This window comes from Oncorhynchus masou, chromosome 19 (genome assembly GCF_036934945.1).
Source record: "Oncorhynchus masou masou isolate Uvic2021 chromosome 19, UVic_Omas_1.1, whole genome shotgun sequence".
NCBI classification, from domain to species: domain Eukaryota; kingdom Metazoa; phylum Chordata; class Actinopteri; order Salmoniformes; family Salmonidae; genus Oncorhynchus; species Oncorhynchus masou.
Genome location: NC_088230.1, coordinates 37,357,503 through 37,501,681, shown reverse-complemented (window position 1 = coordinate 37,501,681; position 144,179 = coordinate 37,357,503). Strand labels below are relative to the sequence as shown.

General features: G+C 44.4%; 3 protein-coding genes across 4 annotated transcripts; 2 read left to right on the top strand and 1 right to left on the bottom strand.

The window, feature by feature from the left end:
* Positions 1-19,102: 19,102 nt before the first annotated feature.
* baalcb (BAALC binder of MAP3K1 and KLF4 b) lies at positions 19,103-27,694 on the top strand. Its single transcript, XM_064924670.1, has 4 exons — positions 19,103-19,182; positions 19,769-20,794; positions 23,205-23,398; positions 25,320-27,694. Exons 2-4 carry the CDS (start codon positions 20,608-20,610, stop codon positions 25,500-25,502), a joined length of 564 nt encoding a protein of 187 aa, XP_064780742.1. The 5' UTR covers positions 19,103-19,182; positions 19,769-20,607; the 3' UTR covers positions 25,503-27,694.
* Positions 27,695-79,669: 51,975 nt separating this feature from the next.
* Positions 79,670-99,180, top strand: LOC135506243 (translation initiation factor eIF2B subunit delta-like). The gene is made up of 13 exons (XM_064925764.1): positions 79,670-79,735; positions 80,974-81,011; positions 81,166-81,328; positions 81,570-81,788; positions 82,795-82,877; positions 86,784-86,875; positions 88,813-88,927; positions 90,504-90,580; positions 95,672-95,774; positions 95,901-96,028; positions 96,342-96,519; positions 98,030-98,210; positions 98,517-99,180. Exons 1-13 carry the CDS (start codon positions 79,714-79,716, stop codon positions 98,714-98,716), a joined length of 1,599 nt encoding a protein of 532 aa, XP_064781836.1. The 5' UTR covers positions 79,670-79,713; the 3' UTR covers positions 98,717-99,180.
* Positions 99,181-101,076: 1,896 nt separating this feature from the next.
* On the bottom strand, positions 101,077-119,562 carry LOC135506241 (all-trans retinoic acid-induced differentiation factor-like). Of its 2 annotated transcripts, none has more exons than XM_064925763.1 (7): positions 119,425-119,562; positions 104,553-104,689; positions 104,214-104,282; positions 104,046-104,117; positions 103,097-103,218; positions 102,291-102,391; positions 101,077-102,066 (listed from the first exon to the last, which is right to left on the bottom strand). In XM_064925763.1, the coding sequence occupies exons 1-7, from the start codon at positions 119,494-119,496 to the stop codon at positions 101,962-101,964; spliced, it is 678 nt and encodes a 225-aa protein (XP_064781835.1). In that variant the 5' UTR covers positions 119,497-119,562; the 3' UTR covers positions 101,077-101,961. The 2 variants fall into 2 exon arrangements, with proteins under 2 accessions (XP_064781835.1, XP_064781833.1); XM_064925761.1 differs by lacking the exon at positions 119,425-119,562 and adding an exon at positions 107,760-108,147.
* Positions 119,563-144,179: the final 24,617 nt, after the last annotated feature.

The window sequence follows — 144,179 nt, the reverse complement described above, 5'->3', positions numbered from 1 at the left end:
ACAAACCCAAACTATACTCCTTAGTTACCCACAAACCCCAAACTATCCTCCTTAGTTACCCACAAACCTATACTATCCTCCTTAGTTACCCACAAACCCAAACCATCCTCCTCAGTTAACCACAAACCTAAACTATCCTCCTTAGTTACCCACAAACCCAAACCATCCTCCTTAACTAAACCATCCTCTTTGTCTTCCAGTTACCCACAACCCAGACTGAAACTATTTCCTTCTCCTCCTCCCCCTTTCCTCCTCCTCCCCCTTTCCTCCTTGGCCACCCAGTTCCTCTCCCCCTGCCAAAGCCTACTCGTAAATCAGTAGAGAAATGCATATTAATTGCTATCAAACTTTCCCAGCTGTTTGGAGCAAAGCCTGATGAAACTATCCTCCTTAGTTAAACCCACAAACCTTCGAAAGTAACAAAGCCTATCCTCCTTGCAGTTTTAACCAAGGGCCATATGTTCAAAGTCATACAGGCCAAACGGAGGGGAAAAAAGCTCTAGGATGAGATTCACTGTAACACAACTAGGAAGGTGACGGAACTGTACTTGTAATGACTACATAATACTAACCTGGGTCCCAGTCTACATAATACTGTCATGACTAGCCTGGTTGCCAGTCTACATAATACTGTCATGACTAACCTGGTTGCCAGTCTACATAATACTGTCATGACTAGCCTGGTTGCCAGTCTACATAATACTGTCATGACTAGCCTGGTTGCCAGTCTACATAATACTGTCATGACTAGCCTGGTTGCCAGTCTACATAATACTGTCATGTCTAGCCTGGTTGCCAGTCTACATAATACTGTCATGACTAACCTGGTTGCCAGTCTACATAATACTGTCATGACTAACCTGAGTCTACATAATACTGTCATGACTAACCTGAGCCATAATACTGTCATGACTAACCTGGTTGCCAGTCTACATAATACCATGACTAACCTGGGTTCTACATAATACTGTCATGACTAACCTGGTTGCCAGTCTACATAATACTGTCATGACTAGCCTGGTTGCCAGTCTCCATGACTAGCCTGGTTGCCAGTCTACTAATACTGTCATGACTAGCCTGGTTGCCAGTCTACATAATACTGTCATGTTCCTGGTTGCCAGTCTGCATAATACTGTCATGACTAGCCTGGTTGCCAGTCTACATAATACTGTCATGACTAGCCTGGTTGCCAGTCTACATAATACTGTCATGACTAACCTGGTTGCCAGACATAATACTGTCATGACTAGCCTGGTTGCCAGTCTACATAATACTGTCATGTCTAGCCTGGTTGCCAGTCTCCTTAATACTGTCATGACTAGCCTGGTTGCCAGTCTACATAATACTGTCATGTCTAGCCTGGGTGCCAGTCTACATAATACTGTCATGACTGCCTGGTTGCCAGTCTACATAATACTGTCAACTAGCCTGGTTGCCAGTCTAATAATACTGTCATGACTAGCCTGGTTGCCAGTCTACATAATACTGTCATGACTAGCCTGGTTGCCAGTCTACATAATACTGTCATGACTAGCCTGGTTGCCAGTCTACATAATACTGTCATGACTAGCCTGGTTGCCAGTCTACATTATACTGTCATGACTAGCCTGGTTGCCAGTCTACATAATATTGTCATGACTAGCCTGGTTGCCAGTCTACATAATACTGTCATGAGTAGCCTGGTTGCCAGTCTACATAATACTGTCATGACTAGCCTGGTTGCCAGTCTACATAATACTGTCATGACTAGCCTGGTTGCCAGTCTACATAATACTGTCATGACTAGCCTGGTTGCCAGTCTACATAATACTGTCATGACTAGCCTGGTTGCCAGTCTACATAATACTGTCATGAGTAGCCTGGTTGCCAGTCTACATAATACTGTCAAAGCCTGGTTGCCAGTCTACATAATACTGTCATGACTAACCTGGTTACCAGTCTACATAATACTGTCATGAGTAGCTTTGCCAGTCTACATAATACTGTCATGACTAGCCTGGTTGCCAGTCTACATAATACTGTCATGACTAGCCTGGTTGCCAGTCTACATAATACTGTCATGAGTAGCCTGGTTGCCAGTCTACATAATACTGTCATGACTAGCCTGGTTGCCAGTCTACATAATACTGTCATGACTAACCTGGTTGCCAGTCTACATAATATTGTCATGACTAACCTGGTTGCCAGTCTACATAATACTGTCATGACTAGCCTGGTTACCAGTCTACATAATACTGTCATGAGTAGCCTGGTTGCCAGTCTACATAATACTGTCATGACTAGCCTGGTTGCCAGTCTACATAATACTGTCATGACTAGCCTGGTTGCCAGTCTACATAATACTAACCTGGGTGCCAGTCTACATAATATTGTCATGACTAGCCTGGTTGCCAGTCTACATAATACTGTCATGACTAGCCTGGTTGCCAGTCTACATAATACTGTCATGACTAGCCTGGTTGCCAGTCTACATATGACTAGCCTGGTTGCCAGTCTACATAATATTGTCATGACTAGCCTGGTTGCCAGTCTACATAATACTGTCATGAGTAGCCTGGTTGCCAGTCTACATAATACTGTCATGACTAGCCTGGTTGCCAGTCTACATAATACTGTCATGACTAGCCTGGTTGCCAGTCTACATAATACTGTCATGACTAGCCTGGTTGCCAGTCTACATAATACTGTCATGACTAGCCTGGTTGCCAGTCTACATAATACTGTCATGAGTAGCCTGTCATGTCATGACTAGCCTGGTTGCCAGTCTACATAATACTGTCATGACTAACCTGGTTACCAGTCTACAATACTGTCATGAGTAGCCTGGTTGCCAGTCTACATAATACTGTCATGACTAGCCTGGTTGCCAGTCTACATAATACTGTCATGACTAGCCTGGTTGCCAGTCTACATAATACTGTCATGAGTAGCCTGGTTGCCAGTCTACATAATACTGTCATGACTAGCCTGGTTGCCAGTCTACATAATACTGTCATGACTAACCTGGTTGCCAGTCTACATAATATTGTCATGACTAACCTGGTAGTCCTACTGTCATGACTAGCCTGGTTACCAGTCTACATAATACTGTCATGAGTAGCCTGGTTGCCAGTCTACATAATACTGTCATGACTAGCCTGGTTGCCAGTCTACATAATACTGTCATGACTAGCCTGGTTGCCAGTCTACATAATACTGTCATGACTAGCCTGGTTGCCAGTCCAATACTGTCATGACTAGCCTGGTTGCCAGTCTACATAATACTGTCATGATGACTAATACCTGGTAGCCTGCCAGTCTACATAATACTGTCATGAGCCTAGTCTACCTGGTTGCCAGTCTACATAATACTGTCATGACTAGCCTGGTTGCCAGTCTACATAATACTGTCATGAGTAGCCTGGTTACCAGTCTACATAATACTGTCATGACTAACCTACATAATACTGTCATGAGCAGCCTGGTTGCCAGTCTACATAATACTGTCATGACTAGCCTGGTTGCCAGTCTACATAATACTGTCATGACTAACCTGGTTACCAGTCTACATAATACTGTCATGACTAGCCTGGTTGCCAGTCTACATAATACTGTCATGACTAGCCTGGTTGCCAGTCTACATAATACTGTCATGACTAGCCTGGTTGCCAGTCTACATAATACTGTCATGACTAGCCTGGTTGCCAGTCTACATAATACTGTCATGACTAACCTGGTTACCAGTCTACATAATACCGTCATGACTAGCCTGGTTGCCAGTCTACATAATACTGTCATGACTAACCTGGGTGCCAGTCTACATAATATTGTCATGACTAGCCTGGTTGCCAGTCTACATAATACTGTCATGACTAGCCTGGTTGCCAGTCTACATAATACTGTCATGTCTAGTCATAATACTGTCATGACTAGCCTGGTTGCCAGTCTGTCATGACTAGCCTGGTTGCCAGTCTACATAATACTGTCATGACTAACCTGGTTGCCAGTCTACATAATACTGTCATGACTAGCCTGGTTGCCAGTCTACATAATACTGTCATGTCTAGCCTGGTTGCCAGTCTCCTGTCATGACTAGCCTGGTTGCCAGTCTACATAATACTGTCATGTCTAGCCTGGGTGCCAGTCTACATAATACTGTCATGACTAGCCTGGTTGCCAGTCTACATAATACTGTCATGACTAGCCTGGTTGCCAGTCTACATAATACTGTCATGACTAGCCTGGTTGCCAGTCTACATAATACTGTCATGACTAGCCTGGTTGCCAGCCTGGTTGGTTGCCAGTCTACATAATACTGTCATGACTAGCCTGGTTGCCAGTCTACATAATACTGTCATGACTAGCCTGGTTGCCAGTCTACATAATACTGTCATGACTAGCCTGGTTGCCAGTCTACATAATACTGTCATGACTAAGCTGGTTGCCAGTCTACATAATACTGTCATGACTAACCTGGTTACCAGTCTACATAATACTGTCATGACTAATCTGGTTGCCAGTCTACATAATACTGTCATGACTAGCCTGGTTGCCAGTCTACATAATACTGTCATGACTAGCCTGGTTGCCAGTCTGTTTAGCTTACATTCCACTCCTTTTACTCCATGTCATTTGCTTTTGTCGAAACAGACTGGTACCCAGACTAGCCCATGACCTAATATGGGACTACAACTACTTCAATCCTATAGTGCATTCCATCTTCTGTCACCTATCCATCAGTCCTCAATGTGTGTAGATACAGGTTGTTTTGTTGCCAAGTCCTTAGAGACGTCTGAATTATCATTAAAATTAAATATCTGTGAAAATATATCTACATTAAATATATGTGAAAATATATCTACACTAAATAGATGTGAAAATATATCTACACTAAATCAGAGTCAGGTGATTCTTGTTGTCTCTGATAGGGAACCGTATTTAAGTAGCCTGGGTTTCACTGTGTATTTCGTGGGTGATTGTTCCTGTCTCTGTGTAGTGTTCACCAGATAGGCTGTAATAGGTTTCACATTCCGTTTGTTGTTTTTGTATTTATTAGTTATTTTCATGTATCGTTCCTTTTTTCTTCATTAAAGACATGAGTAACCACCACGCTGCATTTCGGTCCGACTCTCATTCAACAAACGAAGAACACCGTTACAGAATCACCCACCACACACGGACCGAGCGGCGTGGTAACAGGCAGCGACAGCAGGAGCAGCGAAGGGAGGACGTTATGGACAGCAGAAGTATGGAGTATACGACGTGGGAGGAAATAGACAGGTGGGCGGTCGATCCAGAGAGAGTGCCGGAGCCCGCCTGGGATTCGCTGGAGCATGGCGCCTGCATGGTCCGGTCTATCCAGTACCACCTCCACACCCCAGCCCTCCGGTAGCAGCTCCCCGCACCAGGCTTCCTGTGCGTGTCCTCGGCCCAATACCACCAGTGCCAGCACCACGCATCAGGCCTACAGTGCGCCTCGCCTCTCCTGCGCTGTCGGAGCCTTTCTCCTCTACAGCGCTGCCGGAGCCTCCTGCCTGTTCGGAGCAGCCAGAGCTGCCAGTCTGCATGGAGCTGCCAGTCTGCATGGAGCTGCCAGTCTGCAAGGAGCTGCCAGTCTGCAAGGAGTTGCCAGTCTGCATGGAGCTGCCAGTCTGCATGGAGTTGCCAGTCTGCAAGGAGCTGCCAGTCTGCAAGGAGCTGCCAGTCTGCAAGGAGCTGCCAGTCTGCAAGGAGCTGCCAGTCTGAAAGGAGCTGCCAAAGCTGTTAGTCTGCATGGAACAGTCTGAGCTGTCAGTCTGCAAGAAGCCGCCAGAGCTGTCAATCTGCATGGAGCTGCCAGAGCCGCCAGTCAGCAAGGAGCAGCCAGAGCCGTCAGTCAGCATAAAGCAGCCAGAGCCGTCAGTCTGCCAGGATCCACCAGTCAGCCAGACTCTTCCAGATCTGCCAGTCAACCAGACTCTTCCAGATCTGCCAGTCAGCCAGACTCTTCCAGATCTGCCAGTCAGCCAGAATCTTCCAGATCTGCCAGTCAGCCAGACTCTTCCAGATCTGCCAGTCAGCCAGACTCTTCCAGATCTGCCAGTCAGCCAGACTCTTCCAGATCTGCCAGTCAGCCAGACTCTTCCAGATCTGCCAGTCAACCAGACTATTCCAGATCTGCCAGTCAACCAGACTCTTCCAGATCTGCTAGTCAACCAGACTCTTCCAGATCTGCTAGTCAACCAGACTCTTCCAGATCCGCCAGTCAGCCAGGATCTGCCAGAACTGCCAGCCAGCCAGGATCTGCCAGATTCAACTGCCTGGCTGGGCTTCCTCTCAGTGCTGGGCTGCCCCTCAGTCCCGAGCTGCCCCTCAGTCCCGAGCTTCCCCTCAGTCCCGAGCTGCTTCAGTCCCGAGCTGCCCCTCAGTCCCGAGCTGCCCCTCAGTCACGAGCTACTCCTCAGTTCAGTGGGGTTCTGGGTGAGGACTATTAGGCCATGGTCGGCGGCGAGGGTGGATTATCCCAGGACGCGAAGGGGAGGAACTACTACATTTATGGAGTGGGGTCCACGTCCCGAGCCGGAACCGCCACCATGGACAGACGCCCACCCGGACCCTCCCTATGGTTCTGAGGTGCGTCCGGGAGTCCGCACCTTAGGGGGGAGGTTCTGTCACGCCTTGGTCTTAGTATTTTGTGTTTTAGATAATTAGTTGGTCAGGCCAGGGTGTGACATGGGTTTTATGTTATTGTGTTGTCGTATTGGGGTTTTTGTAGGCATTTGGATTGTGGTTGATTAGGGGTGTGTTTAGTTTAGGTTTGGTTGCCTGAGGCGGTTCTCAATCAGAGTCAGGTGATTCTTGTTGTCTCTGATAGGGAACCATATTTAGGTAGCCTGTGTTTCACTGTGTATTTCGTGGGTGATTGTTCCTGTCTCTGTGTAGTGTTCACCAGATAGGCTGTAATAGGTTTCACGTTCCGTTTGTTGTTTTTGTATTTATTAGTTATTTTCATGTATCGTTCCTTTTTTCTTCATTAAAGACATGAGTAACCACCACGCTGTCCGACTCTCATTCAACAAACGAAGAACGCCGTTACAATGTGAAAATATATCTATGCTAAATATATGTGAAAATATATGTACACTAAATATACATGAAAATATATTTACACTAAATATATCTGAAAATACATCTACACTAAATATTGGTGAAAATATATTTACACTAAATATATGTGAAGATACTGTTCTATTACTGTGTTTTCCTCACTCGCATTTTCCTACTCAAATGCAGCTGTTGATAAGCCATATCTCTTTAGTAACATGCCCACACACACACACACACACACACAATTTATTGTTGATATATCTCTTCTGTAGTTCATTACTTAAATCTGAAACCCGTGATTCTATAGAATTCAAACTGCTGGGATGTATTTTTGAGATACTGTATCTCATATCATGGAAATTATTTGTGTGTGTGTGTGTGTGTGTGTGTGTGTGTGTGTGTGTGTGTGTGTGTGTGTGTGTGTGTGTGTGTGTGTGTGTGTGTGTGTGTGTGTGTGTGTGTGTGTGTGTGTGTGTGTGTGTGTGTGTGTGTGTGTGTGTGTGTGCTATAAATATCCAGCCAACCTGTGCAGAACACCGGTTTAACAACATAATTGAACAGTGACTGTCCTCTTGTGGATATTATAGTGAAGTTCTCACTCAGAAAATCAAATATTTATGTAAAATCTTGTTCTCACTCAGAAAATCAAATATTATGGCAAATGCTCCAGAGACCACAGGAGGCTGCTGAATGGAGGACGAATCATAATAACGGCAGGAACGGAACAAATTTTGTAAAAAAAAAATGCAACTTTATTTTAACAAGGTAGGCAAGTTGAGAACAAGTTCTCATTTACAACTGTGACCTGACCAAGATAAAGCAAAGCAGTGAGACAAAAACAACAACACAGAGTTACACATAGACAAACACACAGTCAATAACACAATAGAAAAATCTATGTACAGTGTGTGCAAATGTAGAACTGTAGGGAGGTAAGGCAATAAATTGGCCCTAGAGGTGAATTAATAACAATTTAGCATTGACACTGGAGTGATAGATGTGCAGATGTGATGTGCAAGTAGAGATACTGAGGTGCAAAAGAGCAAAAGGATAAATAACAATATGGGGATGAGGTAGTTGGGTATGCTATTTACAGATTGGCTAAGTACAGCTACAGTGATCAGTAAGCTGCTCTGACAGCTGACGCTTAAAGTTAGAGAGGGAGATATAAGACTCCAGCTTCAGTGATTTTTTCAATTCATTCCAGTCATTGGCAGCAGAGAACTGGAAGGAAAGGCAGCCAAAGGAAGTGTTGGCTTTGGGGATGACCAGTGAAATATACCTGCTGGAGCGCGTGCTACGGGTGGGTGTTGCTATGGTGACCAGTGAGCTGAGATAAGACGGGGCTTTACCGAGCAAAGACTTACAGATGACCTGGAGCCAGTGGGTTTGGCGACGAATATGTAGTGAGGGCCAGCCAACGAGGGCATACAGGTCTCAGTGGTGGGTAGTATATGGGGCTTTGGTGACAAAACGGATGGCACTGTGATAGACTACATCCAGATTGCTAAGTAGAGTGTTGGAGGCTATTTTGTAAATGACATCGCCTACGTCAAGGATCGGTAGGATAGTCAGTTTTACGAGGGTATGTTTGGCAGCATGAGTGAAGAAGTCTTTGTTGCGAAATAGGAAGCTGATTCTAGATTGGAGATGTTTAATGTGAGTCTGGAAGGAGGGTTTACAGTCTAACCAGACACCTAGGTATTTGTGGTTGTCCACATATTCTTAGTCAGAACCGTCCAGAGTAGTGATGATGGATGGGCGGGTAGGTGCAGGTAGCGATCGGTTGAAGAGCATGCATTTAGTTTTACTTGTATTTAAGAGCAATTGGAGGCCACGGAAGGAGAGTTGTATGGCATTGAAGCTTGCCTGGAGGGTTGTTAACACAGTGTCCAAAGAAGGGCCAGAAGTATACAGAATGGTGTCGTTTGCGTAAAAGTAAAAAAGTAAGAAAAGTAAATAAATAAAAACTGTGGGGATGAGGTAGGTGAAAATGGGTGGGCTATTTACCAATAGATTATGTACAGCTGCAGCGATCGGTTAGCTGCTCAGATAGCTGATGTTTGAAGTTGGTGAGGGAGATAAAGGTCTCCAACTCCAACTTCAGCGATTTTTGCAATTCGTTCCAGTCACAGGCAGCAGAGTACTGGAACGAAAGGCGGCCGAATGAGGTGTTGGCTTTAGGGATGATCAGTGAGATACACCTGCTGGAGCGCGTGCTATGGATGGGTGTTGCCATCGTGACCAGTGAACTGAGATAAGGCGGAGCTTTACCTAGCATGGCCTTGTAGACGACCTGGAGCCAGTGGGTCTTGCGACGAATATGTAGCGAGGGCCAGCCGACTAGAGCATACAAGTCGCAGTGGTGGGTAGTATAAGGTGCTTTAGTGACAAAACGGATGGCACTGTGATAAACTGCATCCAGTTTGCTGAGAAGAGTGTTGGAAGCAATTTTGTAGATGACATCGCCGAAGTCGAGGATCGGTAGGATAGTCAGTTTTACTAGGGTAAGCTTGGCAGCGTGAGTGAAGGAGGCTTTGTTACGGAATAGAAAGCCGACTCTTGATTTGATTTTCGATTGGAGATGTTTGATATGGGTCTGGAAGGAGAGTTTGCAGTCTAGCCAGACACCTAGGTACTTATAGGTGTCCACATATTCAAGGTCGGAACCATCCAGTGTGGTGATGCTAGTCGGGCACGCGGGTGCAGGCAGCGATCGGTTGAAAAGCATGCATTTGGTTTTACTAGCGTTTAAGAGCAGTTGGAGGCCATGGAAGGAGTGTTGTATGGCATTGAAGCTCGTTTGGAGGTTAGATAGCACAGTGTCCAATGACGGGCCGAAAGTATATAGAATGGTGTCGTCTGCGTAGAGGTGGATCAGGGAATTGCCCGCAGCAAGAGCAACATCATTGATATATACAGAGAAAAGAGTCGGCCCGAGAATTGAACCCTGTGGCACCCCCATAGAGACTGCCAGAGGACCGGACAGCATGCCCTCCGATTTGACACACTGAACTCTGTCTGCAAAGTAATTGGTGAACCAGGCAAGGCAGTCATCCAAAAACCGAGGCTACTGAGTCTGCCGATAAGAATATGGTGATTGACAGAGTCGAAAGCCTTGGCAAGGTCGATGAAGACGGCTGCACAGTACTGTCTTTTATCGATGGCGGTTATGATGTCGTTTAGTACCTTGAGTGTGGCTGAGGTGCACCCGTGACCGGCTCGGAAACCAGATTGCATAGCGGAGAAGGTACGGTGGGATTCGAGATGGTCAGTGACCTGTTTGTTGACTTGGCTTTCGAAGACCTTAGATAGGCAAGGCAGAATGGATATAGGTCTGTAACAGTTTGGGTCCAGGGTGTCTCCCCCTTTGAAGAGGGGGATGACTGTGGCAGCTTTCCAATCCTTGGGGATCTCAGACGATATGAAAGAGAGGTTGAACAGGTTGGTAATAGGGGTTGCGACAATGGCGGCGGATAGTTTCAGAAATAGAGGGTCCAGATTGTCAAGCCCAGCTGATTTATACGAGTCCAGGTTTTGCAGCTCTTTCAGAACATCTGCTATCTGGATTTGGGTAAAGGAGAACCTGGAGAGGCTTGGGCGAGGAGCTGCGGGGGGGCCGGAGCTGTTGGTCGAGGTTGGAGTAGCCAGGCGGAAGTCATGGCCAGCCGTTGAGAAATGCTTGTTGAAGTTTTCAATAATCATGGATTTGTCGGTGGTGACCGTGTTCCCTAGCCTCAGTGCAGTGGGCAGCTGGGAGGAGGTGCTCTTGTTCTCCATGGACTTCACAGTATCCCAGAACTTTTTGGAGTTGGAGCTACAGGATGCAAACTTCTGCCTGAAGAAGCTGGCCTTAGCTTTCCTGACCGACTGCGTGTATTGGTTCCTGACTTCCCTGAACAGTTGCATATCGCGGGGACTGTTCGATGCTATTGCAGTCCGCCACAGGATGTTTTTGTGCTGGTCGAGGGCAGTCAGGTCTGGAGTGAACCAAGGGCTGTATCTGTTCTTAGTTCTGCATTTTTTGAACGGAGCATGCTTATCTAAAATGGTGAGGAAGTTACTCTTAAAGAATGACCAGGCATCCTCAACTAACGGGATGAGGTCAATGTCCTTCCAGGGTACCCGGGCCAGGTCGATTAGAAAGGCCTGCTCACAGAAGTGTTTTAGGGAGCGTTTGACAGTGATGAGGGGTGGTCGTTTGACTGCGGCACCGTAGCGGATACAGGCAATGAGGCAGTGGTCGCTGAGATCCTGATTGAAGACAGCGGAGGTGTATTTGGAGGGCCAGTTGGTCAAGATGACGTCTATGAGGGTGCCCTTGCTTACAGAGTTAGGGTTGTACCTGGTGGGTTCCTTGATGATTTGTGTGAGATTGAGGGCATCTAGCTTAGATTGTAGGACTGCCGGGGTGTTAAGCATATCCCAGTTTAGGTCACCTAACAGAACAAACTCTGAAGCTAGATGGGGGCAATCAATTCACAAATGGTGTCCAGGGCACAGCTGGGAGCTGAGGGGGTCGGTAGCAGGCGGAAACAGTGAGCGACTTATTTCTGGAGAGAGTAATTTTCAGAATTAGTAGTTCGAACTGTTTGGGTATGGACCTGGAAAGTATGACATTACTTTGCAGGCTATCTCTGCAGTAGACTGCAACTCCTCCCCCTTTGGCAGTTCTATCTTGACGGAAGATGTTATAGTTGGGTATGGAAATCTCTGAATTTTTGGTGGCCTTCCTGAGCCAGGATTCAGACACGGCAAGGACATCAGGGTTAGCAGAGTGTGCTAAAGCAGTGAGTAAAACGAACTTAGGGAGAAGGCTTCTGATGTTGACATGCATGAAACCAAGGCTTTTTCGATCACAGAAGTCAACAAATGAGGGTGCCTGGGGACATGCAGGGCCTGGGTTTACCTCCACATCACCCGCGGAACAGAGAAGGAGTAGTATGAGGGTGCGGCTAAAGGCTATCAAAACTGGTCGCCTAGAGCGTTGGGGACAGAGAATAAGAGGAGCAGTTATCTGGGCATGGTAGAATATATTCAGGGCATAATGCGCAGACAGGGGTATGGTGGGGTGCGGGTACGGCGGAGGTAAGCCCAGGCACTGGGTGATGATGAAAGAGGTTTTATCTCTAGACATGCTGGTTGTAATGGGTGAGGTCACCGCATATGTGGGAGGTGGGACAAAGGAGGTATCAGGGGTATGAGGAGTGGGACAAGGGGCTCCATTGTGAACTATAACAATGATAACTAACCTGAGCAACAGTATACAAGGCATATTGACAATTGAGAGAGACATACAGCGAGGCATACAGTAATCACAGGTGTTGAACTGGGAAAGCTAGCTAAAACAGTGGGTGAAACAACAGCTAATCAGCTAGCATAACAACAGCAGGTAAAATGGCATTGACTAGGCAACGAGGCCGACAGATAAAACATACAAGCAGAATGGAGTACCGTGATTAATGGACAGTCCAGCGTGCATCAGCTATGTAGCCAAGTGATCAGAGTCCATGGAGCTGGGGGGCTGGACTGGCGAGTGTTATCCAGGTTAAAAAACTAACAATGACTAAATAGCTTGTAGCTAGTTAGCTGGTTAGCTTCTGGAGGTTCTTGAGTGTGTTCTAAAAATTTAAAATAATAGCGAATCCGTATCACATTGGTTGAGGCAGGTTTCCGGAAGGTATAAAAAAATTAAAAATCGGGAAGAGATAGAAAGTACATATGGGCCACTGCGTGTTTGGGATGCAGCAATGCAGACGGTTAACAGGCCTGTGCTAACAAGCTAACAGATTAGCAGGCCTGTGCTAGCAGATTAGCAGGCCGGGGTAAACAAGGTAGTAGTTAGCGGACCTGGGCTAAACAAGCTAGCAGTTAGCATGCCGAATTAGCAAGCAAGGAGATAGCGAGGGCTAGAGAGTTCGCCTTTGGAGGGCGTCGCGATGGGGTGAGTCTGTTTATTCCTCTTCATGCAGTGACATCGATAGACCGGTCGTGGGTCCGGGTATTGTAGCCCAGGAATATGCTATGAGCACAGGAGCTCTGGCCGGGCTAGCTTCAAGCTACGTGGGTGGAAACGCTGGCCAGGAGTAATCAACCAGGGTTGCGGTTTAGCTTGATAGCTAGTTGTGAAGATCCAGCTGAAAGATGTTCCGTTTGCGGTGGGAATCCGGGGTTAAAAAAAAAAATAGGTCAATAAAATAGTCAATAGTCAACAAAATAAATAGGCCCGTTATGCTCTGGTTAGCGTCGCGTTGTTCGAACTGGCGAGAGCTTTCCGAGCTAAGGGTTAGCTGATGACCGGTTAGCTGAAGACCGCTAGCATAGCAGGTGGTTAGCTGGCTAGCTTCAGTTGAGGGGTTCCGGTTCCGAAGTAAATATAAATACTTTAGGAAAAGTAGCTACATTGGGTGAGGCGGGTTGCAGGAGAGTATTTGGAAGCGAGCAAAAATGTTTTTAAAGATATGCGAAGAAAAATATCTAAAACGAAAAAGAGACGATATTTACAGAGAGACGATACGACAGGACGACTTACTGCTACGCCATCTTGGAACATCTTGAAATGACCAGATGGTAATGTGCAGGTAGAGATACTGGTGTGCAAAAGAGCAGAAAAGTACATAATTAAAAACAGTACAGGGATGAGGTAGGTAAATTGGGTGGACTATTTACCGATACAGCTGCAGCGATCGGTTAGCTGCTCAGATAGCAGATGTTTAAAGTTGGTGAGGGAGATAAAAGTCTCCAATTTCAGCGATTTCTGCAATTCGTTCCAGTCACAGGCAGCAGAGAACTGTAAGGAAAGGCGGCCGAATGAGGTGTTGGCTTTAGGGATGATCAGTGAGATACACCTGTTGGAGTGCGTGCTACGGGTGGGTGTTGGCATCGTGACCAGTTTACCTAGCATGGACTTGTAGTTCACCTGGAGCCAGTGGGTCTGGCGACGAATATGTAGCGAGGACCAGCCGACTGGAGCATATAAGTCGCAGTGGTGGGTGGTATAAGGTGCTTTAGTAACAAAACGGATGGCACTGTGATAAACTGCATCCAGTTTGTTGAGTAGAGTATTGGAAGCTATTTTGTAGATGACATCGTCGAAGTCGAGGATCGGTAGGATAGTCAGTTTTACTAGGGTAAGTTTGGCGGCGTGCGTGAAGGAGGCTTTGTTGCGGAATAGAAAGCCGATTCTAGATTGGATTTTAGATTGGAAATGTTTGATATGAGTCTGGAAGGAGAGTTTACAGTCTAGCCAGACACCTAGGTACATATAGATGTCCACATATTCTAGGTCGGAACCATCCAGGGTGGTGATGCTAGTCGGGCGTGCGGGTGCAGGCAGCGAACGGTTGAAAAGCATGCATTTGGTTTTACTAGCATTTAAGAGCAGTTGGAGGCCATGGAAGGTTAGATAGCACAGTGTCCAAGGAAGGGCCAGAAGTATACAGAATGGTGTCGTCTGCGTAGAGGTGGATCAGGGAATCGCCCGCAGCAAGAGCAACATCATTGATATATACAGAGAAAAGAGTCAGCCCTGATAATTGAACCCTGTGGCACCCCCATAAAGACTCTACTGTTGGATGAGGTCAATATCCTTCCAGGATACCCGGGTAAGATCGATTAGAATGGACTGCTCACCGAAGTGTTTTAGGGAGCGTTTGACAGTGATGAGAGGTGGTCGTTTGACGCGGACCCATTACGCACACAGGCAATGAGGCAGTGATCGCTGAGATCCTGGTTGAACACAGCAGAGGTGTATTTAGAGGGCAAGTTGGTCAGGATGATATCTAAGAGGGTGCCCGTGATTACGGATTTAGGGTTGTATCTGGTAAGTTCCTTGATCATCTGTGTGAGATTGAGTGCATCTAGCTTAGACTGTAGGATGGCCTGTGTTAAGCATGTCCCAGTTTAGGTCACCTAACAGTACTAACTCTGAAGATAGATGGGGGGCAATCAACTCACATATGGTGTCCAGGGCACAGCTGGGGGCTGAAGGGGGTCTATAACAAGCGGAAACATTGAGAGACTTGTTTCTGGAAAGGTGGATTTTTAAAAGTAGAAGTTCGAATTGTTTGGGCACAGACCAGGATAGTATGACAGAACTCTGCAGGCTATCTCTGCAGTCGATTGCAACTCCGCCCCCTTTGCCAGTTCTATCTTGTCGGGAAAATGTTATAGTTGGGGATGGAAATGTTAGTATTTTTGGTGGCCGGGTTGGCGGAGTGTGCTAAAGCAGTGAATAAAACAAACTTAGGGAGGAGGCTTCTTAACATGCATGAAACCAAGGCTTTTACGGTTACAGAAGTCAACAAATGAGAGCGCCTGGGGAATGAGAGTGGAGCTAGGGGCTGCAGGGTTAACCTCTACATCACCAGAGGAACAGAGGAGGAGTAGGATAAGGGTACAGCTAAAGGATATAAGAACTGGTCGTCTCGTGTGTTCGGAACAGAGAGTAAAAGGAGCAGACTTCTGGGCGCGGAACAATAGAATCAAGGCATAATGTACAGACAAAGGTATGGTAGGATGTACAGACAAGTGTATGGTAGGATGTGAGAACAGTGGAGTTAAACGCAGGCATTGAGTGACGATGGGAGAGGTTTTATCTCTAGAGACACCAGTTAAGCCAGGTAAGGTCACCGCATGTGTGGGGGGGTAGAAAAAAAGGGCTACCTAAGGCATATTGGGCAGAGCCGGAGGCTCTACAGTGAAATAAGACATTAATCACTAACCAAAACAGCAATAGACAAGGCATATTGAAATTAGGGAGAGGCATGTGTAGCATAGTGATCATAGGGTCCAGTGAGTAGCACTAGATGAGTCAGGGAGCCAATTCAGTAGTCTCTACTACGTAAGGCGAGCTGGAGACACGGCGATTCAGACAGCTAGGGGCCGGGGATAGCAGATGGAATGGCATTAAACACATGGAAACCATGTTGCTTTGTTTAGTGCATTAGATACCATTCCTCTGATTCTGCTCCAGCCATTACCACAAGCCCGTCCGCCCCAATTAAGGGGTCACCAACCACACCTGTGATTTGGACCCTTTCTTTGAATCTCACATCCTGTCTCCTTTGAGTAGTAGGGTGTGGATAAATCACCAATCCCGGGAAAAGCCAATCAACCTGTGTGTTGTGATAATTGTGTAATAAAGTTCATATGCCTACACCCTGATATGTACTGTGATAATTGTTTAGTTCATATGCCTTGACACCCTGATATATACTGTAGGCTAAGGCCAAGACAATAACACTGTTTAGTTCATATGCCTTGACACCCTGATATATACTGTAGGCCTGAAGGCCAAGACAATAAGAAGACACTGTTTAGTTCATATGCCTTGACACCCTGATATATACTGTAGGCCTGAAGGCCAAGACAATAAGAAGACACTGTTTAGTTCATATGCCTTGACACCCTGATATATACTGTAGGCCTAAAGGCCAAGACAATAAGAAGACACAGTGGCAGAATAAATTCAACCACACCTTTGTTTCATGGCAAAACCGGAGAGCATCCTCTGTCCGGTGAAGTCCACAAAACATATTTACCTACAGCATGGTCAAGCAAGGTCATTTTCCTGACATTTTCGAACTACTAAACAGCTATTGATTTAGAACCACGGAGAGTTACCGCACGTCGCAAAGAAAACAGGAGCTGCCTCCACTATTTCAGCATCATTTCAACTTCAACATTTCAGCATCATCTCACCTATGCTTAGTGACAGTGACAACTAATAGATACAAATAATGATTAGCTGTCCATGGTTCTGATATCTGTGTGCGTGCATTCCAGTAGAAAGACATGTTGACTCACTCTTCTTGTAGAGAAATGCCGATGACATCCTCCTCTCTTTCTTGTTGCCTAAACAGTCATACGCTTTATTTTTTGTTGTCCTAAGCTACTTGGATAAAATATTTGCTCTCTAGCCTAACTTCCTTTCATTGTATGCCAAACCAGCTAGTTAACATTAGAATATTACATCTAGCTACATGTTGAACTTCCATCCTCTCAGGCCAGGGGGACAATGTATGAATTTATGGTCGGATCAAAATCGCCGTTATAATCATTGGCCAGTACGGAGAATTAAGTAATACCACAAGTTTATCTCCATCCATGGCTAATTTAGAAAAGGGATGGTTTTAGCTAGCTAGCTAGCCACCGGATGAAGACAACACAACAAGATGCAACAATGCAAGTTTTTTTCTGACGTTTGGTTTGTGATGTGATTGGTCTGAAGCCAAATCTAAACTGGCTTCCATTTTTTTGTTGTGCAGTAGGACCATTCATAGCTGAGCTCACTTAATTAGGTTCAACGCAGATTGGCTATTATACAAAAATAAAAATATCATTATACAAAAATAAAAATATCAAAGGAGGCAAAATTGTCACGCCCTGGTCGAAATATATTATGTTTATTCTTCATTTATTCGGTCAGGCCAGGGTGTGACATGGGTTATTGTGGTGTGTTTTTGTCTTGGGGTTTTGTGGGATGTCTAGCGTTAGTCTATGGCTGCCTGAGGCGGTTCTTAATCAGAGTCAGGTGATTATCGTTGTCTCTTATTGGGAACCATATTTAGGCAGCCATATTCTTTGTGTGTTTCATGGGTGATTGTCCTTAGTGTCCTTGTTCCTGTCTCTGTGTTAGTTTACACTAGTATAGGCTGTTTCGGTTTTCGTTACGTTTTTTTGTTTTTGTAGTATTTGTATTGATTCGTGTTTTACTTTTTTTTCATTAAACATGGATCGCAATCTACACGCTGCATTTTGGTCCGATTCTCCTTCACCGCATGAAAACTGTTACAGAAATAGCTTCCCTTGCATTCAATGCTACAGGCGTCAACAATGTCATGCTCTTTCTGATCAGACAGCTTCAGATAGATACGCTACACATAGTGAGACAGAGGGGTGCTGTTTCGTTCGCTCGGATGCTTTTGCCGGTGAGATACATTCAGCCTCTTGCAAATTGAAGGAAATGTATGAAACACAGAGAGTCAATTTTGTAAATTTTATATTATAGATCAACTTTATAGATTATATTATAGATTGACTTTATAGATTATATTATACATTATATTATAGATCGACTTTATAAATTATATTATAGATCGACTTTATAGATTATAATATAGATTATATTATAGATCGACTTCATAGATTATATTATACATTATATAACCCTTTTTGGTTCCAGGGAGAACCCTTTTTGGTTCCAGGGAGAACCCTTTTTGGTTCCAGAGAGAACCCTTTTTGGTTCCAGAGAGAACCCTTTTTGGTTCCAGAGAGAACCCTTTTTGGTTCCAGAGAGAACCCTTTTTGGTTCTGTGGAAAAAGGGTTCTCCCTGGGACTAAAGGGGTTATTTAAAGTGTTTTCCAATGGCGACAGCCGAAGAACCCTTTTTTCTGTGTAGGAGAACAAGGACCATAATGGGAGCTTCCCAAACGGCATCATATTCCCTGTTGACCATAATCCTATGGGCCTCATCAACAGTAGTGGACTATTTAGGGAATGGGGTGCCATTTGGGATGCACTTCATCTCTTTAGCATTACACAATACATCTGACTCATACACAGATGCCTCACAGTGAGCAGAGAGTAGGTGTGTCAGGGATTTTACATCCAGCATCATGACGTGCTTTTACATTAGTTGATTTGAGTTCCCACATACTCTGAGTAGCCAGGTAAAATAAGGAATACAAATATATTTTTCAAAGAGCAATTAATTACAATGTTATTACCTGTAATGCACAATGTAAATATAATCCAGTGTGATGCTTTAATCAAGAGAAGAAGGTCTAATAAATGACAGTATGTTTTTTCACTATCGCGCCATTACAGAGAATATGTGAGACACGAATCAAGAGACTGCAGATGACGTGGCATTTCTCCTATCAATGTTCAAATTGGCTACAAGCACCAATAAGTGCGCATAAGGCAGGCTCGTTCACGCTTGCGAGCGCCAGCCCCCGCGCGCGTAAACACACACACACGGTGAAGGGGGAGTGTCATTATTGGCCCAGTGGTTCTACTGGCTCTGGTGGAAGGCTACTCGCTCTGAAAGGAGGGATGCGAGGAGGAGAGGAGGTCAGGCGGAAAAAGAGGAACCCGGTGGATGTCCGTGGATAGTAAGTAAATGAATGCAAGCGCAAGACTATTGTTATTGCTTTTTATATCAGATGAACACACGAAAAGGGTAGCCTTTCTTACAGCTGAATATTAGCCATTCACGTTCATAATTATTTTTTTCTTCCTTCGCATCTGTCTAATTTTCTATTGAAACGTCATTGATTTATTGTGATGTTATTATGGCCCACAACGACATAGATGTGGTGCTCTGTGTTGTCGTACTGTCGTACTGTTATTACAGGCGTGTGCCAATACATCGCTAATGCATACGGTATTTCGATACATTGGTAAAAAAATATATATATGTATATATATATGACATTTCCGTTGGTTATGATGTCAGTGTGATTTCAAGATCCCAAACAGTAATTTTCATTTTGCACAAAAAACGTCCAAAAAACACGCCAAATATTAGACATGGAAACAATCAATTAAGATGACAGTCACCCTACTTGCTGTGTCAGATAGGCTTGAGGCATTTCATTTAAATCATTAAACAGCAGCTAATAACACAACAAGATGTAACGTTCTTATGCACAACAAATGACATGCACAGTTGACATGCTTTCTCCATCCTTTCCCTAGGCAAAACCTCTCAGGCTCCCTGACAGACTGATATGTCATTGGACCAATGGGGTGTTGATAATGCAGGCGCAGAGGTCGGCCAGGTGAGATGTAAGACCCGCCCACTGTGTGTCCTCCTTCACCTGCAGAGGAACAGGAATCTGTAGAAAAAAAAGACCCCATCAATTCTGTTGAAACAAATCAACTGAAGTGATTTTAAGAAAATGGCGGAAAATCAAACAAATGGGTACTGGTAGTGAATGGCACTACAAACCACCTCAGCCTTCCGCTTGAGAGAGGAATCATCTCCTGCTGATTTCTTGACATCTGGCGGATTCTTTTCTTAGATCTCATGTATTTGGTACATTGCAATCAACCCCAGACATCCTGCTGGCCCACCAACACATTAGACCAAGTAGACATTCTGGTCTCCTGCTGACTCACCAACCCATTAGACCAAAGTTCAGAGGGCAACATCAGAGTTAACTTAGGGTTACAACATCCGGGCTTACGAGTCCCTGTAAGGGCTATCTCTTCAAGAGAGTGGGATTCCAAATTACCTCTGAAACACAGAATCCACAACTCTGATCCCCCCTTCTCTGCGCTCGCTGAGAGGTGGTACCTGTCTGTCTCTTCATTTTCCTGTCTCTGTCTGAGAGGAGGTACCTGTCTGTCTCTTCATTTTCATGTATCTGTCTGAGAGGAGGTACCTGTCTGTCTCTTCATTTTCCTGTCTCTGTCTGAGAGGACCCAAGAGCCAGAGTCCCGCCATTTGGGTTTCTCCCTCCTCTTTCTCTGTCTGAGGAGAACCTGGTCTGTCCCTCCCTCCCTGCTAAGTAGGGGGAATTATAGGAGGCACCATGGGGTGTGGTGGCAGCAGGACTGATGTTCTGGAGCCCAGGTACCTGGAGAGCTGGACCAAGGAAACAGAATCGACCTGGCTGACCAGTACAGACACAGACATCCCACTCTCCTCCATACAGAGTATGGATATCCCTTCTGAGAACTCATCTGAAAGCTTCGTCTCTGAGAAAACCATCACACCTGGTAAGAGAACCTACCTGGTTTGGCTTTAGGCTGCATCTGAAACGCCATTTTATTTGCTATATAGATCTCTGGTCCAAAGTATTGCACTATGTTCAGTAGGGCACACGTGGCAAACTCATTCCACAGAGGGCCGAGTGTCTGCAGGTTTTCACTCCTCACTTAAGGTCACTGATTAGTAAGGAACTCCCCTCACCTGGTTGTCTAGGTCACTGATTAGTAAGGAACTCCCTCACCTGGTTGTCTAGGTCACTGATTATTACGTTAATCCCCACACCTGGTTGTCTATGTCACTGATTATTACGGAACTCCCCTCACCTGGTTGTCTAGGTCACTGATTATTAAGGAACTCCCCTCACCTGGTTGTCTAGGTCACTGATTATTACGGAACTCCCCTCACCTGGTTGTCTAGGTCACTGATTATTAAGGAACTCCCCTCACCTGGTTGTCGAGGTCACTGATTATTACGGAACTCCCCTCACCTGGTTGTCGAGGTCACTGATTATTAAGGAACTCCCCACACCTGGTTGTCGAGGTCACTGATTATTACGGAACTCCCCTCACCTGGTTGTCGAGGTCACTGATTATTCAGGAAATCCCCTCACCTGGTTGTCTAGGTCACTGATTATTAAGGAACTCCCCTCACCTGGTTGTCTAGGTCACTGATTATTACGGAACTCCCCTCACCTGGTTGTCTAGGTCACTGATTAGTAAGGAACTCCCCTCACCTGGTTGTCTAGGTCACTGATTATTACGGAACTCCCCTCACCGGGTTGTCTAGGTCACTGATTATTAAGGAACTCCCCTCACCTGGTTGTCTAGGTCACTGATTATTACAGAACTCCCCTCACCTGGTTGTCTAGGTCACTGATTAGTAAGGAACTCCCCTCACCTGGTTGTCTAGGTCACTGATTATTAAGGAAATCCCCTCACCTGGTTGTCTATGTCACTGATTAGTAAGGAACTCCCCTCGCCTGGTTGTCAAGGTCTTAATTGAAAGGAAAACCCTAAATTCCGCAGACACTAGGCCTTCTGTGGAGTGTGTTTGAAGCCAGCAAAGGTTGAAAACATTGCCAAAAGGCCTGTAGTTGCCATGGAAATAGTAAGTATTTTAGTGGTCACTAAGGGAGATCCATTATCATCCATTATCATGTGTAACAAGAAAACAATGTTTAGGCTGTATGACTCATTCACTTAGTGCAGATGTGACAAACCTATGCATCCATCAGTGGTGTTTCAACCAGGTCTCACAGTCTCACATCAGAATTAGACGTTCATCCATGTTTCTCAAACGTCAAATTTAGAAGTTGTTCGAAAACGTCAAATTTCTATGTGTTTAAGGTTAAGTTTAGGAATTAAATACGAACATCTTAAGGTTTAGCTATTAACTCTGAATGGTTAAGGTAAGTGTTAAGGTTTGGGATAAACTTAAAACAAAAATGCAAAAAAAAAACATTCTCTTTCTGGATTTGAACATGCAAACTTTAGTAATGCCCATCTGCCATCCCTGCCTGCAATGCCCTGGCCAAACTGAAACCTACTTGAAGGTAACAGCGCTCACTGCTGCCCCTAGTGGCTGGTTTCCACATCGTCTCCCGACGTCGTCAGATATGGATGGACGTCGAATACTGACTTGTATCACAGGTGACCTGGCTGTGTATTTGTTGAAATTTTTTTTCTCTTCTCAACAACAACAAAACTGTATGCCTCCCCGTTGTATCTCTGGTTTCACATAGTCAGTGGTGAATTTGTTTGCCAGTCTGTCATAAAGAGATGCAACACCGACATGAGCGACACAGTAGCCAACGCTTGTGATGGGTTCCTACTTACAAAACACCAGAGAAAAACGTTGAATCCACTGAGGTAAAAAGTGTTTTGTTGATGCATTATCCCATGTCTCTGAGTCTTAAAGCAAATCTAGACCTTGGAGCTAGTTGTGTTCCCTTTATTTGATTTTTCTCCTCTAATCAGGGACTGATTTAGACCTGGGTCATCAGGTGGGTGCAATTAATTATTAGGTAGAAACAAAAACCAGCAGGCTCCGGACCTTGTAGGGTCAGATTTGAATACATCTGAGATTCGAGTGTAATCACTGCACCCAGAACCCAATCAACACCTGAGATTAGAGTGTAAGTTTATACCTTAATTTAACTAGTCAAGTCAATTAAGAACACATTCTTATTTACAATGGCGGCCAACTCCGGCCAAACCCAGATGACACTGGGCCAATTGTGCTCCGCCCTATGGGACTCCCAATCATGGCCAGTTGTGATACAGCCTGGATTTGAACCAGGGTGTCTGTAGTGATGCCTCTAGCACTGAGATGCAGTGTCTTAGACCGCTGTGCAACTTGGGAGCCCACTGCACAAGATACTGGTAGATAAAGGGGAACATTAAAGGTGTTTTCTTCTAGATGCAGATTTCTTTGAAGACGGCTTGCCTGCCCCAGCCCAGGCCTATCTACAGGTGTGCTCTGACATGTCTGAAGCAGGACTGAACAATGTAAAGCTGACTGCCCACCCTGCAATACTGCCCTCCCACAACCAGGCGCTTCAGCCCTCACCTGTCACAGTACAGAGAAGAAGCGTCCTACGCACTGAGGAAATAGTAAGTCAACTCTATCACTGAGGGAATAGTAAGTCAACTCTATCACTGAGGGAATAGTAAGTCAACTCTATCACTGAGGGAATAGTAAGTCAACTCTATCACTGAGGGAATAGTAAGTCAACTCTATCACTGAGGGAATAGTAAGTCAACTCTATCACTGAGGGAATAGTAAGTCAACTCTATCACTGAGGAAACGGTAAGTTAATGGTTGAATCTTAAAAGTATTTTCCTCGATTCTCTCTCATCTCCTTCTCAAAATGGGAACCTGTAAGAGCATTGGAGGAGAAGGTCCTTGTTCAAAATGCACTCTTCTCTTCCCTCTGAAGTTGAGGAGGTTGAGGATGAGATTCATTGACAAAATACTTTTTAGATTTACCCAGAATGTATTAAAGCATTCTTGTTTCGGTAACACTTCAAGTTTACCTACATAGTCGATTTATAACACATTCATAACCGGAACATACCATATCCATAAGCAATATATTGTATATATTTTTTCAAATACCACAAATTATTATGTTTGCTTATCTAAGCTGTTTTTTTTTCCTATAATGGTGACTAACCATTCTCTCTTTAATAACAATTGAAGAGTACCAACATAACACAACACATTCATACGACACAAAGTACCAGTCAAAAGTTTGGACACACCTACTCATTCAAAGGCTTTTCTTTATTTTTTACTATTTTCTAAATTGTAGAATAATAGTGAAGACATCAAAACTATGAAATAACACATATGGAACCACGTAGTAACCAAAATAGTGTTAAAGTGCTGAGCACTTGTTGGCTGCTTTTCCTTCACTCTGCGGTCCAACTCATCCCAAACCATCTCATTTGGGTTGATGTCCGGTGATTGTGGAGATCAGGTAATCTGATGCATCATTCCAGCACTCTCCTTCTTGGTCAAATAGTCCTTACACAGCCTGGAGGTGTGTTGGGTCATTGTCCTGTTGAAAAACAAATGATAATCCCACTAAGCGCAAACCAGATGGGATGGCGTATCGCTGCAGAATGCTGTGGTAGCCATGTTGGTTAAGTGTGCCTTGAATTCTAAATAAATCACATACAGTGTCACCAACAAAGCACTCCCACACCATCACACCTCCTCCTCCATGCTTCATGGTGGCAACCACATATGTGGTGATAATCCGTTCACCTACTATGCATCTCACAAAGACATGGCATTTGGAACCAAAAATCTCACATTTGGACTCATCAGACCAAAGGACAGTTGATGTTGAGATGTGTCTGTTACTTGAACTATGTGAAGCATTTATTTCAGATGCAATCTGAGGTGCAGGTAACTGATGAACTTATCCTCTGCAGCAGAGGTAACTCTGGGTCTTCCTTTCCTGTGGCGGTCCTTATGAGAGCCATGTTCATCATAGCGCTTGATGGTTTTTGCTACTGCACTTGAAGAAACGTTCAAAGTTCTTGAAATTTTCCAGATTCACTGACCATCAGGTCTTAAAGTAATAATGGACTGTCGTTTCTGTATACCAACTCTACCTTGTCACAACACAACTGATTGGCTCAAGCACATTAAGAGTGAAATAAATTCCACAAATGAATTTTTAACAAGGCACACCTGTTAATTGAAATGCATTCCAGGTGACTACCTCATGAAGCTGGTTGAGAGAATGCCATGAGTGTGCAAAGCTGTCGTCAAGGCAAAGGGTGGCCACTTTGAGGAATATATAAAATATATATTGATTTGTTTAACACTTTTTTGGTTACTACATGATTCCATGTGTGTTATTTCATAGATTTGACATCTTTACTACTATTGTACAATGTAGAAATAGTAAAAATAAAGAAAAACCGTTGAAAGAGTTGGTGTTTCCAAACTATTGACTGGTAGTGTATATACCACATATATACCACATTCATAAAGAGTTACCCTTGTTTCCCCCCACAGACTAAATGGCAAGACAACAGGATGTCCACGAAGCAGGTAACCATCACAGTGACACAGAGCATCAGACACGTGGACAAGAGTGGGAAAATTAAGGAGAAGTCCCTCACCACCTTCGAGGTCATGAAGCCTATGGAGGGCCTGAAGGACGTGGCTGAAGGACGAAGTAGGAACATTAGGGAATAACACTGTGATACACCGAGGTCTGAGGGGGTAACAGAGGACAAAGCTAATGACAGAACGTGGTTTGGAAAATCAATGGCAGAACGTGGTTTGGAAAATCAATGGCAGAACGTGGTTTGGAAAGACAATGATAAGAGTGTGGTTTGGAAAGACAATGACAGAACGTGGTTTGGAAAGACAATGACAGAATGTGGTTTGGAAAATCAATGGCAGAACGTGGTTTGGAAAGACAATGACAGAACGTGGTTTGGAAAGACAATGACAGAACGTGGTTTGGAAAGACAATGACAGAACGTGGTTTGGAAAGACAATGACAGAACGTGGTTTGGAAAGACAATGGCAGAACGTGGTTTGGAAAGACAATGGCAGAACGTGGTTTGGAAAGACAATGACAGAACGTGGTTTGGAAAGACAATGGCAGAACGTGGTTTGGAAAGACAATGACAGAACGTGGTTTGGAAACACAATGAATGCTGTGAGAAAGACTGTATTGCTGAATGGACTCTCCTTTGAGGGGGAGAGAAACAATGATACCAAAATGCTGTTTGAGGTTCATGAGGATGAAAAAAAAGATAATGATTTGATTATAGGGATAGAGGGTTTGAATCCGTGGCACAATTGGTCCGCTATCTCTACCTGGGACCAGACCTGATAAACGAGATACCTCTACGGGCCTGACACCAAACGCTGTCAGGATGAGAGCGTTTGTGACTTTGTCTAACAAAGATTAATGCTTTTTATAAGCTGGGCTTGGAACCAAGGTGGAAAAAAAAGAAAAAGAAAAGAGAAAAAAAAAGCATAAATACAACTTTGACCTGGTAGGAACTGAACTGAACTGAACTGAACTGAACTGTAGTGGCTGAATGATCGGCCATATTGAAGACGTATCGTAATCTAATGTTCCTCAATAGGAAACATGTCTTGATGTAGCTAGTTTTGTAATGTACTGTATATGTTTAGTGTTGCTACGGGCAACTCGTTGGGCAGCGTTTGTTTGGTCTTTGATGGATGAAAAAAACTGTTTTTAAGACTACGATGTTTACAAGAAGGTATGTCTTCTAATGAATAGGCACTTTTTGTGAACAAAACTTTATGAACTAGCTAGGGACTTTACATACTAATGACTTTATGTACTAGTGACTTTATAAACTAGTGACTGAATGGCTTGAATAAGAGGTCATGCCACTATATATCTAGTATGAGCTCTACATGAAGAGAGCTGGATTCAATCAGAAAGACAAATTAGTTTCAAACGGATTGACTTGTGAAGTGTGATTATTTAAATCCTTCCTCTAGTGCAGGAATGGGCCACCCCCACTTTTGAAGGCCCTCAGATAAATTCCCTCCCCCAAATTTAAATAATGAGTTCAGATTTTTTTGTGGCCCCACCCCCAATCAAAGTTTCCCTTACCTGATCTATTGAATGCTTACAGTAGAATCAGCAGATTCTCAATGAAATTCTCTGGAAGTTTTAGACAGAAACACTGTGTAGCAGACGGCTGTGAACTACATATTTTTTTCCCCTCTTCATATAATTTATACATACATATTTATCTCAAATTCAATTGAAACACAACGAAGTTGTTATCAATGGCTTCGGATTTACTTGGTTTAAACAATACACAATGAATCTGATTGGTTAGATATAAGTTTAAACAAAACACAATGAATCTGATTGGTTAGAGATACATTTAAACAAAATAATGAATCTGAATGGCAAATAAGAAAAAAATGGTTAAAAGATCAGACTTATATTGATTGATTGGAATTGATTGATTGGAATTGATTGGTTGGAATGTTGGTGAGTGTACAACAAAGGGTTGACTAAGCAGTATTTCAATGGTGTTTTACTAATTTACATATTGCCTCAATGTGATTATCTTGGTACCTATTTGTACTTTTTAACATAACAGCTTGTAAGTACACTTTGTCAGGTCATTTTGGCTTAACTCTTTGGTTCAAGTTTATGAATATGGACAGTATACATTTGTACTGAGTATAAATTAATTAAACTGACAATAAATTAACATATAGGGACTTCTTTGTGGTTTCATTTCCTTTTTTAAGTCACTTCCTAGAATTCTTGAAATGTTTGTACCATCTGTAGATAATTTTGGTTGGAAAACTGTCCACTGGTTGATTGTCCACTGGATGACTGTCCACTGGTTGACTGTCCACTGGTTGACTGTCCACTGGTTGACTGTCCACTAGTTGACTGTCCACTGGAAGACTGTTCACTGGTTGACTGTCCACTGGTTGACTGTCCACTGGTTGACTGTCCACTGGTTGACTGTCCACTGGAAGACTGTCCACTGGTTGACTGTCCACTGGTTGACTGTCCACTGGTTGACTGTTCACTGGTTGACTGTCCACTGGAAGACTGTCCACTGGTTGACTGTCCACTGGTTGACTATCCACTGGTTGACTTTCCACTGGTTGACTGTCCACTGGTTGACTGTCCACTGGTTGACTGTCCACTGGTTGACTGTCCACTGGTTGACTGTCCACTGGTTGATTGTCCACTGGTTGACTGTCCACTGGTTGACTGTCCACTGGTTGACTGTCCACTGGTTGATTGTCCACTGGTTGACTGTCCACTGGTTGACTGTCCACTGGTTGATTGTCCACTGGTTGACTGTCCTGGTTGACTGTCCACTGGTTGATTGTCCACTGGTTGACCACTGGTCCACTGGTTGATTGTCCACTGGTTGACTGTCCACTGGTTGACTGTCCACTGGTTGACTGTCCACTGGTTGACTGTCCACTGGTTGATTGTCCACTGGTTGACTGTCCACTGGTTGTCTGTCCACTGGTTGACTGTCCACTGGTTGACTGTCCACTGGTTGATTGTCCACTGGTTGATTGTCCACTGGTTGACTGTCCACTGGTTGACTGTCCACTGGTTGACTGTCCACTGGTTGACTGTCCACTGGTTGTCTGTCCACTGGTTGTCTGTCCACTGTGCATAATGTTGAACTACATTCCAGCACATAAACATTTTGACATTACCGGGATCATAAAAATGGATTTTGAAGAATACACTTAAAAGAAGAGACACATTCCGGTACTGTTTGTGTCAAAGTAATGGCATCATCAAAACATATTAACATTGTTGTGTAATTGGCAATGCAGGATTAAGTGATATGACATGCTGTTCTATAAAATAATGTCTCCGTAATTAATATTACCTGATTGAGCTAATCATGTAAATGTAATTAACTAGAAAGTCAGGGCACCACAAAATAATATTTATAGAGCTGTTATCTTCCGAATAAACTCTTAAAGACCTAGTAATATTTTACATCAATAGCAGTCAATATTAATCGTCACCTTAATTCAGTCTCATCTGAAAGTTGTAAATTCTTGGTTATCTTCACGAACCCTGTCACATTCTGACCTTTATTTCCTTTGTTTTGTGTTTATTTAGTATGGTCAGGGCGTGAGTTGGGTGGGCAGTCTATGTGTGTTTGTTCTATATTTTGGGTATTTCTATGTTTCGGCTTAGTATGGTTCTCAATCAGAGGCAGGTGTCATTAGTTGTCTCTGATTGAGAATCATACTTAGGTAGCCTGTGTTTCACTGTGTGTTTGTGGGTGATTGTTCCTGTCTCTGTGTCTGCACCAGATAGGACAGTTTGGGGTTTTCACATTTCTTGTTTTTGTAAGTTTGTTCATGTTAAGTGATTTATTAAAACATGAATCAAAGTAACCACGCTGCGCTTTGGTCCGCCTCTCCGTCAATGGAAGAAATCCCTTACAAACCCTGTTGAATCAGCAATACAAAATTGGGTTTCATTATGTATTTACTAGCTACCTAACAAATCGCACAGAATTGCACATACATATAATTAATCATAACTTGATTACAAATTACGTTATAAAGGAAAACGTCCCTAGCGGGCGGAACAGATATGACAGCTTGTTACACAAAAGAAAAGGGGCTGGGTTTGAGTGAAAGAGCGGGAACACTGAGGAACAAAGGAAGAAGCTGTGCTATCGTAAATAAATCTTATGCATTCTAAATTACCGCCCATTTGGAAAGGAAAATGCAATAAATATTTACTCTGAGCTGCGCTTCAGTAGGTTAGTGGTAGATGGAAGGTCGTGTTGCCAAACCGAGTCCTTTTTCCTTTGAACAATGTCTCTGGTGGTCAATTGGTTATGTTGTAGTAATGGCGTTGTGTGATAGACGGGATACTCTGTCTGTTCCTTCCTAACCTTCATTTGCAGCTGCTTTTGCTAACTCAATAGCTAGGAGGTATCCCTTCTGTAGTGAATTAGAGTTCAAAGTTCATAGCATTCGCAGCCAAGGCTCACGCTGATGTTGGCTTCGTTCTGTAGTTATTATCTGAACCATTCTGACATCGGGCCTTCGTCGTCACATCTTCAGAACAGGAGGTTAAATTGTCGTCAAGGCTTTATATAGGAAGGGAGAGGAGGGTGTGTTTGAAAAGTTTTATAGCTTTTGTCCCTTCACAGGGGAGGGACACTGATTGAGCAGCCCTATCTTATGAAAACCCACATCTCACATTTTAGAAGCTAAAATCACATTTCATCCCATCACGAATAATGTCATATTCAAACATTTAAATTGAACAACAATTCCATGTGAATCTGATAACTCTGATGTGTAGACTTTCCACTGTGGAGTTTATGTCATCCTGTCATTGATGAGAATGTCTCAGATGACTACTGAACTGACGTCATATTCATTAAGTACCACCGCACATGTTCAATTGGTCAGATTACCAGAATATAGTTAATTTCCCCCCACCTTCAGATGTTCCCAGAATCTCTATGTTAACCAAGGGGTTTGCAAATGTTACATCAGTAGAGAGAGGAAAAAGGGGGAAGAGGTATTTATGACTGTCATAAACCTACCCTCAGGCCAACGTCATAACAACATCTATCTAGTCAAGATGGATAATCATGATGGATTGTGTAGAAATTATTAGAAAACCTTAGGGTCTGTTTGTGTGTGACGACCTGATTGACTGACTACCTGATTGACTGACTACCTGATTGACTGACTACCTGACTGACTAAGTACCTGACTTGACTGACTACCTGACTGACTAACTGACTACCTGACTGATTGACTACCTAACTGACTAACTACCTGACTGACAAACTGACTACCTGACTGACAAACTGACTTGACTGACTACCTGACTGACTAACTGACTACCTGACTGACTAAATACCTGACTTGACTGACTACCTGACTAATACCTGACTGACTAACTGACTACCTGACTGACTACCTGACTTGACTGACTACCTGACTGACTAACTACTTGACTGACTGACTACCTGACTTGACTGACTACCTGACTGACTACCTGACTACCTGACTGACTGACTACCTGACTTGACCTGACTGACTGACTACCTGACGGACTACCTGACGGACTACCGGACTGACTGGGGATCACCTCCTCCCTCCTCCCTTTCAAATCAAATCAAATGTATTTATATAGCCCTTCATACATCAGCTGATATCTCAAAGTGCTGTACAGAAACCCAGCCTAAAACCCCAAACAGCAAGCAATGCAGGTGTAGAAGCACGGTGGCTAGGAAAAACTCCCTAGAAAGGCCAAAACCTAGGAAGAAACCTAGAGAGGAACCAGGCTATGTGGGGTGGCCAGTCCTCTTCTGACTGTGCCGGGTGGAGATTATAACAGAACATGGCCAAGATGTTCAAATATTCATAAATGACCAGCATGGTCCAATAATAATAAGGCAGAACAGTTGAAACTGGAGCAGCAGCACGGCCAGGTGGACTGGGGACAGCAAGGAGTCATCATGTCAGGTTGTCCTGGGGCATGGTCCTAGGGCTCAAGTCCTCCGAGAGAGAGAAAGAAAGAGAGAAAGAGAGAATTAGAGAGAGCACATGTAAATGGCCAGTCCTCTTCTGGCTGTGCAGGGTGGAGATTATAACAGAACATGGCCAAGATGTTCAAATGTTCAGCATAAATGACCAGCATGGTCCAATAATAACTAAGGCAGAACAGTTGAAACTGGAAGCACTTTGCCAAAGCACAGCCAGGTGGACTGGGGAATCTTCATCATGTCAGGTATCCTGGGGCATGGTCCTAGGGCTCAAAGGTCCTCCGATGGAGACAAAGAAAGAGAGAAAGGATGAGAATTAGTGAAAGCACACTTAAATACACACAGGGATGGCATAGAGGGCCCCAGGAGAAGTACTCCAGATATAACAAACTGACCCTAGCCCCCGGTCACATAAACTACTGCAGCATAAATACTGGAGGCTGAGATAGGAGGGGTCAAGAGACACTGTGGCCCCATCTGAGGACACCCCCAGACCGGGCCAAACAGGAAGGATATAACCCCACCCACTTTGCCAAACCACAGCCCCCACACCACTAGAGGGATATCTTCAACCACCAACTTACCATCCTGAGACAAGGCTGAGTATAGCCCACAAAGATCTCCGCCATGGCACAACCCAAAGGGGGGCGCCAACCCAGACAGGATGACCACATCAGTGAATCAACCCACTCAGGTGACGCACCCCTTCCAGGGATGGCATGAGAGGGCCCCAGTAAGCCAGTGTTCCAAATGGCAGCCTATTGCCTTTTGAAGAGCCTTTATGGGCCTTGGTCAAAAGGATGATGTGTTCCAAATGGCAGCCTATTGCCTTTTGAAGAGCCTTTATGGGCCTTGGTCAAAAGGACGATGTGTTCCAAATGGCAGCCTATTGCCTTTTGGAGAGCCTTTATGGGCCTTGGTCAAAAGTAGTGCACTGCACTAGAATGATGTGTAAAAACACCTTTAAAAGCCACAGGGCTTCTCTGCATGGGGTCTACAGGCCAATTAATGGTAAAATAGGGAACTCCCCTCCACCACTCCCACAAATGGAGGAAATCAAACATTCTTCCCATATTTTAAAGAAATAACCAAATATGCCGTAAAGCTGCTGTGTTGTTCAATGTACACGTAAGGGAAATAGAGCCTGCGGGGGGAAAAAAGTCCTGTGTCTCTTCAGGCTATTCGGAGAGGGAGAGTGGGAACTGTGGGGAGAGGGAGAGTGGGAACTGTGGGGGGAGAGTGGGAACTGTGGGGAGTGGGAGAGTGGGAACTGTGGGGAGTGGGAGAGTGGGGAGTGGGGAGTCTCTTCAAGCTATTCGGGGAGGGGAGAGTGGGAACTGTGGGGAGTGGGAACTGTGGGGAGTGGGAACTGTGGGGAGTGGGATCTGTGGGGAGTGGGAGAGTGGGAACTGTGGGGAGTGGGAGAGTGGGGAGTGGGTGTCTCTTCAAGCTATTAGGAGAGGGAGAGTGGGGACTGTGGGGACCCGGTGTCTCTTCGGGCTATTCGGAGAGGGAGAGTGGGGACTGTGGGGAGAGGGAGAGTGGGAACTGTGGGGACCCGGTGTCTCTTCGGGCTATTCGGAGAGGGAGAGTGGGGACTGTGGGGAGAGGGAGAGTGGGAACTGTGGGGACCCGGTGTCTCTTCAAGCTATTCGGAGAGGGAGAGTGGGGACTGTGGGGAGAGGGAGAGTGGGAACTGTGGGGAGTGGGAGAGTGGGAACTGTGTGTGGAAAACATTTCATCACATGTAAGATATTTAACTTTTCTAGTACAGTCTGTTTGTAACACCACTCTCCTCTTGTAGCTGTACAGTCTGTTAGTAACACCACTCTCTACTTGTAGCCGTACGGTCTGTTAGTAACACCACTCTCTACTTGTAGCCGTACAGTCTGTTAGTAACACCACTCTCTACTTGTAGCTGTACAGTCTGTTAGTAACACCACTCTCTACTTGTAGCCGTACGGTCTGTTAGTAACACCACTCTCTACTTGTAGCCGTACGGTCTGTTTGTAACACCACTCTCTACGTGTAGCTGTAACACCACTCTCTACTTGTAGCTGTACAGTCTGTGTGTAACACCACTCTCTACTTGTAGCTGTAACACCACTCTCTACTTGTAGCCGTACAGTCTGTTTGTAACACCACTCTCTACTTGTAGCTGTACAGTCTGTTAGTAACACCACTCTCTACTTGTAGCTGTACAGTCTGTTTGTAACACCACTCTCTACTTGTAGCTGTACGGTCTGTTAGTAACACCACTCTCTACTTGTAGCTGTACAGTCTGTTAGTAACACCACTCTCTACTTGTAGCTGTACAGTCTGTTTGTAACACCACTCTCTACTTGTAGCTGTAACACCACTCTCTACTTGTAGCTGTACAGTCTGTGTGTAACACCACTCTCTACTTGTAGCTGTAACACCACTCTCTACTTGTAGCTGTAACACCACTCTCTACTTGTAGCTGTAACACCACTCTCTACTTGTAGCCGTACAGTCCGTTTGTTTGTGTTCTTGGTCTTGTGGTGGCTAGCTAGCTAGCACCGTCATGAAAAGAAGCATGAGGGAAGCCCTACCATGTTACATTTCTCTAAGTCGTGAGAACGCCCGGGAGCAGGCAATATTGAAAACTCATCTTTAGACATGTTCTACTTTTCTTAAATGTAGTTTTGTAATTGTCTAAAACAAGCAGACAACAAGAAAATGGAGATTGGAAAAGTTTTTCTCTGTGATAACCTGTGGTTACCAAGGTTTCTTCCCCACAGGCGGGCAGGGCCGTGATGTTCTATCTAATAACGATCGGGACTATAGAAGACCTCACAATGGGCCCAAGGGCTCCAGGCCCAGTCCTGAATGAGGTGGTCTGACGTCAACAGACACCCCACAGAGCGGCTTCAAAGACTGGTGGATAGAAGTGGTTTGTATGGGGCTCTCAGGGTCTAAAAATAATACCAGGATAATACCAGGCTCAAGTGATATAGTCTTTTATTGGGATGATCAGTAAGGATAAGGACATTTCAACAGATGCTTTTCTATTCACGTTCATTGAAGCAACTGTACGACACATCCTTTGATTCTCACATTTATAGTCCTGAGATTTTAAAGCTGTGTTTACGTGGGCAAACCCCGTTTTGTTCATCTTTAGATCAATTTGTTATTTTCCCAATAATTGGATAAAAACCAGGGCCTCGTTCAGCAGGACACAACTTTGGCCAATGTTCAGATACAGTATATATGTAGAAATTATATAAAACAAGCACATCTCCGGTAAACAGAATAAGAACTCAGATCAGATCTAGTTCTACCTGCAGCTCTATTTCTATATGCAGCTCTAGATCTATCTGCAGCTCTAGTTCTATATTCAGCTCAGGATCTATCTGCAGCTCTAGAGCTATCTGCATCTCTATATCTATCTGCAGCTCTAGTTCTAACTGCATCTCTAGATCTATCTGCAGCTCTATATCTATCTGCAGCTCTAATTCTAACTGCACCTCTTGTCATGTCTACCTGCATGTAACGGCAGATTTACTCTTCGTCTGAAGAAGAGGAAGGATCGGACCAAGATGCAGCGTGGTAAGTGTTCATGACGATTCATTAAAAACGAACTGAACACTGACATACAAAACAATAAACGATGTGATGAAACAAAGTACATGTGGCGACAAACACTCACACGGAAACAAACACCCACAACCCAACAGTGAAACCCAGGCTACTTGACATTTGATCCTCAATCAGAGACAACTAACGACACCTGCCTCTGATTGAGAACCATACTGGCTGAACACAAAAACCAACATAGAAATACAAACATAGACTGTCACACCCTGACCATACTAAATAAAGACAAAACAAACCCCCACCCCAACTGACCATACTAAATAAAGACAAAACAAACAGACTGCCTACCCCAACTCACGCCCTGACCATACTAAATAAAGACAAAACAAACAGACTGCCTACCCCAACTCACGCCCTGACCATACTAAATAAAGACAAAACAAACAGACTTGCCTGACCATATCTAAAAACTAAAGACAACTGCCTACGCCCTGACCATACTAAATAAAGACAAAACAAACAGACTGCCTACCCCAACTCACGCCCTGACCATACTAAATAAAGACAAAACAAAGGAAATAAAGGTCAGAACGTGACACTGCAGCTCTAGTTCTATCTGCAGCTCTTGTCTTGTCTGTCTGCATCTAGATTTCTGTCTGCAGCTCTAGTTCGATATGCAGCTCTAGATTTATCTGCATCTCTGGTTCTATCTGCAGCTCTTGTCATGTCTACCTGCAGCTCTAGTTCTATCTGCAGCTCCTGCCTTGTCCATCTGCATCTCTAGATCTATTTGCAGCTCTTGTCATGTCTACCTGCATCTCTATCTATCTGCAGCTCTAGTTCTATATGCAGCTCTTGTCATATCTACCTGCAGTACTAGTTCTATATGCAGCTCTAGATCTATCTGCATCTCAAGATCTATCTGCATCTTGAGATCTATCTGCAGCTCTAGATCTATCTGCATCTCGAGATCTATCTGCATCTCGAGATCTATCTGCAGCTCCAGTTCTATCTGCAGCTCTAGATCTATCTGCAGCTCTAGTTTTATATGCTGCTCTAGTTCTATCTGCATCTCTAGTCATGTCTATCTGCAGCTCTAGTTCTATCTGCAGCTCTAGTTATATCTGCATCTCTAGTTATATCTGCATCTCTAGTTATATCTGCATCTCTAGGTATATCTGCAGCTCTAGGTATATCTGCAGCTCTAGTTATATCTGCAGCTCTAGTCAGGTCTATATGCAGCTCTAGTTATATCTGCAGCTCTACTTATATCTGCAGCTCTAGTTCGATCTGCAGCTCTACTTATATCTGCAGCTCTGGTTATATCTGCATAACTAATTATGTCTGCAGCTCTAGGTTTATCTGCATCTCTAGTTATATCTGCAGCTCTACTTAGGTCTATCTGCATCTCTAGTTATATCTGCAGCTCTAGTTATATCTGCAGCTCTAGTCAGGTTTATATGCAGCTCTAGTTATATCTGCAGCTCTACTTATATCTGCAGCTCTGGTTATATCTGCATAACTAATTATGTCTGCAGCTCTAGGTATATCTGCATCTCTAGTCATGTCTATCTGCAGCTCCAGTTATATCTGCATCTCTAGTTATATCTGCATCTCTAGTCATGTCTATCTGCAGCTCCAGTTATATCTGCATCTCTAGTTATATCTGCAGATCTAGTCATGTCTATCTGCAGCTCCAGTTATATCTGCAGCTCTAGTCATGACTATCTGCAGCTCCAGTTATATCTGCAGCTCTAGGTATATCTGCAGCTCTAGTTATATCTGCAGCTCTAGTCAGGTCTATATGCAGCTCTAGTTATATCTGTCTACTTATATCTGACAGCTGGGCTGGGCAGTGTATATCTGCAGCTCTGGTTATATCTGCATAACTAATTATGTCTGCAGCTCTAGGTTTATCTGCATCTCTAGTTATATCTGCAGCTCTACTTAGATCTATCTGCATCTCTAGTTATATCTGCAGCTCTAGTTATATCTGCAGCTCTAGTCAAGTCTATATGCAGCTCTAGTTATATCTGCAGCTCTACTTATATCTGCAGCTCTGGTTATATCTGCAGCTCTAGTTATATCTGCAGATCTAGTCATGACTATCTGCAGCTCCAGCTATATCTGCAGCTCTAGTCATGTCTATCTGCAGCTCCAGTTATATCTGCAGCTCTAGTCATGTCTATCTGCAGCTCTTGTAATGTACTGAACCAGAATTGGGCTGCCTGTGCTGTGTAAACGCAGTGAACGGTATGTCATTGAGTCAAAGTTATGTAAGCCACAAACTGTGTGGGGACATGTACCTTGAAGTGTATAGGCTCTTTATATTCCCTGGGTTTATCCTACATTAATCTGATTGTCAGTATTTGTATACAAGGTGATACAATGGTAAATAAATTACAGTACAACACAAGTCATCGAGGCTGTTATTGTGTTGGGGAAAAATTACTTCAAAAAAGATACTTTTCTCTTGACATTTGTTGAAGCAACAGCGCTTGATCTGACCTCTTTTTGATTCTCCTACTGGTGAGACATAAAGGTAAGTAATGCAGTTACAGAGTGAGTTATTATATATAACAGATCATAGGTGCTGTAGACAGATCAATTCTCCAGTAGGAGGTATATATATCCATATATTACATTTAACAATATATATATAAATAAGACACATCCCAGTGGAACACACTTTCGAATCAACATGGTGATGCCTTTTGAATTATATAATGCTTTTTGCATCATATCGATGATGTGGCTGTTGACACTTTTGCGTTGAAAGTCCAATATCTTGAAAACTTGACTACTGACGTGCAAAACTTTTTGGGGGACTGTGTACCAACAGTGGACGGAAAACAATACCGACATTTAGTTTTTCAGTGGATTTCCCCTTTAATCATGCTCTTTAACTTTTAGTTTTGGTTGAGATGGAGACCTGAATCCAACACAGAATTTGTTAACTGGTCGACAAGTTCAAATCAAATAAAACTTTATTTGTCACATGTGCCGAATACAACAAAGTGTAGACATTACCGTGAAATGCTTTCTAACAAGGCCTTAACCAACAGTGCAGTTCAAGAAGAAGAAAATATTTACCAAGTAGGCTAAAATAAAAATGTAAATTGTAAATTGTCTGGTGGCGATTTTTATGAATTGTTCAGCAGTCTAATGGCTTGGGGAGCCTTTTGGTCTGAGACTTGCCGCTCCGAAACCGCTTGCGTGCGGTAGCAGAGAGAACAGTCTATAACTTGGTTAATTAACAGGCTATTTAATCTGTTGCCGTGCGGTAATCCAGACGTCTATAACTTGGATGACAAGTTGCCTGCGGTAAGGAATTGCGCCGGTTTTAATCTGTTGCAGTGCGGTAATGAATCTGCGGATGGTTGTTAACAGCATGAACCGTGCGGTAATGAGACCAGCCATGATGTTGGTTGAGTTGCCGGGTGGTAAGGATCACGCCAAGGTTCTTGTTGCCGTGCGGTAGGAGGACACATAACTGGGTTGTTAACAATTGCCATGATGGCGGATAATGAATTATAACTTGGTTAATTAACAGGCTATTTAATCTGTTGCCGTGAGGAAGAGCAGCTGCGTTTGGCTTTTTCTGTTGCCGTGGTAATCCAGTCATCCACACTAATTAACAGGCTATGTCTGTTGCCGTGCGGTAATGAATTGCGTTTGGTTGTCTGTTGCCGTGCGGTAATGAATTGCGTTTGGTTGTTTGCTCTGTTAAACTTACCCTTTGGAATGACTTTGATAGCACCAGTGAATCTATTAGGTGGAGATTTATCAACTACCATTCTCACGACAGCACATTGGTAACAGTCAGTGACAAATATCTAAGCAGTGCTGGGCAGGGCAGTGCTGGGCAGGGCAGTGTAGGACAGGGCAGTGTAGGACAGGGCTGCGCAGGGCAGTGTAGGACAGGGGAGGGCAGTGTAGGACAGGGCAGGGCAGTGTAGGGCTGGGCTGGGCAGGGCAGTGTAGGACAGGGCAGGGCAGTGTAGGACAGGGCAGGGCTGGGCAGTGTAGGACAGGGCAATGTAGAGACAGGGCAGGGCAGTGTAGGACAGGGCATGGCATGGCAGTGTAGGACAGAGCGGGACTGGGCAGTGTCGGACAGGGCTGGGCTGGGCAGTGTAGGGCTTAGTTAAAACCCTGGATGGGAGACAAACGTGTGGCAGTGTAGGACAGGGCAGGGCAGTGTAGGGCAGGGCAGTGTAGGACAGGGCAGTGTAGGGCAGGGCAGTGTAGTGTAGGACAGGGCAGGGCTGGGCAGTACAGGGCAGTGCAGTGCTGGGCAGGGCAGTGCTGGGCAGTGCAGGGCTTAGTTAAAACCCTGGATGAGAGACTAACGTGTGGCTGTAAATAGATCTACTCTCCAGTAGGAGGTGCTGTAATGTAGGTAGATCAATTCTCCAGTAGGAGGTGCTGTAGACACATCAACTCTCCAGTAGGAGGTGCTGTAGACAGATCAACTCTCCAGTAGGAGGTGCTGTAGGTACATCATGTCTCCAGTAGGAGGGGCTGTAGGTACATCAAGTCTCCAGTAGGAGGTGCTGTAATGTAGGTAGATCAATTCTCCAGTAGGAGGTGCTGTAGACACATCAACTCTCCAGTAGGAGGTGCTGTAATGTAGGTAGATCAATTCTCCAGTAGGAGGTGCTGTAGACACATCAACTCTCCAGTAGGAGGTGCTGTAGATAGATCAACTTCTCCAGTAGGAGGTGCTGTAGACAGATCAACTCTCCAGTAGGAGGTGCTGTAATGTAGGTAGATCAACTCTCCAGTAGGAGGTGCTGTAGGTAGATCAACTCTCCAGTAGGAGGTGCTGTAATGTAGGTAGATCAATTCTCCAGTAGGATGTGATGTCGACAGATCAACTCTCCAGTAGGAGGTGCTGTAGGTTCATCAATTCTCCGGTTCCTGGCGAGATCAACCTTTCAGTTACTGGCCCAACGCTCTAACTTCTAGGTGTCCCCTTCTGAGTCACAAGGGGATTCGATGAACAATTAGTGTCCGTTACTATATCAACGGTGTGATAACCTAATGATTAGAATTTTGGACATCATTACTGCCTAAATAACATTCTTTTAATCATCGCTATGCAAACAAGACTGATTTCCGCGACCATTTCACTGTTTGAGCAAGTTTTGTTTAGCTAATAAAATGAAAATATTAATTTGAACTACTTTTGGGTACCTTGTTAACATTACAATATTAAAATCCATGTCCTAAGCGTCACTACGTTACGGAAATAGCAAAGAAAACGTGTCATCTGCTTGACAAAATAAAGTTACTCAACCTTATGTACTCATATGTATCTGTCGTAGGTCCTAGGATACATCAAGGAATTGTGTGGAACAAATAAATACCATCAACGGATACCTTACAATTTACAATAATGAACACCTTGTGAAACAGCTGTAAAACCAACCTGGTAATATCTATGATTGTAATACATAAACTGTGATAGTCTTTTGGTACAGTTGTGTCATGAATTAATTTTCACAGAATGTTTTATTCATTTTGTTCATATTAGAAATACATTTCTTAGATATCTCTTGGAGAACCAGAATATAAATGAACAGCGGACAATCATTTTCACCTGGTCAAAAACCTCCGTATCCTTCTGAGTCCGTGCCTGAAGGTGGTCCACGGAAACGATCTGGATCTGGTTCGACAACTTCCACATCAGGTGGGGTTTCAGTGATCTGAAAGTACGTTATACAAAAATACAATAGACAAACACCACCAATAGACAAACACCACCAATAGACAACAACACTAATAGACAACACCACCACCAATAGACAACACCACCACCAATAGACAACCACCACCACCAATAGACAACCACCACCAATAGACAACCACCACCAATAGACAACACCACCACCAATAGACAACCACCACCAATAGACAACCACCACCAATAGACAACCACCACCAATAGACAACCACCACCAAGAGACAACACCACCACCAATAGACAACAACACCACCAATAGACAACACCAATAGACAACAACACCATCAATAGACAACAACACCACCAATAGACAACAACACCACCACCAATAGACAACACCAATAGACAACAACACCACCACCAATAGACAACACCAATAGACAACAACACCACCACCAATAGACAACAACACCACCACCAATAGACAACACCACCACCAATAGACAACAACACCACCACCAATAGATAACACCACCACCAATAGACAACAACACCAATAGACAACAACACCACCACCAATAGACAACACCACCACCAATAGACAACAACACCAATAGACAACAACACCAACAATAGACAACACCACCACCAATAGACAACACCAATAGACAACAACACCACCAATAGACAACACCACCACCAATAGACAACACCACCACCAATAGACAACACCAATAGACAACACCACCACCAATAGACAACACCACCACCAATAGACAACACCAAGCGACAACAACACCACCAATAGACAACACCACCACCAATAGACAACACCAATAGACAACAACACCACCAATAGACAACAACACCACCAATAGACAACACCACCACCAATAGACAACACCACCACCAATAGACAACACCACCACCAATAGACAACACCAAGCGACAACAACACCACCAATAGACAACACCACCACCAATAGACAACACCAATAGACAACAACACCATCAATAGACAACAACACCACCAATAGACAACAACACCACCACCAATAGACAACACCAATAGACAACAACAATACCACCAATAGACAACACCACCACCAATAGATAACACCACCACCAATAGACAACAACACCAATAGACAACAACACCACCACCAATAGATAACACCACCACCAATAGACAACAACACCAATAGACAACAACACCACCACCAATAGACAACACCACCACCAATAGACAACACCAATAGACAACAACACCACCAATAGACAACAACACCACCAATAGACAACACCACCACCAATAGACAACACCAATAGACAACAACACCACCAATAGACAACACCACCACCAATAGACAACATCACCACCAATAGACAACATCACCACCAATCGACAACACCACCAATAGACAAAATTACCATCAATCGATAACACCAATAGACAACACCACGACCAATAGACAACATCACCACCAATAGACAACACCAATAGACATCACCACCTCCAATAGACAACACCACCACCAATAGACAACACCATCACACACCACCACCACCAATAGACAACACCACCACCAATAGACAACACCAATAGACAACACCACCACCAATAGACAACAACACCACCAATAGACAACACCACCACCAATAGACAACACCACCACCAATAGACAACATCACCACCAATCGACAACACCACCAATAGACAAAATTACCATCAATCGATAACACCAATAGACAACACCACCACCAATAGACAACACCACCAATAGACAACAACACCACCACCAATAGACAACACCAATAGACAACACCACCTCCAATAGACAACACCACCACCAATAGACAACACCACCAATAGACAACACCACCACCAATTGACAACACCACCACCTATTGACAACACCAATAAACACCACCACCACCAATAGACAACACCAATAGACACCACCACCACCAATAGACAACACCACCACCAATAGACAACACCAATAGACAACACCACCACCAATAGACAACACCAATAGACAACACCAATAGACAACATCACCATCAATAGACAACATCACCACCAATAGACAACACCACCACCAATAGACAATACCACCACCAGTAGACAACACCAATAGACAACACCACCACCAATAGACAACACCAATAGACACCAACACCACCAATAGACAACACCAATAGACAACATCACCATCAATAGACAACATCACCACCAATAGACAACACCACCACCAATAGACAACACCAATAGACAACACCACCACCAATAGACAACACCACCACCAATAGACAACACCACCACCAATAGACAACACCAATAGACAACACCACCACCAATAGACAACACCAATAGACAACATCACCACCAATAGACAACACCACCACCAATAGACAACACCAATAGACAACACCACCACCAATAGACAACAACACCAATAGACAACACCACCACCAATAAACAACACCAATAGACAACAACACCATCAATAGACAACAACACCAATAGACAACACCACCACCAATAAACAACACCAATAGACAACAACACCACCAATAGACAACAACAACACTAATAGACAAACAACAACACCAAGTCATCCACACATTTGAAAGACTACAGTATATGTAATAACTGTATATACAATTGAATTGTTTACCTCAGTGAACAGCTGCTGCTCCCATCCGTACTCAGAGGAGGCCTGGATGCTGCTGTTGTGTGCAAAGTGAATCACCTTCAGGTTGTCCTCCCACCATTCCTTCCATTTCCCAGCAGACATTTAATCAGGAATGAAGAAACATCTAAATAGCTGCATTTATGTTGCCTCTCATTCAATGAGTGTCACGCCCTGGCCTTAGTATTTTGTGTTTTCTTTATTATTGTGGTTAGGCCAGGGTGTGACATGGGTGATTATGTGTTTGTCTTGTCTAGGGGTTTTGTAGATTGATGGGGTTGTGTTTAGTATAGTATTCTAGGTAAGTCTATGGTTGCCTGGAGTGGTTCTCAATCAGAGGCAGGTGTTTATCGTTGTCTCTGATTGGGAACCATATTTAGGCAGCCATATTCTTTGGGTATTCCGTGGGTGATTGTTTCCTGTCTCTGTGGTTTGCACCAGTTAGGACTGTTTCTCCACATTTTGGTTTGGTTTGGTTTGGTTTGGTTTGGTTTGGTTTGGTTTGGTTTGGTTTGAATATGTATATTGTTCACGTTATCATCTTTATTAAAGATGTTCAACCATAACCACGCTGCATTTTGGTCCTCCTCTCCTTCCCAGGAAGAAAGCTGTAACAATGAGTTTATGATCCTGTACAGATTCTTCAGGAAGTATTCAGACCCATTGTGTTGCAGCCTGAATTCAAAATGGGTTAAATACATGTTTGTTTTCTCCGATTACCCGTAATGACAAAGTGAAAACATGTTTTTATACATTTTTGTAAATGTATTGAGAATTAAACACAGAACTATTTAATTTACATAAGTATTCACACCACTGAGTCAATACTTTGTAGAATCACCTTTGGCAGCGATTACATCTCTGAGTCTTTCTGGGTAAGTATCTATGAGCTTTACACCTGGATTGTACAATATTTGCTCATTATTATTTTCTAAATTCTTCAAGCTCTGTCAAATTGGTTTAGTCATTGTCTTTAACGTTTATTTTTGAGATGGAGATGTGATTGGTTGTTGATCATTGCTCGACAACTATTTTCAAGTCAAAACTGTTACTCGGTCGCTCAGGAATATTCCTTGTCTTCTTGGTAAGCATCTCCAGTGCAGATTTGGCCTTGTATTTTAGGTTATCGTAATTAATAACTTCACTATGTTCAAAGGGATATTCAATGTCTGTTTTTTTTAACCCATCTACCAATAGGTGCCCTTCTTTGTGAGGCATTGGAAAACCTCCCTGGTCTTTGTGGTTGAATCTGTGCTTTAAATTCACTGCTCAACTGAGTGACCTTACAGATAATTGTATGTGTTGGTACAGATATGGGGTAGTCATTCAGAAATCATGTTAAACACTATTATTGCACAGAGAGTCCATGCAACTTATTATGTGAATTGTTAAGCTGTCACGATCGTTATAAGGAGTGGACCAAGATGCAGTGTGGTATGTTTCCATCCTTTTATTTGGAAGAGAAACTTAAAGAACAAAAACACAAACAACCAAAATATGAAGCTCAAAGTAGTGCTCACAGGCAACTATACCTAGACAAGATCCCACGAGATCTCAAATTCACCAAGATAAACCACCCTAGTCACTGTCACTCCCCAACCAACATAGAGAATAAACAGCTCTCTATGGTCAGGGCGTGACATAAGCACATTTGTACTACTGAATTTACAGTGCCTTGCGAAAGTATTCGGCCCCCTTGAACTTTGCGACCTTTTGCCACATTTCAGGCTTCAAACATAACGATATAAAACTGTATTTTTTTGTGAAGAATCAACAAGTGGGACACAATCATGAAGTGGAACGACATTTATTGGATATTTCAAACTTTTTTAACAAAGCAAAAACTGAAAAATTGGGCGTGCAAAATTTTTCAGCCCCTTTACTTTCAGTGCAGCAAACTCTCTCCAGAAGTTCAGTGAGGATCTCTGAATGATCCAATGTTGACCTAAATGACTAATGATGATGATAAATACAATATGACAGGAAACGGAGGGCCTTAACACGCCCCCATTCACATCAATGGGGCAGGTTGAGAGATTCAACTACCTCGGTGTCCACTAAGGATCACGGTTCACACACACCAAACACAGTCGTGAAGAGAGCCCGACAACGCCTCTTCCCTCTCAGGAGGCTGAAAAGATTAGTCATGGACTCTCAGATCTTCAGAAAGATTTACAGCTGCACCATCGAGAGCATCTTGACTGGCTGCCTCTCCGCTTGGTATGACAACTGCTTGGCATCTGATGGCAAGGCGCCACAGAGGGTAGTGTGTACGGCCCAGTACATCACTGGGGCCGACCTCCCTGCCATCCAGGACCTCTATACCAGGTGCTATAGAGGGTAGTGTGTACGGCCCAGTACATCACTGGGGCCGAGCTTCCTGCCATCCAGGACCTCTATACCAGGTGCTATAGATGCTATAGAGGGTAGTGTGTACGGCCCAGTACATCACTGGGGCCGACCTCCCTGCCATCCAGGACCTCTATACCAGGTGCTATAGATGCTATAGAGGGTAGTGTGTACAGCCCAGTACATCACTGGGGCCGAGCTTCCTGCCATCCAGGACCTCTATACCAGGTGCTATAGAGGGTAGTGTGTACAGCCCAGTACATCACTGGGGCCGAGCTTCCTGCCATCCAGGACCTCTATACCAGGTGCTATAGAGGGTAGTGTGTACAGCCCAGTACATCACTGGGGCCGACCTCCCTGTCATCCAGGACCTCTATACCAGGTGCTATAGATGCTATAGAGGGTAGTGTGTACAGCCCAGTACATCACTGGGGCCGACCTCCCTGTCATCCAGGACCTCTATACCAGGTGCTATAGATGCTATAGAGGGTAGTGTGTACAGCCCAGTACATCACTGGGGCCGAGCTTCCTGTCATCCAGGACCTCTATACCAGGTGCTATAGATGCTATAGAGGGTAGTGTGTACGGCCCAGTACATCACTGGGGCCGAGCTTCCTGCCATCCAGGACCTCTATACCAGGTGCTATAGATGCTATAGAGGGTAGTGTGTACAGCCCAGTACATCACTGGGGCCGACCTCCCTGTCATCCAGGACCTCTATACCAGGTGCTATAGATGCTATAGAGGGTAGTGTGTACGGCCCAGTACATCACTGGGGCCGAGCTTCCTGCCATCCAGGACCTCTATACCAGGTGCTATAGATGCTATAGAGGGTAGTGTGTACGGCCCAGTACATCACTGGGGCCGAGCTTCCTGCCATCCAGGACCTCTATACCAGGTGCTATAGATGCTATAGAGGGTAGTGTGTACAGCCCAGTACATCACTGGGGCCGACCTCCCTGCCATCCAGGACCTCTATACCAGGCGGTGTCAGGGGAAGGCCCTAAAAATGGTCAAAGACACCAACCATCCAACCCCCCTCAACCACAATGATAAAATAGAGTAACACTTCCTGTTAAGGGATCCTTAATACAGTGTAAATACATATGTCATTACACTGTAACAAGTGTTGTAGTTAATAATTCATAGTTACGCTGTAATAGCATCCATGTATCTGGTGGTAATTGTAGTCTGTCATTACAGAAGTGTTACGACGAAATCTTGTCACCACGTCGTTACATCTTCCCCAATTTAATGTTTCGTTTCTTCTCGGCTGTATCCGATTGAGTAATAACGGCCACAAGGTTGCAATCTGTTGTGGACAGATGTGTTGGAGGTTCAAAAGGAACTCCCGAGTGGCACAGCGGTCTAAGGCACTGTATCCCAGTGCTAGAGGCGTCACTACAGACCCTTGTTCGATTCCAGGCTGTACTGTATCATAACCGCGGGCCATGATTGGGAGTCCCATAGGGTGGCGCACATTAGGCCCAGCGTCGTTCGGGTTTGGCCTGGGTAACTGACTTGCCTAGTTAAATAAACTAAAAAAATGCTCTAATTACCTACCCGTGAATGTGCACTCTTCAAAATCTACCCCCACTCCAACCCCCTTGTCTACCTCACTAACACCAAACTGGGCTTGCGGCTTGCTGTTGTTACTTGGCTCTGCCTGCAGTTGTCGCTCTCCTTGGGTGGAATGGCTGATGGGGGCAGCTGTGTAACTGACCCCCGGTCTGCCGGACAGCCTCACCACATTCTGCAAGCAGAGCAGTGGAGGGAGGAATGGGGGGGGGGGGGTCATGTGGAGATGTATGTCACATGGCAGGGGGTTGATCCCTTTTTTTCTATACTATCATACTGCTGAAAGTCATATCATTGAGACCCAGAGTCTCTTTTCCAGAGTCTCTTTTCCAGAGTCTCTTTTTCAAGGGAGACCAGGCCAAGAAGGCAGCAACAATCAATACATTACATCATTAAAACACACAACAATAAAATACAATAACATGATCCAGGCTAAAAAAAAAAAGCATTAAAATCAAATATAGAGCCATGGGGCTCTGGTCAGAAGTAGTGCACTATGTAGGGAATAGGGTGCATTTGGGTACATAGGGAATAGGGTGCCGTTTGGGATAAAGACAATTACAACAGGGTCACTGACACCAGCTCCAGCAGCAACACAGGGACACTGTAACACCTCTGGTTCTTGTATCCAGACAGGGACACTGTAACACCTCTGGTTCTGGTATCCAGACAGGGACACTGTAACACCTCTGGTTCTTGTATCCAGACAGGGACACTGTAACACCTCTGGTTCTTGTATCCAGACAGGGACACTGTAACACCTCTGGTTCTTCTATGGGTATTTGGAGAGGGACACTGTAACATCTCTGGTTCTTGTATCCAGACAGGGACACTGAAACACCTCTGGTTCTGGTATCCAGACAGGGACACTGTAACACCTCTGGTTCTGGTATCCAGACAGGGACACTGTAACACCTCTGGTTCTTGTATGGGTATGCAGACAGGGACACTGTAACACCTCTGGTTCTGGTATCCAGACAGGGACACTGTAACACCTCTGGTTCTGGTATCCAGACAGGGACACTGTAACACCTCTGGTTCTTGTATCCAGACAGGGACACTGTAACACCTCTGGTTCTTTCATGTGTTGTGTGTCTGGGTGAAAGGGGGGTTTGGGGGGGAGGGGGGGGGTAACCAAGTCCAGAGGGGCTTATCCTGTATGTTTTACACCATTTGTGATTCTGAATAGCGGCACATGGAAGACAAAGGACCATATTTTATCTAGGGATATTTTTTGTGGAACGGTTTATTCACTGGTAAAATGACGCTGATAGTTTCTAAATGCAGTAGACAGCTATACCACAGACTATTATATTGGAGCCATTGTGTTGTGTTCTCAAGTAAGATAGGTGTTTTTTATCAGGTTGTACACACGGTACATTGTTCTAGAAGGTTACGGATGGGAATCAATGCACAGAGGATTCCACCCTGTCAACCAACTGATGGATGGAGAGCAACATGAAGAAGAGCTGGGAGTTCTTATTGATGTCTGTTCTCAGATCAGCTCTTATTGATGTCTGTTCTCAGATCAGCTCATATTGATGTCTGTTCTCAGATCAGCTCATATTGATGTCTGTTCTCAGATCAGCTCATATTGATGTCTGTTCTCAGATCAGCTCATATTGATGTCTGTTCTCAGATCAGCTCATATTGATGTCTGTTCTCAGATCAGCTCATATTGATGTCTGTTCTCAGATCAGCTCATATTGATGTCTGTTCCTAGATCAGCTCATATTGATGTCTGTTCTCAGATCAGCTCATATTGATGTCTATTCTCAGATCAGCTCAAATTGATGTCTGTTCTCAGATCAGCTCTTATTGATGTCTGTTCTCAGATCAGCTCATATTGATGTCTGTTCTCAGATCAGCTCATATTGATGTCTGTTGATGTCTGTTCTCAGATCAGCTCATATAGATGTCTGTTCCCAGATCAGCTCATATTGATGTCTGTTGATGTCTGTTCTCAGATCAGCTCTTATTGATGTCTGTTCTCAGATCAGCTCATATTGATGTCTGTTCTCAGATCAGCTCATATTGATGTCTGTTCGCAGATCAGCTCATATTGATGTCTGTTCTCAGATCAGCTCGTATTGATGTCTGTTCTCAGATCAGCTCATATTGATGTCTGTTCTCAGATCAGCTCGTATTGATGTCTGTTCTCAGATCAGCTCATATTGATGTCTGTTCTCAGATCAGCTCATATTGATGTCTGTTCCTTTGTTTTCTCTCTCTAAGTATATATATATTCATTTATTTATTTCCCTACACCCCCCCCCTCTCTCTCAGTAAACATCACGCAGTTCCAAAAGAATAAAGGCATTTGAAATGTCCTATTTGTTCTTCACTTGTTGGCCTTTTCTTGTGGCATCAGGTCACAAATCTTGCTGCTGTGATGGCACAAAGATATGGGAGTTTATCAAAATTGGGTTTGTTTTTCAAAATCTTTGTGGGTCTGTGTAATCTGAGTCTCTAATATGGTCACACATTTGGCAGGAGGTTAGGAAGTGCAGCTCAGTTTCCACCAAATTTTCTGGGCAGTGGGCACATAGCCTGTCTTCTCTTGAGAGCCAGGTCTGCTTGCATCTCTCTCTCTCTCTCTCTCTCTCTCTCTCTCTCTCTCTCTCTCTGTCTCTCTCTCTGTCTCTCTGTCTCTCTGTCTCTCTCTGTCTCTCTCTGTCTCTCTCTGTCTCTCTGTCTCTCTGTCTCTCTGTCTCTCTCTGTCTCTCTGTCTCTCTCTGTCTCTCTCTGTCTCTCTCTGTCTCTCTCTGTCTCTCTGTCTCTCTCTCTCTCTCTGTCCTCTTTCCCTTCACTTCTCCTTGGACCCAGATCCTCACCTGTTCTCCCTGTTCAGCCTAAATGCTGGTGACCCCTGGCCTTTCTGCTCCATTGCCACACCATGTGGGAGCAGTCACAGCGCCACAACAGCTGTGTCAACCTCAGCCCAGGCAACTGGCGTAGCTCAGTGAAGGACAGCTACCAGGCGACCATTAATATCACCTTAATGAGTCAGCAACGCACAACTCCACGGCTGAAGCTCTCTCTCCCAGACACGGCACGCTAGCATATCGCTATACTGTTCCTGATGAACCTTTTCTACTTCGATAATGTGTTCGATCCACTTGTTACGTTACAGTAGCTTGTCAAAAGCGTTTAGCTTTACTCAAAATGAATATACGCTGTATGCTCTCTGTGGCTTGTATGGGTATTCAGACAGGGACACTGTAACACCTCTGGTTCTTGTATGGGTATTCGGACAGGGACACTGTAACACCTCTGGTTCTGGTCTTGTATTCAGACAGGGACACTGTAACACCTCTGGTTCTTGTATCCAGACAGGGACACTGTAACATCTCTGGTTCTGGTATCCAGACAGGGACACTGTAACACCTCTGGTTCTGGTATCCAGACAGGGACACTGTAACACCTCTGGTTCTTGTATCCAGACAGGGACACTGTAACACCTCTGGTTCTGGTATCCAGACAGGGACACTGTAACACCTCTGGTTCTGGTATCCAGACAGGGACACTGTAACACCTCTGGTTCTGGTATCCAGACAGGGACACTGTAACACCTCTGGTTCTGGTATCCAGACAGGGACACTGTAACACCTCTGGTTCTGGTATCCAGACAGGGACACTGTAACACCTCTGGTTCTTGTATCCAGACAGGGACACTGTAACACCTCTGGTTCTGGTATCCAGACAGGGACACTGTAACACCTCTGGTTCTTGTATGGGTATTCGGACAGGGACACTGTATGTTCTCCTTTGCGTTCTATCTTGTAATGGAAAACCAAAAGTAATATGATCAAACCATCATAACATAATCCTCCTTCGCCAAGATTACCACCCACACCGGAACACACATTGGAATAGGTGGCATGTTTGAGGTTGGCGTAGAGAGGATGGTAGAGGCCTGGGGTTAAGGCTGTTAGGCTGTTCTATCCTGGGGAGATCATATGGATGCATCTCCAATGGCACCCTATTCCCTTCATAGTGCACTACTTTAGACCAGAGTAGTGCACTACTTTAGACCAGAGTAGTGCACTACTTTAGACCAGAGTAGTGCACTACTTTAGACCAGAGTAGTGCACTACTTTAGACAAGAGTAGTGCACTACTTTAGACCAGAGTAGTGCACTACTTTAGACCAGAGTAGTGCACTACTTTAGACCAGAGTAGTGCACTACTTTAGACCAGAGTAGTGCACTACTTTAGACCAGAGTAGTGCACTACTTTAGACCAGAGTAGTGCACTACTTTAGACCAGAGTAGTGCACTACTTTAGACCAGAGTAGTGCACTACTTTAGACTAGAGTAGTGCACTACTTTGGACCAGAGTAGTGCACTACTTTAGACCAGAGTAGTGCACTACTTTAGACCAGAGTAGTGCACTACTTTAGACTAGAGTAGTGCACTACTTTAGACGAGAGTAGTGCACTACTTTAGACGAGAGTAGTGCACTACTTTAGACCAGAGTAGTGCACTACTTTAGACCAGAGTAGTGCACTACTTTAGACCAGAGTAGTGCACTACTTTAGACCAGAGTAGTGCACTACTTTAGACTAGAGTAGTGCACTACTTTAGACTAGAGTAGTGCACTACTTTAGACGAGAGTAGCGCACTACTTTAGACGAGAGTAGTGCACTACTTTAGACGAGAGTAGTGCACTACTTTAGACCAGAGTAGTGCACTACTTTAGACCAGAGGAGAGTGATTTTTTGAGATGCACGTTACCCTATACCATTGGTGGAAGACCTGATCTGGTGTCAGCTGTTGGTGTATTTTTACCCAGGACCTCTACGCCACGCTGTCCCAAGGGAAATTATCTCCGGCTAACAGCCCTGTGTTGTGACCTCCCCAAATGCAGTGGGATATTGGTGAGGGGCGAGAGGTGTGAGAGGGGCAGAGGGGGGTGAGAGGGGCGGAGGGGGATGAGAGGGGCGGAGGGGGATGAGAGTGACCGGTGGGGCGAGAGGGGCAGAGGGGGGCGGGAGGGGAGGGACAGGACAGCCGAGAGGGACGAGAGGGGTGGGAGGGGGATGAGAGCGACCGGAGAGGGGAGAGAGGGGCAGAGGGGGCGGGAGGGGTGGGACAGGACAGCCGAGAGGGGCGAGAGGGGTGGGAGGGGGATGAGAGCGACCGGAGGGGAGAGAGGGGCAGAGGGGGGCGGGAGGGGTGGGACAGGACAGCCGAGAGGGGCGAGAGGGGTGGGACGGGTGAGAGGGGCGGGAGGGAGGGGAGCGGTGGGGGGTGGCTGGAGGGGTGGGAGAAGCGAAAGGGGTGAGAGGGGCAGAGGGGGGCAAAGGGATATGACAGAGAGGGGGACGAAAAATTATTAGCCCCGGCATGTGAACTTGAGTTAAAAATAACACAGCTGACCCAATTTGGGGCGACATGGATGCCAGTCAAACTCTGATCGCTGTCCATCTGTCCGTTTGTTTCTGCGTTGTCCGTTTTTTAATGATTCCTTAGGATGAGCTACTAAAAGTAGCACACTAAATAGGGAATACGGTGCCATTTGGGACACATCCTTGATGTTTGAGGTACAGATCCACAGAGTTGATGCACAAAGCCATAAAGTAGAGGCATTAGCCTTCATCAAAGAGCTAGGTGGGAAACCACGGTAACACCACATGGTGTGACACCTAGTCGGCTGTACTGCTGTTGTTAGGTTAGAGTAGAGCAGGGAGATTGGCCCGCGGACCAATAAAATAAAATCAAAACTGACTGTTGAGAGTTAGAATCACAGAATAAACAAGGTGCCATTTTGAAATGTGGTTGTGCATCAGCAGTCACTCAATTACGGGGCAGCAGGTAGCCTAGCGGTTAGAGCAGGTAGCCTAGTGGTTAGAGCAGGTAGCCTAGTGGTTAGAGCAGGTAGCCTAGTGGTTAGAGCAGGTAGCCTAGTGGTTAGAGCAGGTAGCCTAGTGGTTAGAGCAGGTAGCCTAGTGGTTAGAGCAGGTAGCCTAGTGGTTAGAGCAGGTAGCCTAGAGGTTAGAGCTGGTAGCCTAGTGGTTAGAGCAGGTAGCCTAGCGGTTAGAGCAGGTAGCCTAGCGGTTAGAGCAGGTAGCCTAGCGGTTAGAGCAGGTAGCCTAGCGGTTAGAGCAGGTAGCCTAGCGGTTAGAGCAGGTAGCCTAGCGGTTAGAGCAGGTAGCCTAGTGGTCAGAGCAGGTAGCCTAGTGGTTAGAGCAGGTAGCCTAGTGGTTAGAGCAGGTAGCCTAGTGGTTAGTTCATTGGACTATTAACAGTAAAAGTTGCAAGATCAAATCCCTGAGCTGACAAGGTGAAAATCTGTCGTTCTGCCCCTGAACAAGGCAGTTAACCCACTGTTCCCAGGCTGTCATTGAAAATAAGAATTTGTCCTTAACTGACTTGCCTTGTTAAGTAGTTAAGTAAAGGTTAAGTAGCCTAGTTAAGTAAAGGTTTAGTTAAGCCTAGTTAAGTAAAGGTTTAAAAAATCTAATTAACCCCATGTCAGCAAAAAATATATATTGGCGGCCAGCTATCTGAACTTGTAATAAACATGGTCGAATTACCAGGCGGTGTGGGGCACATTGATTGTCAGCTATCATATAAAGAACTGCAAATATTTCCTCCACCCAATGGCAAAAGGTGTAGAATTGCATACAATCGTATGAAATTGCTAAATCTTCTCTCTACCCTATGAAAAAATGTGAAGAATTTGCAGGAAATTAACTTTGCAATGTGGATTGTCGGGGGTGGGGGTGTGGGCTGGACGTTGGTACGCAAACCCACAAGCCACTGCAGCCCCTTGTGATGAGTTCTGTTTTTTTGTGTTCCCACCCCCCATCTAAGTTGCCCAAACCTGGATCAGAGGTAACATGGTACTAGGATCCATGTTGAATGTTATAAAGTCAGCCTGGGAGGTTCAGCCAGGCCTTTGCTGAGGTAAATGACGTAGAGCTGTGCCTTTCACAGAAATTTAGTGTCACCCTCGTTCCCAACTGGGAATTTCCTCTTGGTCAAATGGTCAAGGCACTCTTGGGCAAGAGAGTTGTATGCCGATCCTAGAGTCACATGGGCAAATCCTTATTGCCAAATAACCCCTGTAGGTATTGTGATCACACACAGGTGTGCGTCCTAAACGGTACCCTTAAATGGTACCCTAATTCCCTATGTAGCGCACTACTATTGACCAGACCCCTAATAGATCAGGATCCATAAGGGGTCAAAGTAGTGTACCACATAGGGTACCATTTAGGATTCACACAGTCAGCTGTCCTACCAATCCATTGTCCTTGTCTGTTATTGTTAACTCCAGGTATACCTGTCCTGGTGAATCCTGCTTCTGGGACGTCGTCCACATACCTGGAAATGATGCATTTGAGTGCCGCCGCGTCTCTCTGAACCACTTGACCATATGGGAAATAGAAATTAAACAACTGTTGAACGTCGTGACATCCTGTATGTGATGCTGGGGAGAAAGAAACCAACTGGCCATACGTCCCAAATGCCCCCCCCCCCCACTATTCCCTAATGCATTATGTTTGACCAGAGCCTTATGAATCCTGGTCAGAAGTAGTGTACTTCATAGGGAATAGGGTTCGATTTTGGAAGCACACCAGGTGCTTCAAAATATGGGATGCTATTTGTGGACGGTGAAGGCCTCTAAAATAGTGTGAGCATAAGGTTTCATTGTAAAGCCCCTCTAAGAGCCGTAGCTCTCTGTGAATGAGGCCCCCACCCCCCCCGGTTCCAACTGCCCGGGACCATTTTAGAAACACAGGTGTTGACCTTAGTGGAGCCGCTGAGCAATGAGGCTTGTGCTTGCTGCAGAGGAAAATGTTAGCGACACACACACACACACACACACACACACACACACACACACACACACACACACACACACACACACACACACACACACACACACACACACACACACACACACACACACACACACAGGGACACACACACACACACACACACACAGGGACACAAACATGCACATACGCTGCGTTATGCATACACACACACATATACACACACACACACACACACACACACACACACACACAGGGACACAAACATGCACATACGTTGCGTTATGCATACACACACACACACACACACACACACACACACACACACACACACACACACACACACACACACAGCAAGCCTATTCTTCACTACAGCTGAAGCCATCCAGCTCTTGTGGGTGATCTGAACATGGTACGAGGCATTAGAGATGCCTCAGAGGGTAGGGAGAGAACGGTAGGAATTCATTAAGGTTGAGAAATTACAACGATGATTATACAACATATGACATATACATATAATTATTATAAGCTTGTTGTTATGTTAATACTGGTTTAATATTCGGAAGTGGGACCCTTCTGAATTCCAAGACATGAGACAGACTGTTGGTGTCTGATGTCTGGGAACAGATAGACAAACATTTAGTGAGACTTTCTAAGGTTACACATTCTCAGGTTACACATTCTCAGGTTACACATTCTCAGGTTACACATTGTAGGTTACACATTGTAGGTTACACATTGTAGGTTACACATTGTAGGTTACACATTGTAGGTTACACATTCTCAGGTTACACATTGTTACACATTGTAGGTTACACATTGTAGGTTACACATTGTAGGTTACATTCTCAGGTTACACATTGTAGGTTACACATTGTAGGTTACACATTGTAGGTTACATTCTCAGGTTACACATTCTCAGGTTACACATTGTAGGTTACACATTGTAGGTTACACATTGTAGGTTACACATTGTAGGTTACACATTCTCAGGTTACACATTGTAGGTTACACATTGTTTACACATTGTAGGTTACACATTGTAGGTTACACATTCTCAGGTTACACATTGTAGGTTACATTGTAGGTTACACATTGTAGGTTACACATTGTCAGGTTACACATTGTAGGTTACACATTGTAGGTTACACATTGTAGGTTACACATTCTCAGGTTACACATTCTCAGGTTACACATTGTAGGTTACACATTGTAGGTTACACATTGTAGGTTACACATTCTCAGGTTACACATTGTAGGTTACACATTCTCAGGTTACATTGTAGGTTACACATTCTCAGGTTACACATTGTCAGGTTACACATTGTAGGTTACACATTGTAGGTTACACATTCTCAGGTTACACATTGTAGGTTACACATTCTCAGGTTACACATTGTAGGTTACACATTCTCAGGTTACACATTGTTTAGTAGTTACACATTCTCAGGTTACACATTGTAGGTTACACATTGTAGGTTACACATTGTAGGTTACACATTCTCAGGTTACACATTGTAGGTTACACATTCTCAGGTTACACATTGTAGGTTACTTGTAGGTTACACATTCTCAGGTTACACTCAGGTTACACATTGTAGGTTACACATTGTAGGTTACACATTGTAGGTTACACATTGTTAGGTTACACATTCTCAGGTTACACATTCTCAGGTTACACATTGTAAGGTTACACATTGTAGGTTACACATTGTAATGTTACACATTGTAGGTTACACATTGTAGGTTACACATTCTCAGGTTACACATTCTCAGGTTACACATTGGTTACACATTGTAGGTTACACATTGTAGGTTACACATTGTAGGTTACACATTGTATTTACACATTGTAGGTTACACATTGTAGGTTACACATTCTCAGGTTACACATTGTAACACATTGGTTACACATTGTAGGTTACACATTGTAGGTTACACATTGTAGGTTACACATTCTCAGGTTACACATTGTAGGTTACACATTGTAGGTTACACATTGTAGGTTACACATTGTAGGTTACATTCTCAGGTTACACATTGTAGGTTACACATTGTAGGTTACACATTGTAGGTTACACATTGTAGGTTACACATTCTCAGGTTACACATTGTCAGGTTACACATTGTAGGTTACACATTGTAGGTTACACATTGTAGGTTACACATTCTCAGGTTACACATTGTAGGTTACACATTGTAGGTTACACATTGTAGGTTACACATTGTAGGTTACACATTCTCAGGTTACACATTGTCAGGTTACACATTGTAGGTTACACATTGTTAGGTTACACATTGTCAGGTTACACATTCTCAGGTTACACATTCTCAGGTTACACATTGTCACATTGGGTTACACATTGTAGGTTACACATTCACATTCTCAGGTTACACATTGTAGGTTACACATTCTCAGGTTACACATTGTAGGTTACACATTGTAGGTTACACATTGTAGGTTACACATTGTCAGGTTACACATTGTCAGGTTACACATTCTCAGGTTACACATTCTCAGGTTACACATTGTAAGGTTACACTCAGGTTACACATTGTAGGTTACACATTGTAGGTTACACATTGTAGGTTACACATTGTAGGTTACACATTCTCAGGTTACACATTGTAGGTTACACATTCTCAGGTTACACATTGTAGGTTACACATGGTAGGTTACACATTGTAGGTTACACATTCTCTGTTTACACATTGTAGGTTACACATTCTCAGGTTACACATTGTAGGTTACACATTGTAGGTTACACATTGTAGGTTACACATTCTCAGGTTACACATTGTAAGGTTACACATTCTCAGGTTACACATTGTAGGTTACACATTGTAGGTTACACATTCTCAGGTTACACATTCTCAGGTTACACATTGTAAGGTTACACATTGTAGGTTACACATTGTAGGTTACACATTGTAGGTTACACATTCTCAGGTTACACATTCTCAGGTTACACATTGTAAGGTTACACATTGTAGGTTACACATTGTAGGTTACACATTGTAGGTTACACATTGTAATGTTACACATTGTAGGTTACACATTGTAGGTTACACATTCTCAGGTTACACATTGTAGGTTACACATTGTAGGTTACTCATTGTAGGTTACACATTGTAGGTTACACATTGTAATGTTACACATTGTAGGTTACACATTCTCAGGTTACACATTGTAGGTTACACATTGTAGGTTACACATTGTAGGTTACACATTGTAATGTTACACATTGTAGGTTACACATTGTAGGTTACACATTCTCAGGTTACACATTGTAGGTTACACATTGTAGGTTACACATTCTCAGGTTACACATTGTAGGTTACACATTGTAGGTTACACATTGTAATGTTACACATTGTAGGTTACACATTCTCAGGTTACACATTCTCAGGTTACACATTGTAGGTTACACATTCTCAGGTTACACATTGTAATGTTACACATTGTAGGTTACACATTGTAGGTTACACATTGTAGGTTACACATTCTCAGGTTACACATTGTAGGTTACACATTGTAGGTTACACATTCTCAGGTTACACATTGTAGGTTACACATTGTAGGTTACACATTCTCAGGTTACACATTGTAAGGTTACACATTGTAAGGTTACACATTCTCAGGTTACACATTCTCAGGTTACACATTGTAAGGTTACACATTCTCAGGTTACACATTCTCAGGTTACACATTGTAAGGTTACACATTGTAGGTTACACATTGTAATGTTACACATTGTAGGTTACACATTGTAGGTTACACATTCTCAGGTTACACATTCTCAGGTTACACATTGTAAGGTTACACATTGTAGGTTACACATTGTAATGTTACACATTGTAGGTTACACATTGTAAGGTTACACATTCTCAGGTTACACATTCTCAGGTTACACATTGTAAGGTTACACATTGTAGGTTACACATTGTAGGTTACACATTGTAGGTTACACATTGTAATGTTACACATTGTAGGTTACACATTGTAGGTTACACATTCTCAGGTTACACATTGTAAGGTTACACATTGTAGGTTACACATTGTCATTGTAATGTTACACATTGTAGGTTACACATTCTCAGGTTACACATTGTCAGGTTACACATTCTCAGGTTACACATTGTAGGTTACACATTGTAGGTTACACATTGTAGGTTACACATTGTAGGTTACACATTGTAAGGTTACACATTCTCAGGTTACACATTCTCAGGTTACACATTGTAGGTTACACATTGTAGGTTACACATTGTAGGTTACACATTGTAGGTTACACATTCTCAGGTTACACATTCTCAGGTTACACATTCTCACACATTGTAGGTTACACATTGTAGGTTACACATTGTAGGTTACACATTGTAATGTTACACATTGTAGGTTACACATTACAGGTTACACATTCTAGGTTACACATTCTCAGGTTACACATTGTAGGTTACACATTGTAGGTTACACATTGTAGGTTACACATTGTAGGTTACACATTGTAGGTTACACATTGTAGGTTACACATTCTCAGGTTACACATTGTTACACATTGTAGGTTACACATTGTAATGTTACACATTGTAAGGTTACACATTGTAGGTTACACATTGTAGGTTACACATTCTCAGGTTACACATTGTAGGTTACACATTGTAGGTTACACATTGTAGGTTACACATTGTAATGTTACACATTGTAGGTTACACATTCTCAGGTTACACATTCTCAGGTTACACATTGTAGGTTACACATTGTAGGTTACACATTGTAGGTTACACATTGTTGTAGGTTACACATTCTCAGGTTACACATTCTCAGGTTACACATTGTAGGTTACACATTGTAAGGTTACACATTCTCAGGTTACACATTGTAGGTTACACATTGTAGGTTACACATTCTCAGGTTACACATTCTCAGGTTACACATTGTAGGTTACACATTCTCAGGTTACACATTGTAGGTTACACATTGTAGGTTACACATTCTCAGGTTACACATTGTAGGTTACACATTCTCAGGTTACACATTGTAGGTTACACATTCTCAGGTTACACATTGTAGGTTACACATTCTCAGGTTACACATTGTAGGTTACACATTCTCAGGTTACACATCGCATCACGTTTGTTCTGTAGTTTCCTCACCATCATCAGTATACTTTATTTATTTATTCCTCCAATCACACAAGCTCCTACTATTTATAGTTGGTCACATATCCACGTATCACATGTCACATCATATTGATATCAAACCTTTGATCGTATTTCAAAGCCTAAGCGGTCACTTTTTCAACTGGGTTATTTTTGAAACTGTTGTTGCCAATGTTTAATTTGTTACCTGGTTTGATGAAGTCATACAACACATCCACATGGCAGATTCTTCAGACTCCACACATGTGACAGACACCCGTGTGGAAGTTGAAAAGACTGTAAAATATGGAACTCGTTCAGGGTGACGGTATAGGGCCTCAAAGGTGTCAAGGTTATTTAATATATTACTGGTCATCTACTTGTTGGTAGCCCTGTAGAACGTATCGCAATGTTCACAACGTAAAGTGGCTGTTCCACTGGATGTCAGAAGGTGAATTCACCAATTTGTATCGCTCTGGATAAGAGCGTCTGCTAAATGACTTAAATGTAAATGTAAATATTTACTTAGTAGATTAGAATCTCTGCAAGATGTGAACCAGACAGGGTTCTCTACAAGATGTGAACCAGTCAGGGATGTCTACAGGATGTGAACCAGACAGTGATCTCTACAGGATGTGAACCAGACAGTGATCTCTACAGGATGTGAACCAGTCAGTGATCTCTACAGGATGTGAACCAGACAGGGTTCTCTACAGGATGTGAACCAGACAGGGATCTCTACAGGATGTGAACCAGACAGTGATCTCTACAGGATGTGAACCAGACAGTGATCTCTACAGGATGTGAACCAGACAGTGATCTCTACAGGATGTGAACCAGACAGTGATCTCTACAGGATGTGAACCAGACAGGGTTCTCTACAGGATGTGAACCAGACAGTGATCTCTACAGGATGTGAACCAGACAGGTTCTCTAAAGGATGTGAACCAGTCAGGGATCTCTACAGGATGTGAACCAGACAGTGATCTCTACAGGATGTGAACCAGACAGTGATCTCTACAGGATGTGAACCAGACAGTGATCTCTACAGGATGTGAACCAGACAGGGATCTCTACAGGATGTGAACCAGTCAGGAATCTGTAAAAACTAAGCTCAAATAGAGAAATAAAACATTTGAATTTAAAGACTGAAAAACTATTGGTTACTCACTCTTACACCTTCTGGGCAGAAACTGTCAAAGTACTCAGACAGAGTTTAACTCTATAGCTACTCAGATAGCTTGATAGCTACTCAGACAGACAGAGTTTAACTCTAGCCTTGATAGCTAGCTTTGATAGCTACTCAGACAGAGTTTAACTCTAGCTTCGATAGCTACTCAGACAGAGTTTAACTCTAGCTTTGATAGCTACTCAGACTTCATAGTTTGGTGTAGGATAGGGAACGCTGGGCAGACGGGTGGGGGTGTAGGGTAGGGAACGCTGGGCAGACGGTTGGGGTTGTAGGGTTGGGAGCGCTGGGCAGGCTAGTGGGGGTGTAGGGTAGGGAACGCTGGGCAGGCTAGTGGGGGTGTAGGGTAGGGAACGCTGGGCAGGCTAGTGGGGGTGTAGGGTAGGGAACGCTGGGCAGGCTAGTGGGGGTGTAGGATAGGGAACGCTGGGCAGGCTAGTGGGGGTGTAAGATAGGGAACGCTGGGCAGGCTAGTGGGGGTGTAGGGTAGGGAACGCTGGGCAGGCTAGTGGGGGTGTAGGGTGTCTCAGGCCGAGTGTGAACAGCTGAGAGGTGTGATTTCACGGGCTCGCTGCCCCCTGTCAGGCTCTGATTGGGCTGGACAGGAGGTGCAGGCAAGGCCCAGGCTTCAGAGAGACACCAACAGGTGGCAGGCCGCTGCTCTGTGCTGGGGCTGGGGAGGGGGGCAAGCCGAGGAGGAAGCTTGGGAGGGGGGGCCAGGCCACGGCGGAGGCTGGGGAGGGGGGGGCACACCCGGCGGATAGAAAAGGCCAGGCGAGGAGTACTGATCTGGACACAATCCACTGGCTGGACACAGAGGAAGGAACACCAGGACGGTACGACAGGAGAGGAGAGGAGAGGAGAGAAAGAAGGAGAGAGAGCCACAGATAGGTAAGATAGAGACTGGAGGAGAGGACAGCAGCCCAGGTGGGAAGGAAGGAAGGAAGGAAGGAAGGAAGGAAGGAAGGAAGGAAGGAAGGAAGGAAGGAAGGAAGGAAGGAAGGAAGGAAGGAAGGAAGGAAGGAAGGAAGGAGAGAGAGGTTGATGACTGCTACAGGAATGTTGGGGTCTGGTTGAGGGCCTGGTTGAGGGCCTGGTTGGGGGCCTGGTTGAGGGCCTGGTTGAGGGTCTGGTTGAGGGCCTGGTTGGGGGCCTGGTTGAGGGCCTGGTTGAGGGCCTGGTTGAGGGTCTGGTTGGGGGCCTGTTTGAGGGTCTGGTTGGGGGCCTGGTTGAGGGTCTGGTTGAGGGCCTGGTTGAGGGCCTGGTTGAGGGCCTGGTTGGGGGCCTGGTTGAGGGCCTGGTTGAGGGCCTGGTTGAGGGCCTGGTTGAGGGCCTGGTTGAGGGCCTGGTTGAGGGCCTGGTTGGGGGCCTGGTTGAGGGCCTGGTTGAGGGCCTGGTTGAGGGTCTGGTTGGGGGCCTGGTTGAGGTGTGTTGGCTGTGTCACTGTCAGTGGGTATTTAGTTTGGAGTTATGGCCACCAGGTGTGGCTGAGTTATGTTCTGTTTGTGGAGATCTGTTGCTGGGCAGCTTTTCCAGTAAACCTTTTTTTTAGTTCAATACTTTGAAAGTACTTTTCTAGAAGTTCTGCGAATTGATAAACGTGAAAGGCTCCTGATTGTTCAATAGATGATTCTGGTGTTTGCTACAAGTAGATTGTGAAGAATTGACTACAATATTACTGTTGTGACCAAGGAATATTTTAATCTCTGTAAAAACCTAAAGTACTCATAATCAAATATCACATGTTCTGTGCTCTCTCTCACCATCAAATCCCCCTGATTTGCTGTACCATGTGAGCCGAGAGTGGGGTGGGGGACAGGGAGACAGGGGACAGGGAGACAGGGGACAGGGAGACAGGGAGACAGGGGACAGGGACAGGGGACAGGGGACAGGGAGACAGGGAGACAGGGGACAGGGGACAGGGAGACAGGGAGACAGGGGACAGGGAGACAGGGGACAGGGAGACAGGGAGACAGGGGACAGGGAGACAGGGAGACAGGGGACAGGGAACAGGGAGACAGGGAGACAGGGACAGACAGGGAGACAGGGGACAGGGAGACAGGGAGACAGGGAGACAGGGGACAGGGAGACAGGGGACAGGGAGACAGGGAGACAGGGGACAGGGAGACAGGGAGACAGGGGACAGGGGACAGGGAGACAGGGGACAGGGGACAGGGGACAGGGAGACAGGGGACAGGGAGACAGGGGACAGGGGACAGGGGACAGGGGAGACAGGGAGACAGGGGACAGGGAGACAGGGGACAGGGAGACAGAGGACAGGGAGACAGGCGGAGCAGCAGGTGTTGGAACAGTTGTTAAGTAATGTCTATCTGTGGTTTATGACGTTGGGACAACGACACTCTGGACTACTAGCAGGATGAGGAGCAGAAAGGAGAGGGGTATTCTGTAGAGAGGAGCGGAGAGGGGATGAGAAGGGGGCACAGCCTGGGTGCAATCTAGAGGCCTGTTTGCTGAGGTGTCACACGGTTCCTGTCTTTGATCAACAGTGTGGTGTCAGGAAAGTGAGGACCATCTTAGCTGTTAGCTGTTGGTTTGCCTTTGTCTTGTTAGATTCTTTAAGGTTCCTAGAATGCTTTTAGGTTATTAGAATGCTTTTTGGTTCTTAGAATGCTTTTAGGTTCCTAGAATGGTTTTAGGTTATTAGAATGCTTTTTGGTTCTTAGAATGCTTTTAGGTTCCTAGAATGGTTTTATCATTGCAGAGAAGGGAAAGATGTAGTAAGGTAGAATTTAAAATGTTCAGTGGAGCCAGCTTTCTGGGTGGAGTTTAGTAGAGTGCACCAAGGATAGATTGTCTGAATGACCTGTATCCACACTACGATGGAGACAAGGAAGACCCTGGAATGTGGATGAGACCATGAATCGCAGTAAAGGTACAGAAAATGATTTTGTTAAAAGTAAAAGTTTAATATTATATATTGTCTTGCCTCTACTTTTACTAGCGGTGGTCATCTTCAAACCGTTTCGTTGTTGAGATTTCAGTCAAATGTATTTATTGGTGTTTCAGATATCACAACGTGAAATACGGCACAATGTTGATGAACTTTAATGGCTTAAGTGACCTTTGTGTGTTCGTAGTCCGTGTGTCTCACCCCTCTTGAGTTAAATAGACACATGAAGTCTTAAGTTACTGACCACTAGGGACAGGACAGGCAGCCTGTCATCCAATGTGACTGCAGCATTATCCGTCAAACTTCATCCTCCTTCCACTGACTCAGTTTAGAAATAATAAAGAAATATATATAAAGAAATATATAAAATAAATAATCTGTTGTGAAAATCCTCTTGATAGGGAAGTATTCACATGATTCAGATCTCAATTTAAAAAATGTTGTTTTTTTTATTGATAAAGGAATTAGATTTAAGACAATCGTCCAATTGAACAAGAGTTAACCTTGTGAGTTTAACCCTACCGCACGTCGACGTCAACACCACAATGCATATCATGTCGTCCTGCCGCTCTTCCTTCAGGTTAATCAACTTGTTTCACTTTAAACTCATTATGGAGGGAACTTCAGTTTACACCCCTCTCTCTCTCCCTGTCCCAAATGACACCCTATTCCCTATGTAGTGCACTACTTTTGTACAGGGTCCGTAGAGCCCTGTTTAAATTAAGTGCACTATATAACCAATAGGATGCCATTTTGTATGCCTCTACAGTTAACCAATAGGATGCCATTTTGTATGCCTTTTACAGTTAACCAATAGGATGCCATTTTGTATGCCTCTACAGTTAACCAATAGGATGCCATTTTGTATGCCTCTACAGTTAACCAATAGGATGCCATTTTGTATGCCTCTACAGTTAACCAATACGATGCCATTTTGTATGCCTCTACAGTTAACCAATATGATGCCATTTTGTATGCCTCTACAGTTAACCAATAGGATGCCATTTTGTATGCCTCTACAGTTAACCAATAGGATGCCATTTTGTATGCCTCTACAGTTAACCAATAGGATGCCATTTTGTATGCCTCTACAGTTAACCAATAGGATGCCATTTTGTATGCCTCTACAGTTAACCAATAGGATGCCATTTTGTATGCCTCTACAGTTCACCATTGTTAGACAGTTAAGGTTCTGCTCACCCTGCCCTAGGACTGTGTGGTAATGAAAGGGTGCTTTGTGTCCTCTAGCCGTGGGCCGGGCCTGTCAGGGAGGACATCCTGTCGTTGCCTCCTGTGAAGACATGCTTCCTTATATCCCCATATGAATACTGCCGTTATGGAATGTAAGGAAGTGTGTGGTTACAAGGGGAATGGAGCTCCGAACTGAGAAGAGGATGTTTGTTTGGATGAAAAGTAAAGGCTGCAAGACTGAATGGGTGTTTTATTGTCATTTGAATAGAGGAGTAGAAGTTTAGTGTGTGTGTGTGTGTGTGTGTGCGTGCGTGCGTGCGTGCGTGCGTGCGTGCGTGCGCGTGTGTGCGTGTGTGTGTGTGTGTGGCCCAGCCAACAGGTGGAAGGGGCTGTTCTTTATTCGGAGTCCTACAGCCCAGACACGTGTGGTCGTTAACCACTAGCTGGGTGTGTGGGTGAAATGGCACCCTATTTCTTAAATAGTGCACTACTTTTGACCAGAGCCTTATGGGCCATTGTCAAAAGTAGTGCCCTTTAAAGGAAATAGGCTGCGATTTGTGACGTACCTCGGCCCTGCCCAGCCCTGCTGCTGACAGGGGATTGACAGAACAGCTGTCCCCAGTTATAGCAACAGGAGGAATGGTTTTGGGAAAGAAGGGGAGAGGGAGGGAGAGGTGGGGTTGTCATTGGGAGTGGGGAGTGTTGGGTAGAGGTTGAGTGTTGACTGGTTGTTTGTATCTCTAATAATATTATTTATTTATTTAACTTTTATTTAACCTTTATTGAACTAGGCGAGTCAGTTTAAGAACACGTTATTATTTACAATGACGGGCGAGGATGGGAGAGGTCTACTCTGCTTAGTAACATAACTTTCTCCATGTCTGTCTAGTCCAGTGAAACATGATTTAGCCCACTGCTCATATTAGTTTCCAGATTGGACAGAGATAGTTCTGTGAGTAATGTTATGGTAGTGAAGATGACACCTCTCCATATGACGTCATGATGTGTTATTTATGGTAGTGAAGATGACAGCCTCTCCATATCACGTCATGATGTGTTATACTCTCGTGTCATCACTGTTGTGATTTTACTGACCTCCCTTTTTCCTGTTTTTCTTCATCTCTTTTCTAACCAGGAACAAGAGGACGATGTGGGACTCTGACGTCATGGATCCAAAATATCATCTCCACTACCCTCCTGTCTGTCTTTCTTTCTTTCTTCCTCTCCCCTGTCCTATCTCCTTCCTCCTCTCTTTCTTCCTCTCCTCTCCCCTGTCCTATCTCCTTCCTCCTCTCTTTCTTTCTTCCTCTCCTCTCCCCTGTCCTATCTCCTTCCTCCTCTCTCTCTTTCTTCCTCTCCCCTGTCCTATCTCCTTCCTCCTCTCTTTCTTTCTTCCTCTCCTCTCCCTCCCTGTCCTATCTCCTTCCTCCTCTCCCCTGTCCTATCTTTCTTCCTCTCTTCCTCTCCCCTGTCCTATCTCCTTCCTCCTCTCTTTCTTTCTTCCTCTCCTCTCCCCTGTCCTATCTCCTTCCTCCTCTCTTTCTTTCTTCCTCTCCTCCTGTCCTCTCCTCCCCTGTCCTATCTCCTTCCTCCTCTCTTTCTTTCTTCCTCTCCTCTCCCCTGTCCTATCTCCTTCCTCCTCTCTTTCTTTCTTCCTCTCCCCTGTCCTATCTCCTTCCTCCTCTCTTCTCTTCCTCTCCTCTCCCCTGTCCTATCTCCTTCCTCCTCTCTTTCTTTCTTCCTCTCCTCTCCCCTGTCCTATCTCCTTCCTCCTCTCTTTCTTTCTTCCTCTCCTCTCCCCTGTCCTATATCCTTCCTCCTCTCTCTTTCTTCCTCTCCCCTGTCCTATCTCCTTCCTCCTCTCTCTCTTCTCTCCTCTCCCCTGTCCTATCTCCTTCCTCCTCTCTTTCTTTCTTCCTCTCCTCTCCCCTGTCCTATCTCCTTCCTCCTCTCTTTCTTTCTTCCTCTCCTCTCCCCTGTCCTATCTCCTTCCTCCTCTCTTTCTTTCTTCCTCTCCCCTGTCCTATCTCCTTCCTCCTCTCTTTCTTTCTTCCTCTCCTCTCCCCTGTCCTATCTCCTTCCTCCTCTCTTTCTTTCTTCCTCTCCCCTGTCCTATCTCCTTCCTCCTCTCTTTCTTTCTTCCTCTCCTCTCCCCTGTCCTATCTCCTTCCTCCTCTCTTTCTTTCTTCCTCTCCTCTCCCATGTCCTATCTCCTTCCTCCTCTCTTTCTTTCTTCCTCTCCCCTGTCCTATCTCCTTCCTCCTCTCTTTCTTTCTTCCTCTCCTCTTCCCTGTCCTATCTCCTTCCTCCTCTCTTTCTTTCTTCCTCTCCTCTCCCATGTCCTATCTCCTTCCTCCTCTCTTTCTTTCTTCCTCTCCCCTGTCCTATCTCCTTCCTCCTCTCTTTCTTTCTTCCTCTCCTCTCCCATGTCCTATCTCCTTCCTCCTCTCTTTCTTTCTTCCTCTCCCCTGTCCTATCTCCTTCCTCCTCCTTTCTTTCTTCCTCTCCTGTCCTATCTCCTTCCTCCTCTCTTTCTTTCTTCCTCTCCTCTCCCCTGTCCTATCTCCCTCCTCCTCTCTTTCTTTCTTCCTCTCCTCTCCCCTGTCCTATCTCCTTCCTCCTCTCTTTCTTTCTTCCTCTCCCTGTCCTATCTCCTTCCTCCTCTCTTTCTTTCTTCCTCTCCTCTCCCCTGTCCTATCTCCCTCCTCCTCTCTTTCTTTCTTCCTCTCCTCTCCCATGTCCTATCTCCTTCCTCCTCTCTTTCTTTCTTCCTCTCCCCTGTCCTATCTCCTTCCTCCTCTCTTTCTTTCTTCCTCTCCTCTCCCATGTCCTATCTCCTTCCTCCTCTCTTTCTTTCTTCCTCTCCTCTCCCCTGTCCTATCTCCTTCCTCCTCTCTTTCTTTCTTCCTCTCCTCTCCCCTGTCCTATCTCCTTCCTCCTCTCTTTCTTTCTTCCTCTCCCCTGTCCTATCTCCTTCCTCCTCTCTCTCTTCCTCTCCTCTCCCCTGTCCTATCTCCTTCCTCCTCTCTTTCTTTCTTCCTCTCCTCTCCCCTGTCCTATCTCCTTCCTCCTCTCTTTCTTTCTTCCTCTCCTCTCCCCTGTCCTATCTCCTTCCTCCTCTCTTTCTTTCTTCCTCTCCCCTGTCCTATCTCCTTCCTCCTCTCTTTCTTTCTTCCTCTCCTCTCCCCTGTCCTATCTCCTTCCTCCTCTCTTTCTTTCTTCCTCTCCCCTGTCCTATCTCCTTCCTCCTCTCTCCCCCTCCCCCCATTCCCCCCCTCCCTCTCGCTTTCCCTCTCGTCCTGAACAGCACGCCTTGCTGTGGCTGGTCAAACGGAACCAAGTCAGGTGTTTCAGTGAGGTTTGGTCCCCTTCAACCAGCTACTGCGTCGTGAACTCAGTCAGCAGACATACATCCACAGCGGGAATGAAAGACAGTGTACGCTGCTACTACTGCTACTACTGCCACTTCTGCTACTACTGTACTACTGTACTACTGCTACTACTGCTACTACTGTACTACTGTAGCCTACTGCTACTACTGCTACTACTGTACTACTGCTACTTCTGCTACTACTGCTACTACTGCTACTACTGTACTACTGTAGCCTACTGCTACTACTGCTACTACTGTACTACTGCTACTTCTGCTACTACTGCTACTACTGCTACTACTGTACTACTGTAGCCTACTGCTACTACTGTACTACTGCTACTTCTGCTACTACTGCTACTACTGTACTACTGTAGCCTACTGCTACTACTGCTACTACTGTACTACAGTACTACTGTAGCCTACTGCTACTACTGCTACTACTGTACTACTGTAGCCTACTGCTACTACTCTACTACTGTACAACTGTACTACTGTACTACTGCTACTACTGCTACTACTGTACTACTGCTACTACTGTACTACTGTAGCCTACTGCTACTACTGTACTACTGTACTACTGCTACTACTGTACTACTGTACTACTGTAGCCTACTGCTACTACTGTACTACTGTACTACTGTAGCCTACTGCTACTACTGTACTACTGTAGCCTACTGCGTCTACTGTACTACTGTACTACTGTACTACTGTACTACTGTAGCCTACTGCTACTACTGTACTACTGTAGCCTACTGCTACTACTGTACTACTGTACTACTGTAGCCTACTGCTACTACTGTATTACTGTAGCCTACTGTACTACTGTACTACTGCTACTACTGTACTACTGTACTACTGCTACTACTGTACTACTGTACTACTGCTACTACTGTACTACTGTAGCCTACTGCTACTACTGTACTACTGTAGCCTACTGCCACTACTGTACTACAGCAGCCTACTGCTACTACTGTACTACTGTACTACTGCTACTACTGTACTACTGTAGCCTACTGCTACTACTGTACTAATGCAGCCTACTGCTACTACTGTACTACTGTACTACTGCTACTACTGTACTACTGTAGCCTACTGTACTACTGTACTACTGTACTACTGTACTACTGTACTACTGTAGCCTACTGCTAATACTGTACTACTGTACTACTGCACTACTGCTACTACTGTACTACTGTACTACTACTACTACTGTACTACTGTACTACTACTACTACTGTACTACTGCTACTACTGTACTACTGTAGCCTACTGTACTACTGTACTACTGTACTACTGCTACTACTGTACTACTGTAGCCTACTGCTACTACTGTACTACTGTAGCCTACTGTACTACTGTACTACTGTACTACTGTAATACTGCTACTACTGTACTACTGCACTACTGTACTACTGTACTACTGTACTACTGCTACTACTGTACTACTGTAGCCTACTGCTGCTACTGCTACTACCGTACTACTGTACTACTGTAGCCTACTGCTGCTACTGCTGCTACTGTACTACTGTACTACTGTACTACTGTACTACTGTAGCCTACTGCTACTACTGTACTACTGTACTACTGTACTACTGTAGCCTACTGCTACTACTGTACTACTGTACTACTGTACTACTGTACTACTGTAGCCTACTGCTACTACTGTACTACTACTACTACTGTACTACTGTACTACTGCTACTACTGTACTACTGTAGCCTACTGTACTACTGTACTACTGGACTACTGCTACTACTGTACTACTGTAGCCTACTGCTACTACTGTACTACTGTAGCCTACTGCTACTACTGTACTACTGTACTACTGTACTACTGCTACTACTGCTACTACTGTACTACTGTACTACTGTAGCCTACTGCTGCTACTGCTACTACTGTACTACTGTACTACTGTAGCCTACTGCTGCTACTGCTGCTACTGTACTACTGTACTACTGTACTACTGTAGCCTACTGCTACTACTGTACTACTGTACTACTGTACTACTGTAGCCTACTGCTACTACTGTACTACTGTACTACTGTAGCCTACTGTACTACTGTACTACTGTACTACTGCTACTACTGTACTACTGTAGCCTACTGCTACTACTGTACTACTGTAGCCTACTGCTACTACTGTACTACTGTACTACTGTACTACTGCACTACTGTACTACTGCTACTACTGTACTACTGTAGCCTACTGCTACTACTGTACTACTGTACTACTGTACTACTGTACTACTGTAGCCTACTGTGCTACTGTACTACTGCTACTACTGTACTACTGTAGCCTACTGCTACTACTGTACTACTGTAGCCTACTACTACTAATGTACTACTGCACTACTGCTACTACTGTACTACTGTACTACTGCTACTACTGCTACTACTGTACTACTGTACTACTGTAGCCTACTGCTGCTACTGCTACTACTGTACTACTGTACTACTGTAGCCTACTGCTGCTACTGCTGCTACTGTACTACTGTACTACTGTACTACTGTACTACTGTAGCCTACTGCTACTACTGTACTACTGTACTACTGTACTACTGTACTACTGTAGCCTACTGCTACTACTGTACTACTGTACTACTGTACTACTGTACTACTGTAGCCTACTGCTGCTACTGTACTACTGTACTACTGTACTACTGTACTACTGTAGCCTACTGCTGCTGTTTTTGTGTCCGAATCACGTCAAATGATTCTACTTTTTTGTACCACTATAGATTACTTCTTTAGATGTTTCTGTTACATTCATGTATATGTTGTGTTTAATCAAATACAGAATTAAAGATGTGACCGTGCTTTTATCTCTGTCATATTTACATTGGGTTGCTGTGCTATGAGTTGCTGGGTATTAGCCAAGAGATGGAACTATTTCATTCCCTGTATTAACTAAGGGATGGAACTATTTCATTCCCTGTATTAACTAAGGGATGGAACTATTTCATTCCCTGTATTAACTAAGGGATGGAACTATTTCATTCCCTGTATTAACTAAGGGATGGAACTATTTCATTCCCTGTATTAACTAAGGGATGGAACTATTTCATTCCCTGTATTAGCCAAGAGATGGAACTATTTCATTCCCTGTATTAGCCAAGAGATGGAACTATTTCATTCCCTGTATTAACTAAGGGATGGAACTATTTTATTCCCTGTATTAGCCAAGAGATGGAACTATTTCATTCCCTGTATTAGCCAAGAGATGGAACTATTTCATTCCCTGTATTAACTAAGGGATGGAACTATTTTATTCCCTGTATTAGCCAAGAGATGGAACTATTTCATTCCCTGTATTAGCCAAGAGATGGAACTATTTTATTCCCTGTATTAACTAAGGGATGGAACTATTTCATTCCCTGTATTAACTAAGGGATGGAACTATTTCATTCCCTGTATTAGCCAAGAGATTTCATTTCATTCCCTGTATTAACTAAGGGATGGAACTATTTCATTCCCTGTATTAACTAAGGGATGGAACTATTTCATTCCCTGTATTAGCCAAGAGATTTCATTTCATTCCCTGTATTAACTAAGGGATGGAACTATTTCATTCCCTGTATTAACTAAGGGATGGAACTATTTCATTCCCTGTATTAGCCAAGAGATGGAACTATTTCATTCCCTGTATTAACTAAGGGATGGAACTATTTCATTCCCTGTATTAGCCAAGAGATGGAACTATTTCATTCCCTGTATTAGCCAAGAGATGGAACTATTTCATTCCCTGTATTAACTAAGGGATGGAACTATTTCATTCCCTGTATTAACTAAGGGATGGAACTATTTCATTCCCTGTATTAACTAAGCTAAGAGATGGAACTATTTCATTCCCTGTATTAACTAAGGGATGGAACTATTTCATTCCCTGTATTAACTAAGGGATGGAACTATTTCATTCCCTGTATTAACTAAGGGATGGAACTATTTCATTCCCTGTATTAACTAAGGGATGGAACTATTTCATTCCCTGTATTAACTAAGGGATGGATGGACTATTTTATTCCCTGTATTAACTAAGGGATGGAACTATTTCATTCCCTGTATTAACTAAGGGATGGAACTATTTCATTCCCTGTATTAACTAAGGGATGGAACTATTTCATTCCCTGTATTAACTAAGGGATGGAATTATTTCATTCCCTGTATTAACTAAGGGATGGAACTATTTAATTCCCTGTATTTACTAAGGGATGAAACTAAGGGATGGAACTATTTCATTCCCTGTATTAACTAAGGGATGGAAATATATCATTCCCTGTATTAACTAAGGGATGGAACTATTTCATTCCCTGTATTAACTAAGGGATGGAACTATTTCATTCCCTGTATTAACTAAGGGATGGAACTATTTCATTCCCTGTATTAACTAAGGGATGGAACTATTTCATTCCCTGTATTAACTAAGGGATGGAACTATTTCATTCCCTGTATTAACTAAGGGATGGAACTATTTCATTCCCTGTATTAACTAAGGGATGGAACTATTTCATTCCCTGTATTAACTAAGGGATGGAACTGTTTCATTCCCTGTATTAACTAAGAGATGGAACTATTTCATTCCCTGTATTAACTAAGGGATGGAACTATTTCATTCCCTGTATTAACTAAGGGACGGAACTATTTAATTCCCTGTATTAACTAAGGGATGGAACTATTTCATTCCCTGTATTAAGTAAGGGATGGAACTATTTCATTCCCTGTATTAACTAAGGATGGAACTATTTCATTCCCTGTATTAACTAAGGGATGGAACTATTTCATTCCCTGTATTAACTAAGGGATGGAACTATTTCATTCCCTGTATTAACTAAGGGATGGAACTATTTCATTCCCTGTATTAACTACGGGATGGAACTATTTCATTCCCTGTATTAACTAAGGGATGGAACTATTTCATTCCCTGTATTAACTAAGGGATGGAACTATTTCATTCCCTGTATTAACTAAGGGATGGAACTATTTCATTCCCTGTATTAACTAAGGGATGAAACTAAGGGATGAAACTATTAAATTCCCATTTCAACTTAGGGCCTACATTAGCTAAAAATTTAACTCCAATGTTGCCAGTAATGTTACAATTGGAGTTAAATTCTTAGCTATGCCTAATTAAACACGTGATCCAGTACTTTGGCAATTAGTAAGTCTTTTTTTAAACGTCCCGCTTTGGGCTGGATGTATCAATGTGTAGTTCATACGGGCATCATCTATGAGCAGAATTACTGTCTTACCTCAATTAGCCACGAAATCCCTCGTTTGAAAGTGACTGTTTCTGGAAGATGTGCTGTGCCCACAAGCTTTTATATTCTTCGAAATCGTCTCCGATTAGTCAGATTTTGGCAGTTTATCTACCAATCACGTTTTGTGTCGTATTCCCATTGTGATTGGTCCCTGAACCAATATGAGGGCATTTTGAAATAAAAGCCTGTTTCATGTGTCCAATCTCCAAAAAACTGACGAAGGCTGAGGGTTTTACTTTAACCTCTACGGGATCGGTGTCGTTGTTGTTGTCCCCCTCCCCCACCACGTGGGATGGTTGCGCTAACGTGCACTAATGTGATTAGCATGAGGTTGTAAGTGACAAGAACATCTCCCAGGACATAGACATATCTGATATGAGCAGAAAGTTTAAATTCTTGTTAATCTAACTGTACTGCCCAAATGTACAGAGGCTATTACAGTGAAATAATATCATGCTATTGTTTGAGGAGAGTGGCACAGTTATGAACTTGAAAATGTGTTGATAAACCAATTCGGCATATTTGGGCAGACTTGATACAACATTTTGAATAGACATACAATGGTTCATTGGATCAGTCTAAAACTTTACATGTACACTGCTGCCACCTAGTGGCCAAAATCTAAAGTGTACCTAAACTGGAATAATACATTGTGGCCTTTCTCTTGCATTTAAAAAATATATATGTTTTTTTTTCTTTGTATTATCTTTTACCAGATCTAATGTTTTATATTCTCCTACATTAATTTCACATTTCCACAAACTTTAAAGTGTTTAATTTCAAATGGTACCAAGAATATGCCTATCCTTGCTTCAGGTCCTGAGCTACAGACAGTTAGATTTGGGTCATTTTAGGCTAAAAAAAAAAAATTAAAGGGTCGGATCCATACAATAAAGAAAGACGTCATCTGAGAGGTACATGGAAGTCCGATGACTGACACAATATATTTTTGTCTAAAGAACAAGCCCTCAACAACAAGCCCAAAGGCCAGCAGATGGTGACATTGAGTTCATCTTACCGTCCAAATGCATTGTGTTCCGCCGGCTATACACTGGTATTCCCCTGTGGAGCGGTTCGTACCTGAAACGTTCTCCATTCAGGCTGCAATTCGATTTACTCCTTAAATTGATTTGGGGACAATGTGCTTTCCTCCACCATGCTAAAGTGGCTAAATGCTAATCCCGGAATGTTGCATATCAGGAAGTAGCATTCATAGGCGTCAGCCATTCTAGCATGGTGTTGGAAAATGGTGTTTCATAATGAAAGTAGACAAATTTTAACCCATTTTTTCCAGCCTAAAAAAAGTTAATGATGAAATCGAATTGCAACCTAAATGGAAAATGTTTTAGGCAATGTGTTAATTACGGGGGGGGGGCTCTTACCCTTGAATGAGATGTTAGCTCTCCTAAATGCAACAAAAGTCCAACTTTGAGGGGTGGGGGGTCTCTAAACCCTGCTAATTTAACCATTCCCCTGTTGGTTTAACATGTAGTGGTAAATATGTTTTACAGTGGTAAATATGAAAATAAAAACTAACCTCCCCACTTCTCTATCATGGTTTAAGTTTAAACCATTTCTTTCTATTTGGTGGCGCTGTCCACTCAGTAGTGCTGAATTTCAGCCTCAGCTAAGCTTCTTTAAGCATAGAATTTCCCTTGTGCTTCCTAATGTTTGCCTTTGTGCTTCCTAATGTTTGCCATTTGTTTGGCATGTGTCCTTTTTCAATCATTTGTTCAAATGCATTAGATTTGTTCATTGATTTATCATTGTATTGCTTTGCCAAGTCAGCTGTTTAGCTCATTGCGGCAGGTAGCCTCGTGGTTGGAGCGTTGGGCCAGTAATCGAAAGTCTGGTGGATTGAATCCCCGAGCTGACAAGGTAAAATCTGTAGTTCTGCCCCTGAACAAGGGCGAAAACCCACTGCTTCTATTTCAACCGCTTTTGTAATATGTTAGTCTTCTGTGATGAACAGTGCATTCAGAAAGTATTGAGATCCCTTGACATTTAGTTGCGTTACAGCCTTACTCTAAAATTGATTATATATATTTTTTTCTAATCAATCTACACAAATACCCAATTAATGACCAAGTGAAAACAGGTTTTTAGAATGTTTTATTTTATTATTAAATATATTTAAAAAAACAGACATACCTTGTTTACATAAGAATTCAGACCTTTTGCTATGAGACTCAAAATTGAGCTCAGGTGCAAATCAAATCAAATCAAATTTATTTCTATAGCCCTTCATACATCAGCTGATATCTCAAAGTGCTGTACAGGAACCCAGCCTAAAACCCCAAACAGCAAGCAATGCAGGTGTAGAAGCACGGTGGCTAGGAAAATCTCCCTAGAAAGGCCAAAACCTAGGAAGAAACCTAGAGAGGAACCAGGCTATGTGGGGTGGCCAGTCCTCTTCTGGCTGTGCTGGGTGGAGATTATAACAGAACATGGCCAAGATGTTCAAATGTTCATAAATGACCAGCATGGTCCAATAATAATAAGGCAGAACAGTTTAAACTGGAGCAGCAGCACGGCCAGGTGGACTGGGGACAGCAAGGAGTCATCATGTCAGGTAGTCCTGAGGCATGGTCCTAGGGCTCAGGTCCTCCGAGAGAGAGAAAGAAAGAGAGAAAGAGAGAATTAGAGAGAGCACACTTAAATTCACACAGGACACCGAATAGGACAGGAGAAGTACTCCAGATATAACAAACTGACCCTAGCCCCCCGACACAAACTACTGCAGCATAAATACTGGAGGCTGAGACAGGAGGGGTCAGGAGACACTGTGGCCCCATCCGAGGACACCTCCGGACAGGGCCAAACCTGAAATATATAACCCCACCCACTTTGCCAAAGCACAGCCCTCACACCACTAGAGGGATATCTTCAACCACCAACTTACCATCCTGAGACAAGGCTGAGTATAGATCCACAAAGATCTCCGCCACGGCACAACCCAAGGGGGGGTGCCAACCCAGACAGGATGATCACATCAGTGACTCAACCCACTCAGGTGACGCACCCCTCCCAGTTTACATTCATCATCCTTGAGATGTTTCTACAACTTGATTGGAGTCCACCTGTGGTAAATTCAATTGATTGGACATGATTTGGAAAGGCACTCACCTGTCTATATAAGGTCCCCCAAAGCATGAGGTCGAAGGAATTGACCATAGAGTTCAGAGACAGGATTGTGTCGAGGCACAGATCTGTGGAAGGTACCAGAACATTTCTGCAGATTTGAAGGTCCCCAAGAACACAGTGGCCTCCATCATTCTTAAATGGAAGAAGTTTGGAACTGAGCAATCGAATGGAGAAGGGCCTTGCAAAAGGACAACCATCACTCCACCAATCAGGCCTTTATGCTAGAGTGGCCAGACGGAAGCCACTCCTCAGTAAACGGAACATGACAGTCTGCTTGGAGTTTACCATAAGGCACCTAAAGACTTTCAGAGCATGAGAAACAAGATTCTCTTTGTCCTGAAAGCCAAGCGTCACCGTCACACTGTATAATGAAAGGAGGCAGGCACAGGAATATGTTACTGGAGGTCTTATTTCTCCACCGAAAATAAAGTATGTCATGAAAACGATGGGGACGAAGCCCAAAAGTGTCATTTTTGTCATACTACTGATATTGTAACGGTATTCGTCGTCTGAAGAGGAATCATCGAACCAAAGCACAGCGTGGTAAGTGTTCATGTTTTCTTTATTAAAACTGAACACGATAACAAAATATAACAAAGGGAATAACCGAAACAGTCCTGAAAGGTGCAGAACACTAAACAGAAATTAACTACCCACAAAAACCCTAAAAACGCTACCCAAGTATGGTTCCCAATCAGAGACAACGATAGACAGCTGTCCCTGATTAAGAACCATACCCGGGTCAAAACAAAGAAATAAAAAAACATAGATAAAGGAACATAGAATGCCCACCCCAAATCACACCCTGACCAAACCAAAATGGAGACATAAAAAGCTCTAAGGGCAGGGCGTGACAGATAGATATATATATTTATTTATATATAAGTGGTTACAATTCACAATAGATTTAATAGAACAAGATCATTTGGGACAGTGACCAAAACTCTCTCGCTCAGGTGATTTATTTAAAATTGGTTGTGTATTTTATTTTTTATACATTGTGTGTGTGTGTGTGTGTGTGTGTGTGTGTGTGTGTGTGTGTGTGTGTGTGTGTGTGTGTGTGTGTGTGTGTGTGTGTGTGTGTGTGTGTGTGTGTGTGTGTGTGTGTGTGTGTGTGTGTGTGTGTGTATACTTATATATAACACAGGGATGTAATTCAAACAAAAGAGCGAGGTGTAAACCTCTAAATGTGTGGGTATGATTTTCAGTGGCAGAGACTGGGAGACTAGTCAGATTTGAGGGAAAGATGAATGGAGAGATCCTTGATGAAAACCTGCTCTAGAGCACTCAGGACTGCAGACCGGGGCAAAGGTTTACCTTCCAACAGGAAAACAACCCTAAGCACACAGCCAAGACAATGCAAGACAATGCAGGAGTGTTGGACTAGTGGTTAGAGTGTTGGACTAGTAAAGGTTGCTAGTTTGAATCCTCGAGCTGACAAGGCAAAAATATGTCGTTCTGCCCCTGAACAAGGCAGTTAACCCACTGTTCCTAGGCCGTCATTGAAAATAAGAATTTGTTCTGAACTGACTTGCAACATGAAATAAAGGTTAAAAAAAAAAAAAATATATATATATATATATATATATATATATATATATATATATATATATATATATATATATATATATATATATATATATATATATATATATAAAAAAGTCTCAATGTCGTTGAGTGGCCCAGCCAGAGCCTGGACTTAAACATGATTGAACGTCTCTGGCAAGACCTGAAAATAGCTGCGCAGTGTCTCTCCCAATCCAACCTGACAGAGCTTCAAAGGATCTGCAGAGAAGAATGGGGAAAATCTCCACAAATACAGGTGTTCCAAGCATCATACCCAAGAAGACTCGAGGCTGTAATCGCTGCCAAAGGTGCTTCAATAAAGTACTGAGTCAAGGGTCTGAATACTTACGTAAATGTCATATTTCAGTTTTGTAAAATTGCCTCGGCTGAGGGTAGGCTACCAGTGGTGCAGGCCTATTGGAGGGTAAACGCAAGAAAACGTTGTTTCCCCACCCTTTTTTTAGAAAAATACCAGTAGGCCTATTTGAAGTTCATGTTAATGCAAATTGCAGGGCTGGAGCCAGAACGGGCCTTTTTTTCATTGTTATTATACGAAAGACCAACTTGTCCATGAGAGATTTACACAGCAAAATGTCACGCCGGGGTAATTGTACACAAAACACAGCCCTTATTTTAAGTGTTTCTAAAATCCCCTATGGGAAAAATGAATGGTGGAAAAACGATTGGAACCATTTCTTTGTTTTACCGCTAGGTTTTATGGGTATTATGACTCACACTGTGGTACTCTATTGCCGGCTGCATAAAATGCATTTGGACGGTAAGATGAACTCAATACCGCTGTCTGCTGGCCTTTGGGCTCCCCTCAACAAATACCTAATTTATAGGCACTTCGGAGCCTCGTCTACTTCAACCGCAAGAGGGCACTGTGAATTTTCCCACCACCTCAGTTCTGATACATTTCCATGCTTGTTGACTTCAGCAGGAAGTTATCGTAAACATGGCGGACTGTGGAGAAGGAGGTGAGTCTGAAATGACAGCTGTCAACATACTTTAAATAAAAACACTATAGGTACAGGTCTGGCTACAATATCACGGAATAAACTAACGTGGCAGCTCGTCTGCTGTGAATGTTGTCTATGTTACAGCAGAGTTGTAATTAGCTCGCTAATTATCGTTAGCCTGAGAAGTGATGGGCTGGTAGCTAACGTTAGCCTGAGAAGTGATGGGCTAGTAGCTAACGTTAGCCTGGGAAGTGATGGGCTAGTAGCTAACGTTAGCCTGGGAAGTGATGGGCTAGTAGCTAACGTTAGCCTGGGAAGTGATGGGCTAGTAGCTAACGTTAGCCTGGGAAGTAGTGAGCTAGTAGCTAACGTTAGCCTGGGAAGTGATGGGCTAGTAGCTAACGTTAGCCTGGGAAGTGATGGGCTAGTAGCTAACGTTAGCCTGGGAAGTGATGGGCTAGTAGCTAACGTTAGCCTGGGAAGTGATGGGCTAGTAGCTAACGTTAGCCTGGGAAGTGATGGGCTAGCTAACGTTAGCCTGGGAAGTAGTGAGCTAAGCGTTAGCCTGGGAAGTGATGGGCTAGTAGCTAACGTTAGCCTGGGAAGTGATGGGCTAGTAGCTAACGTTAGCCTGGGAAGTGATGGGCTAGTAGCTAACGTTAGCCTGGGAAGTGATGGGCTAGTAGCTAACGTTAGCCTGGGAAGTAGTGAGCTAGTAGCTAACGTTAGCATGGGAAGTGATGGGCTGGTAGCTAACGTTAGCCTGTGGCTTCACTGTTACATGTTGCCCATTAATATTGCATCATTCATATTGGTTGTTACTTGAACCAACATAGTTAAAAATGCTTTTACTCGTTGACTAGTTTTAGGCTGGGTATTTCTGTACAGCACTTTGTGACATGAGCTGATTTTAAGAAGGGCTTTATAAATACATTTGATTTATAAATACATTTGATTGATTGATAGTTTATGCACACGAACCATAGACCGAGCCAGTTAAAGTTAGTAGCTAATTTGCTAACCTGTCTGATGTCTATATTTAGCCAGTTAAAGCTATAAGGCTAGTTAGCTACCTACCTTGCTTGTTAGCTACCTACCTGGCTAGTTAGCTACCTACCTGGCTAGTTAGCTACCTACCTGGCTAGTTAGCCACCTACCCGGCTAGTTAGCCACCTACCCGGCTAGTTAGCTAGCAAGACCGCACTGTCAGCTGGATGTAAATGCAACTTTGTCGTCATCACGACACTGTGTTACAGATGGACCTGTGAAGAAAGATGACATCGTACGTGCTAAAGTAAGTATCATTCTAAACCAAAAGTTAATTCAGTTTTTCCAAGTGACAACAAAAATGTCATGAAACGGACAATATTGTCAATAGCATACATATTGTCCACTGTCCAACGCGCTAACCTGTGTTTCTTCCTGTTGTTAATCCGCATCACTTTTAGAATGAAGGGAAGGAGTTGACCAAAGAGGAGAAGCAACGGCTGAGGAAAGAGAAGAAACAACAGAAGAAACAGAAGGAGGAGAAGCGTCCGTCAGAAAGAGCGAAGGAACAGAAGCCTGTCGCTCCATCACAACCTGTGGCAACACAACCCCCAATACAGAAAGGTGTTCTAGTCTGGTTCCATATTGTATCCTCCATGCTGTAACCTACTCTTCTACTGTTGTCAACATGTCTTAAATGTTCTGCTTGTGGTCTGATTGTATCATTTTATATCTTTGGAAAAACAAATACCAATAGTTGACTCATTTCCATAAAGTGCTAGCTTTCTTCATTGGTCCATTTACCCATGAATCCTATCCAGCCTCCACTTCATTGGTCAATGCACCCGTCTGTCTCTGTCCCCAGCTCCCACAGTGTTACCTGCCTCTGCACCAATACCTGTGCCTGCCTCAGGAGCTCCCTCCCACTCCTCTCCTGCCCCCTCCCCAGCAGACAAGCCAGCCAAAAGCAGAGCTGAGCAGAAGGCAGAGAGGAGAGCAAGGCAGGAAGCTGATAGAGCCTCTAAACAACAGAGTTGCTCCTCCAGCAGCAAGACCAAGGCCCCTCCAAGTGAACTAAACCCAGGTACAACACGACTTCTGCTGGTGGACCTGTGGAGCACCTTGTTGACTTGTGATATGATATATCTTATTGTCCTAGAGGGGAAATTACTTGGACAATTAAAGAGTGCTGCTTCTTTCATAGACATGCAAACAATCAACATATAATAACCCCCCTCACTTCCCATTACCCCCTCCCCTCATCACACCCCCCTCTTCTCGTTATCTCCCCTCCCCCATCACCCCCCCCCCCCTTATCTTAACCCCCACATACATCACCATACACACAAAAGTTAATGAGTTGATGCTGATTCATCATCATGATGAAGGCCCACAGGACAGGCAGTGACTAGGAGACAGTTCTACATGATGAAGGTCCTACAGGACAGGCTGTGACTAGGGGACAGTTCTACATGATGAAAGCCTACAGGACAGGCTGTGACTAGGGGACAGTTCTACATGATGAAGGCCTACAGGACAGGCTGTGACTAGGAGACAGTTCTACATCATGAAGGTCCTACAGGACAGGCAGTGACTAGGGGACAGTTCTACATGATGAAGGCCCACAGGACAGGCAGTGACTAGGAGACAGTTCTACATGATGAAGGTCCTACATGACAGGCTGTGACTAGGAGACAGTTCTACATGATGAAGGCCCACAGGACAGGCAGTGACTAGGAGACAGTTTAACATGATGAAGGCCCACAGGACAGGCAGTGACTAGGAGACAGTTCTACATGATGAAGGCCCACAGGACAGGCAGTGACTAGGGGACAGTTCTACATGATGAAGGCCCACAGGACAGGCAGTGACTAGGAGACAGTTCTACATGATGAAGGTCCTACAGGACAGGCAGTGACTAGGGGACAGTTCTACATGATGAAGGTCCTACAGGACAGGCTCCAGTCTATTAGTCTCTCTAATCTGCCTCTTGACTTCTAAGGGTTTCCCCTATTGAAAAACACATTGGACTTTTACAACATGAAATAGTAAGTCCCATTTATTCAAAGATTGCTTCCTGTCCTTGTTAGTGGTGAAGAGACTTCCGGAACATGTCCAAGTGGACGACCCTGCAGTGGTGAAGAGACTGGCCAAGAAGTTGGAAAGACAACAGGTTTGTGTTATTGACATTCTACAATATCCTCCTCAAGGCACTGCTTGACTAGCAGACGCTCCTATCCAAAAATTACTTACAGGAGTAAATTAATTTTAAGTGCCTTGCTCACATTCCGATTTATTTTGTTTGTTGTTGACCTAGTTGGGTCAGGGATTTGAACCAGCAACCTTTCGGGTTAGTGGCCCAACCTTCTTAACCGCTAGACTACCTGCCACCCCTAACTTGCTAGTACCGCTGAGGTTAGTCATCTCAGTACAGATTTTACATTGTCAGTGTTTCCTCTTGATGCATTTCCAGGCAAGGCGCACACAACCCCACAACATCCAGTGCCTTTATCACCAGCACTATAAGGCTATATAATGGTCTGGGGAAACATTGGATTAGTTATACATGAAAATAGGAACTCAGCAAAAAAGGAAACGTCCCTTCTTCAGATCCCTGTCTTTCAAAGATAATTCGTAAAAAATCCAAATAACTTCACAGATCTTCATTGTAAAGGGTTTAAACACTGTTTCCCATGTTTGTTCAATGAACCATAAACAATTAATGAACATGCACCTGTGGAACGGTCATTGACACTAACAGTTTACAGACGGTAGGCTATTAAGGTAAGTTATGTAAACTTAGGACACTAAAGAGGCCTTTCTACTGACTTTGAAAAACACCAAAAGAAAGATGCCCAGGATCCCTACTCATCTGTGTGAACGTGCCTTAGGCATGCTGCAAAGAGGCATGAGGACTGCAGATGTGGCCAGGGCAATAAATTGCAATGTCCGTACTGTGAGATGCCTAAGACAGCGCTACAGGGAGACAGGACGGACAGCTGATCATCCTCTCAGTGGCAAACCACGTGTAACAACACCTGCACAGGATCGGTACATCAAAACATCACACCTGCGGGACAGGTACAGGATGGCAACAACAACTGCCCGAGTTACACCAGGAACACACAATCTCTCCATCAGTGCTCAGACTGTCCGCAATAGGCTGAGAGAGGCTGGACAGAGGGCTTGTAGGCCTGTTGTAAGGCAGGTCCTCACCAGACATCACTCGTGGTTTTGTCTCACCAGGGGTGATGGTCGGATTTGCGTTTATTATCGGAGGAATGAGCGTTACACCAAGGCCTGTACTCTGGAGCAGGATCGAGGTGGAGGGTTGATCATGGTCTGGGGCGGTGTGTCACAGCATCATCGGACTGAGCTTGTTGTCATAGCAGGCAATCTCAACACTGTGCGTTACAGGGAAGACATGCTCCTCCCTCATGTGGTTCCCTTCCTGCAGGCTCATCCTGACATGACCCTCCAGCATGACAATGCCACCAGCCATACTGCTCATTCTGTGCTTGATTTCCTGCAAGACAGGAATGTCAGTGTTCTGCCGTGGTCAGTGATGAGCCCGGATCTCAATCCCATTGAGCACGTCTGGGACCTGTTGGATCGGAGGGTGAGGGCTAGGGCCATTCCCCCCAGAAATGTCTGGGAACTTGCAGGTGCCTTGGTGGAAGAGTGGGGTAACATCTCACAGCAAGAACTGGCAAACCTGGTGCAGTCCATGAGGAGGAGATGCACTGCAGTACTTAATGCAGCTGGTGGCCACACCAGATACTGACTGTTACTTTTGATTTTGACCCCTCGTCCTTTGTTCAGGGACACATTATTCAATTTATGTTAGTCACATGTCTGTGGAACTTGTTCAGTTTATCTCTCAGCTGTTGAATCTTATGTTCATACAAATATTTACACATGTTAAGTTTGCTGAAAATAAACGCAGTTGACAGTGAGAGGATGTTTCTTTTTGTTTTGCTGAATTTCTAAGCAGCAAGCTAAACTTCACAGCACTAACTACCTGTGCTTCTATTCATTTAGCCTCATATGTTTTTTCCAGACGCACGGCGCCACTATAAAGGTACTAGGTATCAAGGTTCAACTTGTGTGTTGTTAAGTTTAGATTTTTACCGTTTTGGTCAAATCAAATTTTATTTGTCACATACACATGGTAAGCAGATGTTAATGCGAGTGTAGCGACATGCTTGTGCTTCTAGTTCCGACAATGCAGTAATAACCAACGTGTAATCTAACCTAACAATTCCAAAACTACTACCTTATACACACACAAGTGTAAAGGGATAAAGAATATGTACTTAAATATATATGAATGAGTGATGGTACACAACGGCATTGGCAAGATGCAGTAGATGGTATAGAGTACAGTATATACTTATCAAGGCACCGTCATCTTACCTACCTTCCTGAGATAATGACACGAGTGTGTATGTGTTTATACTTGACCGTAGAAAGAGAGAGAAAAACATGTTGGTACATGAATCCAGGGTGCTGTACAACAATGTTCCAGTAGGTGGTGCTGTATTTCCTTGTTTTGTGATTATCTCTGCTGCCCTACAGCACACAGTCTTCTTGCTGTGCAGGATTTGAAATTTTGTACATTTATTGTAGAGATCGGGAAGTATTCACAACCTTTTACTTATTCCATATTTTGTTGTGTTACAATTAAAATGTATTTAATTTCTATCGACACAAAATACTCTTGTCAAACTGGTTAAAAAAAAGTGTGAAAAATAAATCCCTAATATCTTGATTTAGATAAGTATTCAACCCCCTGTGTCAATACATGTTAGAGTCACCTTTTTTCGCGGCTGTAACAGCTGTGAGTCTTTCTGGGTAAGTCTCTAAGAGCTTTGCACATCTGGATTGAACAATATTAACGGAAAGAAAATTCAAGCTTTGTAAAGTTGGCTGTTCGTCATTGCTGGACAGCCATTTTCAAGTCTTGCAAAAAAAAAATCAAGTTGATTTTAAGTCAAACTATAACTAGGCCACTCAGGAAGATTCAATGTCATCTTGGTAAGCAACTCCAGTGTAGATTTGTCCAGCTGAAAGGTGAATTTGTCTCCTAGTGTCTGTTGGAAAGCAGACTGAACTAGGATTTTGTCTGTTCTTAGCTCTATTCCGTTTCTTTTTATCCTGAAAAACTCCCTAGTCCTTGCCAATGACAAGCATACCCATAAGATGATGCAGCCACCATCATGCTTGAAAATATGGAGAGTGGTACATCGTGTTGTATTGGATTTGCCCCAAACATAATGCTCTCTATTCAATATATACAGTTAATTTCTTTGCCACATGTCTTGCAGTTTTACTTTAGTGCCTTGTTGCAAACAGGATGCATGTTTTGGAATATTTGTATTCTGTAAAGGCTTCCTTCTTTTCACTCTGTCATTTAGGTTAGTATTGTGGAGTAACTACAATGTTGTTGATCCATCCTCAGTTTCTCCTATCACAGCCATTAAACTATGTAACTGTTTTAAAGTCACTATTGGCCTCATGGTGAAATCCCTGAGCGGTTTCCTTCCTCTCCGGCAACTGAGTTAGGAAGGACGCCTGTATGTTTGTAGTGACTGGGAGTATTGATACACCATCCAAAGTGTAATTAATAACTTCACCGTGATCAAAGGGATATTAGGTAGGCCGTCATTGTACATAAGAATTTGTTCTTAACTGACTTGCCTAGTTAAATAAATATATATATTCTGTTGGAAAACCTCCCTGTTTTTGTGGTTGAATCTGTGTTTGAAATTCACTGCTCGACGGAGGGACCTTACAATTATCTGTATGTGGGGTACGAAGATGAGGCAGTCATTCAAAAATCCTGTTAAACACTATTATTGCACACAGTCCATGCAACTTATTATGTGACAAAGGGGTTTAAAACCTTATTGACTCAAGACATTTCAGCTTTTCATTTTTAATTCATTTGTAAAGATTTAAAAACCATGATTCCACTTTGACATTATGGGGTATTGTGTGTAGGCCAGAGACACAAACAAAATGTGGAACAAGTCAAGGGATGTGATTACTCTCTGTATTGTGTGTGTGTGTGTTTCAGATCCCCCTACGATCTGACTATGGCTACAAAGTCAGCCTGTTCTCTCACCTGCACCAGTACAGCCGCAAAGCCCCCCTCACTCAGCAACTCAGGTAACTAACTACCTGGCCCTACCCCCCCCTTCACCCAGCAACTCAGGTAACTTCCTACCTGCCCCTTCCCAGAGCCCCCCTCACCCAGCAACTCAGGTAACTTCCTACCTGCCCCTATCCAGAGCCCCCCTCACCCAGCAACTCAGGTAACTACCTACCTGCCCCTACCCAGAGCCCCCCTCACCCAGCAACTCAGGTAACTACCTACCTGCCCCTACCCAGAGCCCCCTCACCCAGCACCTCAGGTAACTTCCTACCTGCCCCAACCCAGAGCCCCCCTTCACCCAGCAACTCGGGTAACTTCCTACCTGCCCCAACCCAGAGCCCCCCTCACCCAGCAACTCAGGTAACTTCCTACCTGCCCCTACCCAGAGCCCCCCCTTCACCCAGCAACTCGGTTAACTTCCTACCTGCCCCAACCCAGAGCCCCCCCTTCACCCAGCAACTCAGGTAACTACTTACCTGCCCCTATCCCCCCCCCCTTCACCCAGCACCTCTGGTAACTACTTACCTGCCCCTACCCAGAGCCCCCCTCACCCAGCAACTCTGGTAACTACTTACCTGCCCCAACCCAGAGCCCCCTCACCCAGCAACTCTGGTAGCTACTTACCTGCCCCAACCAAGAGCCCCACTCACCCAGCAACTCAGGTAACTACTTACCTGCCCCTACCCAGAGCCCCCTCACCCAGCAACTCAGGTAACTTCCTACCTGCCCCTACCCCCACCCCTTTCACCCAGCAACTCAGGTAACTTCCTACCTGCCCCTACCCAGAGCCCCCCCTTCACCCAGCAACTCAGGTAACTTCCTACCTGCCCTTACCCAGAGCCACCCCTCACCCAGCAACTCTGGTAACTTCCTATCTGCCCCTTCCCAGAGCCCCCCTCACCCAGCACCCAGCACCTCTGGTAACTACTTACCTGCCCCAACCCAGAGCCCCCCTCACCCAGCACCTCTGGTAACTTCCTACCTGCCCCTACCCAGAGCCCCCCTTCACCAGCAACTCAGCCCCCCCCCAACACCCAGCAACTCAGGTAACTTCCTGCCTGCCCCTACCCAGAGCCCCCCTCACCCAGCAACTCTGGTAACTTCCTACCTGCCCCTTCCCAGAGCCCCCCTCACCCAGCACCTCTGGTAACTTCCTACCCCCTACCCCCCCCCTCACCCAGCACCTCTGGTAACTACTTACCAGCCCCAACACAGAGCCCCCTCACCCAGCACCTCTGGTAACTTCCTACCCCCCTTCCCCCCTCACCCAGCAACTCTGGTAACTTCCTACCTGCCCCAACCCAGAGCCCCCCTCACCCAGCACCTCTGGTAACTACTTACCTGTCCCTTCTAGTTGGCACGTTGTGGTTTTTGTCTCAACCATCTGAAGTTGAAGCTGAGCCAATCAAAGGACTTGGGCGTGGAGAACAAATCTCTAGCTCTCCGCTCCCGCTCGCCCACTTGTAGTCATAGTACTGATTTCCACATGGACGCCTATTAATTAGAATAATCATTACCCCTAAATGTAACTTGGAAAGTGTCATTGAGGTCAGGAAATGGCAGTTACAGCTTTTTCAAAAAACACTAAACGCTCCAACTTCCTGAGTTGACTGACCCCCCCCCCCTCCAGACCTCCCTATTCCCAACGTTCGGCCTACATCGGCACCACCTCGTCAGAATACCCTAGGGAGAACTCTGGGGTGTATTCAATCCACACATCTGTTTCAAAATGTGAGCAAACTGAGCAAAACGGGGAGGGACTGACCTGACCCCCCCTCAAATAGCAATTTTTTAGTCAAGCCCCCTGTTTGGAGCACCTCTGAAATTTGTGCCTTTAGTTGCAAAGCGTTCCTGTTTGGATAATTTACTGATGATAGTTGCTTCTTATACACTGATATACACTGATAGCTTGTCCCTCTTTGACGTTCTCTGTAATGGTTCTGTCCGTCAGCATCCCCTCTACAGTGATCCACCCCTCCATCGTGCGGCTGGGCCTGCAGTACTCCCAGGGTATCGTGGTGGGATCCAACGCTCGCTCTGTGGCCCTGCTCCACGCCTTCAAACAGGTACAGTACTACTGACCCCAGGCCTTGCTTTTTGTCTCAACCATCTGAAGTTGAAGCTGAGCCAATCAGAGGACTTGGGCGTGGAGAACAAATCTCTAGCTCTCCGCTCCTCGGCTGCCCCCTTGTATCATAGTAGCCAAATGGGTACAGTACTATTAACCCCAGGCCTGCTCTTAGTTCTAATGTCCTCGGCTGTCATATCTAAAGTAGCCAAATGGGTTACAGCTTTTTCAAAAAACTACTGACCCCAGGCTTCCTTAGTTCTAATGCTCCTCCAGACCTCCCTATTCCCAAAGTAGCCCCCTTATCAGCACGGGTACCACCTCGTACTATGACCCCAGGCCTGCTCTTATTCTAATGCACACATCTGTTTCAAAATCTGAGCAAACTAGCAAAACGGGTAGGGACTGACCTGACCCCAGGCCTGCTCTTAGTTCTAATGCTCCTCGGTTTGTATATTTACTGAATAGTTGCCAAACTTATACACTGATACTGACCCCTTTGCCTGCTCTTAATGTTCTAATCCTCCGTCGGCTGTATATCTAAAGTGATCCAAATCGGGTACAGTACTACTGACCCCAGGCCTGCTCTTAGTTCTAATGCTCCTCGGCTGTATATCTAAAGTCCAGCCAAACAGGTACAGTACTACTGACCCCAGGCCTGCTCTTAGTTCTAATGCTCCTCGGCTGTATATCTGAAGTAGCCAAACGGGTACAGTACTACTGACCCCAGGCCTGCTCTTAGTTCTAATGCTCCTCGGCTGTATATCTAAAGTAGCCAAACGGGTACAGTACTACTGACCCCAGGCCTGCTCTTAGTTCTAATGCTCCTCGGCTGTATATCTAAAGTAGCCAAACGGGTACAGTACTACTGACCCCAGGCCTGCTCTTAGTTCTAATGCTCCTCGGCTGTATATCTAAAGTAGCCAAACGGGTACAGTACTACTGACCCCAGGCCTGCTCTTAGTTCTAATGCTCCTCGGCTGTATATCTGAAGTAGCCAAACGGGTACAGTACTACTGACCCCAGGCCTGCTCTTAGTTCTAATGCTCCTCGGCTGTATATCTAAAGTAGCCAAACGGGTACAGTACTACTGACCCCAGGCCTGCTCTTAGTTCTAATCCTCCTCGGCTGTATATCTAAAGTAGCCAAACGGGTACAGTACTACTGACCCCAGGCCTGCTCTTAGTTCTAATCCTCCTCGGCTGTATACCTGAAGTAGCCAAACGGGTACAGTACTACTGACCCCAGGCCTGCTCTTAGTTCTAATCCTCCTCGGCTGTATATCTAAAGTAGCCAAACGGGTACAGTACTACTGACCCCAGGCCTGCTCTTAGTTCTAATCCTCCTCGGCTGTATATCTAAAGTAGCCAAACGGGTACAGTACTACTGACCCCAGGCCTGCTCTTAGTTCTAATGCTCCTCGGCTGTATATCTGAAGTAACCAAACGGGTACAGTACTACTGACCCCAGGCCTGCTCTTAGTTCTAATCCTCCTCGGCTGTATACCTAACATTTTAAATGGTCTTACAAACCAATCCACCGTTTCGGTGGTGATCTCTGTCCCGTCCATACAGGTGATCAGGGACTATACTACTCCTCCTAATGAGGAGCTGGCCAGAGACCTGGTCAACAAGCTCAAGCCCTATATCAGGTACAGGATCTACAGCCTTTTCTCAAATCATTTTTTATAAAGAAAATATGATGTTCATGCAGGGTAGCCTAGTGGTTAGAGTGTAGAGGTGGCAGGGTAGCCTAGTGGTTAGAGTGTAATGCTCCTCGGCTGTATATCTGTAGCCTAGTGGTTAGAGTGTAGACCCCAGGCCTGCTCTTAGTTCTAATGCTCCTCGGCTGTATATCTTAGAGTAGTAACGGGTACAGTACTACTGACCCCAGGCCTGTGGTTAGAGTGTAGAGGTGGCTCTTAGCCTAGTGGTTAGAGTGTAGAGGCGGCAGGGTAGCCTAGTGGTTAGAGTGTAGAGGCGGCAGGGTAGTGGTTAGCCCTAGTGGTTAGAGTGTAGACCCCAGGCCTGCTCTTAGCCTAATGGTTAGAGTGTATAGGAAGCAGGGTAGCCTAGTGGTTAGAGTGTACTGACCCCAGGCCTGCTAGCCTAATGGTTAGAGTGTAGATCTGCAGGGTAGCCTAGTGGTTAGAGTGTAGACCCGGCAGGCCTGTGGTTAGAGTGTAATCCTCCTCAGGCTGCCTATGGTTAGAGTGTAGAAACGCAGGTAGCCTAGTGGTTAGAGTGTACCCCAGGCCTGCTCTAGTGGTTAGAGTGTAGGGGCGGCAGGGTACCTAACATTTTAAATGGTCTTAGGGTACCAATCCAGTGGTTAGAGTGTAGGGGATCGGTCCCGTCCATAGTGGTTAGATCAGGGACTAGGGTACCTACTCCTGGTTAGAGTGTAGGAGCTGGCCAGAGACCTGGTTAGAGTGTAAGGTGGCAGGGTAGCCCTATATCAGGTAGAGGATGGCAGCCTATTTCTCAAATCATTTTTTGGCAAGAAAAGCCTATGAGTGTCATGGAGGCAGGGTAGCCTAGTGGTTAGAGTGTAGGGGCGGCAGGGTAGCCTAGTGGTTAGAGTGTAGGGGCGGCAGGGTAGCCTAGTGGTTAGAGTGTAGGGGCGGCAGGGTAGCCTAGTGGTTAGAGTGTAGGGGCGGCAGGGTAGCCTAGTGGTTAGAGTGTAGGGGCGGCAGGGTAGCCTAGTGGTTAGAGTGTAGGGGCGGCAGGGTAGCCTAGTGGTTAGAGTGTAGAGGTGGCAGGGTAGCCTAGTGGTTAGAGTGTAGGGGCGGCAGGGTAGCCTAGTGGTTAGAGTGTAGAGGCGGCAGGGTAGCCTAGTGGTTAGAGTGTAGAGGTGGCAGGTAGCCTAGTGGTTAGAGTGTAGAGGCGGCAGGGTAGCCTAGTGGTTAGAGTGTAGAGGCGGCAGGGTAGCCTAGTGGTTAGAGTGTAGAGGCGGCAGGTAGCCTAGTGGTTAGAGTGTAGAGGTGGCAGGGTAGCCTAGTGGTTAGAGTGTAGAGGAGGCAGGTAGCCTAGTGGTTAGAGTGTAGGGGCGGCAGGGTAGCCTAGTGGTTAGAGTGTAGGGGCGGCAGGGTAGCCTAGTGGTTAGAGTGTAGGGGCGGCAGGGTAGCCTAGTGGTTAGAGTGTAGGGGCGGCAGGGTAGCCTAGTGGTTAGAGTGTAGAGGCGGCAGGGTAGCCTATTGGTTAGAGTGTAGAGGTGGCAGGGTAGCCTAGTGGTTAGAGTGTAGAGGTGGCAGGGTAGCCTAGTGGTTAGAGTGTAGAGGTGGCAGGGTAGCCTAGTGGTTAGAGTGTAGGGGCGGCAGGGTAGCCTAGTGGTTAGAGTATAGAGGTGGCAGGTAGCCTAGTGGTTAGAGTGTAGGGGAGGCAGGTAGCCTAGTGGTTAGAGTGTAGCGGTGGCAGGTAGCCTAGTGGTTAGAGTGTAGAGGCGGCAGGGTAGCCTAGTGGTTATAGTGTAGGGAGTCAGGGTAGCCTAGTGGTTAGAGTGTAGGGGTGGCAGGTAGCCTAGTGTTTAGAGCAGGCAGGTAGCCTAGTGGTTAGAGTGTAGGGGCGGCAGGGTAGCCTAGTGGTTAGAGTGTAGGGGTGGCAGGGTAGCCTAGTGGTTAGAGTGTAGGGGGCAGGGTAGCCTAGTGGTTAGAGTGTAGGGGGCGGCAGGGTAGCCTAGTGGTTAGAGTGTAGGGGCGGCAGGTAGCCTAGTGGTTAGAGTGTAGGGGCGGCAGGGTAGCCTAGTGGTTAGAGTGTAGAGGCGGCAGGTAACCTAGTGGTTAGAGTGTAGAGGCGGCAGGTAGCCTAGTGGTTAGAGTGTAGGGGCGGCAGGGTAGCCTAGTGGTTAGAGTGTAGGGGCGGCAGGGTAGCCTAGTGGTTAGAGTGTAGGGCGGCAGGTAGCCTAGTGGTTAGAGTGTAGGGGCGGCAGGGTAGCCTAGTGGTTAGAGTGTAGGGGTGGCAGGGTAGCCTAGTGGTTAGAGTGTAGGGGCGGCAGGGTAGCCTAGTGGTTAGAGTGTAGGGGCGGCAGGTAGCCTAGTGGTTAGAGTGTAGGGGCGGCAGGGTAGCCTAGTGGTTAGAGTGTAGAGGTGGCAGGGTAGCCTAGTGGTTAGAGTGTAGGGGCGGCAGGGTAGCCTAGTGGTTAGAGTGTAGGGGCGGCAGGGTAGCCTAGTGGTTAGAGCGTTGGACTAGTAACCCGAAAGGTTGCTAGATCGAATCCCCGAGCTGTCTGGGTAAAACATCTGTCGTTCTGCAACTGAACAAGGCAGTTAACCCACTGTTCGTCATTGGCCGTCATTGAAAATAAGAATTTGTTCTTTAACTGACTTGCCAAGTTTATATAAAGCACATAAATAAGCCTATAGGTTAAAGTATAGATGATATGTATATTGTCTACAGCCTCATGTCCAACCGATGAGGGAGGAGCCACAAATGTAGCAAACTTTAACGAGACTTTTAATTAGATAAATATTGGCAAAACACTAGTCATGTTTAACAAATATAATGAACATTAATGCCTGACATTATGTCGACGTACTTGAGGCACGGTTTGTTCAGATCAAATACACAAGAGCGGAGAATGAAGGACAGTGCCTGTTTGCTCACTGGACATCACCCACCTTCAATCTGAGCAGAGGCGGTCTGCATTTTGGAAACTATTTAAACCATCAACTTAATTGTTTAAAACATGGATATTTTGTGTCATTTTTTTATGAAGCATGTCTTGCCTAGCCTAGCCAAAGTAGCCTAGCCAAAGTAGCCTAGCCAAAGTAGTCTAAATAGCCTAGCCAAAGTAGCCTAGCCAAAGTAGCCTAGCCAAAGTAGTCTAAATAGCCTAGCCAAAGTAGCCTAGCCAAAGTAGCCTAGCCAAAATACAACCACAGAAATATTTTTTATTAACACTTAATATCCCATTGAAACCAGAATTTCTCAGGTGTTCTTTTGCTTTTCAAATTTATTTTATTGTCCAGCAGCCGAAGGCACAATCCTTGTCATATTAGTAACCCGTGCTAGTCTATTGATAATCCCAGTCATATTGGTTTCCCGTGTGCTAGTCTATTGATAATCCCGGTCATATTAGTAACCCGTGGTAGTCTATTGATAATCCTGGTCATATTAGTAACCCGTGCTAGTCTATTGATAATCCCGGTCATATTAGTAACCCGTGGTAGTCTATTGATAATCCCAGTCATATTAGTAACCCGTGGTAGTCTATTGATAATCCTGGTCATATTAGTAACCTGTGTGGTAGTCTATTGATAATCCTGGTCATATTAGTAACCCGTGCTAGTCTATTGATAATCCCAGTCATATTAGTCACCCGTGTGCTAGTCTATTGATAATCCGGTCATATTAGTAACCCGTGTGGTAGTCTATTGATAATCCCAGTCATATTAGTCACCCGTGGTAGTCTATTGATAATCCCAGTCATATTAGTAACCCGTGTGGTAGTCTATTGATAATCCCAGTCATTTTAGTCACCCGTGTGGTAGTCTATTGATAATCCCAGTCATATTAGTCACCCGTGTGCTAGTCTATTGATAATCCCAGTCATATTAGTAACCCGTGCTAGTCTATTGATAATCCCAGTCATATTAGTCACCCGTGTGGTAGTCTATTGATAATCCCAGTCATATTAGTAACCCGTGCTAGTCTATTGATAATCCCAATCATATTAGTAACCCGTGGTAGTCTATTGATAATCCTGGTCATATTAGTAACCCGTGGTAGTCTATTGATAATCCCAGTCATATTAGCAACCCGTGCTAGTCTATTGATAATCCCAGGCATTTTAGTCACCCGTGTGCTCGTTGATGCCTCTTTACATCTCCCCTCTTAATATCAAACAGACATTTCAATCTATGTCACATGAAACTGCGTTTGAGAACGGCGTTTTCCCTCTAATTGCATTCTGGATCATTTGAGCGTAACCTACAGCCATGTTAACCTTTTTATAATATAAGGCAATAAAACATGACATTTTAAACTAAACGTTCTGATCTGTTGCGTCAGCCTCGTTGCTTTTTTAAAACATGTTTTAATGTACAGCGGTTGTGTGAATTGTGGATCTGTCGTCCCAGAATCGTCCCCAGTCGGTTTTGAACCGTGGACTTATTTTCCTATTGTCCCCGGGACAACGGGATGCCCTTAATTTCCATCCCTGGAGGGAATTATTTTATAGGCTACCAAGGGGGTGGCCAATCATCCTCCAGGAGAGCCTTAAAGGGGCAGTGTTGTATTTTGAGACGGGCTTGACGATGCAGAGACGCCATAAGACAGAGTGTAGCCTACATTTCTGTCTCACTCTCTGTGGTTAAAAAAAATAATTGTCGAGCATTTTGTTTTTGTGAAGTGGTTCCTTGCATCATACAATGATGGAAAACCGGTGTTAGACTGCTTTTGGGCGGGACAATTTATTTTTATAACCTTTACCTTTATTTAACTAGGCAAGTCAGTTAAGAACAAATTCTTATTTTCAGTGACAGCCTAGGAACAGTGGGTTAACTGTCTGTTCAGGGGCAGAACGACAAATTTGTACCTTGTCAGCTCGGGGGTTTGAACTTGCAACCTTCCGGTTACTAGTCCAACGCTCTAACCACTAGGCTACCCTACCGCCCCATGACTTGAGCTTTTGTCATACTTGTCCATAGGACAAATGGCTACAAAAGTTAATGTCAAACCCTGATTTAATATGAAGCTGATTGAAGAAATCATGCCAAACATTTTGTGTGTTTTTGTTTTTGCAGTTTTCTCAATCAATGTCGCCCCCTGTCGGCGAGCATGGGCAACGCAATCAAGTATATCAAGAAAGAAATCTCCAATATTCCGAGTCAGTTCAAAGAACAGGAAGTGAGTTTCAGAGTACAGGTTCAATACTTGTTTGTTAAAAAGGCCAGTTTCACTTTCTGGTCACATTTTAACTCATCGTGTCCATTTTTTATGGCAACAACCATTTTCTCTCTCTCTCTTTTCTAGGCGAAGACCAAACTGCAGAAGTGTATAGACTGTTACATCAACGAAAACGTAGTTCTGGCAGCCAAGGCGATCTCTAAATACGCCATAGAGAAGATCAGTGACGGAGACGTCATTCTAGTTTATGGATGGTGAGATCTAACGTCTGTCATTTTATCTGACAGGACATGGAAGTGGATAGGTGGTCGCCACCCAGCCAATCTGCATGAAGCACACAGAAGCTCTCCCTGTAACCATCCCTATATTGCTTGAATTGATTCCAATCCTCTCAGCTTTACAGTAGTGCCTAGGGTGTAGGGGTCCGGGGGTTGGTTTTACAATCCAGTAGTGTTCGTGTAGTGATCGAGCTGTTCTCCCCCTCTGTAGCAGATCTGAGACCAGGCTAGGTGTCATTAAGGAAGGCATCAGTTATTGAATTCTCATGTCCCTTCTCCCCCTCTGTAGCTCGTCCCTGGTGAACCACATCCTTTGCGAGGCATATGATAAGAGCAGGAAGTTCCGTGTCATCGTTGTGGACAGCCGGCCTCGTCTGGAGGGAAGGGAGGCTCTGAGACGTCTCGTACAGCGAGGCATCAGCTGCACCTACGTCCTCATCTCTGCCCTCTCGTACATACTACCTGAGGTAACCTAAGTCCTCATCTCTGCCCTCTCGTACATACTACCTGAGGTGACCTAGGTCCTCATCTCTGCCCTCTCGTACATACTACCTGAGGTAACCTAGGTCCTCATCTCTGCCCTCTCATACATACTACCTGAGGTAACCTAGGTCCTCATCTCTGCCCTCTCATACATACTACCTGAGGTGACCTAGGTCCTCATCTCTGCCCTCTCGTACATACTACCTGAGGTAACCTAAGTCCTCATCTCTGCCCTCTCGTACATACTACCTGAGGTAACCTAGGTCCTCATCTCTGCCCTCTCGTACATACTACCTGAGGTAACCTAGGTCCTCATCTCTGCCCTCTCGTACATACTACCTGAGGTAACCTAGGTCCTCATCTCTGCCCTCTCGTACATACTACCTGAGGTAACCTAGGTCCTCATCTCTGCCCTCTCATACATACTACCTGAGGTGACCTAGGTCCTCATCTCTGCCCTCTCGTACATACTACCTGAGGTAACCTAGGTCCTCATCTCTGCCCTCTCATACATACTACCTGAGGTGACCTAGGTCCTCATCTCGGCCCTCAAGTACATACTACCTGAGGTGACCTAGGTCCTCATCTCTGCCCTCTCATACTACCTGAGGTAACCTAGGTCCTCATCTCTGCCCTCTCGTACATACTACCCTAGGTCCCTCATCTCTGCCCTCTCGTACATACTACCTGAGGTAACCTAGGTCCTCATCTCTGCCCTCTCGTACATACTACCTGAGGTAACCTAGGTCCTCATCTCTGCCCTCTCGTACATACTACCTGAGGTAACCTAGGTCCTCATCTCTGCCCTCTCGTACATACTACCTGAGGTAACCTAGGTCCTCATCTCTGCCCTCTCGTACATACTACCTGAGGTAACCTAGGTCCTCATCTCTGCCCTCTCTCGTACATACTACCTGTACCTACTACCTGAGGTAACCTAGGTCCTCATCTCTGCCCTCTCGTACATACTACCTGAGGTAACCTAGGTCCTCATCTCTGCCCTCTCGTACATACTACCTGAGGTAACCTAGGTCCTCATCTCTGCCCTCTCGTACATACTACCTGAGGTAACCTAGGTCCTCATCTCTGCCCTCTCGTACATACTACCTGAGGTAACCTAGGTCCTCATCTCTGCCCTCTCGTACATACTACCTGAGGTAACCTAGGTCCTCATCTCTGCCCTCTCGTACATACTACCTGAGGTAACCTAGGTCCTCATCTCTGCCCTCTCATACATACTACCTGAGATGATTCCAGAACAGATGACTGCCCCTTGGGGGACCGGAGGTGTCATTACACTGGAATTTAGAACGTAGGCTTTTGGTGTTTTAGACATGAGTTGATTTAATCAGAAATGTTGTTGTCCTCTTGTAGAAAATGTTTCTTCCAATGCTTCTCAGTTTAACCCTCTTTCTTCCCTGTCCTTTTTTGTTTGTAACAAATCTCCAATATATTTAACGTCTACGTGTAATCATTAAACTCCCCCTCTCCCAGGTATCTAAGGTGTTCCTGGGTGCCCATGCTCTGCTGGCTAATGGCTACGTGATGTCTCGTGTGGGCACATCTCAGATAGCTCTGGTGGCTAGGACCTTCAACGTGCCGGTTCTGGTCTGCTGTGAGACATACAAGTTCTGCGAGAGGGTGCAGACTGACTCCTTCGTCTCAAACGAGCTTGGTACTGTGGGAGTTATTTGGCCTCGTTGACTTTATTATGACATGTAAATGGCTACAGTATCTTTCTAGAGATAATGAAGTAATCTAGTTTATGTAAAGCAAGTCATTTCCATTCTGCTTCTCGTCAACACAGATAAGGATGTGCAAATGTGATTTTTACTTTGATAGACAAACTTATCCACATTTTAAATTATATTCTATTTCTAAACTGACGAGACTTGAAACAGAATTGACACAAACTTTAGCAAGCATTAGCAGTAAGACTTTCACTAACCCTCGCCTTCGACCAATCACTTTCTTTCCTCAGATGACCCCGATGACCTGATGGTGACCCGGAAGGGGAAGACCCAGCTGGAGAACTGGCATGATGTCAGCTCCCTGGGGCTGTTGAATCTGGTCTACGACGTCACGCCACCAGATTTTGTTGACCTGGTCATCACAGACCTGGGCATGATCCCCTGTACCTCCGTTCCTGTTGTACTCCGGGTCAAAAACTTGGAACAGTAAGGGGGGGAGTAGGGGATGACGTGGGGGTCTGATGTAGACTTGATCTGACTGTGTTCTAGAAGAAGTGCTTGTCTGGCAAGTTATAGGCCGCCTCAAATGGCCCCCTATTCCCTATATAGTACACTACTTTTGACCAGGGCCCATACGTCTCTGGTCATCTGGTCAAAAGTAGTGCTTTATATAGTGCATTACAAAATGCCAACCTATGTTCCAATGTCCAGTCTAGCATCCGTCTTACAATGCACAGACCGACCTGATAAATAGCTTCATTCTTAGTAGCGTGCCAGTGTGGATGTTGGGACGGGACTTTAGATACAAAGTCTGTCCCCGCCTCAGTCTTCCTACATGCTAGGCTACACGCCCACTGGCCCAAGTGCCAAACAGCGAGTCTACACTGCGCACACATTCACACTTGTGCTTTTGGCATTTAAATAAATGTACATCTGAAATGGCTTTTTAAACAAGAGTTTCTGTGTGTTCTTTGGTAAGGCCTGAAGCTGGTAAAGGGGATCAGAGTGTGGGGAAGTGGGCCTGAAGCTGGTAAGGGGCCAGAGTGTGGGGAAGTGGGACTGAAGCTGGTAAGGGGATCAGAGTGTGGGGAAGTGGGACTGAAGCTGGTAAAGGGATCAGTGTGGGGAAGTGGGACTGAAGCTGGTAAGGGGCCAGAGTGTGGGGAAGTGGGCCTGAAGCTGGTAAGGGTGTGGGGAAGTGGGACCAGAGAACAAAGGCACATCTAAATGGCTGAGGGAGCAGTGAAGTCAAGACTGGGACCATGAAACATGAGACCAGCACTTTACATTTATATTATATTATATTTTTGTTCAGTGTATGTTTTCAGTATATCATGTCAATACTGAATACAAATATAAACGCAACAATCAAAGATTTCACTGAGTTACAGTTCATATAAGGAAATCGGTCAACTGAAATGAATGAATTAGACCCTAATCTATGGATTTCACATGACTGGGCAGAGGGGCGCAGCCAATCAGAATGGGTTTTTCAACACAAAAAAGGCTTTAATACAGACAGAAATACTCCTGTTTCATCATTTGTCCGGGTGGCTGGTCTCAGACCATCCCACAGGGGAAGAAGCTAGATGTGGAGGTCCTGGTCTGGTGTGGTTACACCTGGTCTGAGGATGTGAAGCTGGATGTGGAGGTCTGGGCTGTGGTTACACCTGGTCTGTGAAGCTGGATGTGGAGGTCTTGGGCTGGCGTGGTTACACCTGGTCTGATGTGAAGCTGGATGTGGAGGTCCTGGGCTGGTCTGTGGTTACACCTGGTCTGAGGATGTGAAGCTAGATGTGGAGGTCCTGGTCTGGTGTGGTTACACCTGGTCTGAGGATGTGAAGCTGGATGTGGAGGTCCTGGGCTGGTGTGGTTACACCTGGTCTGAGGATGTGAAGCTGGATGTGGAGGTCCTGGGCTGGCGTGGTTACACCTGGTCTGTGGATGGATGAGACCTGGATGTGGAGGTCTGGGCTGGCGTGGTTACACCTGGTCTCTAAAATTACGTTGGAGGGTCGGCTGGATATGGTAGAGAAATTATCATGGTAAATTCTCTGGCAACATCTCTGGTGGACATTCTTGCATGTGGAGGTAATTGAGGATGTGAAGCATGTGGAGGTCCTGGGCTGGCCACCTCTGAGGATGTGAAGCTGGATGAGACATCTGTGGCATGTGTTGGACTGGCGTGGTTACACCTGGTCTGAGGATGTGAAGCTGGATGTTCCTGGGCTGGCGTGGTTACACCTGGTCTATTTATGTGGACCTGGGCTGGCGTGGTTAGGTCTGAGGATGTGAAGCTGGATGTGGAGGTCCTGGCCTGGCGTGGTTACACCTGGTCTGTGGATGTGAGACCAGTTGGACTGCCAACTTCTCTAAAATGACGTTGGAGGCGGCTTATGTTAGAGAAATTATCATTAAATTCTCTGGCAACATCTCTGGTGGACATTCTTGCATGTTAATTGCACGCTCCCTCAACTTGAGACATCTGTGGCATTGTTCATTTATTCATTTCACCTTTATTTAACCAGGTAGGCAAGTTGAGAACAAGTTCTCACATTGTGTTGTGTGACACAACTGCATATTTGAGTGGCCTTTTATTGCCCCAGCACAAGGTGCACCTGTGTAATGATCATGCTGTTTAATCAGCTTCTTGACATGCCACAGCTGTCAGGTGGATGGATAATATTGGCAAAGGAGAAATGCTCACTCACAAATTTGTGCATAACATTTGCGAGATATAAGCTATTTTGGGCGTATGGAAATTTCTGCCATCTTTTATTTCAGCTCATGAAACATGGGACCAACACTTCACATGTTCCTTTTATATTTTTTTGTTCAATAGACAGTATATTGTCAGTATATCATATCTTCTTTAATCCAAGATGAAATACAAAATGCAAACAGCAAAAATGTATTATTACATGAACAATCTGTACATACAACAACAATTTACATACGAAGGTGAATTCACCAATTTGTAAGTCGCTCTGGATAAGAGCGTCTGCTAAATGACTTAAATGTAATGTAATGTACAACAACAATTTAACATTTGCAGTACTCTCTGCAAACAATGTGTTTTGCTCGTGTCTCCCTATAATGTAATTAATTAATCGATATTTTTGTCAGTTTTCCCCAAAATTTGCCCCCCCCCATGCAACTTTATACTGCATAGTATTGCTTCTACTACAATTCATGCTTCATTGATCAAGTTTAAGGTTCGATTTCCCAGACACAGATTAACCGTAGTGCTGGACTAAAAACATACTCGATGGAGAATCTCTATTGAAATAGATGTTTTAGTCCTGTACGAGGCTTAGTCGATGTCCAGGGAAACTGGCCCCAAGCATCTTAGTCAACTTTTTATAAACATGATTTGGCACATACTGTAGACCATGAAGTGAGGTCCTGTATTGTCCCGCATCGCAATCTCTTAGATTTCATGTTGATCTAGGGAAATGGCTGCAAGGTTGTAGTTTTTTTTAAAGGCTACAACAATTGCAACATCTGTGGTGATAAAACAAAGATTTAACAACCCCATCAAAACAGATGATTAAAACTATAAAGGTCAATGATACAACTGTCTCCATAGAATACACTGACTTTCCACGCTAAAGTCAGTTTTAAAATGGTCACATATTTTTCCCCCTGTCTCTTCACGTCAGCGTCACTGGAAGACAAGTGTTTTCCAAATAGAGTCCCAGGACCAGGCCTCAGACCAGGGGAGTGGGTACAACCTCAGGCAGATTTGACCTTGCGTCTCTGGGTGACCCACAGCAGGATGGAGACCAGGACTGTGGAGGCCCCTAGAATCCCGAACACCTTGAGTATAGGGAACTCCCCCTGTCCAAAACAGAGACGGAGAACAACAATGTGACTCGGTGTTTACCATGGCACTTACATCACATTGGGGTTTTGTTTGAAAAGCTGTGAATTTCCCTCGGTAATTAACGCTCGTGCTGTCTTCAACAATCAGAGATTGGATATGAATGAATGTTGTCGAGGATAAAGCTAAAGCCATTGTCTTGACAGTAGTGATACATGGATGATGTGGTGTACTCACTGACCTCTCGGAGACACTTGTATCCATGGAAGTCGTCCACACAGAGACACTCAAAGAAGCCCGGACCGTACGCTGCACAGAGGGAGTTCTCAGGGCAGTTCAACGCTGTAGAGGATGGGGGGGGGGATACCTAGTCAGTTGTACAAAGGAATGCATTTAACTGAAATGTGTCTTCCGCATTTAACCCAACCCCTGTGCGGGTGCTGCCTTAATCAACATCCACGTCTTCGGCACCCGGGGAACAGTGGGTTAAACGCCTTGCCCAGAAGCAATGTTATAGTCTCTATGATACTTTATAAACAGATATTATGACAGTAATGCCAACTATAATATTGATGCCAGATCACTGTATTCAGAATCACAGCTGAATGGAAGCGGACATTTTAATTTCCCAAAGTGGGCAATCTGTAATTGGCACATACATTTTTGGACTTCTTCAATTAATGGCATATAGCACACTGATTATTGAAGAATATAACTTATAAATGCCTCATTGGCTTTGTTCAACTTTGGCCGTCATTAGAACAAAATATATGCTTTTTTTTATTCCAATTATAGTAAAACAAAGTAATTGCAAACAAACACTGTCTTGCCTCAAAATGTGGTTAAAACTATAATTTGATATCATGAACGGTCAGTCATTCCATCCATAGCTTTGTCTATGAATTTGAGAGTGGTTACATTTTCCCCAGCCCTATCCTTCTATTTAACAAAACAGTGGTGTTAATGTCTTTTCAACTACTAGGCTACTTCTTTATTAAACACAACAACAAGGATCATGCAGCAAAAAAAGGTTGACACGTGACTTACACAGATGTCCAGTCTGGTTGCAGATGTCCTTCTGTCCTTCACAGTGACGTGTGTCCCCTTTGACCTCCATTTTATTCCACGATGCATTGCCTCCTGGACAGGTCAGGTTGACGGGCAGAATCCTTACAGAAAGGGTATAGACTCATTAAAATGTTCTATTCTTATAAGGAACTGATTGGACATTAAAATGTGTGTGAATTCTATTGTAATGAGGAACTGATTGGACATTCAAATGTGTGAATTCTATTCTTATAAGGAACTGATTGGACATTCAAATATGTGTGAATTCTATTCTAATAGGGAACTGATTGGACATTCAAATATGTGCGAATTCTATTCTAATAGGGAACTGATTGGACATTCAAATATGTGTGAATTCTATTCTAATAGGGAACTGATTGGACATTCAAATATGTGTGAATTCTATTCTAATAGGGAACTGATTGGACATTCAAATGTGTGTGAATTCTATTCTAATGAGGAACTGATTGGACATTCAAATATGTGTGAATTCTATTCTAATAGGGAACTGATTGGACATTCAAATATGTGTGAATTCTATTCTAATAGGGAACTGATTGGACATTCAAATATGTGTGAATTCTATTCTAATGAGGAACTGATTGGACATTCAAATATGTGCGAATTCTATTCTAATGAGGGACTGATTGGACATTCAAATATGTGTGAATTCTATTCTAATAGGGAACTGATTGGACATTCAAATATGTGTGAATTCTATTCTAATAAGCAACTGATTGGACATTCAAATATGTGTGAATTCTATTCTAATAGGGAACTGATTGGACATTCAAATATGTGTGAATTCTATTCTAATAAGCAACTGATTGGACATTCAAATATGTGTGAATTCTATTCTAATAAGGAACTGATTGGACATTAAAATGTGCATTGCAAGGTTGGACTCAGCTCAGTGAGTTGTACTTACAGGTTATCCAACTGGATGAAGCCTTGAAACAGTGAATTGTTCAGTTGAACTATGGGGTTCAGTGAGATATCTCTGTAGAAGAACAGAGAAAGTACCACAGGCTCTATAAAAAATATGAACAAACTGATCAGGTTTGTAGCCTAAATGTAAACGGTCTGTTTAACATACATCATTGCAGCTGTTGATGCCTCTTGAAGGGCCTCGACATGACTTAGAGAACAGTTTGATAGGTCCAACCTGAGTGAGAAAACAGAGTGGGATAAATAACGTTTTTAGGGGAAATAGACAACATAATGTAACAATGGCAATGAGACATTGGCTACAAGACAAGTAATCAGTTTGTATATGTTACTAAACAGTTGTTACGTGTTATTATAGTTGTTGAATGTTTCTACATGTTATTACATCAAGTGAATAATCATTGAGTATTTTGTTCTATGGACAATTCACTGGTACTGCCAAGGGTTACAAAACAAAGCCTGGTGTTGCCAAAGCACAACTTCCTACGCGATGACGTAGTCAGCATTGCTGCTGTTTTCTTTTCGCAGCAGGCAGCAGCATCCGTCAACCAAGCCCGCAGACGCGGAGCAGAACTGGCCCAGATCGGTGCCGTTCTGCACTGTTCTGTTGCAGAGATGACATACCTGTTTGTTCAGCAGAAATTCACAACGCCTTTATCAACATCAACATCTTCACCAACTGATTAATAGTAAAAGTCATAATAATCAAGCTACAAATCTCTGTCAATGTAGCAGGCAGGCGAGCAGAAGACAGTTATTTATACCCCGTTTACATCGTAACGTATTTCATTACACCGTAGGTCATCTTCACGGAGTCCTGCACCGCTGCTGAACCGACACGTGTGTTGTTTGTAACGCAATATGGAGGAGAGTCTGTGTTTTTATTTATTTAACTATGCCAGTCAGTTAAGAACAAATTCTTATTTACAATGACAGCCTAGGAATAGTGGGTTAACTGCCTTGTTCAGGGGGGCAGAACAACATATTTGTACCTTTCTCAGCTCGGGGATATTTGATCCCCCAACCTTTCGGTTACTAGTTCGACACTGACCACTAGGCTCTCGGTCGCCCCCGTGTCTCGTCAGAGATCGCATTTCTTTTGGGAGATTGCAAAATATGACCTTTTCATTCAAGATATGATAAATATATTGTTTCAGGTGTTAATAAAACATGTTTTGTTTAGTTACATTTTCCTCAACTTGTTTCTCTAACTTTATAGCAAGTCAGGTTAGCTTGCACTGCAGAACAGTTGGCTAGCTTAAAGCTAGGCTAGGTCGAAGGTACCACTGTAGCTAGCTAAAAGCTAGGCTAGGTTGAAGGTACCACTGTAGCTAGCTAAAAGCTAGGCTAGTTTGAAGGTACCACTGTAGCTAGCTAAAAGCTAGGCTAGGTTGAAGGTACCACTGTAGCTAGCTAAAAGCTAGGCTAGGTTGAAGGTATCACTGTAGCTAGCTGAAAGCTAGGCTAGGTTGAAGGTACCACTGTAGCTAGCTGAAAGCTAGGCTAGGTTGAAGGTACCACTGTAGCTAGCTAAAAGCTAGGCTAGGTTGAAGGTACCACTGTAGCTAGCTAAAAGCTAGGCTAGGTTGAAGGTACCACTGCAGCTAGCTGAAAGCTAGGCTAGGTTGAAAGTACCACTGTAGCTAGCTAAAAGCTAGGCTACCACTGTAGCTAGCTTAAAGCTAGGCTAGGTTGAAAGTACCACTTAGCTAGCTAAAAGCTAGGCTGGTTTGAAGGGAAGGTACCACTGTAGCTAGCTAAAAGCTAGGTTGAAAATACCACTATAGCTAGCTAAAAGCTAGGCTAGGTTGAAAATACCACTGTAGCTAGCTAAAGGCTAGGCTAGGTTGAAAATACCACTGTACTGCTTGTGACCTCCATCTAATAATTATCATCAAAAACAAACACCATTACCATCACCAACTTAAACGTAAACGTAATGCAACAGTTGTATAATTAAATTGGCTTAACAGCCTATGTGTATTATTTAACATTACCAGTAGTGGTGTGTGGATAAAATCACTGGGGAAGCCCAGACAGAATATTTATTGATTTAGAAAAGGGCCAATTTTAGCTAGCTAGCTAGCCACCAGAGGACAATAACACAATGAGATGCAACAAGTTTCTGTCAATGACGAATGCTCTCGATGCGATGTGATAGGAGTGAAGCCAAACCCAAACTGGCTTCCCTTTACACTTTTATTTTGGTGTGCCAGGACCATGCACAGTTGAGCTCACTCACTTTAGCTCAACACTGATTGGCTATTTTATACTCTTTTTTTATCAAGGGAGGCGAAATACTCACTGGTTTCCCTTGCATTCAATTATCGGGGGAGGAAAACAATGTCATGCTTTTTTGGGTCAGACAGCATCGAATAGATGGCCTACAGAGACAGAGTGGCACTGTATCTCTCGCTTTCTTCAGTAAGAAACATAGAGAGAAGAAAGATTTTTTGGGGGGGGGGCCTGGCTTCACTTGGCATGCATGAATACACGTCACTGAACATAACTATTCATATAGTACTTATAGGAATTCGTCATGGTTTTAAAGGTGCTAGATATCCCATAAAGCCACCACCAAAACCACATATTTTCATCTAGTTCTTCTACTGAAGATTACGTAAAGTTTTTAAAATGTCAATGTGTATGGCATCCGCATCACAACGGAGCCTTCAACTGCAATGGGGCGTTGCGATTCCACTCCGTTGTGGACTTCCCCATTGAAATTCATGACATCCGGCATAACATGCTTATGTGTAATGTGAACAAGGCGTCGGATATCATTCATTTCAATGGGGTCGTCAAAAACGGAGTGGAATCACACCGTCCGCGTGTGGTTGAAGGATCTGTGTGCGAGATGGATGCCACTTTACGACATCTTCAGTCCAGCCAGAGTCCGTAGAAGAAGAGGAGGTTACCAAACCACAGAAGAAGATGAAAATATGTGGTTTTCGGTGTTGGCTTTATGGGATAGCTAGTAACTTGTAAACAATTAACCATTAATATAAGTACAATTTTAATAGTCATGTTAAATAATACACATTGGCTGTTAAGCCAATTTGATTATATGACTTTTGCCTCCCATTTTAGTTTATTGTGACCCTAATGTCGTTTGTTTTTTATGATAATTATTAGGTGGAGGTCGCTAGCTACAGTGGTATCTTGAACCTAGTCTAGCTAGTTTAGCTCTGCAGTGCAATCTAATTTGTCATGCTATAAAGTTAGAAAACAAGTTGAGGAAAAAGTAACTAAACAAACAAAAAAATATTATCACCGGAAACAATATATATATATATATATCCTGTCTTGAAAGAAAAGGTCATATTTTGCAATCTCCCAAACTAAATGCGATCTCTGACTAGAGACAGACTCTTCTCCATATTGCGGTTACAAACACCGCAGACGTCCATTCCCTAGTGGGACAAGATGACGTAGCGCCTAATGAAATATGTCAAGGTGTAAACGGGTCAATAACAACAATGAGTGTAGCATAGTAGTTACAATGTAACAATACAACGTAACACATCCGAGTGTATAAACAATGTAACAACTGAACTCTTGACCGTAGCAGCAGTTGCCATGTAAGAACATTCTTCTGAGTGTTGCCTACTAGCAGCAATTACAATGTAAATAACCGGTTATGGCGAGCTGCGCAGCATTCCTGTATAGCAGAGAGCTGAAGCAGACCACTTACCTGTAACTCAGTCAGTTGATAACTCCCATATAAATATAAATGAAAGATCAATAAGACCACTGCTGCATTCCGCTGGCTGGATCCAGCTGTCATTTTTGAACGCGATATTCATATGATCAATACAAGATAAACATGTGACTGACTGTAAGCTACTAAAATCACAGCCGCTTCCTTAATACACTCGCATGTCTCCTTGTTTCGTTTCCTTTGTATCATTGTCTGATCTCGACAAGACCTGGATTGGTTCAATCACAGTATGCTAACGTGGGGACATCCGGTATTGCTAGTTCTATTATCAGGTTATCCGTCTTTTCACATGAATTAATGATCGGTAAGACTGAGACGAGAAAAAAATAAGAAAACCCATCCGTGTGTGTTTGAAAGCAGACAGTGCTTCATAGCATTACAAATTGCCCGACCTTTTTGCAAAGCCCAGCCTATAAAGAGGATATCATATCCAAAATATTGTACAGCAATATGAAATGTGTTGCATTATTCATTAGCCATATTCCTTTGTTTCTTGCCTTCAAAACAAAGAAAATGGACAGGCCTACATGGACAAAATACCTCATTTCATTTTTTTTTACAATTTTATTTATAATAATTATGTTATTAAGAAAACATTTCAATTCATTTTGGACCATCCCCACACTCTGAAATATGCCATTACAGTAGAGGGGTCAGAAGACGATAATAAATCATTTACGTAAGTGATTTGAAGCTGTTGTTAGAAAACATAATATATAGCCTATGTTATATATGTCTTGCCTACAGACTAAAATACATGTATATTATTCGTGGAAATTCCTTTAAAAAATTGGCACATAGTTGTTTTGTAATGTTTAAAATAAATGTGGTCCCCTCTACCAGAAATGGTTTGGACCAGAGGACTGTTGCAACGCTTCTTGAAGAGCGATTTGATACATATTGGTTACATTATTACTTAACGGTTACAATGTAGTCCGTTTTCTTGGGATTTGTATCACATTTGGTCTGTTTCCTGAACTGCTTGCTCGCCAACTAATGACACCTATTTTGGATAACTTCAAGAAGCAGAAAGAGGCAAATGTAACACATGTTTGCCTGTTCCCCTCTCTCTCAATCATACCAGTGTGTTGTGAAAAACATTACCGTGAGCAACAATAGTGGAATCGGCGGTTCGCCTTCAAAATCAAAGTCCCCCATTGAAACTGACGCAAACGAATAAAAATAGTGGTGTCATACCACAATTGGACTAGATAATACTAAACACGCTTTGAATGTAGTTATATATTCAACAAAAGACAAATATTAGTTAATTTGACCAAAACAATGTAAAGTGTTGTTCCTTTGTTTCATGAGCTGAAATAAAAGATCCCAGAAGTGTTTTCTATGCAAAAAAAATATTATTTCTCTCAGATGTTGTGCACAAATGTGTTTACATCCCTGTTAATGAGCATTTCTCTTTTGCCAAGATAATCCATCCACCTGACAGGTGTGGCATGTCAAGAAGCCGATTAAACAGCATGATCATTACTGGCTTGTGTAGTTAAATAAAGGTAAGAAGCCGGATGTGGAGGTCCTGGGCTGGCGTGGTGACACGTGGTTTGCAGTTGCAAGGCCGGTTGGACGTACCCCCAAATTCTCTGAAACGACATTGGAGGCGGCTTATGGTAGAGAATTGAACATTCAATTCTCTGGCAACAGCTCTGGTGAACATTCCTGCATTCAGCATGCCAATTGCATGCTCCCTCAAAACTTGAGACATTAATGGCTGTGTGACAAAACTGCACATTTTAGTGTGGCCTTTTATTGTCCCTAGCACAAGGTGCACCTGTGTAAAAGTATTATTATTATGATTTATTTTATTTTTTATTTACCTTCATTTAACTAGGCAAGTCAGTTAAGGACAAATTCTTATTTACAATGACAACCTACACCTGCCAAACCTTGATCGTCTGAGACCAGCCACCCAGACAGCTGATGAATCTAAGAAGTATTTCTGTCTGTAATAAAGCCCTTTTGTGGGGAAAAACTCATTCTGATTGGCTAGGCCTGGCTCCCAAGTGGGTGGGTCTATGCCCTCCCAGTCCCACCCATGGCTGCGCCCCTGCCCAATCATGTGAAATCCATAGATTCGGGACTAATGATGTTTTCATCATATTTTTTTTACCTTTATTAATTTAACTAGGCAAGTCAGTTAAGAACAAATTCTTATTTACAATGATGGCCTACCCTGGCCAAACTCAACGACGCTGGGCCAATTGTGTGCTGCCCCATCGGACTCCCAATCGCGTCCGGTTGTGTTACACTGAGATGCTAGAGGCTGTGCCACTGAGGAGCCCCAATTGACTGATTTCCTTATATGAACTGGGTGGGAAACCGTGGGGTGTTGGATTGAGCGTGCAGAGATCGACACAGAGACAGGGAGGCTTTAGTCCGCAAAAATAACTTTACTAAGACAGAAATTAAAAATAACAAAGAAAATCACTTAGGTTTGGCTCAGTCCTTCTTCTCTACTGTGGCTTGGTGTCGGTCTCTCCCCATTCTCTCTCGTGGTGTGCCACCGTGCTCCTTTTCTTTTGGCCTCCACGGTTGGTTGGCACATTCCTCTAATTACCTCCCACTTAGAGCTGTCCATGTCGGGGTGCCCAGCTCACATATTCCCAGCAGAGGGAGCCAACATCGCCTCACGTACCTCCCCTCTATTACCAGGCCTCCTGGGATACCACAACTGTAAATCAGTAAAATCGCCTAAATTTTTCCATGTTGCGTCTATATTTTCGTTCAGTATAGTTTTATTAATCTAAATAAAATTAGGCGTGTTGAAAGGTGTAGCCTGGACTCTGACTTGCAGACTGAAATAGAACAGAAAAAAAATATTTTTCATCTGAGTTTTATTCATAAAGAAAATATATTTCACTGCCTGTAGATGTAAAAATGACTGTATGGATCAGTTGAACGTACAAACATTTCCAATAGCTACACTCACTGAACACTGGAGGGATTCTAGATCTTTCTGTGCATCAGGTTTGTTATACTGGGCCTCCAGTTTTATGCTTCTTGCATGAGTTGTTATTCAGGGAAACTATTTTGGATTTCTTAGCAGGTGGACCTTGAGAAGACCTACGGGGGAGCTTCGGTGGCCGGTTTGTTTTCTGCCATGTTTCCACCATGTTTCTGCCATGTTTCTACCATGTTTCTACCATGCTTCAGTCATGTTTCTACCATGTTTCTACCATGTTTCTAGAAGAAAAAGAAACGCACACCTATTAAGACGAGGTGCTGGCTCGCGGAGTAGAAACTTGAAAATAAAAATAAAAGAGAGCCGCACACTCTTGGAGCTCAGATGCAAAAATTTAATACCAACGTTTCGACAGCCAAGCTGTCTTCATCAGGGTATACCATGTTTCTGCCATGTTTCAGTCATGTTTCTGCCATGTTTCTGCCATGTTTCTACCATGTTTCAGTCATGTTTCTGCCATGTTTCTACCATGTTTATACTATGTTTCTACCATGTTTCTACCATGTTTCTACCATGTTTATACCATGTTTCTACCATGTTTCTACCATGTTTCTACCATGTTTCTACCATGTTTCTACCATGTTTCAGTCATGTTTATACCATGTTTCTACCATGTTTCTACCATGTTTCTACCATGTTTCTACCATGTTTCAGTCATGTTTCTACCATGTTTCTACCATGTTTATACCATGTTTATACCATGTTTCTACCATGTTTCTACCATGTTTCTACCATGTTTCTACCATGTTTATACCATGTTTATACCATGTTTCTACCATGTTTCTACCATGTTTCAGTCATGTTTCTGCCATGTTTCTACCATGTTTCTACCATGTTTCTACCATGTTTCTACCATGTTTCAGTCATGTTTATACCATGTTTCTACCATGTTTATACCATGTTTCTACCATGTTTATACTATGTTTCTACCATGTTTCAGTCATGTTTCTACCATGTTTCAGTCATGTTTCTATGGCTTGTGGCTGTGTCAATTGTTTTTTGATAGCTTCTTCTGGATTTTTATACAGAGGACTCTCACACAAACTACAATCAAAGGGTGCAATTTAGTTATACACTCATCTGATCTATGTTTTTAATATTTAAAGTATAACATTTGAGTATTTTTAAACATAGCCTCACTCACTGCTGTGCTTATTTGATTCTGACTTGATTTTGTAGGATACTGACGAGAATCTCTGTAAATGTCCTCTCATAAAGTCAAACCAGATTGGGATTTACAGGAAGGAAATTAGTTTATGAACTTTTGTCCATAGTACTGTGTTTTTTTTCAGTGCAATGGACCATGTCTTCGAGGGCCTGCTTCCTGATTTTTTTTCACTGAATGGTGATTTAGCGTTTTCCTCAAGTGCTTCTTTCCCAAAGACCTAGTTATCAGACACCAACAACATCCATGTTGTCTTGTCTTTCCTCTGGAATTAGAGTTCAATTTGTCTATTTGACTCTGTAACTCATGACCTTCACCAGTTACGTACGCTACCAAGAACTATGCAAATATCACAATGGATTTAATGTCATCTTGATTTGGTAGAGTTCAACAGTAAACTGAAAATGTATTTGCCCATCTCATCCTTACCTCTGTACTGTGACTTACAAAGTTCACTAGCCTGCCGTATTAAATGACAGTGTACAGACCCGTGTACAGACCCGTGTACAGACCCGTGTACAGACCCGTGTACAGACCCATGTACATACCTGTGTACAGACCCGTGTACAGACCCATGTACATACCCGTGTACAGACCTGTGTACAGACCCATGTACAGACCCATGTACATACCTGTGTACAGACCCATGTACATACCTGTGTACAGACCCGTGTACAGACCTGTGTACAGACCCATGTACATACCCGTGTACAGACCCATGTACAGACCCATGTACAGACCTGTGTACAGACCCATGTACAGACCCATGTACATACCTGTGTACAGACCCATGTACATACCTGTGTACAGACCCGTGTACAGACCTGTGTACAGACCCATGTACATACCCGTGTACAGACCCGTGTACAGACCCGTGTACAGACCCGTGTACAGACCCGTGTACATACCCGTGTACAGACCCGTGTACAGACCCATGTACATACCTGTGTACAGACCCATGTACATACCTGTGTACAGACCCGTGTACAGACCCATGTACATACCCGTGTACAGACCCATGTACATACCTGTGTACAGACCTCTAGATCTGTTTTAGTGGCCACTCCAGTAATTATTTTCCAACAGTGCTGCAATTTTGTCTTCATAGTGTCCCTATTAAAGACTTTCATACATGCTATGGATCCATCACTAGTACAGGTAATGTGTTGCTGGGAAACACTTCCCTCTCTTTCTATTGCATTCAGAAATTGCTCACCCGTGTGTCTGTGTTCCTCAGTCCAGCATAAATAACACAGGAATACAATATATTGGGTTTAGATGAAGTAGAAACGGCAATTTCATAAAGCCCCAAAAAAAATGGTTCACTTTAAGACGTGATTATACCACCCAGGGGGCGCAATTTTCACTAGCGATGTCATGTCCCTCCCAAATTCTGAAATTGCATTTTTGTCCTCCCCAGTTTTATCATTGTAATGTGATTCAAAAAACAGCAACGGTGTGCTTTAGGACCATGCGGATGCCTCAGAGTGGTCGGCTGGATTTAGGACCGAAGGCTGTCAGGCTGTGTGAAGGCAAAGCTTCTGGAAGGATGGCTGGACCAGCACAGAAGAGCATAGTTCAGTGTGCATGTGTTGCGCTCTTTCACCGTGTTGAAAAAGCAAGCAGAGCAGAAACTGGCTACTCTTTAGTTTACTGATGCACAGTACCAGACAAAGGTTTGGACACATCTACTGATTCCAGGGTTTTTCTTTATTTTTATTATGTTCTACATTGTAGTATTATAGTGACAACATCAAAATGATGAAATAACACTCATGGAATCATATAGTAACCAAAAAAGTGTTAAACAAATCCAAATATATTTTATATTTGAGATTCTTAAAAGTAGCCACCCTCTTGGTATTCTCTCAACCAGCTTCACCTGGAAGTTAATTTGTGGAAATTCTTTCCTTCTTAATGCGTTTGAGCCAATCAGGTGTGTTGTGACAAGGTAGGGCTGGTATACAGAATATAGGGGTGGGCAACTCTGTAGCTTGTGAGGTGTGGAAACACTTTGTTGCTTTTATGAATTTTGTCTTGCTGCTTTTTGTTCTATGTTGCTCTGTCTGTATGCTACGTCTTGCTTGTCCTATGTTGCTCTGTCTGTATGCTACGTCTTGCTTGTCCTATGTTGCTCTTTCTGTATGCTACGTCTTGCTTGTCCTATGTTGCTCTGTCTTGCTTGTTCTATGTTGCTATTGTCTATATTGTAATTGTTTTTAATAACCTGCCCAGGGACTGCGGTTGAAAATTAGCCGGCTGGCTAAAACCGGCACTTTTACTGAAACGTTGATTAATGTGCACTGTCCCTGTAAAAAAAAAAAAAAAAAAAAAAAAAAAAAAAAAAAAAAAAAAAAAACTCCAGTCCTCGACGGCCTGATTGGTGTCACACCTTTTTTCCATCGCTAGCAAACACAGCTGATTAATCAAATTGCATTCTAATCTGAAGATCATGATTAGGTGATTATTGGTGTGTTTGCTGGGGCTGGGGGTAAAATGGTGACACCAATCAAGCCCTCGAGGACTGGAATTGTCCACCCCTGCTTTAAGATGTGATGGTCAGTCAATACAGAACATTTAAAGAACTTTGAAAGTTTCTTCAAGTGCAGTCGCGAAAACCATCAAGCTCTATGATGAAACTGGCTCTCATGAGAACCGCCACAGATAAGGAATACCCAGAGTTAACTCTGCTGCAGAGGATAAGTTTATTACAGCTACCAGCCTCAAAAACTGCAGCCCAAATAAATCCTTCACAGAGTTCTAGTAACAGACACATCTCAGCATCAACTGTTCAGAGGAGACTGTGTGAATCAGACCTTCAGGGTCAATTTGCTGCAAAGAAACCACTACTAAAGGACACCAATAATAAGAAAAGACTTGTTTGGGGAAAAAAACACGAGCAATGGACATTAGACCGATGGAAATCTGTTCTTTGGTCTGATGAGTCCAAATTTGAGATTTTTGATTCCAACCGCCATGTCTTTATGAGATGCAGAGTGTATTTCCCACGTGAAGCATGGAGGAGGAGGTGTGATGGTGTGGAGGTGCTTTTCTGGTGACACTGTCAGTGATTTATTTAGAATTCAAGGCACACTTAACCAGCATGGCTACCACAGCATTCTTCAGCGATACGCCATCCCATCTGGTTTGTGCTTAGTGGGACTTTTTGTTTTTCAACAGGACATTGACCCAACACACCTCCAGGCTGTGTAAGGACTATTTGACCAAGAAGGAGAGTGATGGAGTGCTGCCTCAGATGACCTGGCCTCCACAATCACCCGACCTCAACCCAATGGAGATGGTTTGGGATGAGTCGGACCGCAGAGTGAAGGAAAAGCAGCCAACAAGTGCTCAGCATTATGTAGGAACACCTTCAAGACTATTAGAAAAGCATTCCTCATGAAGCTGGTTGAGAGAATTCCAAGAGTGTGCAAAGCAGTCATCAAGGCAAAGGGTGGCTACTTTGAGGAATCTAAAATCTAAAATCTATTTTTGATTTCTAAAACACTTTTTTGGTTACTACCTGATTCCATATGTGTTATTTCATAGTTCTAACGTCTTCACTATTATTCTACAATGTAGACAATAGTAACAAATGAAGCCTTTGAATGAGTAGGTGTGTCTTAAGCTTTTGGCTGGTACTGTATATTGGTAAAAGTCACCTTGTCTGAGAGCGATGTCCATGGTTATCAACACGTCACACCACAACAGCCCGTATTTAAAAAAAAAAAAATAATTTCTAAAATCCTCTATGGGAAAAATGAATGGTTGGAAAAACGATTGAAACAATTTCTTTGTTTTACCGCTAGGTTTTATGGGTATTATGACACTGTGGGGCTATATTAGTCTCAAAGGTGCAACAGTGCATGAGGATAGCTTTATTAGTCTCAAAGGTGCAACAGTGCATGAGGATAGCTTTATTAGTCTCAAAGGTGCAACAGTGCATGAGGATAGCTTTATTAGTCTCAAAGGTGCAACAGTGCATGAGGATAGCTTTATTAGTCTCAAAGGTGCAACAGTGCATGAGGATAGCTTTATTAGTCTCAAAGGTGCAACAGTGCATGAGGATAGCTTTATTAGTCTCAAAGGTGCAACAGTGCATGAGGATAGCTTTATTAGTCTCAAAGGTGCAACAGTGCATGAGGATAGCCTGGAAATAGCAGATTAAAACCCCATCAAAACATGTTGATGTACACTACATGGCCATAAGCATGCGGACACACCATTAAATTAGTGGATTCGGCTATTTCAGCCACACCTGTTTGTATTTATTTATTTAACCTTTAAAAATATTTATTTTACCTTTATTTATACGGGTTTCTCTCATTGAGATAACATCTCTTTTCCAAGAGAGACCTGGTCCAATAGCAGCAGGGGGAACAACGTTCCAGACAAAACAACTAACATACACGAACACAACATTAAACAAAACTATAGACACACATACAGTACAACAATTACATATTACATTAAAAACACAAACATCTTGAATGAAAACAGCTGTCCTAAAGACAATTACACTCTTCTATGATATATACATCGATCAAGTGTTTAAACTCCACCAACGAAACTAGATCGTCACATTTTAATATGTTCAGGAGAGAATTCCAGGACCACGGAGCTAAGTAACTAAAACTATTTCTACCATGACCTGTTCTAATTTTTGGTACTGTTAGAAGTAAATCAGAACGGGACCGTAATTGATATTTATTTATCAATCTGACTAAAAAAAGAACAGAGATAAAATGGCATTTTACCCAGTATGGGTATATAAATCAGTGTATACCAGTGTTTAAGCCTACGCAAGGTTAATGACGACCAGCCAACAGCGCTGTAGAGATCACAATGATGTGTTAGACGTTTCTGATTTGTAATGAACCTGAGCCTGCATATATATAACATCACTACAATCTAAAACCGACAGTAATGTACATCGTACCAGCTCCTTCCTGGCCTCCAGAGAACAACAAGCCTTATGCTGACAGGTGTATAAAATGAGCACACAGCCATGCAGTCTCCATAGACAAACATTGGCAGTAGAATGGCCAGTTCTGAAGAACTCAGAGACTTTCAACATGGCACCACCATCTCCCCAATAAGTCAGTTTGTCAAATTTCTGCCCTGCTAGAGTTTCCCCCGGTCAACTGTAAGAGCTTTTATTGTGAAGTGGAAATGTCTAGGAGTAACAACGGCTCAGACACAAAGTGGTAGGCCACACAAGCTCACAGAACGGGACTGCCGAGTGTGCTGTAGTTTGTAAAAAAAATCATCTGCACTCGGGTTCCAATACTCACCCGCACACAAGCCAAAGATCAGCGCAATGCCAAGCATCATCATGGAGTGGTGTAGAGCTTGCCATCATTGGACTCTGGACTAGTGGTATGCATTTTCTGAAGTGATGAATCACGCTTCACCATCTGGCAGTCCAACAGACGAATCTGGGTTTGGCGGATGCCAGGAGAACACTACCTGCACCAATGCACAGTGCCAACTGTAAAGTTTGGTGGAGGAGGAATAATGGTCTGGGGTTGTTTTTCATGGTTCAGGCCTCGTAGTTCCAGTGAATGGAAATCTTAACGCTACAGCATACAATGACATTCTAGACGATGCTGTGCTTCCAACTCTGTGGCAACAGTTTGGGGAAGGCCCCTTCCTGTTTCAGAATACCAAGGCCCCCATGCACAAAGCGAGGTCCATACAGAAAGGGTTTGTCGAGATTGGTGTGGAAGAATTTGACTGGCCTGCACAGAGCCCCGACCTCAACTCCATCTTTGGGATGAATTGGAAAGCAGACTGCGAGCCAGGCCTAATCGCCCCACATCAGTGCCCGACATCATTAATGCTCATGTGGCTGAATGGAAGCAAGTCCCCGCAGCAATGTTCCAACATCTAGTGGAAAGCCTTCCCAGAAGAGTGGAGGCTGTTATAGCAGAAATGTTCCAACATCTAGTGGAAAGCCTTCCCAGAAGAGTGGAGGCTGTTATAGCAGAAATGTTCCAACATCTAGTGGAAAGCCTTCCCAGAAGAGTGGAGGCTGTTATAGCAGAAATGTTCCAACATCTAGTGGAAAGCCTTCCCAGAAGAGTGGAGGCTGTTATAGCAGAAATGTTCCAACATCTAGTGGAAAGCCTTCCCAGAAGAGTGGAGGCTGTTATAGCAGCAATGTTCCAACATCTAGTGGAAAGGCTTCGCAGAAGAGTGGAGGCTGTTATAGCAGAAATGTTCCAACATCTAGTGGAAAGCCTTCCCAGAAGAGTGGAGGCTGTTATAGCAGAAATGTTCCAACATCTAGTGGAAAGCCTTCCCAGAAGAGTGGAGGCTGTTATAGCAGAAATGTTCCAACATCTAGTGGAAAGCCTTCCCAGAAGAGTGGAGGCTGTTATAGCAGAAATGTTCCAACATCTAGTGGAAAGCCTTCCCAGAAGAGTGGAGGCTGTTATGGCAGCAAAGGGGGGACCCAACTCCATATTAATGCCCATTATTTTGGAATGAGATACTTTTGGCCATATAGTGTGTGTCGATTGTGTGTATAAAATACACTTCTGGATAAACAGAATTCAGATTTTCTTCAAATTTCTGCAATGTTGCCAACTAGCTAGCTTACGGGAACCACTTTCATTCAATCAGAAATCTTGCTGCTGGGAGCCAGCAGACCATTCAAACCATTTTTGCAATACAAAATTCAACAGACCTCTAAGGGAGGCGTGACTTAATAGCGCAACTTCATAACGGAGGTATGGCAACGCGAGACGATTGAGTAGGCTGCCCCTCGTCATGCCCCCAATGCAATTCACATGCATCCACAGTGCAATTTCAACTGATTTGAACTTTTTGGAGGGGCAACTCAACTTTTATTAACTAATAATTGTATTTCGTTGAATTTATCCACATTCCAACCTGGTCTATTATTATCTAGTCCAATTATGGCATGTTTCCACTATTGTTATCCGTTTGTATCAGTTTCAATAGGGGACTTTTATTTTGAAGGCGAACTGCCGGTTCCACTACTGTTGTTCACAATAATACTGTTCACGACACACACGCCTCAGCCGTTTATACAATTTAGGGAAGTGACGAGGGTTGTCAGGAGCTAACTGCGCCTTTTCATCCAAAAAGTTCTAATGAGAAAGAACATGAATGGAATCGTCGGTACGAATTGAGAACGGATTGTTGTAACAGGGCCAACGGTAACGGTGAATGTTTTTGGAGCTCCACACACAATCGACGAATAAATATAATTTTTACAGCCAACAATGAATGTGCAATTACCTACATCTGCAACATGGCTGCTAGGAGAACGCTAGTGGGAAAAGTTTAGAGTACTGACGTGGGAGAAGTTGTCTAGTAATCCAGTTCAGTGCAGCAGAAATTGTTGGATAAGCAACATTTTCCCCCCATTTTTTTCTTCTATCGCCTCGGATTGAACAAACGAACGGAACACTGGACTACGGAGTCGATGCAGAGGAGTGCAAGACCACTTTCGCAATAGACTTTACCTTGTAGATTTGTGGTGCCCTTTTCATCCAAAATAGTGGTCCTCTCGTCCAGTGGTCCATCTGAAAATGCATTTCTCCATTCCCGAAACGGAGGTTCGTTCGGGAGAAAATGGATCAACTTATGTGGTGAGTTCCAGAAATGATTTGTTTGTCTGTTGCGACATAGTTATTTCACTGCAGATTCCTAGCATGTGAAATCCATTCCAGTGATTTTACTTTATTTATTTTAAATCACCCCAACCAGACTCTTGTAATATGACTTTAGAGGTTGGCCCAGGTCCGGTTACTAGTAAACAATTTGACAGGACTTTCACTGTCTGTCATAATACCTCACAAGGCAATGCCATTTTGTAATACAATGTAAGTTAACCCCTTAGTCCTTGTGGAATCATACACGATTGACACTTCCAATCAATACATTGTGGATCAGTCGATGCACATCAATATAAAGTTACCCTGTACTAAAATCAATCCTTTATTAGGACAGCAATATAATATCCCAATGCCGATATAAAACCACAGCAATTCCATCATAGGTGATGATTGGACAGTAGGTGCCAATGCGTCATTGGTTGTATCTGACACTTCTCACTACAGTCACACTGTAAGTATACGGTCTCTGAACGCCGGGTATTGCTATCCCATTTGGCACCGGTTATAGATCTTATCTTTCAAATATGTTTCATGTTTTATTACTTCTATGTTCAGGATACAGTTGCAGGTTCCTTCTCCACAATGCAAAGATAATAAGAGATAATACAATATAAGAATACAAACATAAAGTAAATGTCTCAGTAGAATAGAACAAACATTTAATATATTTATAATATATATATATATATATATATAATTTCATACAGGAAGGCACAATTTATTGTCCAAAATGTACATGTTTTGGTTGAAGATGGCCGGCAAGTGTTTAAATTGTGCAGTATTTAGCAATCATAATAAGAGGTGTGTGTGTGTTAAGGTGCAGAGAGTCAGAGCAGGTGGTCAGTCCAGTTCAAATGTTCAGCCGTCTAATGGCTTGTAGATAGAAACTGACTCAGTTTCTATCAGACCTCTTTGGTCTGGTACCGTCTACCTGGCGGTCAGGGACTGAACAGCTCGTGTGTGGGGTTCTCGATGATGCTGCGGGCCTTCTTCTTCGGGCACTGTTTCAACTAGATGTTCTGGATTGACAGGAGCGTGGTCCCAGTGAGGTACTGGGCTGTCTTCACCACCCGCTGGAGGGAGCGGGCCCAGTGAGGTACTGGGCTGTCTTCACCACCCACTGGAGGGAGCGGGCCCAGTGAGGTACTGGGCTGTCTTCACCACCCGCTGGAGGGAGCGGGCCCAGTGAGGTACTGGGCTGTCTTCACCCGCTGGAGGGAGCGGGCCCAGTGAGGTACTGGGCTGTCTTCACCACCCGCTGGAGGGAGCGGGCCCAGTGAGGTACTGGGCTGTCTTCACCACCCGCTGGAGGGAGCGGGCCCAGTGAGGTACTGGGCTGTCTTCACCACCCGCTGGAGGGAGCGGGCCCAGTGAGGTACTGGGCTGCCTTCACCACCCGCTGGAGGGAGCGGGCCCAGTGAGGTACTGGGCTGCCTTCACCACCCGCTGGAGGGAGCGGGCCCAGTGAGGTACTGGGCTGTCTTCACCACCCGCTGGAGGGAGCGGGCCCAGTGAGGTACTGGGCTGTCTTCACCACCCGCTGGAGGGCCTTGTGGTTGTGGACGGAGAGAAATTCTCGTACCAGGCCGTATTGCAACCGGTCAGGATGCTCTCGATGGTGCAGTGGACCTGCATTTGGAGAGGACCCGGGGTGGCATGCCAAATTTCTTCAGCCGCCTTAGGAAGAAGAGACTCTGTTGCTCCCTCTTGACAAGAGTGGTGGTGTTGTCGGTCCATGTCAAGTCCTCAGTGATGTGGACACAGAGGAACTTAAAACTGCTGGCTCTCTCTACTGCAGTCCTGTTGATTTGGATCGGGGCGTGTTCCCTCCTCTGCTTCCTGCAGTCAACAATCAACTCTTTACTTTTGCTGACGTTGAGGGAGAGGTTGTTGTCCTGGCAACATGTTGAAGGTGTGTTATGACCATTAAGTGCTATGTCAGTGCAATGAACTACACTAAGGACTTGAGGTTGTGAAATGTTTTGTTCTTTCAAGTCCTATTTAAACCTAAATATTTTAGGTACACCCAGCCTCCTGCAGTACACCCAGCCACACCCGGTACATCAAGCCACACCCGGTACACCCCACACAGTCTATGCTCACTCTTCTACAATGATGTAAAAATGCTCAGTGCTGCTGGACAAAGTATAGCTTAGCTTGATTATGAAACCCTGATATGGCCCTGTGAACTCCTTGCTTGACCTCGTAGTACAATGCCCCTTTGTTTTAAAGCAGATTAAGTGAGCTGTTAAATCCCCTCTCTCGGATCTGAGGTTTGTCACCAAGATATGACAATCAGTCCTGTTTTTCAACATTAAAAGCATAACCAGCTGGGAAGTGGTTTGCCACCCAAGCTCACAGAACCGGACCGCCGAGAACTCACTACCGAGTAACGTCAACTGCGACCCAGGCCTAATCGCACCAACATCAGTGCCCGACCTCACTAATGCTCTTGTGGCTGAATGGAAGCAAGTCCCCACAGCAATGTTCCAACATCTAGTGGAAAGCCTTCCCAGAAGAGTGGAGGCTGTTATAGCAGCAATGTTCCAACATCTAGTGGAAAGCCTTCCCAGAAGAGTGGAGGCTGTGATAGCAGTAATGTTCCAACATTTAGTGGAAAGCCTTCCCAGAAGAGTGGAGGCTGTGATAGCAGCAAAGGGAGGGGACCAACTCCATATTAATGCCCATGATTTTGTAATGAGCTGTTTGATGAGCAGGTGTCCACATATTTTTGGTCTATGTAGTGAACATTTATATTCCGGACATGGCTCGTACTGATATTTCTTAATTTATTTTTATTTTGGGGGGGGGGATTTGTCTGTGTATTGCTAGATATTAATACTGGAGCTAGAAAACAAGTAGTTTGCTGCACCTGCAATAACATCTGCACAATACTGTGTGTACACTGAGTGACCATCTCTACACAGTCCGTATCAAACACTGCAGATGTAACCTGTCCGTCTCATTGGCTGAGGAGGATTCATAGTAGAGGTCACTCAATGACTCCTGCAGCCAATGAGACGTACAGTATAGTACACTAGACATACAGTACACTATAATGTCCCCAGTGCATTCAGTGCATTACTTAACAGCTTTACTCTAAAACAGATTAAATATAACATTTTCCTTATCGTTCTATACACGATACCCCATGATGACAAAGCAAAAACAGGTTTTGAGAGTTATGCAAATCTTTCTTTTTTTAAAGTTTCAAAATAAAGAAAATTCAACTTATTTACATAAGTATTCAGACCCCTTTATGAGACGCGACATTGAGCTCTGGTGCATCCTGTTTCCATTGATCATCCTTGAGATGTTTCTAGAAATTTCTTGGAGCCCACCTGTGGTAAGTTCAATTCCTTGGACATGATTTGGAAAGGCACACAGTTGACAGTACATGTCGGAGCAAAAACTAAGCCATGAGATTGACGGAATTGTCCGTAGAGATCCAAGATGTCATGACATGTCGGCACAGATCTGGGGAAGGGTACCAAAGAAATGTCTGCAGCATTGAAGGTCCCCAAGAACACCGTGGCCTCCATCATTCTGAAATGGAAGCAGTTTGGAATCACAATACTCTTCCTCGAGCTGGTCGCCCGGCCAAACTCAGCAATCGTGGGAGAAGGCCTTAGTCAGGAAGGTGACCAAGAACCCGGGGGTCACTCTGACAGAGCTCCAGAGTTCCTCTGTGAAGATGGGAGAACCTTCCAGAAGGACAACCATCTCTGCAGCACTCCACCATTTAGGACTTGATGGTAGAGTTGCCAGACCGAAGCCACTCATCTGTAAAATGTTTGTGGCATGTTTTTAAGCGGCAGGGACTGGGAGAAGAGTCAGGTTCGAGGCAAAGATGAACGGAGCAAAATACAGAGAGATCCTTGATGAAAACCTGCTCCAGAGTACTCAGGACCTCAGACTGGGGCGATGGTTCACCTTCCAACAGGACAACGACCCTAAGCACACAGCCAAGACAACTGAGGAGTGGCTTCGGGACAAGTCTCTGAATGTCCTTGAGTGGCCCAGCCAGAGTTCCGACTTGAACGTGATCGAATATCTCTGGAGAGACCTAAAAATAGCTCTGCAGTGACGCTCCCCATCCAACCTAACAGAGCTTGAGAGGATCTGCAGAGAAGAATGGGAGAAACTCCCCAAATACAGGTGTGCCAAGCTTGTAGCATCATACCCAAGAAGACTTGAGGCTGTAATTGCTGCCAAAGGTGCTTCAACAAAGCACTGAGTTAAGGGTCTGAATACTTATGTAAATGTGATATTTCATTTTTTTATATATATGTTTGCAAAAATGTCTAAAAAAAACAGTTTTTTTTGCTTTGTCATTGTGGAGTATTGTGTGTAGATTGGCGGTGGGGACGACGACAAATGAATCCATTTCTGAATAAGAAATGAAACAAAAAAGGTCAAGATGTCTGAATATGTTCCCATTGCAGACGGGTTTCAACCATTAATCATGAGTGAGTAGTGTAGCGGAGAGAGGGGAACAGTACAGGAAATGGACCAACCATGAGTGAGTAGTGTAGCGGAGAGAGGGGAACAGTACAGGAAATGGACCAACCATGAGTGAGTAGTGTAGCGGAGAGAGGGGCACAGTACAGGAAATGGACCAACCATGAGTGAGTAGTGTAGCGGAGAGAGGGGCACAGTACAGGAAATGGACCAACCATGAGTGAGTAGTGTAGCGGAGAGAGGGGCACAGTACAGGAAATGGACCAACCATGAGTGAGTAGTGTAGCGGAGAGAGGGGCACAGTACAGGAAATGGACCAACCATGAGTGAGTAGTGTAGCGGAGAGAGGGGCACAGTACAGGAAATGGACCAACCATGAGTGAGTAGTGTAGCGGAGAGAGGGGCTCAGTCCAGGAAATGGACCAACCATGAGTGAGTAGTGTAGCGGAGAGAGGGGCACAGTACAGGAAATGGACCAACCATGAGTGAGTAGTGTAGCGGAGAGAGGGGAACAGTACAGGAAATGGACCAACCATGAGTGAGTAGTGTAGCGGAGAGAGGGGCACAGTACAGGAAATGGACCAACCATGAGTGAGTAGTGTAGCGGAGAGAGGGGCACAGTACAGGAAATGGACCAACCATGAGTGAGTAGTGTAGCGGAGAGCGGGGCACAGTACAGGAAATGGACCAACCGTGAGTGAGTAGTGTAGCGGAGAGCGGGGCACAGTACAGGAAATGGACCAACCGTGAGTGAGTAGTGTAGCGGAGAGAGGGGCACAGTCCAGGAAATGGACCAACCGTGAGTGAGTAGTGTAGCGGAGAGAGGGGCACAGTCCAGGAAATGGACCAACCGTGAGTGAGTAGTGTAGCGGAGAGCGGGGCACAGTACAGGAAATGGACCAACCATGAGTGAGTAGTGTAGCGGAGAGAGGGGCTCAGTCCAGGAAATGGACCAACAGGGTTCTTACCAGGAAGGAAGTGTTTGTTACATTTTTTATAATCTATATATTTTCTAGAATAGCTACTTTCCTATCGTGTGTATTTGAGTGTAGTGGGGGAAGAGATCAGTGGTGGAGAATGCAGGGGGGTGTTAGAATAGAGCACCAATCTGTCTGTTTCACTGCAACAGTTTCCTTTATAAAGAGGCCTGTCCATAATCTGGGTACAGTGAGTTTTGTGTCACTGTGAGCGTGACTATAGCCGGTTCAGCAGGACAGAAGCAGGATAAGGACGGGGCTGTGACGATAATTTAAAAATGAGTGAGGACCGTCCTGAAATTTCTAAAATAACCGTCCCAATTTGTTTCAATAGACATTTTTTTGTGTATTTGTTTTTGTTTATTAACGTTATTTATCCCGTATATAAACATGACCTAACAGCAGGAGTATCTACTAATGATTTAAAAGCTGTTGTTTTGGTAACTTAGTCTGCCTATTAAACGTTCTACAGCTGATACTCTTTACAACAGGACGGTGTAGAGGCACTACAGGCACTTCAGTACAAAAAATACAAATACAAATTTGTGAGTGGACTTTCTTTTATACCTATATATCACATTTTCATTGCTTGCTAGTAAATACAGTTGAAGTGTGAAGTTTACATACATTTTAGGTTGTAGTCATTAAACTCGTTTTTCAAACACTCCACACATTTCTTGTTAAACAAACTATAGTTTTGGCAAGTCGGTTAGGACATCTACTTTGTCCATGACACAAGTCATTTTTCCAGCAATTGTTGTTCTTATAATTCACTGTATCACAATTCCAGTGGGTCAGAAGTTTACATGCACTAAGGTGACTGTGTCTTTAAACAGCTTGGAAAATTCCAGAAAATAATGTCATGGCTTTAGAAGCTTCTGATAGGCTAATTGACATCATTTGAGTCAATTGGAGGTGTACCTGTGGATGTATTTCAAGGACTACCTTCAAACTCGCTGCCTTTTTGCTTGACATCATGGGACAATCAAAAGAAATCAGCCAAGACCTCAGAAAAAAAATGTTAGACCTTCACAAGTCTGGTTCATCCTTGGGAGCAATTTCCAAACGCCTGAAGGAACCACATTCATCTGTACAAACAATAGTACGCAAGTATAAACACCATGGGACCGCGCAGCCGTCACACCGCTCAGGAAGGAGACGCGTTCTGTCTCCTAGAGACTTTGGTGCGAAAAGTGCAAATCAATCCCAGAACAACATCAAAGGACCTTGTGAAGATGCTGGAGGAAACAGGTACAAAAGTATCTATATCCACAGTAAAACGAGTCCTATATCGACATAACCTGAAAGGCCGCTCAGCAAGGAAGAAGCCACTGCTCCAAAACCACCATTAAAAAGCCAGACTACGGTTTGCAACTGCACATGGGGACAAAAATCGTACATTTTGGAGAAATGTCCTCTTGTCTGATGAAAGAAAAATAGAACTGTTTGGCCATAATGACCATCGTTATGTTTGGAGGAAAAAGGGGGGACGCTTGCAAGCCGAAGAACATCATCCCAACCATGAAGCACGGGGGTGGCAGCACCATGTTGTGGGGGTGCTTTGCTGCAGGAGGAACTGGTGCACATCACAAAATAGATGGCATCATGAGAATAGAAAATTATGTGGATACATTGAAGCAACATCTCAAGACATCAGCCAGGAAGTTAAAGCTTGGTAGCAAATGGGTCTTCCAAATGGACAATGACCCCAAGCATACTTCCAAAGTTGAGGCAAAATGGCATAAGGACAACAAAGTCAAGGTATTGGAGTGGCCATCACAAATCCCTGACCTCAATCCTATAGAAAATGTGTGGGCAGAACTGAAAAAGCGTGTGCGAGCAAGGAGGCCTACAAACCTGACTCAGTTACACCAGCTCTGTCAGGAGGAATGGGCCAAAATTCACCCAACATATTGTGGGAAGCTTGTGGAAGGCTACCCAGAACGTTTGACCCAAGTTAAACAATTTAAAGGCAATGCTACCAAATACTAATTGAGTGCATGTAAACTTCTGACCCACTGGGAATGTGATGAAAGAAATAAAAGCTGAAATAAATAATTCTCTCTACTATTATTCTGACATTTCACATTCTTAAAATAAATTGGTGATCCTAACTGACCTAAAACAGGGATTTTTTTTACTAGGATTAAATGTCAGGAATTGTGGAAAAACTCAGTTTAAATGTATTTGGCTCAGGTGTATGTAAACGTCTGACTTCAACTGTCTATAAATTTGTCTTAAAAAAAAATAAAAAATGTAGAGGTTGGACGTGTCGACTTTTCATTCTTCAACACCAGTGGACAGGGTTGCTCTGAGGCCTATAGCCTAATGTTGTCACAATCCTCTCCTACCTGGCATGGTATACTTTGATACATATTTTTATAGACTTAATCAACACTGGCCCGGTTCTGTCCGATTTGCAAGAAAAACCGTTACTCGCCCTCCTATTCCCACAAAGTAGAATAGTAGCCTACATTGTCGGCCCACAATGCACTTTTATGAATGCCCATGTGTTCGCCTGCCATCTGTAAAACAGGCAATTTACTGTCAATCATCATCATTATAATGTTCATGGGATAGCTGTCCTCTCTATGGGCCTATATGTCTATTCAGAAAGTTTCCTAAAGCAGCCTGTCTGGACTCCTCCTCGTCATGTTGTAATCCAGGGCCTGTTTTCAGCAGGTTAGTTCTCTCATCATGGCCTCCTCTCTTGCCACTGCCGACCAATGACCACAGCAGCAGGGTTTGTGACGTTATGTGAATATTTTGGGAAAGGTAGAAGAACCCATCGGACTTCGTTTTGAATGGTTTTGTGCGTCAAGATTGGTTTTGTATAAATAAAATATATTTATTTTGATTCCATTCATGTTGTCAATACGAAAAGTGACACTTCCTCTCCAACCTGACATTAATTAATTTGTTGAGTTAATATTTATAAGTAATAACTTTAAACTATAATGAAATGCCATGGTAACCAAGTGTAATGTCTAGTCTTCAAATAAGTTTTTAGTTATTAAGAAGCATATTCATTTAAACAACTAGTCACAGCCCTACAAGTAGTAGTCACCGTTCCAAATGGCACCCTATTCCCTACATAGTGCACTGCATTTGACTAGAGTACACTAGGTAGGGAATAGGGTGGTTATGGGTCCTGGTCTAAAGTAGTGCACTATGTAGGGAATAGGGTGGTTATGGGTTCTGGTCTAAAGTAGCGCACTATGCAGGGAATAGGGTGGTTATGGGTCCTGGTCTAAAGTAGGTAGGGTAGGGCATAGGGTGCCATTTGTGACATGGATCGGGCCAGCGATTAATCTTAATACAGAGGGATTGTGTGTACCTTGGAACCAGGAGCCGTGGAGGCGTCTGAACCCCCATCACACAGTACAGGGACTTTAGGAAAAATATGTCTGCGTTTGAAATGGTGGAATTCTTTTGGACTTCTCTCACTTCCTGTGGGCTCGGAACAAACAGACTTCCTGTCTACTAAATATGGGCTCTATATGTGCAGACTGGTATTAGAGGTGGCAACGGTGTGTGTGTGCAGTCATTGATAGTCTGTCTTGTTTAGTTGGTTGCAGATTGAAACAGGTCCGGGTTTGTTAGTGATGTCATCCACTGGGTATGTTCTGGGTTTAATACTGTGAGGTTCCACTGGGTATGTTCTGGGTTTAATACTGTGAGGTTCCACTGGGTATGTTCTGGGTTTAATACTGTGAGGTTCCACTGGGTACGTTCTGGGTTTAATACTGTGAGGTTCCACTGGGTACGTTCTGGGTTTAATACTGTGAGGTTCCACTGGGTATGTTCTGGGTTTAATACTGTGAGGTTCCACTGGGTATGTTCTGGGTTTAATACTGTGAGGTTCCACTGGGTATGTTCTGGGTTTAATACTGTGAGGTTCCACTGGGTATGTTCTGGGTTTAATACTGTGAGGTTCCACTGGGTACGTTCTGGGTTTAATACTGTGAGGTTCCACTGGGTATGTTCTGGGTTTAATACTGTGAGGTTCCACTGGGTATGTTCTGGGTTTAATACTGTGAGGTTCCACTGGGTACGTTCTGGGTTTGTGCCCTGTGTGTTGTTTCATAGAAATACTTCCCAATCCAATGTGAATCCCTGGGAATATCCTTTGAGCTAGGGTATAGTCCAATGAACTCATTCTCAGAACTAGGTCCACGTGACTTTGTTCCAAGAAGCATCAAGTGAACTCATTGTGCGCTTGAATGAGTTGTTATTGCCACAATTGGCTTGCATGTGTTGAGAAACTTTGAAGACTGCAGTTCCCATGAACCTCTCGCTCTGGAACTCTTTGAAGACTGCAGTTCCCATGAACCTCTAGCTCTGGAACTATTTGAAGACTGCAGTTCCCATGAACCTCTAGCCCTGGAACTATTTGAAGACTGCAGTTCCCATGAACCTCTAGCCCTGGAACTCTTTGAAGTCTGCAGTTCCCATGAACCTCTAGCCCTGGAACTCTTTGAAGACTGCAGTTCCTATGAACCTCTAGCCCTGGAACTCTTTGAAGTCTGCAGTTCCCATGAACCTCTAGCCCTGGAACTATTTGAAGACTGCAGTTCCTATGAACCTCTAGCCCTGGAACTCTTTGAAGACTGCAGTTCCCAAGAACCTCTAGCCCTGGAACTCTTTGAAGACTGCAGTTCCCAAGAACCTCTAGCCCTGGAACTCTCGGGGCCCAAACGTGTGCAGGACCATTTCCAAAGGTCCTAAATCTCCACATTTCATAGATTTAGAAAGCAAACTAAGCATCTCCCATGTCTCTTTATGGACTGAAATAGAGATATGTATCAGCAACTGTCTGTTCCCTTTAATAATGCTTTACGTTAATGATGAGGCGTGCATTTGAATGAAAAATCTTCCATTAATGTAAGAGCCACTCAATTTTTGGGATTTATCAATTAAATTCACTTATCAAATCAAATGTATTCATGAAGCCCTTCGTACATCAGCTGATATCTCAAAGTGCTGCACAGAAACCCAGGCTAAAACCCCCAAATAGCAAGCAATGCAGGTGTAGAAGCACGGTGGTTAGGAAAAACTCCCTAGAAAGGCCAAAACCTAGCAAGAAACCTAGAGAGGAACCAGGCTATGAGGGGTGGCCAGTCCTCTTCTGGCTGTGTCGGGTGGAGATTATAACAGAACATGGCCAAGATGTTCAAATGTTCATAAATGGTCAAATAATAATAATCATAGTAGTCGTTGAGGGTGCAACAAGTCAGCACCTCAGGAGTAAATGTGAGTTGGCTTTTCATAGCCGATCATTGAGAGTGCTATGATGGGGTCTAAAACCAGACTGAAGCGTTTCATATATATTGTCTTCAGGAAGGCAGTGTGTTGCAGCGCAACAGCTTTTCTAAAATTTCTGAGAATGGGAGATTCGATATAAGCCGAATTAGTTAAAATATACATGCATACATACATACATACATGCATACATACATACATACATACATACATACATACATACATACATACATACATACATACATACATACATACATACATACATACATACATACATACATACATACATACATACATACAGTGGAGCAACAAAGTATTTAGTCAGCCACCAATTGTGCAAGTTCTCCCACGTAAAAAGATGAGGACTGTAATTTTCATCATATTTAAATACTTATTTTCCACCATAATTAGCAAATAAATTCATTAAAAATCCTACAATGTGATTTTCTGTAGTTTTTTTTCTAATTTCGTCTGTCATAGTTGAAGTGTACCTATGATGAAAATTACAGGCCTCTCTCATCTTTTTACGTGGGAGAACTTGCACCATTGGTGGCTGACTAAATACTTTTTTGCCCCACTGTATGTCCTGGTCAAGGTTTGGCTTTTTCAAGAGAGGCTTTATTACTGCCACTTTTAGTGAGATTGGTACACATCCGGTGGATAGAGAGCCATTTAATTATGTTCAACATAGGAGGACCAAGCACAGGAAGCAGCTCTTTCAGTTGGAATAGGGTCCAGTATGCAGCTTGAAGGTTTAGAGGCCATGACTATTTTCATCAATGTGTCAAGAGTTACAGTATTAAACTTGAGTGTCTCCCTTGATCCTAGGTCCTGACAGTGTTGTGCAGATTCAGGACAACTGAGCTTTGGAAAAAATACGCAGATTTAAAGAGGAGTCTGTAATTTGCTTTCTAATGATCATGATTTTTTTCGTCAAAGAAGTTCATGAATTTATCACTGCTTGAAGTGAAAGCCATCCTTTCTTCCTCTGCTGATTTTTAGTTAGTTTTGCGACAGTGTCAAAAATACATTTTGGATTGTTCTTATTCTCCTTAATTAAGTTGTAAACACAGGATGATCGAGCAGCAGTGAGGGCTCTTCAGTACTGCACGGTACTGTCTTTCCAAGCTAGTTGGAAGACTTCCAGACTTCCAGATTATGAGGAAAAACATTAAGATCCACAACATTTATTCCACGGGACAAAACTAGGTCCAGAGTATGACTGTGACAGTGAGTAGGGCCAGAGACATGTTGGACAAAACCCACTGAGTCAATGATGGCCCCGAAGGCCTTTTGGAGTGGGTCTGTGGACTTTTCAATGTGAATATTAGTCACCAAAGATTAGAATGTTATCTGCCATGACCACAAGATCCGATTAGAAATTCGGGGAACTCAGTGAGGAACGCTGTATATGGCCCAGGAGGACTGTAAACAACAGCTATTAAAAGTGATTGAGTTGGCTGCATAGATTTCATGATTAGGAGCTCAAAAGACGACAATGCATTTTTATTGAAATTTGTAAATGTTAGTGTAACTGATGTAGAATGGCTAGCTAGACAGCGGTCGTGCGCGCTAATAGTGACGTCACTCTCTTTGAGACCTTGAAGCAGTAGTTCCCCTTTGCCCTGCAAGGGCCGCAGCTTTTGTAGCGCGATGGGTAACGATGCTTCGAGGGTGACTGTTGTTGATGTGTGCAGAGGGTCCCTGGTTCGAGCCCGGGTATGGGCGAGGAGAGGGACGAAAGTTAAACTGTTACATTAGCAACACCTCCGCCTTTGCGGTATGCGCTGGGGATTTGGTCACTAGTGTAACCAGGAGAAGAGACCTCATTTACACAGTAAATTCATCAAGCTTAAGCCATGTTTCAGTCAGGCCAATCACATCAAGGTTATGATCAGTGATTAGTTCATTGACTTTAACTGCCTTTAAGTAGTCCTATTTTGAGATGTGAGATTTCATAATCTCTTTCAATAATGACAGGAATGGAGGAGGTCTTTATTCCAGTGAGATTTCTAAGGCGAACACTGCAATTTTTAGATTTTCCCAACCTTGTCTAGGCCTAGATCATCTGCTTTCTGAAGACAATCTAGGCCTAGACGAATGCTTTCTGAAGGACAGTCTGGGCCTAGAACGGATGCTTTCTGAAGGACGGTCTGGGCCTAGAACGGATGCTTTCTGAAGGACGGTCTGGGCCTAGAACGGATGCTTTCTGAAGGACGGTCTGGGCCTAGAACGGATGCTTTCTGAAGACGGTCCGGGCCTAGGACGGATGCTTTCTGAAGACTGTCTGGGCCTAGAACGGATGCTTTCTGAAGACTGTCTGGGCCTAGAACGGATGCTTTCTGAAGACTGACAGGCAGTTCCAGGTCCCTCAAGGCCACCAATAGAACAACGTTATTTAGATAACCAGGTAGACTGAAGTCAAACTTGAAGTCACTTCCCCTGAGGTCACAGAAGTCTGTCATGTTCTACACATTATACCGTAGTTCTGGACTGTTGTTGACACATTGCCAGATGTTCTGTCTGCAACTCTGTAAAGCATTCTTGTGATATTTTGTATTAATAAGAAACATAGATAATATCTAATGACTGATTTTTAAAGTGGGTCTGATGCAAGATTGGGTCATAACAAGTTAATGAAGTGTTGAACTCTTGGACAGAACACTGATTTCCTCCTACAAAAACAGTTTAATCTGTTAGGGGTCCATTGCTGGCTGTAAAACAGTTGAGGGGGAGAGAGAGGGAGAGGCAGACCTGGCTCTTAAGAGAAGACAGGCTGTGCGCACACTGCCCACAAAAGGAGGTGGAAACTGAGCTGCACTTCCTAACCTCCTGCCAAATGTATGACCATATTAGAGAGACATATATTTTCCTCAGATTACACAGACCCACAAAGAATTAGAAAACAAACCCCCATATCTACTGGGTGAAATTCCACAGTCTGCCATCACAGTAGCAAGATGTGTAACCTGATGCCAGAAGAAAAGGCTAACCAGTGAAGAACAAACACCATTGTAAATACAACCCCTATTTATGTTTATATATTTTCTCTTTTGATCTTGTCATATTATGTGAAAATAGTTCATTTGAAATGTTTTTATTCTTTTGGTACTTTTGTGAGTGCAATGTTTACTGTTTATTTCACTTTTGTTTGATCTATTTCACTTGCTTTGGCATCGTAAACATGTTTCCCACGCCAATAAGGCCCTTAAATGTAATTAAGGGAGACGGGCGTTGGCTGTGGGTCTGTTGAGGAGAGGGAAGATGGGGGTTGGCTGTGGGTCTGAGGAGAGGGAAGATGGGGGTTGGCTGTGGGTCTGTTGAGGAGAGGGAAGATGGGGGTTGGCTGTGGGTCTGTTGAGGAGAGGGAAGACTGGGGGTTGGCTGTGGGTCTGTTGAGGAGAGGGAAGACTGGGTTGGCTGTGGGTCTGTTGAGGAGAGGGAAGATGGGGGTTGGCTGTGGGTCTGTTGGGGAGAAAGACTGGGTTGGCTGTGGGTCTGTTGAGGAGAGGGAAGACTGGGTTGGCTGTGGGTCTGTTGAGGAGAGGGAAGACTGGGTTGGCTGTGGGTCTGTTGGGGAGAGGGAAGACTGGGTTGGCTGTGGGTCTGTTGAGGAGAGGGAAGACTGGGTTGGCTGTGGGTCTGTTGAGGAGAGGGAAGATGGGGGTTGGCTGTGGGTCTGATGGGAGAGGGAAGATGGGGGTTGGCTGTGGGTCTGAGGAGAGGGAAGATGGGGGTTGGCTGTGGGTCTGTTGAGGAGAGGGAAGATGGGGGTTGGCTGTGGGTCTGTTGGGGAGAGGGAAGATGGGGGTTGGCTGTGGGTCTGTTGAGGAGAGGGAAGATGGGGGTTGGCTGTGGGTCTGTTGGGGAGAGGGAAGACTGGGTTGGCTGTGGGTCTGTTGGGGAGAGGGAAGACTGGGTTGGCTGTGGGTCTGTTGAGGAGAGGGAAGATGGGGGTTGGCTGTGGGTCTGTTGAGGAGAGGGAAGATGGGGGTTGGCTGTGGGTCTGTTGAGAGAGGGAAGATGGGGGTTGGCTGTGGGTCTGTTGAGGAGAGGGAAGATGGGGGTTGGCTGTGGGTCTGTTGAGGAGAGGGAAGATGGGGGTTGGCTGTGGGTCTGTTGAGGAGAGGGAAGACTGGGGGCTTGGCTGTGGGTCTGTTGAGGAGAGGGAAGATGGGGTTGGCTGGGGTTGGCTGGGGGTTGGCTGTGGGTCTGTTGAGAGAGGGAAGATGGGGTTGGCTGTGGGTCTGTTGAGGAGAGGGAAGATGGGGGTTGGCTGTGGGTCTGTTGAGGAGAGGGAAGATGGGGGTTGGCTGGGGTCTGAGGAGAGGGAAGATTGGCTGTGGGTCTGAGGAGAGGGAAGATGGGGGTTGGCTGTGGGTCTGTTGGGAGAGGGAAGATGGGGGTTGGCTGTGGGTCTGTTGGCTGTGGGTCTGTTGAGGAGAGGGAAGATGGGGGTTGGCTGTGTGTTTTTATCATGGGGAACACCTCAGTGGAAAGAAATGGGGTTTTAATGAAGTCTTTCACAATGGAAAGCAGTGGTTCATGTTGGCTTTGCCTGTGATTGGTCTGATTTGACACCACTGATTTGGCTTTTGTTGATTCCAAACATTACTGTTGCATAGGAGGAGCCTGGTAGCTCTGTCAAAACAAACAGGGGAAGTTGAGCCAACAAGTTAACTTCAGGTTGTGTTACACCATTCATTACTTTATATCCCTAACAGTGTGTTATTGTGTCCACTGCATCAATACAAAAACATCTGTGTGAAAGGCTGGTGTTGGCTGTGCAATGTATTCCCAGAGCAGAGCAACACTTAATGAATCTATACTGTGTCTGAAATGGCACCCTATTCCACATACTGGATAGTGGGTCTGTATATTTAATAATACATCTATGGGTCTGTGGGTCTAAAGTTGGGGACATAGGGAAGAGGGCTCTGGGTTACATAGGGAATAGGGTCTGTCTGAGGAGTAGTGAAGATAGGGGTTGGCTGTGGGTCTGTTGGGGAGAGGTAGGAATAGGGGTTGGTCTGTGGGTCTGTTGAGGAGAGGGAAGATGGGGGAATAGGGCTCTGGTCTGTTGTAGGACTAAATCAAATGGGGGTTATGTGGTCACATATATACACATGGTTAGAGGGAGATGTTAACATATATACACATGGTTGGCTGTGGGTTTCTGTTCCCGAGTGCAGTAATATCTAAGAATATAACAATTGGCTGTGGGTACTGTCTAAAGGAATGAATAAGTAAATATGGCTGTAAATCTGTTGGAAGGAAGACTGGGTTGGCTGTGGGTCTGTTGGGGAGAGGGAGTAGACTGGGTTGGCTGTGGGTCTGTTGAGGAGAGGTTTAAGATGGGGGTTGGCTGTGGGTCTGTTTTAAAGGAGAGGGAAGATGGGGGTTGGCTGTGGGTCTGTTGGGGAGAGTCTGATGGCTGGGGTTGGCTGTGGGTCTGTTGAGAGGGAGAAGACAGGGGTTGGCTGTGGGTCTGTTGAGGAGAGGGAAGATGGGGGTTGGCTGTGGGTCTGTTGAGAGAGGGAAGATGGGGGTTGGCTGTGGGTCTGTTGAGGAGAGGGAAGATGGGGGCCTTGGCTGTTTAACAGTCTGTTGGCCTTGAGATAGAAGACTGGATTGGTCTGTGTGTCTGTTGAGGAGAGGGAAGACTGGGTTGGCTGTGGGTCTGAGTTGAGATGGCTGTTTAACAGTCTGATGGCCTTGAGATAGAGAAGCTGTTTACAGTCTGGGGTTGGCTGTGGGTCTGTTGAGTTTGAGATAGGGAAGATGGGGGTTGGCTGTGGGTCTGTTGGGGAGAGGAAGACAGTGGGGTTGGCTTAACAGTCTGAGTGGGTCTGTTGATGCCTCTGTAATAGGGTGCCATTTCGGGGTTGGCTGTTTCTGTGATGAAAACTGAAGATGGGGTTGGCTGTGGGTCTGTTGGGGAACAACCCCCTTTTGGCTGTGGGTCTGTTGCAAAAAAAATATAATCTGGCTGTGGGTCTTTGAGGAGAGGGAAGATGGTCTGGTTCCCTGTGGGTCTGTTGGGTTTATTTTAATCAATCCATTGGGTTGGCTGTGGGTCTGTTGGGGAAAAGATAATTAATTGGCTGTGGGTTTATTGTTGAGAGAGGGAAGATGGTCCTGGCTGTGGGTCTTTTGAAATGTACTTTCAAAAATGGGGGTTGGCTTTTTTAATGATCTTACTGTTAAGTGAAGGGAATATGGAGGTGCCTGTGGGTCTGTTCTCATCTCTTCTACAGGCATTCAACATCCATGTGGGTCTGTTGGGGAGAGGGAAGACTGGGTTGGCTGTGGGTCTGTTGGGGAACAGGTAAGACGGGGGTTGGCATGGGTCTGTTGGGAAAGTAAGATGGACTTAAAAACAAATGTATATCTGTTATACTAAAATGTATTCAAAATATATTTCTCTTTACACAATACTGTGACAAAGCAAAAAAGATTTGTAGAACTTTTTGGTCAAAAACAACCCAAAATCACATTTACATAAGTATTCAGTCTTTACTCAGTACTTTGTTGAAGCTGTTTGGGTTGGTCTTGGGTCTGTTGACAAACTTGTCACACCTGTATTTGGGGTTTCTCCCATTCTGTCTGTAGGAGAGGGAAGATGGTCAGGTTGGATGGGGGTCTGTTGGGGAGAGGGAAGATGGGGGTCTGTAGGTCTCTCCAGATGTTTGATCGGGTTCAAGTCCGGCTTTGGGTCTGTTGAGGAGATGGAAGATCCAGGTTGGCTGTGGGTCTGTTGGCAGGAGATGCTCTAAGACTTCAGGGGGTTCAAGGCTGTGGGTCTGAGGACTCTATCATAAAGATGGGGGTTAGCTGTGTGTTTTTTCTCCCATCATACCATCGGGTTCTTTGTCACACCTCAGTGGTCTGCAGAAGAAATGTAATTTTAATGAAGGTTCTCCCATCTCCACAAAGGAACTCTAGTGCTTCATGTTGGAGGCCTATCTTCGTGTTCTTGGTCACCTCCTGACCAAGGCCCTTCTCCCCGATTCCTCATTTGGCTGGGTGGCCAGCTCTGGAAGAGTCTTGGTGGTTCAAAACAAACATTTTAGAATGATGGAGCCACTGTTAACATCAGGTTCAATGTTAAATGTTTTATTACCTTTCCCTAACAGTCTGTGCCTTGACACAATCCTGCTCAGAGCTCTTTGCACAATTCTTTCCACCTCATGGCTTGATTTTTGCTCTGACATGCACTGTCAACTGGGGGACCTTATATGAATCAGGTGTGTGCTTTTCCAAATCATGTCCAATCCACATACTGAATTTACCACAGGCCCTGGACTCCAATATTTAAAACATCTCAAAGATGGTCAATGGAAACAGGATGCACCTGAGTGCAATTTTGACTCATAGGGAAAGGGTTTGAATAAAGTTGTGAATAAGGTATTTTATTTTTTGTAAATGTGCAAACATTACTAAAAACCTGTTAGCTTTGTCATTATGGGTAGTGTGATGTCATTGTGGGGTATTGTGATGTCATCTGGTGGGGTATAGTGATGTCATTAAATCAAATCCATTGTTATTGGTATTGTGATGTCATTGTGGGGTATTGTGATGTCATTGTGGGGTATTGTGATCATTGTGGGGTATTGCAGTATGTTGTTTTATTGAATCCATTTTAGAATAAGACTGTAACGTAACAACATGTAGAACAAGGGGTAACAATACTCTCCGAAGGAACTATGTGCAGCTTCAAAACAAATTGTGATCAGGAATATGAGCTGTTTACTTTGCTCACCAGCAGAATCAAGGTGCAATTACTGGCATAAACCCTACTGGTCTTTTGGTATGTCAACATTGATATGAAATTGACACATTAGCTTTATGAAAATTTGGATTTAAAGTTTATGATAATTTTACATGATCAACATGTGTTTTAACAAAATAATCCAAAGTGCTGTCCTGTAGCCTCAATAAATAGGCAGAGCGATCTGTCGTTGAACACAACCGGTATCTCAACCATCTGTGATCAGGAGTCCCATTGACATAATTGGCCCAGCGTCGTCCGGGTTAGGGGAGGGCTTTAACAGTCATTGTAAAATAAGAATAGGTTCTTAATTTAACTGAATTTCCTATTTGAATAAAGGTTAAATTAAATAAAATAACTTGAGACTTGACTTGCTCTTAGAATACATGACTTGGACTCGACTCGAGACTCGACCTGTTCTACTGGGGACTCTACTCTACCTGTTCTACTGGGGACTTAACAGTTCTACTGGGGACTCTACTCTGCCTGTTCTACTGGGGACTCTTTAACTGTTCTACTGGGGACTCTTGTTCTAGAACTGTTTTTCTGTTCTACTGGGGACTCTACTCTGCCTGTTCTACTGGGGACTCTACTCTACCTGTTCTACTGTCTGATGGCCTGTTCTACTGGGGACTCTACCTGTTTACTGGGGACTCTGACTCTACCTGTTCTACTGGGGACTCTACTCTGCCTGTTTTTCAGTCTACTCTGTCCTGTTCTACTGGGGACTCTACTGCCTGTTGTACTGGGGACTCTATTGTTCTACTGGGGACTCCTAGTTTCCTGTTCTACTGGGGACTCTAAACTGCCTGTTCCTGGGGACTCTAAACTACCCCCTTTACTAGGGACTCTGTGTTCAAAATACTGGGGACTCTACTCTACCAATGTTCCCAAGTTATACTGGGGACTCTCACATCTTTATTTTAATACTCCATTGACTCTACTCTGCCTGTTCTAAATAACTTAATTTCTTAATTTATTTTCTAGGGGTCTCTACTCTAAGACTGTTCTAAAACTCTACTTTCTAAAATGGGGACTCTACATTGATGTTTTAATGATCTTACTGTTCTAAGGGGACTCGAGATAGAGAAGTTCTACTAAAGACTCTACTCTACCTGTTCTACATCTCTTTCTACTGGGGATTCTACATCCTGTTCTATAGGGACTCTCTGCACTGTTCTAGGGGACTCTACCTGTTCTACTGGGGACTCTACCTGTTCTACTGGGGACCTACAGTTCTACTGGGGACTCTACTCTACCTGTTCTACTGGGGATTCACTCTAAGTGTTCTACTGACCCCTGTTCTACTGGGGACTCTACCTGTTCTACTGGGGAAACCTGTTCTACTGGGGACTCTATCTGTTATCTAAAATGTTCTAACTATATTCTACCTGTTCTACTGGGGACTTTACACAATACCTGTTCTAACTCTAAAACCTGTTCTACTGGGGACTCTACCTGTTCTTGTTCTACTTTTTGTTCTAACTCTAAACTGGGGACTCTAAATCCTGTTCTAAGTATCTCCTTTACCTGTTCTACTGGGGACTCTACCTCCTTCTACTGGGGAACCTGTTCTTGGGGACTCTACTCTACCTGTTCTAACTCTGTCTACCTGTTCTGGGGACTCTACTCTACCTGTTCTACTTCTCTGTACCTGTTCTCACTGGGTAGCTCTGTCTGTTCTATGGGGACTCTACCTGTTCTTTCCTGGGGACTCTCCAGAGATGTTCTGATCGGGTTCTAGTCTGTTCTACTGGGGACTCTAGGACCTGTTCTAAGAGACTGGGGACTCTACTCTACCTGTTCTACTGGGGACTCTACTGTTCTCTGGGGACTCTACCTGTTCTAAAGGTCTGATTGGTGGGGACTCGAGACTGTTCTACTGGGGTCTACTTCTGTTCTACTGGGGACTCTACCTGTTCTACAAAGGGACTCTCTAGAGCTCTGTTCAGACCTGTTCTTCTGTTCTACTGGGGACTCCTGACCAACCTGTTCTCTGGGGACTCTACTCTACCTGTTCTGGCTGGGTGGCCACTCTCCTGTTCTTGGGGTTCCAAAACTGTTCTATGGGGACTCTTTCTAGTTCTGATGGAGGACACTGTTTTCTTGGGGACCTTCAATGTTCAGAAATGTTTTACTGGGGACTCTACCTGTTCAGATCTGTGCCTTGACACTGGGGACTCGACTCCTGTCTCAGAGCTCTTTCTACTGGGGACTCTTTCCACCTGTTCTACTTTTGACTCTACCTGTTCTACGGGACTCTACTGGGGGACCTGTTCTTTTCTGGGGATCATGTCTATCACTGAATTGACCACAGGTGGACCTGTCAAGTTGGGGAACATCTCAAAGATGTTCAATGGAAACAGGATGCTACCTGTTCTTTTGAGTCTCTAGCAAACCTTTCTAATACTTTTGTGAATCTATTTTATTTTTTTTGGGGACTCTACATGTTCTACATGGGGACTCTAAAAACTACTGTTAGCTTTGTTCATTACTGGGGACTCTACCTGTGATGTCATTCTACTGGGGACTCTATTGTGATGTCATTGTGGGGTATTGTGATGTCATTGTGGGGTATTGTGATGATTGCCTGGGGGACTATTGTGATGTCATTGTGGGACTCTACTCTGCCTGTTCTACTGGGGACTCTACTCTGCCTGTTCTATGGGGACTCTACTCTGCCTTTCTACTGGGGACTCTACTCTGCCTGTTCTACTGGGGTTCTACTGCTCTATCTGCCTGTTCTACTGAACTAAACAACAATCTGCCTGTTCTACTGGGGACTCCATGTTCTACTAAGGGACTCTAATCGACCTGTTCTACTGGGGACTCTTACTGAAGGGGACTCTACCTGTTCAGCTTCAAAACAAATTGGTGTTCTAGGACTCTATGAGCTGTTCTACTGGGCTCACCTACCTGTTCTAGAATCTAACAACAATGTTCTACATAGACCCTACTGGTCTTGTTCTACTGGGGACTCAACCTGTTCTACTGGGGACTCTACCTGTTCTACTGGGGACTCTACTGTTCATTTGGACTCCCAGTTGTTCTAATTATTACTATGATCAACCTGTTTTTAGGGACTCTACCTGTAATGGGGACTGACCTGTTCTAGCCTCCATAAATAGACTCGACCTGTTCTTGGGGACTCTACTCTACACTGTTCTACTACTCTACCTGTTCTACTGGGGACTCTAGGTTCTACTGGGGACTCGAGACTCGACCTGTTCTACTGGGGACTCTACTCTACTTGTTCTACTGGGGACTCTACCTGACTCTACTGGGGACTTGTTCTACTGGGGACTCCCACTCTACCTGTTCTACTGGGGACTCCGGGTTACTTGTTCTACTGGGGACTCATTGTACCTGTTTCTACTTTAACTGAATTTCCTATTTGAACTCTAAAGGTTACCTGTTCTACTGGGGACTCTACCTGTTCTACTGGGGACTCTACCTGTTCTACTGGGGACTCTACCTGTTCTACTGGGGACTCTACCTGTTCTACTGGGGACTCTACTCTACCTGTTCTACTGGGGACTCTACCTGTTCTACTGGGGACTCTACTCTACCTGTTCTACTGGGGACTCTACTCTACCTGTTCTACTGGGGACTCTACTCTACCTGTTCTACTGGGGACTCTACCTGTTCTACTGGGGACTCTACCTGTTCTACTGGGGACTCTACTCTACCTGTTCTACTGGGGACTCTACTCTACCTGTTCTACTGGGGACTCTACTCTACCTGTTCTACTGGGGACTCTACTCTACCTGTTCTACTGGGGACTCTACTCTACCTGTTCTACTGGGGACTCTACTCTGCCTGTTCTACTGGGGACTCTACTCTGCCTGTTCTACTGGGGACTCTACTCTGCCTGTTCTACTGGGGACTCTACCTGTTCTACTGGGGACTCTACTCGACCTGTTCTACTGGGGACTCTACTCGACCTGTTCTACTGGGGACTCTACTCTACCTGTTCTACTGGGGACTCTACCTGTTCTACTGGGGACTCTACCTGTTCTACTGGGGACTCTACTCTACCTGTTCTACTGGGGACTCTACTCGACCTGTTCTACTGGGGACTCTACCTGTTCTACTCTGTGTTCTACTGGGGACTCTACTCTACCTGTTCTACTGGGGACTCTGCCTGTTCTACTGGGGACTCTACTCTACCTGTTCTACTGGGGACTCTACTCTGTTCTACTGGGGACTGTTCTACTGGGGACTCTACTCTGCCTGTTCTACTGTTCTGCCTGTTCTACTGGGGACTCTACTCTACCTGTTCTACTGGGGACTCTACTCTACCTGTTCTACTGGGGACTCTCTGCCTGTTCTACTGGGGACTCTACTCTACCTGTTCTACTGGGGACTCTACTCTACCTGTTCTACTGGGGACTCTACTCGACCTGGTCTACTGGGGACTCTACTCTACCTGTTCTACTGGGGACTCTGTTCTACTGGGGACTCTGCCTGTTCTACTGGGGACTCTACCTGTTCTACTGGGGACTCTACTCTCTACCTGTTCTACTGGGGACTCTACTCTGCCTGTTCTACTGGGGACTCTACTCTGCCTGTTCTACTGGGGACTCTACTCTACATGTTCTACTGGGGACTCTACATGTTCTACTGGGGACTCTACTCGACCTGTTCTACTGGGGACTCTACTCTACCTGTTCTACTGGGGACTCTACCTGTTCTACTGGGGACTCTGCCTGTTCTACTGGGGACTCTACCTGTTCTACTCGAGACTTGTTCTACTGGGGACTCGGCCTGTTCTACTGGGGACTCGACCTGTTCTACTGGGGACTCTGCCTGTTCTACTGGGGACTCTGCCTGTTCTACTGGGGACTCTACTCGACCTGTTCTACTGGGGACTCTGCCTGTTCTACTGGGGACTCTACTCTACCTGTTCTACTGGGGACTCTACTCTACCTGTTCTACTGGGGACTCTACTCTGCCTGTTCTACTGGGGACTCTACTCTGCCTGTTCTACTGGGGACTCTACTCTGCCTGTTCTACTGGGGACTCTACTCTACCTGTTCTACTGGGGACTCTACTCTGCCTGTTCTACTGGGGACTCTACTCTACCTGTTCTACTGGGGACTCTCCCTGTTCTACTGGGGACTCTACTCTACCTGTTCTACTGGGGACTCTGCCTGTTCTACTGGGGACTCTACTCTACCTGTTCTACTGGGGACTCTACCTGTTCTACTGGGGACTCTGCCTGTTCTACTGGGGACTCTGCCTGTTCTACTGGGGACTCTACTGGGGACTCTACCTGTTCTACTGGGGACTCGGCTCTTTCTACTGGGGACTCTGCCTGTTCTACTGGGGACTCTGCCTGTTCTACTGGGGACTCTACTCTGCCTGTTCTACTGGGGACTCTACTCTACCTGTTCTACTGGGGACTCTACTCTGCCTGTTCTACTGGGGACTCTACTCTACCTGTTCTACTGGGGACTCTGCCTGTTCTACTGGGGACTCTACTCTACCTGTTCTACTGGGGACTCTGCCTGTTCTACTGGGGACTCTACTCTACCTGTTCTACTGGGGACTCTACCTGTTCTACTGGGGACTCTACTCTACCTGTTCTACTGGGGACTCTGCCTGTTCTACTGGGGACTCTACTCGACCTGTTCTACTGGGGACTCGGCCTGTTCTACTGGGGACTCTGACCTGTTCTACTGGGGACTCTGCCTGTTCTACTGGGGACTCTGCCTGTTCTACTGGGGACTCTGCCTGTTCTACTGGGGACTCTGCCTGTTCTACTGGGGACTCTACCTGTTCTACTGGGGACTCTGCCTGTTCTACTGGGGACTCTGCCTGTTCTACTGGGGACTCGAGACTTAGACCTTGTGACTTGAGTAACAGTGACTTCTGTGTCAATGCCAGCCCTTATAGTTTACCCAGCTTCATCTGTAGTGTAGTCACGGTGCAGTAACTGTAAACCCATGAACACAAACCCCTTCCTCAGGGAATGTTCTTACAGGTGCTGGCGAAACTACTGGAAGTGGATGTTAAATGGAGTGTTATTGGAGTGTTATTGGTAGTGACAGCTGAGCAGATAGCCCGTGGGACTTTGTAGCTTCATCTACATTTTTAGAGGGACGATAATTCTAATCTGTCACAGAGGT

Excerpts from the sequence above, each read along its gene's own strand:
- baalcb (XM_064924670.1), top strand. The coding sequence starts at position 20,608 with ATGGGGTGTGGTGGCAGCAGGACTGATGTTCTGGAGCCCAGGTACCTG. Across the intron at positions 20,795-23,204 it reads TGAGAAAACCATCACACCTG|ATGCAGATTTCTTTGAAGAC; the intron begins GTAAGAGAACCT and ends GTTTTCTTCTAG. Across the intron at positions 23,399-25,319 it reads TCCTACGCACTGAGGAAATA|ACTAAATGGCAAGACAACAG; the intron begins GTAAGTCAACTC and ends TTCCCCCCACAG.
- LOC135506243 (XM_064925764.1), top strand. The coding sequence starts at position 79,714 with ATGGCGGACTGTGGAGAAGGAG. Across the intron at positions 81,789-82,794 it reads TCCAAGTGAACTAAACCCAG|TGGTGAAGAGACTTCCGGAA; the intron begins GTACAACACGAC and ends TGTCCTTGTTAG. Across the intron at positions 88,928-90,503 it reads TGCTCCACGCCTTCAAACAG|GTGATCAGGGACTATACTAC; the intron begins GTACAGTACTAC and ends CCGTCCATACAG.
- LOC135506241 (XM_064925761.1), bottom strand. The coding sequence starts at position 107,852 with ATGACAGCTGGATCCAGCCAGCGGAATGCAGCAGTGGTCTTATTGATC. Across the intron at positions 104,283-104,552 it reads AATGCTGACTACGTCATCGC|GTTGGACCTATCAAACTGTT; the intron begins GTAGGAAGTTGT and ends TTTCTCACTCAG. Across the intron at positions 102,392-103,096 it reads CAACCAGACTGGACATCTGT|CGTTGAACTGCCCTGAGAAC; the intron begins GTAAGTCACGTG and ends CATCCTCTACAG.